General features: G+C 36.3%; 1 protein-coding gene across 1 annotated transcript; it reads right to left on the bottom strand.

Annotated features, from left to right (window-relative positions):
• Nucleotides 1–26,787: 26,787 nt before the first annotated feature.
• DKK2 (dickkopf WNT signaling pathway inhibitor 2) lies at nucleotides 26,788–136,023 on the bottom strand. The gene is made up of 4 exons (XM_050789892.1): nucleotides 134,941–136,023; nucleotides 30,768–30,918; nucleotides 29,520–29,675; nucleotides 26,788–29,174 (listed from the first exon to the last, which is right to left on the bottom strand). Exons 1-4 carry the CDS (start codon nucleotides 135,160–135,162, stop codon nucleotides 28,924–28,926), a joined length of 780 nt encoding a protein of 259 aa, XP_050645849.1. The 5' UTR covers nucleotides 135,163–136,023; the 3' UTR covers nucleotides 26,788–28,923.
• Nucleotides 136,024–144,179: the final 8,156 nt, after the last annotated feature.

The raw sequence follows: 144,179 nt of genomic DNA, 5'->3' as shown, positions 1-144,179 counted from the left end.
AGCATCTTTGTGATCCAAGGTCAGAGAAGTCTTGAATAAGACCCCCCAAAAATAAAACTTAAAGTGAAAACTAGACTTTCCTACATCAAAATTAATTATTTTGAAATAGCACTTGGGAAATTCTCAAATGGGTAACAAATTTATTTAGAGAAATGGTACAGCTTATTAGTAATGAGAAAAATTAAAAGATCCAAGTGAAAATATTAATTAGTGAGAATGTGAGAAGACAAGAATTCTCTGTGCAACCTGGTATAGCCATTCTGGAAACAAATTGGCAGTTCTTAGTGAAACTAAGTATTGATATACCTTTCAACCAAATGATTACACAGATGAACACGTATTTCAGAGTTAAGGACAGGAGAAAATTGGAATGTGTTCACTGCAATTCAGTTTGCATAATGGCGGGTTAGAGGCAATCCATGCTTCTGCAGTACGATAACATACAATAGAATATGGTGTAGGAAATAATTTCAAATATGGTTAGCCTGTGAAAAGCAGTAAACTAGATGTACAAACGTTACTTAACCTCAGTTTCTTCACTTTTAAGAAGGAAATGTAACAGTACACATGCAATACAGTTATTGAGATAAATGAACTAAATTAGAAACAATAAATATTAGTTACCACTATTTTTATTGTTGCATACAACAGTAAAACAACATAATTTTAATACTGTTAAGTTAAAAAATTAGAAATGGAGTTAAAAGATTTTTAGAAAGTGAAAAGACATATAATTCCCACTACTGTTAACTCAGCTGAATCTGCCATTTGAAGCTAGAGTATCTCAAAAGCTGATTTTCTCCCTTTCTAGGCAGTTTGTACCAATATTTCAACAAACCTTGAAGATTTGAAATGACTTATCTCCCACTATTATCAAATCTTGAAAATGTTTGCAATAAATTCTAACATATTGTGCTTTGCATGTTTACTTCTTTACACTTTCTTTCTTTCCAACGGATTATTTACCAAGTTCACTGCTTCTGCACTGTTCCGAGCTGAGCTGTAAGCATACACCATCGCCCTCTGCTGGGTGAACATTTAGCATCCTATGAAGAGTAAGGTCTGATTTCCCTGAGTTCTAAAGTTAAACTTTATGTTATGATTAACTCATAAAATATCAGTATTACTTATTCTAACTCTTTAAGTAGAATTTGCATTCTAGCCTACATGGATTTTATAGTAAAATCATTGTTCATTTTAGGTCAGAAAATGTTAAAGTATTTCCATGAGATGTCAATGATATTTCAATGGAGTTTAATTTCATGGGAGTTAGTCTAGTTTCTCTCTCTTTCAGATACCCATTCATATAGGTAGTGTTTCACTTTCTTTGGTGACTTCTTGAAGTGTTGACGTTTTTTCTTAGAGTTAGTATAAAGGTTTGAAATTTCACCTTCCAAACTAATAATAATACCTACATTAATTCCAACTTGGTAATTTGAATTTATCCTTCTCATCTCACTCACATGCATCAATATGTTTAAAGCTTTATGCTCTTTATCTTTTTTCTTCTTTTTTTGAGATAAATTTTCAGTCACCAAAGCTGGAGTACAGGTAATGCAATCATAGCTCATTGTAACATTGAACTCGGGCTGAAGTGATTTTCCCACCTCAGCCTCCTGAGTCGCTAGGACTATGAGCGAGCGTGCACCATCAAGCCTGGCTATTAAAAAAAATGCGTAGAGACAGGGTCTCACTATGTTGCCCAGGCTGGTCTTGAACTCCTGGACTCAAAAGATCATTCTATTTCACCTTCTCGTAGTGCTGGGATTACATGCATGAGTCACTGCACCTGGCCTTTTCCTCTTAAATCAGTTCCTGGTATTGAGAAGCGTTCAAATATGGAAATTGTTTTCCTGGGAAAAGTTTATTTTAAAGTTTAAATTTTTAAATGTTGCTTGACAATGAATTTTTTTCTTTACTAACATGAAAGAAAATAAAAAGCCTGGAAATAACTTTTAGAATTTAACTTCTTAAAAATTGTTAATTTGAATTAAGCATACAATTTTCATAAAAGTTACTTACTAGTTTGTTGCTTATTTTGTGGTGCCTTTAATCAGAATTTTAAGAACTATATGGTAAGCTTCTCTAGACTCTGCCTTGTATAAAAGGCAAACATCACTCCCCTTCCCATACTTAATCTGAACTGTCACTATCAATGACATTTCTCAACACAGTTGTGTCAGTTCTACTAAAAATTAATTATAATTAAATAGACAGTTCTAAGCCTCTAGTCTTGCTAATTAGCCTGATTATTAAAGATCTGTTGTAGGAGGAAATACTCATCCTCTGTAGAATCTTCTTCTCTGACTCTGACTTTGTGCCAGGCAGAAAATCTCCTTAACTAAGAAAAAAGCAGAAAAGGCAAAAAAGGCTCTGAAAGTGAATTAAATGATACTATTAGAGCAAGTTTACTTGAAAGCATATTGTATGGGCAAAGAGGGAGCCTCTTCTGGGGTGAGATGCCAGGGAAATGTTGGTGGGAGTAAATTGGGTAAAACATTAAATTTCCCACACTTGTTTTGAAAACAAGTAACTAATTTGGGCTTTGAATCTCCTTGATAGACACCTTTCTAGGATAGTCTACATGAAGTTGTATTTTGCAAAGGTAGATGATTTAGGAAAATCCATATTTAGCTTCACTATTGAGAAAAACATTTAAATTGTAGCATTTACCTATTACAGATTTCTGACTGTGCCTCAATGTATCTGAAGCTTTATTGACTGATTTTCAGGACAAGATCACTGTCCTAAAATTGCCAGAAATTGACCTTCTATAACTTTACAGAGAGAGCAGTAGATATTATGGTTGACATGTTCTTTTTGTTGTTGTTTCGATGAGCTGTTTTGATGGATACTGCTTGTGTTTTGAGAGGCCAGGACTTTGGGAACAGCATCCAAACAAATCCTTCAGGCTGTCAGTTTAGGTGTTCTGTTTAATGATTTGACTGCATCACTGAAGAAGGAGTCATCTTTGCGGAAAAAAATACTTGAATGTCAAGGATTTTCCCAGGATTCTCTCGCAAGAAGCCCCCTGAAGCTTGTGCGTATGGGGAACTTGAGGGAGTAGGAACTGAGATCTTCTTTTTTTTTTTCTTTTTTGGTCCAAACTCCATGGCTTCTTTTTATTTTTTACTTTATTTATTTATTGTTATTATTATACTTTAAGTTCTAGGGTACATGTACACAACGTGCAGGTTTGTTACATATGTATGCATGTGCCAGGTTGGTGTGCTGCACCCGTTAACTTGTCATTTACATTAGGTATATCTCATAATGCTAACCCTCCCCCCTCCCTCCACCCCATGACAGGCCCCAGTGTGTGATGTTCCCCACCCTGTGTACAAGTGTTCTCATTGTTCAGTTCCCACCTATGATGGAAAACATGCGGTGTTTGGTTTTTTGTCCTTGTGATAGTTTGCTGGAATGATGGTTTCCAGTTTCATCCTTGTCCCTACAAAGGACATGAACTCATCCTTTTTAATGGCTGCATAGTATTCCATGGTGTGTATGTGCCACATTTTCTTAATCCAGTCTATCATTGATAAACATGTGGGTTGGTTCCAAGAGTTTGCTATTGTGAATAGTGCCACAATAGACATACGTGTGCATGTGTCTTTATAGAAGCATGATTTATAATCCTTTGGGTATATACCCAGTAATGGGATGACTGGGTCAAATGGTATTTCTAGTTCTAGATCCTTGGGGATCGCCAAACTGTCTTCCACAATGGTTGAACTAGTTTACAGTCCCACCAACAGGGTAAAAGCATTCCTATTTCTCCACATCCTCTACAGCACCTTGTGTTTCCTGACTTTCAATGATCGCCATTTTAACTGGTGTGAGATGGTATTTCATTGTGGTTTTCATTTACCTTTCTCTAATGGCTAATGATGAGGAGCATTTTTTCATGTGTCTATTGGCTGCATAAATGTGTTCTTTTGAGAAGTGTCTGTTCATATCCTTCACCCACTTTTTGATGGGATTTTTTTTTTCTTGTAAATTTGTTTGAGTTCTTTGTAGATTCTGGATATTACCCCTTAGTCAGATTAGTAGATTGCAAAAATTTTCTCCCATTCTGGAGGTTGCCTGTTCACTCTGATGGTAGTTTCTTTTGCTGTGCAGAAGCTCTTTAGTTTAATTAGATCCCATTTGTCAATTTTGGCTTTTATTGCCATTACTTTTGGTGTTTTAGACATGAAGTCCTTGCCCATGCCTGTATCCTGAATGGTATTGCCTAGGTTTTCTTCTATGGTTTTTATGGTTTTAGGTCTAACATTTAAGTCTTTAATCCATTTTGAATTAATTGTTGTATAAGGTGTAAGGAAGGGATCCAGTTTCAGCTTTCTACATATGGCTAGCCAGTTTTCCCAGCACCATTTATTAAATAGGGAATCCTTTCCCCATTTCTTGTTTTTCTCAGATTTGTCAAAGATCAGATGGCTGTAGATGTGTGGTATTATTTCTGAGGACTCTGTTCTGTTCCATTGGTCTATATATCTGTTTTGATACCAATACCATGCTGTTTTGGTTACTGTAGCCTTGTAGTATACTTTGAAGTCAGGTTGTGTGATGCTTCCAGCTTTGTTCTTTTGACTTAAGATTATCTTGGCAATGCGGTCTCTTTTTTTATTCCATATGAACTTTAAAGTAGTTTTTTTTCCAATTCTGTGAAGAAAGTCATTGGTAGTTTGATGGGGATGGCATTGGATCTATAAATTACCTTGGGCAGTATGGCCATTTTCACGATATTGATTCTTCCTATCCATGAGCATGGAATGTTCTTCCATTTGTTTGTGTCCTCTTTTATTTCACTGAGCAGTGGTTTGTAGTTCTCGTTGAAGAGGTCCTTCACATCCCTTGAAAGTTGAATTCCTAGGTATTTTATTCTCTTTGAAGCAATTGTGAATGGGAGTTCACTCATGATTTGGCTCTCTGTCTGTTATTGATGTATAGGAATGCTTGTGATTTTTGCATTTTGATTTTGTATCCTGAGACTTTGCTGAAGTTGCTTATCAGCTTAAGGAGATTTTAGGCTGAGACAATGGGGTTTTCTAAATATACAATCATGTTACCTGCAAAGAGGGACAGTTTGACTTCCTCTTTTCCTAATTGAATACCGTTTATTTCTTTCTCTTGCCTGATTGCCCTGACCAGAACTTCCAACACTATGTTGAATAGGAGTGGTGAGAGAGGACATCCCTGTATTGTGCCAATTTTCAAAGGGAATGCTTTCAGTTTTTGCCCATTCAGTATGATATTGGCTGTGGGTTTGTCATAAATAGCTCGTATTATTCTGAGATACGTCCCAGCAATACCTAATTTATTGAGCTTTTAGCATGAAGGACTGCTGAATTTTGTCAAAGGCCTTTTCTGCATCTATTGAGACAATCCTGTGGTTTTTGTCTTTAGTTCTGCTTATATGCTGGATTACATTTATTGATTTGCATATGTTGCATCCCAGAGATGAAGCCTACTTGATCATAGTGGATAAACTTTTTGATGTGATGCTGTATTTGGTTTTCCAGCATTTTATTGAGGATTTTTGCATCAATGTTCATCAGGGATATTGATCTAAAATTCTCTTTTTTTGTTGCGTCTCTGTCAGGCTTTGGTATCAGGATGATGCTGGCCTCATAAAATAAGTTACAGAGGATTTCCTCTTTTTCTATTGATTGGAATAGTTTCGGAAGGAATGGTACCAGCTTCTCCTTGTACCTCTGGTAGAACTTGGCTGTGAATCCATCTAGTCCTGGAGTTTGTTTGGTTCATAGGCTATTAACTATTGCCTCAATTTCAGAGCCTGTTATTAGTCTATTCAGGGATTCACCTTCTTCCTGGTTTAGTTTTGGGAGGGTGTATGTGTTCAGGAATTTATCCATTTCTTCTAGATCTTCTAGTTTATTTGCATAGAGGTGTTTATAGTATTCTCTGATGGTAGTTTGTATTTCTGTGGGATCAGTGGTGATATCCCCTTTATCATTTTTTATTGCATCTATTTGATTCTTCTCTCTTTTCTTCTTCATTAGTCCTGCTAGCAGTCTATCAATTTTGTTGATCTTTTCAAAAAACCAGCTCCTGGATTCATTGATTTTTTGACGAATATTTTGTGTCTCTATCTCCTTCAGTTCTCCTCTGATCTTACTTATTTCTTGCCTTCTGCTAGCTTTTGAATGTGTTTGCTCTTGCTTCTCTGGTTCTTTTAATTGTGATGTTAGGGTGTCAATTTCAGATCTTTCCTGCTTTCTCTTGTGGGCATTTAGTGCTATAAATTTCCCTCTACACACTGCTTTAAATATGTCCCAGAGACTCTGTTATGTTGTGTCTTTGTTCTCATTTGTTTCAAAGAACATCTTTATTTCTGCCTTCATTTCATTGTGTACCCAGTAGTCACTCAGGATCAGGTTGTTCAGTTTCCATGTAGTTGATAATTTTTGAGTGAGTTTCTGAATCCTGAGTTCTAGTTTGATTGCACTGTGGTCTGAGAGACAGTTTGTTATAGTTTCTGTTCTTTTACATTTGCTGAGGAGTGCTTTACTTCCAACTATGTGGTCAGTTTTAGAATAAGTGTGATGTAGTGCTGTGAAGAATGTATACTCTGTTGATTTGGGTTGGAGAGTTCTGTAGATGTCTGTTAGGTCTGCTTGGTGCAGAGCTGAGTTCAAGTCCTGGATATCCTTGTTAACTATCTGCCTCATTGAGCTGTCTAATTTTGACAGTGGGATGTTAAAGTCTCCCATTATTATTGTGTGGGAGTCTAAGTCTGTTTGTAGGTCTCTAAGGACTTGCTTTATGAATCTGGGTGCTCCTGTGTTGGGTGCATATATATTTAGGATAGTTAGCTCTTCTTGCTGAATTGATCCCTTTACCATCATGTAATGGCCTTCTTTGTCTCTTTTGATCTTTTTTGGTTTAAAGTCTGTTTTATCAGAGACTAGGATTGCAACCCCTGCTTTTTTGTTGTTGTTGTTTTCCATTTGCTTGGTAGATCTTCCTCCATCCCTTTTATTTTGAGCTTATGTGTGTCTCTGCACGTAAGATGGGTCTCCTGAAAACAGCACACTAATGGTTCTTGACTCTTTATCTGATTTGCCAGTCTGTGTCTTTTAATTGGAGTATTTAGCCCATTTACATTTAAGGTTAATATTTTTATGTGTAAATTTGATCCTGTCATTATGATGTTAGCTGGTTATTTTGCTCGTTAGTTGGTGCAGTTTCTTCCTAGCATTGATGGTCTTTACATTTTGGCATGTTTTTCAAGTGACTGGTACCGATTGTTCCTTTCCATGTTTAGTGCTTCCTTCAGGAGCTCTTGTAGGGCAGGCCTGGTGGTGACAAAAATCTCTCAGCATTTGCTTGTCTGTAAAGGATTTTATTTCTCCTTCACTTATGAAGCTTAGTTTGACTGGATATGAAATTCTGGGTTGAAATTTCTTTTCTTTAAGAATGTTGAATATTGGCCCCACTCTCTTCTGACTTGTAGAGTTTCTGCTGAGAGATCTGCTGTCAGTCTGATGGGCTTTCCTTTGTGGGTTACCCAACCATTCTCTCCAGCTGCCCTTAACATTTTTTTCCTTCATTTCAACTTTGGTGAATCACAATTACATGTCTTGGAGTTGCTCTTCTTGAGGAATATCTTTGTAGTGTTCTCTGTATTTCCTGAATTTGAATGTTGGCCTGCCTCGCTAAGTTGGGGAAGTTCTCCTGGATAATATACTGAAGAGTGTTTTCCAACTTGGTTCCATTTTCCCCATCACTTTCAGGTACACCAATCAGATGTAGATTTGGTCTTTTCACATAGTCCCATATTTCTTGGAGGCTTTGTTTGTTTCTTTTTACTCTTTTTTTTCTAAACTTCTTTTCTCACTTCATTTCATTCATTTGATCTTCAATCACTGATACCATTTCTTCTACTTGATCAAATTGGCTACTGAAGCCTGTGCATGTGTCATGCAGTTCTCATGCCGTGGTTTTCAACTCCATCATGTCATTTAAGGTCTTCTCTACGCTGTTTATTCTAGTTAGTCATTCGTCTAATCTTTTTTTGGTTCAAACATCCTCCTTTAGCTTGGAGAGGATTGTTATTGCCAATCGTCTGAAGCCGTCTCTCAACTCGTCAAAGTCATTCTCCATCCCACTTTGTTCCACTGCTGGCAAGGAGCTGTGTTCCTTTGGAGGGTGAGAGGTCCTCCGATTTTTAGAATTTTCAGCTTTTCTGCTCTGTTTTTTCCCCATCTTTGTGGTTTTATCTACCTTTGTTCTTTGATAATGGTGATGTACAGATGGGGTTTTGGTGTGGATATCCTTTCTTTTTGTTAGTTTTCCTTCTTACAGTCAGGACCCTCAGCTGCAGGTCTGTTGGAGTTCACTGGAGGTCCACTCCAGACCCTGTTTTCCTGGGTGTCACCAGCAGAGGCTGCAGAACAGCAAATATTGCAGAACAGCAGATGTTTCTGCCTGATCTTTCCTCTGGAAGCTTTGTCTCAGAGGGACATCCAGCCATATGAGGTGTCAGTTGGCCCCTACTGGGAGGTGTCTCCCCGTTAGGCTATTTGAGGGACAGGAACCCACTTGAGGAGGCAGTCTGTCCATTCTCAGATCTCAAACTCTGCTGGGAGAGCCACTACTCTCTTCAAAGCTGTCAGACAGGGACATTTAAGTCTGCAGAAGTTTCCGCTGCCTTTTGTTTAGCTATGCCCTGCCCCTGGAGGTGGACTCTACAAAGGCAGGCAGGCCTCCTTGAGCTATGGTGGGCTCCACCCAGTTCAAGCTTCCTGACCACTTTGTTTACCTACTCAAGCCTCAGCAATGGCAGACACCCCTCCTCCAGCCTTGCTGCCACCTTGCAGTTCGATCTCAGACTGCTGTGCTAGCAGTGAGGGAGGCTACATGGGCATGGGACCTTCCAAGCCAGGTGCGGGATATAATCTCCTGGTGTGCCTTTTGCTAAGGCTGTTGCAAAAGCGTAGTATTAGAGTGGGAGTGTCCCATTTTCCAGGTACTATCTGTCACAGCTTCTTTTTGCTAGGAAAGGGAATTCTCCGACCCCTTTTGCTTCCCAGGTGAGGCGATGCCCCTCCCTGCTCCATGGGCTGCACCCACTGTCTGAGAAGCCCCAGTGAGATCAACCCAGTACCTCAGTTGGAAATGCAGAAATCACCTCTCTTCTGCGTCACTCACGCTGGGAGCTGCAAACTGGAGCTGTTCCTATTCAGCCATCTTGGAACCTCCCTGGAACTGAGATCTTCTTTTTTTTTTTTTTTTTTTTTTTTTTTTGGAGACTCTTGAAAGTCAAGTGAAGGGTTCAAAGAGGAAGGTGGCCACAGAGGATTCAATGCTTGAGTTATCCTCAACATTGCTACAGAGATACCTAATATTAATTTACTAACTCTTGTAATCAGAACCACAATAACTGGTTCTGGAATGGGCACAGGACTTGACTGATTTAATGAAAATGAGTCAGAACTTCCAATAAAAATATGGGAAAGAAAACTCATTTTTCCCTCAGTTGCTAATCCAGAAAAATAGATATTACTGAAGCTACCGGTGACCATTTTTGTCAGATTTGGGGAAAACTTCCTTTAGAGGAAATCAGATGTTAGAATTAGAATCCTGATGGAGAGAAAAGTAATTCTTCTCCTGCTAACTTCTCTTTCCAGGTTTATAGTAATTCTAGCATTTTGATTGCTGGAGATAGAAAAATTTACATTAAATTTCAGTCCTCTTTTCTCTCACATGCTGCATCTGTTTTCTTGGCTCTACTTTTATAATACAGATAATTTAATCTCATTAAAAAAACTATTGTGCATCAGTGACCTCCCTACATAGGTTTTGCATTGTGACTTTGCTGCATTTTCCATAAAGTGATAGAACAATTCTTTACCCTTTGACTCTTGACTGGCTTTTGTGACTTGCTTTGTCCAACAAAATGTGAAAGAGGTGACTGTGCCAGTTCTGTGGCTGAGCCACAAAGGCTGCGATTGCTCATGCTTTGTCTCTTGAAATCCTGCTACCACCATGTGAACAACCTTGGACCAGCCTGAGAAAATTAGGGCACATAGAGAGGAGATCCCAGGCATCCCAGCCCAGATCATACAAGTCTATCTGAGTCTAACTAATGGTAAATCAATCTTCCAAAATGAAGGAGGGCTAAGATCAACTGAGCCAACTTGAAGCCAATTACAGATGTATGAGTGGGCTCAACTGAGACCAGAGAAAGAAAACAACCAAATGACTAAAGGTATATGAGTGAAAATTTGTGTTTATAGTTTTAAGTTGCTGAGTTTTAGGGTGATACACCCATCAACTGGTCTTTCTATTTCTAACTTTTCTTTTCCTAATATGGTCATCAGAATAATCTTATCAAATCATAAGTTAGATTATGGTTCTCATTTCCTTAAAACAGAGCAATGGTTTAATTTCTTTCAGAGTAAGAACCAAGCTGCTTACGATGTCTCACAGGGCTATGTATGGTCTGGCCACTGGATGCCTCTCTACATCCATCTCTTTCTGGTTCCTTTACTCACTTTTCTGCAGTTACCCTGCATCCTTGCAAATCTCACACTCTCTAGACTTACACTCTCTCAAGGCATTTGCACTTGCTGTTTCCTCCGCCTAGGATGCACTTTCTCCAATTATCCATGTGGCTCACTCTTTTAGCTCCTTTCTATCTTGACTCAATATCACTTTTTCAGTGATATTTTTCCCTGACTACTTAAAATAGTAGCACCAATTTATCCCAGCTCTCCCTATGTGCTTTCCCTGCCTTATTTTTCTATCACTTACCAGCATCAAACATACAATATGTTTTAGTATACTTTAAAATATTTGTGGTGTATTTTTTATTGTATATTACATGATGTCAGAAATTGTTGTCAATTTAGTTCACTTTTCTATCTCCAGTCTTTAGAACAGTGCATGGCTCATAGTAGGTCCTCAATACATATTGTTAAATGAAGGAACCTTCGCATGATTATGCCTAGAGTTTTCAGTTAGGTGAGCCAATAAATATCCTTTAAAAATTCCTCTGATTTAATTTTGTTTTCTGCTACTAGCCTCTGACAGATCCGTGACCAAGTCAGAGGTTGTCATCAAGTAAATGGAATCTAAAGCCAAAGAAAAGGAGAAGATATTCCTGGGAGAGTCTGCAGAATGGGAAGAAAAGAGGATCTAGGTCCCTGAAAGAATCACATTTTCAGGCAGAAAGCTAACAGAGTAGGAACCCAGATAGGAAATTTCTATTATGAAGGTCAAGAGAAGAGAAAATTCAAAGACAGAGGGCGTTGTAAAGTGTCAGATTTTGCCAAAAGCCCAAATAATGTACAAGTCGGAGGTACTGACTACATTTTCGTCTTGCATCCTCTTGCTTAGCATGTGACTTTTTCTTTTGTGGAAATTGTCTAGCAGCTCCTTGTCCTCTCTTTTATAGAATTAATTTTGTAATGTTTGTTTCTGATTGATTGTATCCTTCTCACACTGGGATTGAACCACACCAGGAAACTCCTGGGCTTCAAATAATCCATTTGGGTTGGAACACCAGTAGAATGGTACATTATGGAAACTAGAATCACTTCACCATAACCTTGCTTGCATTTTTTCATATATTTTTGGATCTTGATCCGTGAACAAAAATCATTCACCACAGCCAATTACAATGACTTTGGGGAAGAGTTTCTTTCTTTAGTAATTTTAGAAACCATAGGGACCATGTAAGGATTCCGTAGATGAATACTGTGAATTAAAAGAAAGAAGAAAACCAGTGAGGGGAGAAATCACATTATACTGGAAAGTGTTAGCTTTTTAAAGATGAGCAGCTGGGATTTCCATATCAGGCAATCAGAGCTAAACCCCTGTGTATTAATGCACTAATGCATTCTAAAGATTTTCGTAAAGTGTTTTAGAGTGGGGTTATGCATGCTCTCTCACTCTGTCTGGGAGCCTTCATGTGCATAATTTCTAATAAAGATGACCATGGCTCACTCTTCCCCATACCCAAGGGAACAGTTCTGCTGAATAAAATTTCTCAGCTTATTCATCACTTCTCCTTGAGGATTCTGATATGAAGGCTGCACATGAAATCATTCTATCTTTCCAAATGATAAATTTTATATTCTGTTATGTTCCCCAAAGATAGCATTAGCCTTTGAGAAGGACTCCTTCAAAACCCAAGTCCACTGAAACCATAGGTCAGAGTGAGAATAGGGTCCTGGACACCACTTCTCCAGGGTGACCACCAAACTCCCTTCCACTCATTCAGAGATGAAGCCTGTCAGTAGGAAGAAAAAAATGTGTCCCCATAGCCCATTTCCACCCTGAGTCTTTTTTGACAGAACAAAGACTGCAATTTGGACCAAAGTGGAGGTCCTTTAGTTATGTGCTGGGAACTCAAATTCTCTGGGAATAATGCCAAGACCACCAGACATATTGAACTCACAACTTTTTACCATCACATCATCAGAATGAGTTTCAGTCCCTCTGGTCAACACTGGATTCTGACCAATGTGAGTCAGGTGAAAGGTTACTAACTTAAAAATTACTTTGATTTTTTTTTTTCTCTCCATCTGAACTCTTCCCAGTGTCCTGCTAATTAACTCATGTTTATCACTTTTTAATACAAGTTTATATGTCACTCTATATATAAACAACCAGTAGTCCAAGTTACTAGTTGGCAAATATCTGATTATCTCTATACAGTTATGGTATTTAACTTGAAGATTTTATAACCCTATTTAAGAAGGTCTAGTTTATAGGAAACTTACAAATAAGAATTAAAAATTGCTTTAAAATCTGACTGTCATGTTGAATGTACATAAGGAAAAAATTCAGTCTCCTCCTTTAGGTCTTGCCTTTCTGAAAAATGAGACTTAAGTAGACATAGAGGTTTCATTGCTTTGGCCAATTAGAGTAATGCAAAGACAATAATTACACAGTGTGGAAAAAGAAAAACAAGTCTAATGACACATTTGATTCAGTAGTGACACCCACGACTGCATGAGTAATAGATCTCAAAATATTGTGCAAGTTTTCTTTTTTTTTTTTTTTTTTTTTTTTTTGAGATGGAGTCTCGCTCTTGTTACCCAGGCTGGAGTGCAGTGGCTTGATCTCGGCTCACTGCAACCTCTGCCCCTCAGGTTCAAGCGAGTCTCCTGCCTCAGCCCACCAAGTAGCTGGGATTATAGGTGCCTGTCACTTCGCTCGGCTAATTTTTGTATTTTTAATAGAGACAGAGTTTCACCGTATTGGCTAGGCTGGTCTCAAACTCCTGACCTCAGATGATCCGCCTGCTGGGACCTCCCAAAGTGCTAGGATTACAGTCGTGAACCACCTCGCCCGGCCAGGAGATGTTATCAAATTATTCTTCAGGATCCCATGAGCTGCTCACCCCCAATAATGGTGCATTTTTTTCTCCACAGAAAAACACAGGGAATGGTCATCCTTCACAGGCATGGGGGTTTTGACAGCAATTTTCATTATTATAGTAAAAAAGTATTTATTGGCAACCTGTTTTGAACTGGAAATACAGATAGAAAGCAAACTATGTTTTTCTTTTAACAAAATGTTTTCCCCCATTGCTGGTGAACTTAACCCTACTGGTAAAGGATTGAAGGACATAGTTGGACTGTACTAAAACTTTCAGATTCTGAGGCCTGAATAAGTTCAACATATTTAAGTTTTAATAATACCAAATAAAGTAGCTGCCCAAAATACTTAATGCAACTCACAGCAACAAAAATTAATTAATCCCTGAAATTAAAAGGCGAACCTATTTTTGCCTGCGCTTCATAGAGGTACACAATGGGTTTTTTGTTGGTTTGTTTGCTTGTTTTGATTTTTTTCATAGGTCAAGGAGTGTGTTTGGGGTTTTTCCAGACAGAGCAGCCCTCCTCCTCCAGTCTTTGATACTCCTTTTGAAAAAAGAAAAACTGCCTCCACATTACTATCAAACATGGGTCTGAATTGTCTTTGCACAGATAGAAATAATTATTCATCAAAGGCCACACCCACATAAGAACCACTGTGAAGTTATCTAAAAGGGTGCTCATTTCAGAGCTTAAGAAGCCCTGACCTGCGTCCCACTTGGCCAAACCCCTGAAGAAACAGGCCGAGTATTCTCTAGTTGAAAAACCTCAGAAACAGGTGGGGCTTCTGGCTTCTATTCCCAGCTACACCCTCAGATCATGGAGTGACCTGTAGGTCAGCTTCTCTGTGGCATTTTTGGAGATGGTTAACCACATGCAGAGGAGAGGTAAGACGCATGTTTAATGTTTGCTTCAAGCATCTTGCTTGAAAGGTGTTGTATGCTCTTGGAGACAGGAAGTTTAGCACATGATGTCATTGCTTCTAACATATGCTCAAATATCAAAAAAAAAAAAAAAAAAAAAAGGAAGAAGGGAAGTAACTAAAGCAATACTATTTTCTTGGAGGGTGTTGTCAGGAATTGAAGGAAGGGTGAATGGATAAATAGGTGGCAGGTTGTTTTCCTATGATAAAGCAAAACTTTTGCATCATGTCAATCTGACAAGTGGAATTTTAAAAATACTTCCAGCAAGGTGTGATGTACACTGGAAATGTTTGATGAAAGAACATGGGGAAGTGGTTGGGTACTTGGAAATATGGACTTGATTTGAGCCCTTGGATGGAAATCCTCTTTTCTGGGTTGTTTCCATGACTTATAATATTACAGTGATGACATCTGCATTCTCCAGCCCAGAATTAGCTAGAAGAGAAGGAAGGGCTCAGTTCAATTGCTTTTAGTGAACACATAAACCACAACATCTATGAAAGATAGTTCTAATTAAAGGATAGTAAACTCTAAGTCCATTTAACTCTCAACATAGGTAACAGGATTATACACTATTCTGTTATTGTGTATAACAAAATTATACACAATATAAAGAGGAAATTTTTCTTCATGGTCATTTGCATCCTAGTTTTTAGTTGAAAAAAGTCATAATTTGCAGATGGTGATGTCAGATCCATTCCCACAACAGAAATTAGACAATACCACAAACACAGATTTATGGTTTCCTGGGAGAAAGCTCCTCTTTGCAAACATGTATCTTTAACAATGGACTACTGGCACAGAGGGAAAGTGACCATATGGACATAAAAGATATGGTATTTTGTTGTCAGTGATGAACAGTGCATAGAAACAGATACTAGCTGCTTCTGTTGTACCAACTCCCATTCAAGATCACCAACTCTGTAATAAATTTAACATCAGTATATAATATAGCCATTATATATTGAAGTCACATAAGGTAAATGACATCACGGCTCATTCATGTAAAAAAATTATCAAAATGCTTATCACCATTAACAGCAAAATTATGAGAAAATACGTAGTATTTCTACCAATGTAACTTTTATATCAATAATTTTAAAAAATTTATTTTATTTAATATTTAATAGTTGAGGAATTTAATATTTAATATTTAATAGTTGAGGGAACTGAAGAAAAACATTGTTACTTTATTTTCTTTCTCTGTAGAAAGACAATATTTGACTAAAGCACCAAAATTTCTTCTAGCTTTAAATTTATCACATTATATAAGTTTTTCACTTGCTAAAAGTTGCAGATTTTCTAATAGTATCTTGACGCTACACTTAGTAATTTCAGAATAAATTGCTTTAAGAAATTGTTTCCATCTCAGCGTCTTGTGATGTAGTGCTGTTTTTTCTCTTCAAATACTAAATACTGTCTTATCCCAAAAAGGATTTAAGGATATTTATAAATATGTGCACAATATAGAAAGTTAAATAAATATATAACAAAAGTAAGGCAAAGAGAAAAGACTGAAATCAGAGAATAATGTGGTTAACACTTTCATAACATTAATTCCATTTTCTAGAGATAGTCTCACATTTAGATTTTATCATTTCAAAAACAAACAAGAAATGGGAAAATAGTATCAATGTAAAAACTAGTTTCTCTAAAACAGTGGTTTCTCAAAATGTGGTCTGAGAATGCCTGGGGATCTCTTACACTCTTCAAGGGCCTATAAATGATGGCTTCTTTGCCATTTCTTTCCCATTCTCACAGGAAGGCACCGTGGAGTCTTCCAGGGGCTACGTGGTATGTGATGCTGCTGTCACTCTGACGACTAACGGAATGTGAACTTATGTATGCTGACATTTAAAAATTTTCTGTTCCAATTCCTAACACAAATATTAATAGATCCAGTTCACAAATATCGAAGCACTTTAGGGATCCTGAATCACTTTTGAGAGTGTAAAAGGATCCTGAGAAGTGTTTTCTAAAGTACAAACAATTTTGTTTTCACTTTCCTGACATAAAAACCTGAACATTTTCATATAAGTTTAATATTATTCGATTTGATCATGAGCAAAGTAAATAATTTTTCAGTCACTTATGATGAATTATAATCATAAGGATACTGATGGATCTTATTGGTCTCTAATTTTGAGACTATGGATCAAAGCCCTTTGAGGAAATGATGGAAGCTATGAAAACTCTCACTTCAGTATAACAATGGACACAAAATCTTGCAAATAATTTCATAATGTTTTTGAACACCCTGGAGTCTGTTTGTTGACACCGTCAAGTTCTAAGAACTCCTACACAACGACAAAGAAAAGAACACAGATATCTTAGTTTCTTGTGACTGATTTGTTTAAATTGCTTTAAGACACAGCTTTAATAGTTTAAAACACCAGTTAAATTTGTGCAATAAGATAGAGAGAAGTTTAATAAATGGTGCCTCTTTTTTTTTCTTCTCTCTCCTGGCATCTCTGTTTATCCACACATCATAAATGAAGGTGAAGTATTTCTAGTTAATACGGTAACTCATTCTACACCAGAAAGGAATTACTTTTTCTCATCATGTTGTTGTGTAGAAGGTTTTGCTGGTTCAGTTTTTCTTTCTTGGAGCCTGAAAATGATAATCTCAATTGCATAACATAACTCATTTTTTTTAGTACTCTAATGAATTTCAAAATGGACATACAAAAGTCTCATAGATTTTAAAAACTTGGCCTCATTCAGGTAGGTGAGCTAGTGTAGGACTGCAGAGATGCTCATGAGGACCGTTGAGTTCCAACTATAGCTTCTGAATTCACTAAGATATATTTATTGAGGGCCTCCCATAGAATAGACCTGAGCACTGTAAGTGATATTTGAGTAAAGTACAACATTTGCCTGAGACTGAAGATAGACATTATTTATATGGGAGAATGTGTAACATGATTAAGTAGAACGGTGAAAAAGAAGGTCTCTAAATTCAGAAGCCTGGGTGGGTGCTAGCATTTACTGGCTGTATGGCTTCAGCAAATATTTCAATCTGGTTTATTGAACTGGCATAATGATAGTACCTGATGCATAGAGTTATTGTGAGAGTTGAATTAAGTAACGTATATAAAGTGCAGAAAAAAGTGTGTATCATTTAGCAAGTGCTCAGTAAAGGTTATTGCAGCACAGTGCTGCAGAGTGTGATGCAGTGAAAAATGCAATATGAATTTGGAGAAAAAAAGGATCACCAGGGGTCAGAAGAATCTGTAGGAGAGTTCATGGAGAAGGTAAGTCTTCAGCTGTGGGGCTACTAAGTAGTGTGGGGAGTTACAAAGTTCTGGGTGCACCATAAATTTAAAACCTAATGGAAGAAAGAGGATCAGCCCCAATATGTATAAGCACAAGTGTCAGAAAGATGGAAAGAATGCTCAGGTCTCTGGAGATATACATAGAAGTGCTAAAACACAGGCAAGTGAAAAGGATAAAGAGTGGGTGTGAGTTATTAAAATGATTGGAGTGGAGCAAAGTATATTGCACTACTTGTGGGACCAGACTGTTCCATTCATCCCTCCCAAATTAAATTTCACTTTTCTCATAGGGATGTGGGTAATGGTTCCGAAGGGAGGATTTGTCTTTTATTTTATTTATTTCTGAGGAAAACACACCTTACGCATATAGAAAATACACATTCCCCCTTCAAAAAATGAAGCACCAAAACTCAAAGTTTATGTGCTTTTAAGACATTTATGTTTTTGTCTTTTCATTGAAAGAACTCAAAGAATAAAAGATTGTGGAAGAAATTTTGAAAAAAGGATTACAAGTACACATGTTAATGGAAATGGCTATTTCTAGAAAATTTCAAGCGTATTCTAATGTAATAGCTTTGCAATTCTTTGCTGATTCTTTTTAATGGTCATGATGAGATGATATATCCTGGCTTTTTTAATGCACCTTTCCTGATTAAGAGCCCCCATTACTCTAATTAAAATAACACCATCTGGTTTTAATATTGCATAATAACTTTTTTACCCCTTAATCCCAGGACTGAAGCAACATTCACAACCTGGACCTTACAGAGGTCATGCGGTATTTGTTCACTCGTTGCCATAATTTATAGACTCACTGGTGGATGAGGCTGAGAGGTAGTGGAGCTGGAATTAAAGTAAATAAATAAATAACAGGTAGAGAAGCCAGAGGAAAAAAAAAGAATGCCACTGGAGTTGTATACATACATGCTAGATTCTCTTCTCTAAATGGAGCCCTTCAGGTTTTAGAGGGAAGAGCTTTTGAAAAGGTAGCACTTGACAGACCTCAGGAAAGTAATGAAGAAAGTCCAGTGAAGTTCAAGTGAAGGTGTATTTGTGAAAGCTATACTAGACAAAAGGACTCAAGGATGGATGAGTTCAATGGAACACGCTTGGTCTGTTCATGGAACAGAAAGAAAATCAGTTCGTCTGGAATGCAGCAAGAGAAAGGGAGATAGGAGATGAGGCCCAGAAGATAGGCCATATCACAAGGGATTTAGATGCTATTATGAAGGTAATGGGAGACTTGAGAGTATTTGTAACCAAGGAATGGTGTAAGAATTATTTTTTCCTTAATGTTTCATAAGGAGGGGGAAAGCCCACACTGTTTTTTTTTTTTTTAAAAGACAACTGATATTCAGAAAAATCAGGAAGTAGTGGGAACTGAAAACACCCAGAAAACTCCAGCTGTCTCTTAGGACTAGTTAATGACTGATAGGCAGAGGTTCAGGCCCAGAATTTGCCTATAGGGAGAGTGTTTCTTTTTCAGGAGAATCTAGAAATCCATATTTGTATGTGATAAACTTTCCTTTTTCAAAATATTGGTAAACAATACAAATTTTTCTACATTCAGTAGACTGTTGACCCTTGAATAACACAGGTTTGAGCTGCACTGGTCCATGTATATGCAGATTTTTTCCAATAAATACAGTTGGCTTTCCTTATCAGTGAGTTCCACATCCAGAACCAAACGTGGATGGAAAATGCAGTTTTCACAGGATGCAAAACCCCACCATACTGAGGGCTGACTCTTACTGGCTGATTTCCCAGGGCCATTGTGGGGTTCAAGTGTTTTGAGATTTTGGTATCTGCTAGCTGTCCTCGAACCAATCCCACACAGATACCAAAGGACAACTGTACAAGCCAGCTCTCTGTGTACAAAACTAAACATGTTTGGAAGCCAGATTAAGGCCTGGTCTTGATAATTTACCATCTTATGACATTACATCTTTACTCTCGTAATTGTGAAAGAGAACAATGAGAAAGGAAAGAAATCCTGAGGTGGGAGGGTTGCTTGAGGCCAGGAAGTCGAGGCTGCAGTGAGCCATGATAGCACCACTGCACTCCAGCACGGGCGAAAGAGTAAGACCCCCAAGAAACAAACAAACAAACAAACAAACAAACAAAAGGCCCTCAGGGTTTCAAGAAAAACATACATGAACTTAGAATCAATTTTCTCTTTAAGGAGCCAACCATAATGAATGGATAAATGGATGATATCAGCAAAGCACTGTTTAGTATAAGAAATCACAGTCCCTCCAGAAGCTGATACATTCTCTAGGCCATACTATAGAAAGGAAAAAGAAATAGTATTTTTAAAGAACACATAAGAGAACTTGGCCCACAAATAAAGCACAGGTGTGAAATCAAAGCATATTGGTCATAGTTCGGGCAAATCTCCACCTCTACTTCGTCTGGCCTTCAACCCAGTGATCTTGGCAAGTCATTTGGTTCTGTCTGCATTTCAGTTTCCCTGACAGGATGATTAACATTTAAAAAGTGTACGCAGTCAAAGAATGGTGTATACATTTTCATTATGTTTAGTAACTAGGTGTATTATCTACATAGAGATAGTGCTCTAGTAAGAGACAAAACAGAGCATAAGTTCAGTGGAAACTTAAATGGACTTCTAAAATATAGCAATATTTTTGAAGAAACGGTGATTTTTTACTCTGAAACATGTTCTCACAGCAGAATGCAAGGTGGGGATAGGATGGAGAGCCAATTGTTATTTTAATGTGTTGGTCATACTAAGTCTAATAATTCCAGCCACATACACCCTAAATTCTGTTTATAAAAATCACCTTCCTGCTCTTCACTCTGTTTGTGAAATTTTGGACTTTCAGAATTACCTTTCAATTCTCTACATATCAAATGATATAGATTTTATTTATATGTCTTATAACCTGAAGAATGTGAACAACCCTTAAGTTGTTCTCGTTAATGTCCAAATACTGACTGATGGTTGAGTTTGTCCTCTGAAAAGAAATGAAGAGGGAGCAATATTGGCTGGAGGAGAGAGTGACATATTGATTGTTAGCCCTAATACCAGCACTAACTTCTACGGTTTTGGAGGAAGTTAGGAAACTGTTCTGGGATGTAATCAACAAAGCTTAAAGTAAAGAAATGATTGCCAAAGATAGCCTTTAACCTCCGCTCTGATACTCATGAACTCTTTGACAGCAGGCAAGCCACAGAATCTTCCCAAATCGTAAACAGGCTGATTTCTAATGAAAGCAGTATAAATTAATGATTAAAAGCAAAAGCTCTGCCTTCAGACAGTCAAGGTCTCAAATCCTGGCTCAACCCCTCTTAACTGTGCAGAGGTTGCTGTGATAGATGACATGAGATGATGTAGAGACAGCACTAAGCCAGCACCTAGTCTACAGCAAACAATCAATAGAAAGAATTACAGCTTATTGTAAAGAATAAAGTGTAGTAACACCCTTGATGGTATTCTGAGACAAAGTAAAAAGTGCTGAATAGATGTAAGATTATTATCACTACTGTTATTTTTGAATCCTATGGGAGAGACCTTATGAACTATGCTTTTTGCCAAATGACAATGAGATAAGATGACCTAATTAGTAAGAGGAGAATGTTTGACTAACACAATACTGTTTGGATAGTCCTTAAGTCACTAGTTTTTCTGTAAAGTCCCCATTCCTAACAGCGAATTTTCACCCAATCAATCTTTCTAAATGTTCTCTTTACGTGTCCTATTTCAAGATTACCATAACATGTTTTTATGAAAGGGAAGTTCCACCTAGTTCCTGCTCCCTGAACATTTTCTTGAATTACCTTTTCCTACCCCTTTCTCCCAGATGATCAAACTCTTCTGCCTATCTTACTCTTAACCACTGAGTAGATCTCTCTTAGGTTTGTTTTTTCTATTAAACAACAGATACCCATTTTCTTCTGTAACCTTAAAACAGCGTTTTGAGCAACTTTATATTCATTGAAGAAGTGAATCCTAAATGCTTTCAAGTTGTCTTGACCTCTCTTATATTAGGAAACGTTTTGCACAGAATCCCCACGTTTCTCCAGAGCTAATATTGATTTTTAACAGTCTCAAAGTGAAGCCCATAGTGTCTTGGGGTGTTTACTCCCTGTACAGAATGCAAGGTCCCTTGAAACATGTAAATCAGAGTCATGTTGTATATTCCTTTCAGGCATTATAAAAGGAAGCATCACTATATTTGAATCTTGAAAAGTTCTAAGACATGGACCTGTGTTAAACAGCTTGAAAGTTACTGTGAAATTCCCACAGAAATTGCTGCATCTTATGGTTATCAAAATCAGCTTTATGTATGGCATACACTTGGACACAGAATTGGTGACTGTTGGGAGGAATAAGATCCCACTGGAAGGAAAGATAAGAAGAGAGGAAAATAAATGGAGGCTAAAATAGTCTTAATTTCAACGTCTGCCTGAAAAGCTTAAGTAGGACTTAGAATATTTTACAGGTGCTAGCTGATCTGATATTCTCCATCTGTTACTAGGCCCTGGAGACTGACTGGCCATTAAACACAAAATGATGACTGGTGTAGCAGGTGCAGTGAAGTGGGAAGGTGTGGAGCAAATAAAAAAGTCCATGGCATCTATAAGAAATGCTGACCCCCAGGAAATTTTAAAAGGTTATGTGCACTGTGGTATTCATGACGTATGTGTGAGAGGTATGATGGCAAGTGTATTTCTCATGAAAGTACTTCAATTACTTGCATGCTGTTATTTCTTTAGAATTCCCAGGTCCTGAACTATACAATTACTTAATACTCAAAGAGAACTATTACTTACGTTGAGAAATTTCCCTTTAATGCAATTCATTGGCGCAATGTCAATGGGAGGGTTGCCTGAGATGCACACTTTGCTAAAATCATTTTCTAAGCCTACTGCTGTGAGTTAACTATTCTGTTCCCATAAGTTTTTCTTGACGCCTTTTGGCATCTATGTCAAATTGAAGCTTCTTATTAGCACATTTTAGGATTCCCAGCAGTCCGCTTGATGCGTCTCTTTTTTTATACTCTCACTTGAAATTCTGCTCAGTCTTTGTTCTCCTTTCTGTGTCATCCTGCCACTCCCTCACCCTTTCATTTGTTTGCAACCTCTTCCCTTAGCACATCCAATAAGCTGTATTTTGTGGATGTAATTCTTCTTTTATAGAGTTTTTCTTAAGATCTCAGGATGGCTGATGAGAGATTTACAAAGATCCACTTTCTAAGGAATTTCTGATGTTCTACTGAGAGGCAATTCTTTACATGTTAAATACAAGGGCTATGCACAGGCATATTTTTTTAACTTTTGTTATCAACATTTTCTTTTTCTGTGTTCCTCAGGCTAGTCTAGAGAGACTGCCTTCTTTCTTTCACCACCTTCATTCTTTCACTACAGCTGGAAGGAAAGATAAGCAATCCAACAGCAAATCTACCTCCAGCATACCCTAAATCCAACAACTCTCATGGTTTTCACTTTACCTCACTAATCCGAGCCAGCGGTTCTTGTCTGAATGCCCTACTGCCCTGTGGTCTATTCTCCACGCAGCAGACTGGGCGATCCTTGGGAAACATGTCAGCTCAAGCTACTCCCTTGCTCAAAAACTTCTACCAGTTCCATATCTCTTTCATAACAAAACTAATCATGGTTAATAAGGTTCTACATGACCTGACCCAGCTGCTTTTCTAGTCTCATCTCTTATCTCCTCCCTTTTTTCATCCTAGTCTCCATTTTCAACCTCTTCCCACTGTCAAATGTTTACCTTGCTCTTCCACTGCCCGTGTCAGTTTCTCCAGACATTTTCATTACCACTCCCTCACTTCAATCAGGTTTCTGCTCATAATCTGCCTTCTTTAAGAGATCTTCCCTCACTGGAAAATCTAAAATAACACTACTCATCACCCTCTCTCCTTCAATTTTCTTCACAGTGCTCGTCTTTGTCCCCTATAGTATTGATATTTTTTGTTATTTAGTTTTCTGCCTTGTAGCCATTGCCCTAAAAATTAACTGGAATGTACAAATGAGAGCATGGACTTTATTAGTTGGGTACTCTGCTTTTACTCACTGTGCTTACAAAGTGGCCTAGCACATTATCATAGATGCTTGGTGAAGATGTTGAGTGAGGGAATATAAGTTAGGAGCGTCTTCTTGGCTCCTGGAAGTGTACCCTTTGCTAAAATAACTTTCAGAGGTATCAATAGCAATTTTAATTCAGGAATCTGTTGATGTTATGGTACAAGTAGAACAAACGCAGGGCTGAGGAAGTAAATAATTCTACAGCATGAAGCAGTGGAAGCTGCCACTGTGCACAGCGCTGAAAAAGGTCAGCTCTCAAGATAATCGGAGCGCACATCACCAGACAGAGCCTATTCTCAATTAAGCACTGGTGAGGCTTTGAATAGGCTAACTGCAAAAGAAAGAAGCCCTAATGAGGCTAATGTCATGGCAAAATTTTTAAAGTTGACCACGTTTACTGAAGGCAGCAATACCTCAATTACCACTCATGCCCTATAAGGAGATAGAATTCAAGTGGATTCTCCTCCCACCATACCATAAGGAAAAATGTGGTGCCATACCTAACTTCTTGATGGGACATTTTTCCCATGTAAGTTTAAGTTTCATAGATCATGGGGTACAGACACCTGGTTTGGATTGACTGACGTTTTTAGCAAACCAAAACCAGATTTTTCTCCACCTTTCTGCATTCAGATTCCATGCATCTCTGCTATGATTTTTGGCATTGTAAGCCATGCATATGTTAACAGCACTTTGCCTAAGGTGTCTGCTCTAAGAACTAGATTAGCTTGTTTTCTAAATGTGGTGGCACCTTTGGCTTAATTGAGTGTGGTATAATAATTTACTGGACTTTAGTAAAGGTGAGCTGCATCAGAGATTGTTGTCAAACTAATAAATCTTCTGAACCAGCAGTCATTCTAGTGAGAAACTAGTCAGGCCATAGCTGCTGAAGAAGTTTTAGTTCACCCAGGCATCTGGAAACCCTATGGCTGAGACAGAGCAAAACATAAAATAAGGAAGAAAAATTTAACTATTAACCTGAAGATTTTAAACTTTGATTTCTTTGGACTCCTTATCCTAAAGAGAAAGATAATAATTGCAGACTTTGATTCTTTTGAACTTCAAGTTATTTTGACTTTAACATGCAAGAGGATTTAATTTTTGTCCTTTACTTTCTCCCTAAGAAATTTTCAATGAAAGAAGACTTATATTCAAAGGTGAGACATCTCTGCATTGTTAGAATTTTATTATTGAAATGATTTTACATATTTTATTATCATATACTCAATGTATCATTTAGTCTCACTGCACAATCTCTAATAGACTGTGTTAGATGACATGATGAATATAATTTGGGACAGTAAAAAGAATAAATAATTATTTTCTAGTCCTGGATATAGAGTGATCTTGAAGTTTATTTAGTTAATGTATTATTTTCAAACATTTTGCAAGCTCTTGGGGACAAAAGCTAAATTTCCCACCACACCATATCCTGAAAGGATCCATAAAGAAGGAATGATTGTCATTAGGAAAATGACTTCATCAGGGACTTCCCGTAGGAGGTAGCAAGTCAGATTTTGGCTAAAACTCATGTCTTCACCATAGACAAATGGTATGCACAATGGGTTAAAAATATAAAGATCTGGGGAAGGATATGAGGAGGGATTCTTCTTTCCCAATCTTTAAAGTGAATTTGATGTGGCATGGAATGATCATCTTTGTCTCACTCCACCCCTCACTCACTCCTTTCATGTAGTACAAATTGTCCAGTTTTGGAAAATTTTGGATGAGATTTTTGAATGAGAAATGCATAGTTCAGCCCTTTTTCCATCCCCTTCATCTTTGGTGTTAACCCGAGAAGGAGGCATGTCATTCTGTTCCGCCCATCCATATTATAAATTTTATAGGGCTGCTCCCATAAGATGGAACTGATATAGCCTGGTATTGAATGTGAATGGGCACAGAATCTATTTCTGGTGTTTAGTGTTAGAAAGTCTTCTTGCTCATAGGTACAAGCTACATTTTCCAATATTAACTTCACCAGCAATGAGTCATCTTTCATCTGCTTGTTTTTTAAAAAAATCTGGTTTTCAACTGGCCTGATTTTGAGTGAAGACAATTATAATTGATTGCTTTCCCCTAAAATCCTAAGGCTACAATTACATTTACAAAAGTGTAACCGAATGTTTTCCCCTAAAATACTAAGGCTACTTAAGGGTATTTTGTTTCTTAACTAAATAAAATAAAATAAAATAAAATAAAGTAAAAAAGTCAGGAAAATTTGTCAGTTCTCAGAGCATCTCACTGAGCAAAATAGAAAAGGAAAAGGTCTCCCATATGATTATTATAGCCAAAAACACACTTTAACTAGAAAATATAAATATTCTCATTGGAAGAAATGGCCAATGATTTAAGAATATCTTTAAATGACTAATTAACATATTGTGGCAAATATTTCAGCAATGCTTAAAGTATTTTTAACTCTAACTTCTAGCTGTGGGACTGTTTTAGCTTCATGAAGGAACCATAGCTACATTTAATTCATTCACTATGTGACAGAATGTTTATTATCCACATTTGCAGCCCATTCTGATGTCTAATACAACATGGGCTTTTGTAGCCATCCCTGGTCTCATACTTAGTGAACACTATTCCTCAAAACACTCCTGATATCTCCAGTTCAGGAAGCAGAGGAAACACTCGCTTCCCAGGAAGTGGATTTGATTTCACTCAGTTTCTCTCCAAACACAGAAAAAGGCATCGTGTAGCTCACGTTCATTGGTTCATGTAGAAATGAACCAATACTCTAAGCATAATACTATTTCCATTTTGGAAAACTTTAGCTTAGGGAGAAGATTATGGGGCATATGTTACCTGTCTTATAGTATTCTGAAGAAATTGTGAAGAGCACTTTCTTGTTCCAAGTTTTTTCAGAAGGCAAAGTATGACTAAATGGTGTAAATCATAAGGTGGAATATTTTGGTTTGACAAAAACAAAAAAACAAAAAAACAAACAAAAAAAAAGGAAACAACTCTCTAACAATTACAGCTCAACTGCCATGAAATAAACTACCTTTTGTAATAGTAAACTGCTCTGAGTTATCTCATGCTGATGTCCTCCAAATGATTCACACCCAGTCCTCAAAATCAGACCAAGTTCAGTTGAACTCTCAGAAAGTATGAGTCTATGAAAATTCTTCCCGTAGGCAAAACACAAGGAACTTTGAATTCAGTTTTTAGAGGAGAAAAATTTAATATATTTTATCTTATTATACATTTTTCCTAAATTACAAAGTCAACAGCTGCAAATATATTCTGCTACAAAGCTTTCTGTAAGAAATATCTCTATAAGAAAATACATCTCATTAACATTTCCTGTAAATAAATTACTTCAAATAATAATTTTAAAAAGGGTGAACATAAGAAAAATATTGCAGAAACCAAATTGTAAATATAATAATTGTTATATAGGAAATGTTTGACTGAAATGTTCCATTTTCATTTCACCAAGCTTATAGCAACCTGTTTATACAAACTTTGGTTCTTGGATAGACTAGTTTATAATTTTTGTTTTTGCAGACCTGTGCAGAAAATGTAAATCTTAATCATCTTAGTAAATATATGTGGGAAGCTGAAATTTTTAATAGATATACAGGCTCAAACTCAGTTTCTACTGGGAGGACTTAAATTTGAGACTGCAGATGGGATTTAAGTAAAAGAAAACTAAAAAGTGAATTGTGGTCTACAAAAGTTTAAAGTCACGACTATAAGATAACCTTTTATTCTATTGTGCTCTAGACAAAATATTTAGAACTGAGTTAAGTAAAAAAAGTAGTAAAGTGGTTTCAAAGAATTTAGAAACTGTGGTGTCTAGAGATTAGCAATATGCAGATTTTACAAGTTATCTTACTTATATTTTTTAACTGCAATGGCTGCAGAAAACAGAAACTAGCCCTTTGGCAATAAAGCAGATGCTGCAGAGGTTTGGGAAGAAAATTGGATGATGCCATTGGCTAGTCAGAAGCTTATAGAGGGCAATGGAACCTCACTACTCTGTCTACTTCAGGAGTCCATTTGTGAAACCTCCTGAAATTGAGATTATTTGAGGATCTCAGCACTGTAAAATAAATAATTTGAGGGTAGTATGGACACATGACCTCACACTGAATTCATTTGTGTAGTAAATATTGTGATAGCAAATCCCATGTAGCTCTTCACTGAGACTGTGCATCCCCTGGTTTCAAAGATGAATAGTCAACTTGTGCCTCAGACATATGAATTATGTGTTGCCAAAACCTGAACAAACGAAAATGTTTTCCCAATTTTCTTGCTTGCGCCAGTGCAGTACAGATCCAGCTCAACTCTCTATTGCCACAGAGTATGTATGAATACGTGTATTTAACAATCTAGTTCTATCAAAACATAGGTTATGGCAAATCTTTAAGAAATAATGATCTCTCTGTTAGCTGGTATCCCACATATATTGGACATCTTTAATTTTTTTTGTCATCTGTGAAAATTCTGCTCTGTGCAAGTATTTTACTAGTCACAATTTGTGGGTATAGTTTGGAAACTAAAATGCATTCAGAATAGGAATCACATAGGATAGAGAGATATACTGTCATTCCACAGAATCTGAAGGAATTGTTTTTGTCTTATATCAGTTCTTATTAATTACAGGTAAAACTAAAATTTTGAAAAAATGTTTTTGTGGCTGTTTGTTATTTATTTGTCTTCCTAAAGGCCTTCATAAACAACTGGCAATTATTTTGCAATTATTTGGAAATATTGACTGATTTTTTTCTTGTCTACCAAGACTCTTGATTGAACAGCAGAAGTAGTGTTACAAATTAAAAGGTAATATTCTGTTGTAAATTAACTATGCTCCATGTTTTCATTTCTTGTTTAGCAATTTTATTTTTAGAACCTATTGTATAACAAGTTATTCTAGGAGTATTTTGTTAAACTCTAACTTTGAATAGAAATCTGGCATGTAGGTTATTTGTATAAGCAATCAGCAATCTGAAGGAAACCTCTCCTCCAGCACAACCTAAACCTTGGAAAGTCACATGCTACTCGTCAGTAATTTCCACTGTGTGCTTTTTCTCTAATAATGGCATTTTCCACAAATGTGTACATTATTTACATAGACAAGTTGCATAATGGAAACACTGGCTGCACTGCATTTGTCACCTATTCTAATCTATTCAGTTCATGTTTTCTTTCTCTCTTTTTGTGATCTGCATTCTTATCACATTTTTATTTTAGCCATTCTTCTGCATCTGAACCTTATTTTCCACCATGCGATAATGCATTAAATACACAAATTCACAGTCTGCAATTGATGATGTTCCTCAATGGTGATCAAATTTTCTGACACACATGGAGTCTGGCTTTGGAGGAGTAGGTGGCATCTTTCCATACTTTGCAAGACAGGCCCTTCGCACAGTCGCACCGCTGGAAAATTTCCAGCCCATGAGAGCCCTTCTTGCGTTGTTTGGTACAGACTTCCCCCTGATGGAGTACCGGTTTGCAGATTTTGGTCCAGAAATGACGAGCACAGCAAAACCCTTCGATGCAGTCTGATGATCGTAGGCAGGGGTCTCCTTCATGCCCTGCAGAAATGATGACCAATAATAGATGTTACCCTGACACTTCAGAAAAAAAAAAAATTCTATTTTGCAATCAGAAGCACATAAAATATTTTCACTTATACTATCTTCTATGTTGTTACCATTTATAATGAAAAGTATTGGTTGATACCGATTGGCTATGCCTCTAATCACATAAATCCATTATGATCTGTTTCCATTTTTTGCCACCTGAACAACAAGTTTAATGACTAGCTAGGATTAAAGAACCTTCCTTGTAATTTTTTTCTAAAACCAATGGAATTAATTATCTATATTTTTCTTCTATTTATTTATTTTTTAAAAACCCACAACTACAGATATCCCTACCTTTTATATGTGACATCTTAGTGTGTGGTCTTCCTAAATTCTGCCATCCCAAGTCATGGTTTGAGTAATGACCGTGGTTTCGATCTCTGTGCCGAGTGCCATCCAGAGCTGGGATGTGAGGGGTTAAGATGCTTTCAGTAACTGGGATACAGATACCTGGAGGTGATCACATAATCAGTTAGACTAATTCAATTCTACGAAATGTGAGACTTATCCATGTACTCTCTTGATGTGAAATATGAAGCCATTTCTCTATCTATCTATCTAACCACCCATTCATTCATTTATTTATTTATTGAGACTGAGCATACTTTGGCCCTAAAGTGAGACTTCCTTGGTATGAATTTTGTCTCTCTCAAGACTAAGTGACCTTGGACAAAACTGGGAATAAAAGCATAATTTTATATATTCACAAAGTTATTGTGAAAATATGTGAAGAATCAATGTTAGCTATTAGTATTTTTAAATAATCTGATCAGACATTCACCCTCTGGATCCAGATTCCTTTATTAATTAACAACATAATCTTAGTTTACACTGTAAACTTCTCTAATGGTATAAGGTCTTCTTCTTCCCTTCACCTCCTGTGCAAGAGATTCACAATAGGTCTACACCCAGAGGTCAGGAATAGGCATGAGAATATGAGCCTGATTATGTTGTTTTATATGATTAAGTATATATTTCTAATTACCTTCTGCAATTATTTAATGTTTTGCCACATCTTGTCTGTGATCCATTTCATCATTATTGCTGAATTGTCTGCCTATGAATTCATTGATATTGGATGAAGCCAGGTTGGGGAGTAAAATCTTGTGTCTCTCTTTGGAGGAACCAATCACTCTACTACCATAAGACTGAGCTACAGAACATCTTGACTAAACCCAAAGTACAAAACTGGAATAGATATTTACAACTGCATTACTAAATCATATCAAGTTTCTGTCTTTGGTTCTTTTACATGCATTCACTTATGTGTTTACTGGAATAGAACGCCTTGCTGTTTATATGTAACACTTCAACATGGCAATATTCTAGATCAGCACAGGTCATGCAATATAGAAAGTAACCAGAGTCTAGGAAAAATAAGATTTGGGGAGGAAATTCAGGTAATCTTGCACTACCTAAACCAATTCTACCAGGCTCCTTATATTTCAGGAGTCCGAGTAAGGAGAAGATAGCCTGACTCGAGAGACAGGCTTACTATGATGAGAAGAAAGAGGCCCATGAACACTTAGTGAGATCTTTTACCGTTATTGCAGCGGGTACCGGGGCAGCACATGCCATCTCGGTGGCAGCGCTTCTTTTTTCTCCGACACACCATGCAGGCTGATGATCCTTGGTGGGGACTGTGGCAATACCTCCCAACTTCACACTCCTTATCACTGCTACAAGGATAGGCCTGTCATCAAGTGGAACAACACCAAAAGTAAAGGATTAGATCCTGTTTCTCTTATGAAACATTACTATAGCAAATCATGATAGAAAATAAATCACGATCTATCTCACCTGGAAGGAACTATACCATCATCATAATGTTCTGAAGCTAGATCCTAAGTAGTGACACTTAACTGAGGACCTTATAAATATCTATTGTTGATGACAAAGATAAAGCTGAAGCTGTTCTTCTATTTTCATTGACACAACTCTAGAGTTAGAATTTAGACTTTTATTGATGCATAGAACCCTTATGAGTGACTTTGGGGTCTCCAAAGCAGTTGTAATTATTGCATTAATGCTATTGTAAGGTACAAATGACACAGTCATCTTCGCCACTCGATTTTTTTCAGCTGTTAAAGAACGATGAGAGAAATGTTAAATAAAACAACAGAGGGCTATGCTAGAAGCCAAAACGTATCTCCTGCCCAATTATGAAACAAATACTTTAAAAGTGAATCCTTTCAGTTCCTACCTATAAAAGCAAGGAGGAGAAACATTTCCAGAACAGTTTGAGACAGTGAATTATTTGACACAAAGACACTAAGGAACAGGATCCTCATTCCAAACATGTTGATAAGCAGCAGTAGAGCTCCCAGCAGCCAGAGAGATGCTAAGATCCAGTTATATCATTATATTCCCAGGAAGCACAAAAGCAGACTCCTTACAGACCTGAAATAGCCCCACAGTCTGCTACGCCTTCAGTTGTAAAGAAAGAACCTCTGTTCACACATTTCTCTACCTAGTTGTATGTCCAGAAGGCTACTTCAGCAGTGTCATATATTGTCTTAAAAAAATACATGTACTTCTAGTTCTAGATCCTTGAGGAATTGCCATACTGTTTTCCATAATGGTTGAACTAGTTTACAATCCTACCAACAGTGTAAAAGTGTTCCTATTTCTCCACATCCTCTCCAGCACCTGTTGTTTCCTGACTTTTTAATGATCGCCATTCTAACTGATGTGAGATGGTATCTCATTGTGGTTTTGATTTGCATTTCTCTGATTGCCAGTGATGATGAGCATTTTTTCATGTGTCTGTTGGCTGTATGAATGTCCTCTTTTGAGAAATGTCTATTCATATCCTTTGCCCACTTTTTGATGGGGTTGTTTGTTTTTTTCTTGTAAATTTGTTTGAGTTCTTTGTAGGTTCTGGATATTAGCCCTTTGTCAGATGAGTAGATTTCAAAAATTTTCTCCCATTCTGTAGGTTGCCTGTTCACTCTGATGGTAGTTTCTTTTGCTGTGCAGAAGCTCTTTAGTTTAATTAGATCCCATTTGTCAATTTTGGCTTTTGTTGCCGTTGCTTTTGGTGTTTTAGACATGAAGTCCTTGCCCATGCCTATGTCCTGAATGGTATTACCTAGGTTTTCTTCTAGGGTTTCCCAGCCATCCCATTACTGGGTATATACCCAAAGGATTATAAATCATGCTGCTATAAAGACACATGCACACGTATGTTTATTGCGGCACTATTCACAATAGCAAAGACTTGGAATCAACCCAAACCTCCACCAGTGACAGACTGGATTAAGAAAATGTGGCACATATACACCATGGAATACTATGCAGCCATAAAAAAGGATGAGTTTGTGTCCTTTGTAGGGACATGGATGCAGCTGGAAACCATCATTCTCAGCAAACTATCACAAGAACAGAAAAGCAAACACCGCATGTTCTCACTCATAGGTGGGAACTGAGCAATGAGATCACATGGACTCGGGAAGGGGAACATCACACACCGGGGCCTATCACGGGGAGGGGGGAGGGGGGAGGGATTGCACTGGGAGTTATACCTGATGTAAATAACGAGTTGATGGGTGCTGACGAGTTGATGGGTTCAGCACAACAACATGGCACAAGTATACATATGTAACAAACCTGCATGTTATGCACATGTACCCTAGAACTTAAAGTATAATAAAAAAATAAAATAAAAAAATAAAAAATACATGTAAAATACAGAAGGTGGTCAGAGTTTAGGAAAACGAAGATTTTGGGGGTTATACCTACATATATACCCATTTGTGTACCCCCTGCCTCTCGGAAGTATTTGGAACATTAAAAATGTCCCTGTGTTCAGAGACTGGGAGTTGAGAAACTAAAATGTCATAACCCACATCAAATTACTCAGATTTTGAGGCAGGGAGACTCATTTGTAAACCTTTTTTCTTTTTTGAAGTTGATTTTTTTCTTGTTTTCAGAGTAATAGATGATTTTTTAAATGAAAATACAAAATATAAAATAAGCTATGTATTTGTTTTTAAGCAAGCATAAATAATTTGAACATAAACTATGGGATAAAATGTTTATGGCTCGCAAATACTTAGTGAGATTTCACTGCTTTACTTATGAATTAGGTTTGATGGCATAGCTTGGCCTGCATTGATCATGTCTTTTTTTCCTTTTCTTTCTTTTACTCTTTCCCTTTCTTCCAGTGTCTTCTCCTCCTGCCCATCTCCTGCATATATGTCTACACATACACATTCAGCTCTCACATGTTTTCCATTTAGATCAGATCATCTTCAGTTAGAAAAAGGAAATGTGAAATTTATGTGTGAGTCTGAGAGATAAAACATGTATTTTAGCATCATTACAGTTTCTTGTTTACCGTTAAAAGAATTATATAGAAAAACCACCAACTTCAAATTGAAAGTGATTTTGAAGGACTGCATAGTGGCAATGTTTGATGCGTACTTTATAACTGGAACCACATAAAGCTATAAAATAAATTTGCATTTTATTGTCCCACTCTGTAACTCCACCATTAGGCTTAAGAGAATCTTAATGAGATGAAATTCAGACTATTAAGCCATTTTTAAAGAATCCAAGACTGATGAAAACAAAACAAATGTCCCTTCCCGCCTTACCACACTCTTTCCCCCAAGCATTTTACCCCCTTCACATTTAAACCCATTAATTTTAATGAAATACAATTCACATGCTTCTGATTCATTTACATTTATTTCATCAAATTGTTTTGCAAGAAACATTTGATGTTACAAGTTTCTTTCCTTCCTCAAAAAGAGGACATGCTCTTTCAACGGAAATAAACATGTGCCACATAAAACATCATGTGCTGTTTACAACTCAAATAACAAATCCTCAAGCAATTCTGAGTATAGGATAATCCTGGATTTCATCCCCCCAAAATAGTCCACAGGATACACTATTTTATTTATTAGCTGTTATTGATAGTTGTTTATTTTCTGGTCATTTGGTAAAAGTCGCAGTGTATGCAAAAAAATTGTGAATGGCGCATCACCATCTTTCCATTCTCAGTTGACAGGAACTGGAAAATATTAAAATGACAAATATCTGATGCAGATGACATTAGAAAAAATGAGATGCACAGTAGCCTTTTATTTGAATGGGATTACAGTAAAATTATCATAATTTAATTTTTAAAGAGGGAACCTCATTTTGTCAAAAATAGAAAGTAATTAGAAGATACATAGTTTTATTATGCTCCAATATGTCTTTTAATTAACTTGAAGTAAAAATGACACAGGCAGAGAAATTATGCCAAAAAATGCTTAACTATACAAGGTTATATATATTGGGAACTTATACTTGGAAGTGAATCTCAGAACATAAATACTAGGAGGCATTATTTGGAAATTTTAAAAATAAATTTTTTAATAATTGAAAAGTAAAGTTATGTTACACAGCTTCTAATATGCTTATGTAACTCCTGGATCCAATACACAGTTTTTATATATGAATACAATCAAGAGGGGATGAAACAGATTGAAGAAGAGTATAGGGAAAGCAAGTGATATTTGGGGGCATGCCTTGCCCTCTGAAATCAATTTCCCTTAGCCCAGATTTTTTCAACCATAAAGCTTCCCTTGTGATAACTTCTAGCAAGAAAACATAAAACATGAAATAATATGGTTCTAACCCATTAATAACAATTCTCATGTCTTACTAAGCATAATGCATTACATTTTAGTAAAGAGTTTTAAAGAAGGCATTTTCTACTGAAGTATGAGGGTTCTGCAGTTGCCAGATGCCATTGGTTTTTCCCCTACATTAGCTCCTCTAAAGTTTCTGGAAATGATATCATTGGTGAAAGAGAGAGAGAGAGAGGGATAGAGGGTTAACAGTAGTTGTGGAGGACCCTGAAGAAGTGACTGTGGCAATGAAAGGACGGCTGGAGGGAATTATATACATTAATTAAAGTGCCATTCAGAAACTTTCACATGGATAATCTTTATTTTCCATTTACTTTGGCCTCCAAAGGCTGTTGCCTAGTCTCATTTGATGATGGTTTGGTGACAAGCAAAAAATGAGCTTGAATACCTTAGTCTAAGTTTCCATTTAACGAAATCAATAATATGCTTACCTGGTGCTTATTTTAAAGGTGAATTAAAGGGCTGATTTTTGTTTTACTTGCTATGCCAATTGTTAATAGTGCATTCTCATGGCTCTTTGTTTACTTGGACTTTAGGTGAACAGAATAGATAACTTTTCCTTTTTGTCTGAGGAGCAATGATTTTGTGGAAGACTGAAAATCAAGTGAAAGAATTAGGGAAGGACTCTACTACACCTATCACGTGCTAAAATGCTCCACAATTGAATCATAAATTCAGCTTATGAGCATCCAGGAATATTTAGTTTCATGCAGAATCATTCATTATTGCATCAGTTACAATTAGGAGATGAATTAATTCAGGACACCTAATAATAGCAGATGATTGGCCATAAATTCAGAATACATGGGAACTGTCAGTGATTAGGCCAAAAAACAAAGACATTTTCTGCAACCCCCTTTCTAGGCTAAAAATAGAGTGATTTCCACAAAGAGCAGTGTTACTTATTATTACAACCATGACAAGAACTAGAAGAAGAATACACATATTGGACACATTTTGAAAATAAAATCTATCGAAAATTGGTATTTCGTTTTAGCATAAAATATTTTTTAAAGTCCATTTCCTCTGTACAAATTTAGAATCATTACCTAAAACTTTAGCAGTAAAGTGAAGAGAGTTTAAGTAACTGCTAGAAATCAGTAACGTGTGCTCAGTGGCAGAGAACTTAGGGATCTTGAGTTCTTCCCTGGCGTTCAGGCCTCAGGTATCATCACTAAGAGCGATTAATAGTGAGAGTGTAATGGACACATCAACAAGGTGACTGAGTGGTGACCTTTGTGCTGAAGTTAGAGATTAGAAAAATATACTTGGCCACATCTCTTTCTAGAAGCCTCTGAATACCAACAGCATGTCCTACTGCAGCTGTTGGAAAAACAGAATACTGGCAGAAAACACTGACAAAGCTGTAAACAGTATTTTCTCATTCTATTTCTTGAGCACAGTTTTATGTTCATTTAAACTCAATGTAAATCAGAGTTATGAGCAAAAGTCCATCATGAAAGTAATGATAATTACATAATATTCTAATGAACACAAGTAAAATAAAATGTAGTCACTCAATCTTATTTGAAATAATTGAGTCTCTCTTCCCCCAAAGTCTTCTCAAAACTGCAGGAAGAAAAGGCCCATTAACTCGAGACTTACATTTAGGGTTGAATTAATTTTCACTTGCCTATCCCTTTGAACATGAAAATACAACAATGAAGTAATCAGATCCCTAAGAACAATGAAAGGAGAAAAAGTGTTATAGGTATCTCAGTAGTACCAATCATTGAATAAACCTTTGACTACAACTAATACCTTAGTTTAATTCCTAAGTTTTCAAAATAATAATATTGGCCTTATTTAATGATGAGAGGAAGAAAAGAAGGGAGAAACATCACAGTGTTCATGCGGGATGGCCACCCATCCGGATTCTTGCAAGACCGTCCTAGTTTTTTTGTTATTTTAATCAAGACAATCCTTTGTCCCCACAAGCACTGTTTGTAACCATCTCAGAAGTTTTCTGGAGCCAGAAAAACATCATCAGCTAGGCAGGCAGAAGAAAGCCTGCAGGGGACGACCCAGCTGTGGGAATGAAAAATATTTGAGACGAGTGGATAGATGGAGGTAGCAGCAAAGAACTGGGGATGAGAATATATCTGGGGTCTCTGAGAGCACAGCAGAAGACTGGCAATTACATTTGGGAAACCTGATCGGACTGGCTTGCCGTGAGTCCTTAGAGAAAAGATTAATTTTCCTCATCATGATATTCTACATGATAGAGCTGTATTTCCACAAACAGGCAAGGTACACTACCCTTCAGGTGGTCATTTCAAAATCAAACACTAAAGTGCAACTGCAGGAGGTGTAGGGACTTATATGTCAATCTGGCTGTGTGGTGTTGTACACTATCTGCCAAAGGCTGTGCAATCTCATCTTTCACTTTGTCTCCTATTACCTCTAGGGGATAAGGGTGTACTAGATGCGTCTTTGAAGATTCATGAACATCAGGCCAGGGGGATTGAGCTATATTAAATTTAAGGGGAAAAGTTCAGATGTTACATGATGTCCTGCATGTGTAGTTACAGGTTCGTTAAGGCAGCTGCTTGGGTATTTATTCAGTATTCAATCAATATTTATTCAGCGTTTATTTATTGAACACCAACTATGATCCAGAAACTACTAGTTCTGTGATGTGCAAATGTTTTGTCTGTTACCCCTAAAATAATTTTGAAAAAAACATATATCCTTCAATACATTTGACACGTAAAATTTTTTGGAGTGTGTTTGTTTTATTAATATGAAATATAATGTTAAACATTTTCTAAGATAAAATTTGCAGTAATTTGATATGATTTAATAAAATAACTTTTGGCTACTTTATTAATCATTAAACATTTTCTAAGATAAAATTTGCAGTAATTTGACATGATTAATAAAATAACTTCTGACTATTGTGTTAATCAAAGCATACTGATCCTGAAATTAATCACAACGTATTTACTCATGGGCATTTTCTCTTGAAAAATTACATAATCTGAAAAACCTTCAGTTAGATTGTAAAATATACAAGTCATCGCAACTATTTGGAATGTTCTGCATACAGAATTTCCAACTGGGGCCAAGTTTCACTTTTAAAAAAATAAATATAAGACAAAGAAAGAAAGTACCTTTGTGAGTTTAAGATGCCCTGATCAGTCATTAAACATATCTTTGTTCCAATCAAAATTCCAAATTTTACTTATTTGTCACCTAAAAATGTTTTTGTACCTTTGACTAATGCAGTCTATTGAGATTTGGAATGCATGAAGGTTTTGCCTTTTTTCACCATATAAAATGGCAAAAAAGTTAATGTAAACCCAGGCATATTCCTTGAGAATTTTAAGAAAAAATTTGGAAGCTGAGGATCTGGACATTGATTTTATTAGAACAACTCATGCTCTGCACCCCATGGAAAATATTTCAATACCTTTTACACATATTCATTTTAAGGCTAGGGTGGTTAGCAAGTTGGTTTTTGATACAAAAGTTCAGAGATAAAAGAGTATCTCCTAAACCTATCTGAATTCTAAATTAGAAATGATGGATTTCTTCTAGTGGGACATTAGCCTCTCCAATGTATTCAGAAAGCCTCATTTAAATCCAAAGAAACAGTAACTCTATCAAAGGAAGGCAGGGTCCTCTTTAACTTTAGTTGCTCCTCCCTGTTCTCTGTATGTCATTAAGCAGAAAAGAAATTCTAGGGATTGCTCTACTTTGAACACAGACCACATTCTCAACTGTAGCATGTACAATACTGATATTGATCATGGGGTGAATGGAGAGAGTTAAACTTTTCCATGTGGTCTCAGCGCCTAGAGAAATCTTAACTATGAGGTTTACCTGGCTCTTGATTGTTTTTGTTTGTTTTTGACCCATCCCCACTCATTTAAAATGTACAGGACAAAACACTTCTACTCTATGCTGAAAAAGCAGCATCTCAGGTTTTATAGCAGTGGTTGGGAGTAATATATAATTATAAAGTCCTCTATAAATTGTAATTGGGTAAGTATAATTGTCCTAACCAAAAGAGAGGAAGAAAGTGCAAAATCTTAACGTCTCTTCCAAATCTGGAACTGATCATCTATAGTATAACATTTTCATTGTTGCCTTGTAAATTTTCCTGATCTCATGACCTAATTTTACTTCGTAACCTGGTAGGGCAAAATATGAAGTTATATTGCAATTCAATTTATGCTTTCTTAAATCAAACAAAATTGATTGGTTGAGGGACCATTAGCTAAATTACTGGGTCTTAGTTTCTTCTATGATAAAATGGTTACAATTTCTGAATTCAGCAGTGTTTCCATACTTACTTAATCATAAAAATTCCATGGGGTTTTTTTTTTGGTTTTTGTTTGTTTGTTTGTTTGTTTTTTTTACAAATTACTGCTTCACAGACTCTTCTACTAGAGATTCTATTTCTAGAAGACTGGATGGGGTCCACGAATCTATACTTTTAACTAATACCGTCCTGGTGATGATACAATATGGTAAGATAGGGAAACACGGCTATATAGAACTGTTGCAAGATTACTGATGCCTCCTGCATATATATCATACTGACAATGCCTGGTCTATATAAAATGCAACTCAGTATTATCTCCAAATAGACATGGGTCTAAGTGAAGGATTGGTTCCCTGAAAACAACATGAGTCTAAATGAGAGGCTCACTGACAACAACAATTTCCAGGAAAGTTCATCTTCACTCCTAGTGCTTAGCCACTGTGCTTGGGGGTGGGCTTGAGAGTTTCTAAAACTGTATGAAAAAGTAAAATAACACATAACAAACACACCAGTGCACTTTGGGAGGAACGCTGTGTGGACTCAGAGCTGTCAACACACTCATTATGGCTGGATTGTTTCATATCCTCATGTGGTGTACACCTATGTCTTGCTGGCAATGCTCAAACTTTGCATTTTCTTTATATTTTGTATCCTGTGGGCCTTTACAAAACACTCTTCTTCCCCATATCAAGCATGATAAATAGATGATGTGTGCTTTTATTATATGCTTTTCTTTGTATAGCATCACCTTTCTCTTTTCCAATGAAAATGACATTTAAAATTCAAGAGTTTATATTCAGGTAGATAAGAAAACATACTTTCAAATTGCTTTTTAGAAAATACTTTTTTATGATTATAGAACAGGTTAAGGTTGGTGAATATTTCTGCACCCAAAATGTAAACACTTGTGAGTTTTTTTTTTTTTTTTTTTTTTTTTTTTTTTTTTTCCTTTTTCTTTTTTTTTTTTTTTTTTATTTATTTATTTATTATTATTATACTTTAAGTTGTAGGGTACATGTGCATAACGTGCAGGTTTGTTACATATGTATACTTGTGCCATGTTGCTGTGCTGCACCCATCAACTCGTCATTTACATCAGGTATAACTCCCAATGCAATCCCTCCCCCCTCCCACCTCCCCATGATAGGCCCCAGTGTGTGATGTTCCCCTTCCTGAGTCCGAGTGATCTCATTGTTCAGTTCCCACCTATGAGTGAGAACATGCGGTGCTTGGTTTTCTGTTCTTGTGATAGTTTGCTAAGAATGATGGATTCCAGCTGCATCCCATCAGAGTGAACAGGCAACCTACAGAATGGGAGAAAATTTTTGCAATCTACACATCTGACAAAGGGCTAATATCCAGAACCTACAAAGAACTCAAACAAATTTACAAGAAAAAAACAAACAACCCCATCAAAAAGTGGGCAAAGGACATGAACAGACATTTCTCAAAAGAAGACATTCATACAGCCAACAGACACATGAAAAAATGCTCATCATCACTGGCCATCAGAGAAATGCAAATCAAAACCACAATGAGATACCATCTCACACCAGTTAGAATGGCGATCATTAAAAAGTCAGGAAACAACAGGTGCTGGAGAGGATGTGGAGAAATAGGAACACTTCTACACTGTTGGTGGGATTGTAAACTAGTTCAACCATTATGGAAAACAGTATGGCGATTCCTCAAGGATCTAGAACTAGATGTGAGTTTTAAATGTTATACAAGTTTAAGTAATTTTTAACTTATGGGTTCAGAAATATATACACACACACACATATACACATATATAAATATATATATACACATATATATGTATACATATATACATACGCAAATATATATATATGCATACACACAGATACACACACACACACACGTATGTATAAAGTTAGCTCAAGTTATCTCAGGAAATACGCCCAGAAAGTGTGTAACAGGGTTTACCCATGGGAAGGTAGACAGGCTTATTGAGAACAGACAGGATTGAGAACAGAGGAAAGGAGACAACTTACTTTACATGTAAACTCTTTTAAACACTTTGTAATCTGCACTAGATGCATGTATTACCTATTAAAATTAATGCAATTTAAAAAGGAACTAATACTACAATATTAAAGTGAAATGTCTTACTTCTTGCTAGTTTATGCTTTATGGTTTCATGCTAAGAGAGCTTGAAAGATGTTATCTTCCTAGAGGCAGGGCTTCTTAGAAGAGGTATCAAGCACCCCGACTGAAGTTTCTTTATTAAAAATTGTCTGTTTTGTTTCAGAAATGTCACCTTAATAGCAGAATTAGACTATCGATGTAACATTCAAATACATACACACACACACATATAATATACATACACATACACAATGCATTGTTCCAACAATTATTTAATTGAGCTAATGTTTATTGCCTTGGCTAATTTCATTTAATATAGAAATTTCCAACAGTAACACTTTTCTAATCTTGTCGAATTCTCTTTCATTTCCTCTAGGAATTAGGCCAGACCAATAGTCAAATTCTATTCTGCTTTTGAAGAAACAGCTGAGGGAAGCAGATAAAATTTAAAAGACTGTTCTTTCGTGGTTGGGAAGATAGAAAAAAGCACAGCAAAATATAATCCTTGATATTCATTCTATGGTGAAATGACTTCTAATTTCTGTTTAAAAAGAGATACTTTAAGTGCTACAAAAATTTTGCTTAAAAATTATAAAATGTTCCCATTTTAATATAGAACCTATAAACAAGAAGGCAGGAAGCATTTTATCCCTCTGGTGTGCTGGTGCAGAGGCAATGACTTGAGAAAAAGTTGGCCCCAAATGATTAACTAGAGAGTTTGAGCAAGAGGTTTACTCAATAGTGATCACTATAAAGTTTAAATAGACTGATAAACCTTTTGGTTAAAAAAGCATGACAGGGAGGTGATTCACAGCTCCACCACAGAACTCTACCTAACTGATCTTTTTCTCCCTTTGCCATTGGAAGAAAATAAACAGTAAGTCTGTTTATTTTTCTGGAATAAGTTCTGGGTTAAGATCATCATGTCTCCCCGAGACATAGAAGGACTTAAATGCAAGTTATATTTGCAACAGGATAAGGGACTTTAACTCCTGAGCCTTGAACAAGATAGCTTGTCTGTTAGTAAGAGAAAGAAATGGAAGTTATCTCACAATCAGTTCTTTTACTATCTGTATGCCTTCCCATTTTCCAGCTTGATTCCTTCTCTAGGTATCTCAGGCCTGTATTTACACAACCTGTGAAATAGGTAAGGATATGTGTTCCATGCCTATGCTACATTCTCATTTCTTTGGAATGTTCAGTTTTCAAGGCAGATCTCACATAGCAGTTAATGCAATGAAGCACCCCAAGTACACTATATTGTCCATCTAATTGGTACTGGGTTACAAAACTCAGGACAAACTATGTTTGAGAGAGTTTGGGCAGTGTCAGAGTTTCAGCATAATCATAGGGTTAAGCATCCTGCTAGAAGAGTTGCTTATTTTTTTGACAGATAGAATTTTACAACAGCCAAAGCCATTCATTTATTTCAGAAATTTTCCAGACTATTTAATTAAAAAGCCCCAGCATGGAGGGAATTTTTATTTTAAATTTCTGATAATAGCAACAATATGACCACATGTTATTTATTAAAATAAAATACTTTTCTAAAAAGTAATCAATATCTCAATACATACATGGGCTTGCCTCTCAGCCTCCTACCCCCATAAACTAATGTAAATTTTTATTGTGTGGAAGAAGGAAAAGTCAGCTCACAAGGGCCAAAGAGATTCATGTCTAGTGAACAACATGGTATAGAGAAAGGCTCTAACAAAATATTCTGTTTGAATGCTTTGCTAGAGGATTTGAAAGGGAGGAAATTATAAGCCAGATGATAGATGCTTTGGTTTGCGTGACCCTAGTGTTCAAATCTCAGCCTCAGAAATGTGGTACATCTTGTGATGACATACGCAATGTGTTAGCAATCCCCAAAAGAACATACTGAAAATGTTGGTCCCCCACACCACCCACATCCCAGTACATCTGCTTTGGTGTGGTGACCAGTACATTCTCAATGGTGCAAGAGAGGAAAGATTTGTTACCAGATAAAAACTGAAATCCTGTCTCCAGGTTTAAGTGACTTTCCCTCCATCCCACTGGTTCTCCTAGTCTGTTTAAAGAGTATACTCCTCTGTATTACTGCTACTTCTTTTGTTGGCCCTTGTTCATTACTCAGGATCCCCAGATATACTAGACTCTTTTTAAGAGTCTCTACATCTGGCCTCCCATTCCAGTAGCCTTTGCAGCAGATATGGGGCTTCAAAAAGTGAGCTGGGGAGGGAGAGTGAAAAAGAAAGGAAAGCTCAGATAAGAAATTCCCCCCAGGGATTGAGATAATAACACATCATTTGAGTGCTGTTTGGGGTAATAAGTCTAGGCAAACAAAACAAATAAAATTTATTAACCAACTGGCTAATAGAGCTTTTATATAACTTTGCTAGGGTCAATCTGTAATCTTATTCTTGTTTCAATTTTTTTTTCCCTCACATTGAACAGTCAAGTGTATCTGGAACTACATATACAGTACGCTATATGAAATCTGGCCTGGTGTTTGTTTGTTTGTTTGTTTTAAACAAAGAAAGAATCTACATTACAAATAAGACTAATCAGAAACATGTTTGTTCTTAATATGCTATATAAACCCTGTGTTCCCTGTCTACCTCTCCAAGCCTTGTACTATACACTCCAGCTGTACGGGGCTACTTGCACATCCCCTAGTCAGCCACACTCCTTCAGGACTCATTGCATTTGCAAAGTTTCCCTCTGCCAAGAACACCTTCCTCCATTCACTTCATCGTGAGAATAACTCCAACTCATCATTTGGAGATTATATCAACTGACTTCACTTTTGAGCAGTCTTCCAAGCTGGCTGACCACCCCAGATAAGCTTGATGTCCCATTTAACCTGCACGTTGCTGACACCACATGCTTATTTGCACCATGATGTAGATTACGCTCTGTTGAATTCTTCATCTGCCCCATCTATACTCTTTGAGTAAGGAAATCATCTTTCGTTTCTGTATCTTCAGTGGCCACGTTATACCTGGAATAATTTACCATTCCACAATGTGTCCACTAATGAATTAATGCATGATATTTTTTGCAACAGTGGTTGGAAGTATATAGCATTAAATTGACAAAAATAGTCACATAAGAACCCATCAGGAAATGATAAAAAGGAAAATATTGAAATGAAAGAGTTGACTTTGTGGATACTTTTAAATTGATTTTTAAAATTTAAGTCCTACAAAAGCCATTTATAACCTATACAGTATAGAGGGAAGGGTATTATATGTATTTGAGAAGAAAGAACATTGGTTAGTGAGTACTTTTGCAGTCAGCAACTTGGCTGCAAGTATTTTATGTTGAAGCATCAGCCCACATTTTCAAGTACTACCATCAGTTCTGCATTACATTTCTACAAGTGATCATAGTTTTCATCTACAAATTATATATGATAAAAATTAGGCTCTTTATTTCTAAGTGGCATACATTGTTTCTGCCCCAGCAATAATGATTCCCCAATAACCATTCAGAGCAGTAACTATTTTCCCCTTTTCTAATCATCTGAAAATTCTTCAAGCCTATTGGCATGTGGGAGCTATGACAATGGGTATTTCTGAGGATCAGATGGCACTGGTGACACTTCCATCCTAAATAATTATTTCTAAGTTGTCTTTGCCCTTGTCTGTAAATATATTTCCTGTTGGTGGATCATATCTGATAGTGTTCCTAGTTAAGCACCATCACTATGAGGTGTTATTGAAAAGGAGCAAGAATATAATTCATGACAGCTTCCTTTAAACATCTTGGGGATGCACAGACTTCAACATCTTGTTGGTACTAAGGAGATCAATTTCTTGATACACTTTAGTCACAGCAATATAGCAACCAGTACCTAACAAGTAAAGTACATGTTCCAAATGCCAAATGCTTTCCTCATGAAATGTCACCACCCAAACATTTATATGATGTCTAACTTGTTTATGATCCTAAACAAATTGAGTTAAACAGGGTTCTCACCAGCTATGTTATATTAGTGAAACCTCATGGCATGTTCGTTTTTATCAGAAATGTAGACAATGCTTCTAGGTATTGAACCAAATTCATTTCAAATAATGTCTGCGATCCTTTGTACACATCCATATAACTCCTCTCATTATGCCCATGCTTATTAAAGTTTTAGAAACACCCATATATTTTTTCGTACCCTAATCCCAGGTTTAATACCTTACAGAAATTTACATAATTTACAGAAATGTACATACTTTCTTCAGCATAAGCTTGGTTCACATGCGATATTTGTAGAAAGATGATATAATCCTGTTACCTGGACAAAGAGGCAAGAAATAAGAACTCTACTTTCTAGGTTAAATTTCCTAAGTTACATTTTTGCTACTTGTTTTGAGTCCAGACAGGGATGCCACTGTGTATTTGAAAATGTTAAGTCCTTTTAAGACTTATACATCTAGCTGTATACTCTAGAGACCAGAGTAATTGGATTCCCTTGTTCTATAAAAAGAAAGACACCACAACACCTGGGCACAGCAGGTATCAAACAGGATGGATTACCATCTGACTATAACATTTTCTAGGTTTAAATGAGATCACCAGAACTTTACTCACACAAACAACTCAGGTCGTTTCCACATTAAAACTGGATGAAGTGATTTTTATTATAAAACCTAGCACTAGTCAGGCTCCTGTCTGAGGACAGACAGATCAAAAGCATAAGGATATGGTCATGCACCATTCTTCATCTTCCCTTCTAGAGCACAGCACTGTCTGATACACACTGATCAAATTTTGCCCAGGATTTTAAGTAGGATGTTTTGAAAAAGCAAAGAATGGGCTCTTCAAATAAAACAGTTCATCCTACAGTAAAGAGAATTGGAACCTCACTTTTATTAATGGCACATTGAAAACCATTTACAACTTGCAAGTGATGCTTCCAAGAAACATTAGAATGCCTTTCTTATATAGAAATGTTAATAAGTGTCATAAAATTTGCTAAAAAGTTCAGTCCTGCTTTCTGGGAACCTTCCAAACACAGTTTAACAAAATGAACCAGTTAGAGGACTAATCAGTCAGTTACTGATTATATAATAATAATTAATAGTAATATTAAACAGCATCTGTACATACAGCTTTTTGTCTTTGAAGTGATGAGGTTCCTAAGTATTAACAAACTACCTCTCTCTGTTGCAAATTTCCAACACATGTTTGGAGAGCTCTGGGAAGAAATTTATTTATCATCCATGTGCTCTGTTCACGTCTGCAGTGGGATCCTTTCATGGTTAGAAAAACATGTTTGGATGTACAGAGATGGAGTAATAATATATACCCATATCCTGATGTCTGGCTGGTTCACTGCTGAGTCCTCAACCATATCCAGTCAAAGACAAAAATGTGTTTCCAGTGATAGAGCAATATGTTTTCTATTGAGGACAAACTTTGCTGAAAATAACACAAAAATTGTCTGGGAATTTGGGTGCATAACCTGGGTGTGGTGAAGATGAGCATTTCACATTTCTCACTAGAGTTCAGTAACTCTACACATAACCACAGCCAGCCATGGATCCTTAAATTCACCATCTCACCAGCCAAAAAGACTCCTCCTGCTAATAGATGCCATGATTGCTAGAGCTTCTTTACAAACTGCACATATTTTCAGGAGACCCTGAAAATAACAGGCTCCTGGAAACTACAGATATTTTGCAGATGTACTTTTTACAAAATGATTTCACCATTTGCCTAGGCACTTTATCTATGTGTCATTTTACAAATGAATAAAGACCAACTGCTGGTCTTTATTACAAATTTTAATTTTAATTACTTGTCTTTGGTAATTTCCAGATTTGTAAGAATTCAAGAATTCTATCTATTGGATATTTAATAATATTAATATTAAGGAATTATGATTAATTTTTAGTTTTGATAATAGTATTGCAGCTATTTTTAAAAATCTCCTTTCTCTTAAAGAAATAATTATTTATGGGTGAAATAATATGATGTCCAGAATTCCTTAAAAATGATCCCTGGGAAGTAAGATCAGTTGAAAGTGTAGATGAAACAAGATTAGTCATGAGTTAAAAATTGTTGAGGTTATAGAACTGACACATAGGGGTTCACTCATACTATTCTCTATACTTTTGCATATATCTGACGCTTCCACTTAAAAAACAAACAAACAAAACAAAACTAGAGTCTCTGCAACATAGACAGAACTCCCAAACTAATCTTCAAGAAGCAGCCAGTTGAAGACATAATCTCACATCTCTTGGTTCCTACACATAGATAATAGGCAGCACCCTGATACTGTGAATCAAAATGCTCTCCTCATTCCATCCTCTCCTTGGAGAGGTTGAAAAATCAACCTCTGATAAGGTTGTGACAAGGCTGAACAGACCTCTGGTAGCGTAAAGAAACCTCTGAGCTTCCACAAGCTGGATGGTCACAATCCACTGTACAGAGGTAGCCATGAGTTAACTGGGCTTATAAATAGTCCAGTTACCTTCTGCTCTACCTTCTGCTCCTCAAATCCCTAGAGCACAGATTATCCCAAGAGCCAACAGGAAAACACATGCATTCCAAACCATTGCGATCCATTGATGATTTACCAAAGGCCTACTAATGTAGGTATTTTAACAGAGGTAAAGATGTTTAAAACATGGTCACTGCCCTCAAGAAACCCATATTATAGGGGGCAGAACCAAGCCATTGCTTTTGTGGGTAGTCACAGCTCATCAAGGGCTGACAAAGTGTTTACTTTCAATCCATCTTTTCGGGGACCACACAGGAACTCCATTATATTGGAGTGGGAGTGGGCAAACAGGGGGGAATGAATCAATATGACCAGAGTAAAAAGTTTCCATTATATGGAGTACCTTGACTGACTTATTTATTGGTCTTAGAATGAATTGGATCTATATACATCCTGGAGGTGTGGCATCTGAAGGTGGCATCACTCTGTGTTACTAACCACATCGGCAGCCTGTGTTCCTCTCTGCTCAGCCCAATGTTGGTGCCCTGTGACAGCTGCTTGAAAGGTACTGTACCCTGTGACAACAGCTTGAAAGATACTGCAATGATAGTATTTTTATTAAAATACCACATTGTTTGGCAACACTTCCTAAATGTCTGGGTAATAGAAATTACAGAGCTCTCTGTTTTTCAGGAAAAATGAAAATAGGTAAGAATAGTTACTCTTGGAGCGGCCTTCCCATAAACTCATATCTGTACAGTACCTTCTCTTTGGCAAAGAGCCTTTGTACATATTTTCTTATCTGATAAGGAAGGTGAGTTGGGTAGGCATTTAAAAAATTGATTAATTATCTTTTTTTTTTCTTTGTAAGAGATGGGTACATGCTCTGTCACCCAGGCTGGAGTGCAGTGGAATGATCATAGCTCACTGTGACCTCGAACTACTGGGCTCAAGCAATCCTCCCCTCTCAGTCTCCCAAGTAGCTGGGGCTGCAAGGTGCACACCATGCCTATCTGTGGTCTTGAAATGTTGCCCAGGCTGGCTTCAAACTCCTGGCCTCAAGCTATCCTTCTGTCTCAGCCTCTCGAGTTGCTAGGATTACAGGCCTGAGTCAACACACTCAGCAAATTAACCATTTTGAAGTAAACTGTTCAGTGGCATTTTGTACATTCACAATGTCATGCAACCACTAGCTCTATTTAGTTCCAAAACATTTCCGTCACTCCTAAATAAAACTCTGCATCCATTAAGCAGTTTGAGTGGGCATTATTAACTTCAGTTTTATGGGTGAGGGAGCCTACTCAGAGACTGTCAAATGATATGCAGGTAGTAAGTGTTAGGGCTAGAAACAGAACCCAGTTTTGCTAATTGTAAACTCTCTACCAGACCAGAGGTTCTCAAAATTTAGTGTGCATCAGAATCACCTGGAGGGCATGTTAAACCATAGATTGCAGGGTTCCAGCTTCAAAGCCTCTGATTCAGTAGGTCTGTGTGGGGCCTGAAAGTCTACGTTTCCAAGTGATGCTAATATTTCTGATCCAGAGACCACATTTTGGGAACCATTGCACCACATTGAATTTCCCATTCTCCTATTCTTTAATTATAGGTTTTGTTAACTCACTCAGGGATGGTTATATATTGAAACAAAGTCAGCTTGTAGGAGGTGCTTACTTTCTGTACCTCACCAGTTTTTTGGTTAACTCACCATCGGAATGAAAACATGTAGGTGAAAGCATTTTGCCAGCTTAAAAGTTGCCATGTAGATTAGAATTAAATGTCTTTCTAAAGACCCTTTTACTTAACCACCTGAATTTAGTATCTCTCACAGTACATCTGAGGAAACTGATGAACTGTGTAAGTTTGTAGGCCAGAACCAGAATTATCTCCTATCATGGGTCTGACACAGTGCCTGGCATATAGTAGTTATTAAATGTTTGTCTAATAAATTAGTTTACTGAACATCAAAGGTAAGAGGGCTTCTTTTGGTATTATTTGAAGCACTTCCAAATGTTCAGAACCTATATGATCTACTTCATGGACAATACATAAGTTATACATAAGTTATCACTGTACATAATATTATATATAAGTTAATCACTAGCCAAGTCAGGTTTCATGCCAGTGTCCTAGTCTAAATGCATTAAAAAGCCACCTTAATGTATTGAAGTGCCCGAGACTTCCGCTTCTCTTTCAGATCTCTGTTAAAGTTGATGCCAATGTTTTAGCATCAACCAAAAATCATTTTCTTTGCCCTTTCCCTTTATGTATACGGGTGTATAATGATGATCTGTAAAATAGCGAACACATATTTCAACATCTGCCTACCAGATCTGTGTGTACCCTCCTGGTCATTTGGTGTGAGGTTGGGTAAGGTGGAGCATTTCAGGAGAGTCAACAGTAGAGCTGACAATGTCTTGTTTCTAAAGTGCTAGGATCCTTTAATCTTCTTTCTTCCTTTGATGTCTGAGATTTCCTTCTTTATGCAATGACACTGGGACTAAATGCAACACCAGGAAACTATTTTCCAGTGAAGGGTGTGTGTTACAAACACCTGCAGAGCCCATATTACCAGGTGACTTGAATTACTCACACATTTCTAGATCTCTTCTCTGTGGGTGGGTGGCTATTTTGACTCTGTTTTACCTCGGGTAAAAAGAGAACAGTTCTGGTTACACTGGTATGATTTTTACTTATCTTCTGCCCATACATCAAATAAAAGCACAAAGAATGATGTCCGGCTTTAAGCAAAAGAGAGGATATTTTGTAGTCAAAGTCACTGACTGAGAGGTAGAATTTTAAGTTCAAGTCCTGACTCTACCATCAATTCAGATGTAGGCTTTACACATGTCACTTAACATTTGTGGCTTCTGTTTTCTTTTATGTGGAATGAAGGAAATCAGCTTTAAATAGTCAGTTTTGGGTTTTTATTTAACAAGTTATCTCTTGCAATTAGTGAAAAATTTACCATGGTCCTGGAGCTATTCTGTTTTTCATTAATCTGTTTTTCTTTTGTATTACAGAAATAATATGACATGACCTCTTTTTGTTGTGTCCATCTATTAGGACAAAACCAAACACCTAGACAGAACGTTTGTTAAATATGAAACAGCATCAACATTATTAACACAGCCCAGCATTATACAAACAATTCTAATAATAACGAATATTGACTGTTTCCTCTGTGCCATGCTCTATGTTAAGAGCTTTACAAGCAATGACTGCTGTGTGAAGGCTTCTGGAGAGTGTAAAACATGTCTTGAATTGTACAACTTTCACAATTCAGTTACAAACTGGAATGTCAAGAAGGTCTCAGTAGATACATGTGTTTTGCAAAAATGTTTTAGGTAAGGAAGGATTTCTTTAGAGGTCTTCAAGAAATATTCTAAATGCTACTCTACTTCTTTTTCACAGCAGTCTTTTCCATCCCAGTAAATGGAAAGTGTACAAAAGCAGTTGCTCAGACCAAAAACCTTGGAGCAATTCTAATTCCCCTTCTCACTCCCAACTTTAAGTCCATTAGCAAATTTGGTCAGCTGTATCTTCAAAGTGTTTTTAGAATCCGGCCTCTTCTCAATGTGTGCATTACTGCCACTCTATTCCAAGACATCCACCCTGCCCCTCTATCCCAGCTTTCTCCCACACCATTTTGTTATCAACACAGCAGCCCTATTGCGCCTGTGGAAAGGGAAATCTCATCATGTCAGTTCACTTGCTAAAAGCCACCCACTGGCTTTGTATCTCACTCAGCACGAACACCCAAGCCCTTCTGTCTGCTAGTGCTTCCAGGTTCTTTCTTACAACTTGTCTCTTGGCTCACCCTGCTCCAGCCATGTTCATCTTCCCACTGTTATTCCCACATGCCAGCATCCTTGGGCTGGGGGCTGAGCACTAGTTCTCCGTCTTTTAGTCCCCAAAGATTCTTACTCCAATTATTATTTCTTGTAAAAGTTTACCTCACTACCTAAATTATTTATTTAAATTATTTCACACTTTATTTAAATTATAATATGCATATAAAAGTACATAATCCATACGTGTACACATTGTTAAATTTTCCACAAAGTTAACACACCCATGAAACCATAACTTGAGTAAAGAAATAAAATACTGGTAGTCCCCCTAGAAACCTCCTTTGTGCTTCCTCCCATATATTACCAGCCCCGCAAGTCTACCATATTCTGACTTTTATTATCATTCTATTAGTTGGGTGGTTTTGAAATGTATGTGGATTTTTTTTTACCCAGTATCATGTTTTTGATTCACCCATGTTGTTGCCTGTAAATACAGATTATTTATTTTTGCTGACACACTTTTTTCAGTGTACAAACATATCAAATTTACCTCTCTTATGACACCAAAAAGAAATGCACACCCATGTTTAATCAAAAGATATACATATATATATAAAATATATGTATACTCTCTCTTTATAAGTAAAGAGAGAAAGAGAGTGGGAAGGCAAATTCATACAACCTCTATGGAAAACCGTATGAAGATTTCTCAAAAAAACAACAAGAAGAAAAGGAACTACCATACAATCCAGGCATCCCACTATTGGGTACTTATTTAAAGGAAAAGAAATCGATATATCAAAAGGTTACCTGCATTCACATGTTTACTGCAGTCCTATTCACAATCGCAAACATATACAATCAACCTAAGCATCCATCAGTGGATGAATGGATAAAGAATATGTGGCATATAGACACAATGGAATACTATTCAGCCATAAAAAAGAATGAAACCATGACATTTGCAGTGGAACTGGAGGTCTTTATGTTAAGTGAAATAAGCCAGACACATAAAGACAAAATTTGCATATTTTAGCACTCCTACCTGAGAACTAAAAGAGTTGACCTCATGAAGGTGGGGAGTAGAATGACAGACACCACAGGCTTGGAACTATATGTAGGTGGCAGAGCACTCTTGATAATAAAGGTAAACATGTTAAACTCTAACATTTTATTTTTTTAAAGCAAGTATGCAAAAACATTAATAGTTCTTAGTTCTAACTGGTGGGAATCAGGGGCTAATTGTTCTTTTTAAATATTTAATGTTTTAAAGTTTTCTGCAAAATATGGCTCCTGAGAAAAAAAATAATAGATATGTCTACCATTTGGGAAAACATTGGTATTAAATGGAAAGTAATGTAGTCAATTTGCTTATTTTGTTAAATGCCATAAAACACAAACACATATTTGGAAACAACTGCCTGTTTGGTGTGGTATTGACTAAACAACAGCAAAACTAAAGAATCTTAGATTTGGATGTGAGCTTAGCAGTTATTTAACTCCATATGAATTTTTACTCTGCATTTTGACATGTGGCCATCTAACTTGGCTCCAGTGAGAGGGGAAAGCATGACCTCAAGGGGCTGTCCATTCCATTTTGAAAATGAATTGCTAAGCTGTTCTTTCCCATAAAAAGTAAAAATCTATTTCCCTTTCTAGCCTATTCAGTTTTTTTTAGTTCTTCCTAGTAGATCAACTCAGAGTATGTCTTAGGCTCTTGCAAGTTCAGAGGTTTTATTTAATGCTATGATTATATTTAAAACTCTAAAAAAGTACCCTCTTGGCTTTAGTTAATTTCCTTATAGAAAAGAACCTATTTTTATTTCAGCTATACTGATATCACCTAGCACGATAGTAGGTATAGCAGAACTTTCTTAAACCATAGAAACTGGCAACTTGAATTTTCCAACTTAAATGAGATGAAGGTTAAGAACCTTCACTGTGCCTTTCTATTTAAAACTTTTCATAATTAATCAAATCCTATCTCCTTCAAAATAAGTTATATTGATGACAAAATTCTTTATTTATATTAAGGTCATGATTTAAAATGAGGGCTACCTCAATGTCAATACCTATTCAGTGAGTCCATAAAGTAAGCAGCCTTCTCAAAAATAAAAATAGCCTCCAAGTCTTAAAATATAATGATAATATGTTTAATTTAATGTGTAGAAATAAAAAACTAAAAATCATTGATCAACCACTTCTAGGGAAAGATCTGGGCATTTTCTGATCGTCAGACACCTTATCATGAATGGTCAAGAGTCTGAACTGGTAACCATGTTTGCCACTTCTGTTAGCATTTCAACACTCAGGTTTTGTTAGTATAAATTCTTCAAAATTTAATCTTTCATCTTCCCCTCATATGTTTGTCAATTTGCTTATAAAAACTAATTCAAAGCTTAAACAAAAATACTTGCATTGTATTTTTTAGGGACAACATTCTCTTTTATCCATATTTTTGAATATCTGATATAGTTCTGTCTTTTGCAAGTTGTATCTACTTTCTTTCCTTATCTTAGGTTATTTCTTGGTGTTCCTCCTAGGTAACCACGTTTATTTTGTGGTATTCCCATTTGTGTTTCAACTCCTTGTTCAAATTTTTCTGTAGACACCAGCTGTTAAACTTAAGAACACCAGATGTTAGTTTAAGATTTGAGATGTTGTTAACAGGGCAACCAGCATTGAGTGCTGGCTCTCCCCATCACTATGCATTCACTACTCCAGAGTGGGTAATTGGACTTCACCTTTCTTTATGGAAATAAAACAGACAAAAATTCACTTAGAGCACAAACTTAAAAAGGCGGCTTGAACACCCTTCTGATGTAAACTCTGTTCATACCTTCCCAGCAGTTCTGCTCTACATAAAAAGAACAAAGTGTTTTAAAAAATCACAAAGATATGGGGTGGAGAGGGGAACAGAGAAGGCTTTAACCATTACCACTTGCAGGATCAACTCCATTTTGACAGTTTTCAAGGTTACAGATCAGATGTTTCACTCTGTAGATGAAAACGGAAAACTTTGAGATTTCCTACTCTTTCCACCCATCCCTCAGAAGCTCAGAGGCTACTGAGAGATTACTTTTTTTCTGTGTCCATTTGAGACAAACTATGGGATTCAGGATGTTCCCCTTCAGAAATGGAACACTTTAGCCTCCTTCTGACATTTCAGAATCACAGAATCATAGGATGTAGATCTTATAGATCTTGCAGCACAATCCAATAATTTTCAGGAAACAAAATGTAATATTTAAGCATTCAAATTTCTATTCATTTACTTTGTAATTCTAGTCAACTTATCTTAAGCTCTTGACATCTAGTTTTCTTATGGCTAAAAGTCCTGCTGTGCAATGTGGTGAGGAAAATCCAGGTCTTAGACTGAGTATGGGGACCATCTCTTGCGAATTACTGGCCAACCCTCAGTTTCCCACAAATACACAATGAGTATAATAATATTACTATTTAGTATGTCACTGAGTAGTCAAATGAAATAATATGTTGTTTAAAGTATAAAATGTTTTTAAAAGTTATTATTCTCATTGATTTATATATAAGCTCTAGAGTAGAAAATAACGTGCAGGATGGAAAGTTGTCTCCTCTCCCAGATGTAGCCAATGTCACCAGTGTACTCACTACACTTTTGGAAAATATATTTAAAAGGCAAGCTATTATCTAAAAGTTCTAGTACTGTGCATATGAACTTCAAAGTTTTGAGTTCTTTCTTTGTTTTGTTTATTGGTGCATTTTACCTGATACAATATTATTATCACTTCCTTATTTTTTTATTTATACTATCTAAAATTTTATTTTAGCCTAGGAAATAAGAGAGGAAAAAGAGATGACTATTATGTCACACTTTAATCAAGATACAATATATTCTTTAATGTACAACTCCATTATTTTAAATGACACCCTAAAGCAGATTTTAGAAAGATTCTTTTCTTTTTTGAGATGGAGTCTCACTCTGTCGCCCAGGCTGGAGTGCAGTGGCATGACCTTGGCTCACTGCAACTTCTACCACCAGAGTTCATGAGATTCTCTTGCCTCAGCCTCCGGAGTAGCTGGGACTACAGGTGTGGCCACCACGCCCGGCTACTTTTTTTGTATTTTTAGTAGAGATGAGGTTTCACCGTGTTAGCCAGGACGGTCTTGATCTCCTGACCTCGTGATCTGCCCGCCTTGGCCTCCCAAAGTGCTGGGATTACAGGTGTGAGTCACCGCACCCGGTTCATTTTTATGTGGTCTTCAGCAGTTAATGCTGTACAGAAAATACCATCAATGTTAAACAGAAGGCTTTATCTGGAGGAACTGGAATGGAAACATTTCTGAATAATATACAGGGGTTGCCCCATTGTAGACAATGACCTCACACATTCATAATTAGTAACATTACTTTGCTTCAATTGAAGAGCCTTGAGTATTGTATAACAGGGGAATTTCACATGTCTTCTCAATGGAAATTTGTTTTATTCATAAATCAAGTAATAATGAACAAGATATAAAGTACTATAATTTTAATGTTAATTATCTTAAAAATAATAAGTTGCTGGAAATTGAATGGGCTTTTATTTTTTCTTTTAATGTTATTTCTTATAATGTCTAATGTTTAATGCCCTCCCAAAAGCTGAAGGCTAAATGGCCCTTTTGCCTCTCTTCCTTATCCATATTTTTCTATCTCTCCTTTAGAAGTTGGAAAGGTAAAGCATCTTCATAGCTAACGATTTCTGAAAATAATGTAAGGTAAAGACATTTTGTAAACAGACTCCTTTGCTGGCTCCAATTGCTAGGCCAGGCATTTAGGGCATTGTAGGATTGGCAGAGGAACAGCCACACCACAGTGTGCTGTTGGCTAATTGCTTTCCCCCTATGGAATTACACCCAACACACATCAACACTTCACCCATGAATTCACCACAATCTCCCTTTTCACACCTAACAATACAAAAGAAGAATTAAATTGTTTTCTATAAGGATCAACAAATATGTGATGGGTCATGGAAACCTTTGTCAAAACTGCAGCTAAATCTAGATATATCAACTGGTTTTATTTAACACAATAAGAAACATAAAGAGAACAAATAAAAAACATATCTTGGTATTAAGCTATTTTACCAGAATACTGATAAAAAAAGAAATCCAGCATTTAACTTATGACATAGTCCAGTAAAGATTTGAAATATATATTACCCTTCTGTCAAGTCCTCCCTTTCATGACCTCCTCCTGCATTCCAGCTCAGAATCAAACCCCTCAGCCCTACTCCCTGAACTCTTTTACCTTTACTGATACACTGATTTCCTTTTACTGTAGCTACATTGATCTCATTTTATTATGACTGTTTAGAATTTCCCCAAGGGCAACTAGGTGTTAACTCATCCCTATTTGTAAGTCCACCTGAAACAGTTTCTGGTACACAGAAGGTCAGTGGATAATTATTGAATACATAGAGTAATTCCAAATGATAATGATAACACAATCTAAGAATTAATAAATATACTGCATATGTGTTAAGATGATTCTTTACTAGCCTTTTTTCAAAGAGAAATAATTCTTTAGAAAATTTAGCTAACCAAGTCTATTAAAGTAAATTGAGAATTTATTTAGAATTGTCTGCATTTCAAAACTTTTTTTGCAGTTTCTATGACCTACAAAAGAAATGATTGATGGCATGATAATATATTTTAAAAGTATATTTTATATATAGATTATTTTACAGGGTCTTGGAATGGACTGCTTTACTCTGTTTATCTTTGTTGGGAGCATTATTAATAATTAAAAAGTTTTCCCAAACTCAAATATAAATGTTAGTCAATCTTTTCTAAAAGGGTTAGTCAAAACTAGATGCAAACCTGAGATCTATGAGAATATGCCTGGATTATACATTACCCATAATTTACAAGATTTGCACCTATATTCAAGAAACAAGCGTGATATTGTCATGATTACTGTCCATTCATGTTATACCTCCTCCACTCCTTTATTTATAAATTAAACTGGAGTCCTACTGTACTCAATATATGGTAGGCACTGTGAAATAAGTCTAAATTTATCGGGGCATGCCAAGCAATATTTTTGAAAGATATAGTTGGTAAAATCTATATCCAAATTGCTGGGATTACAGTGGTTCATGCCTGTAATCCCAGCACTTTGGGAGGCTGAGGCGGGTGGATCACCTGAGGTCAGGAGTTCAAGACCAGTCTGGCCAACATGGTGAAACCTCATCTCTACTAAAAATGCAAAAAATTAGCCGGGTGTGGTGGCAGGTGCCTGTAATCTCAGCTACTCAGGAGGCTGAGGCAGAAGAATTGCCTGAACCTGGAAGGCAGTGGTTGCAGTGAGCCGAGATTGCACTCTGGCCTGGGCAAAAAGAGTGAAACTCCATCTCAAAAAAAAAAAAAAAAAAAAAAAAAAGAAAGAAAGAATAAGAAAATATTAACTAAGCACAGCTGCTTCTAATTTTTGATGTCCAGTTCAACAAACTGCCTTCATTCCTAATAGATTCAGTTTTCCTAGTGTTATCTCCATTCCTTAAATAAAACAAAATGATAAGAAAGGTTAATATATGAATATAAAAGATGAAAGATATTAAATACTCACATATGTTTAAATTTCTTTTCTTAAAAATTGATTATATGAAGCAGACAATATTTTGGAAAACCAAAAATACATGCTCAATTATTGTATTTTACTTTCTGAAATCACAAGATGTCTAAAAAAAGATTTTATTTGCCTGTATGAGAAAATATTCCAAATATATAAAAGGGTTTTTTTCTGGTAGATTAGGAATGAAATATCCCGCATCTCCACATCACAAAAAAATCATTTCATTAAGCTGTTTTTATGAACACCTGATTGCCTTATATAAGTTTATGTTCGGCCGGGCGCGGTGGCTCAAGCCTGTAATCCCAGCACTTTGGGAGGCCGAGACGGGCGGATCACGAGGTCAGGAGATCGAGACCATCCTGGCTAACACAGTGAAACCCCGTCTCTACTAAAAATACAAAAAACTAGCCGGGCGAGGTGGCGGGCGCCTGTAGTCCCAGCTACTCAGGAGACTGAGGCAGGAGAATGGCTTAAACCCGGGAGGCAGAGTTTGCAGTGAGCTGAGATCCGGCCACTGCACTCCAGCCTGGGCGACAGAGCGAGACTCCGTCTCAAAAAAAAAAAAAAAAAAAAAAAAAAGTTTATGTTCTTGATTGATCTCGTTCTTAAGAAATTGGTCTTCCATGCCATTAAGAAATAGTTGGCTTGCTGTACTCAACCCAAGGAAATTACTCTTTTCCCTTTCATGTAAATTTTTTCATTTATCTGGGAAGTACACTTGATTCTTCATGCCTATATTTTCAAATATTTCCTAAGAGGATATATAGATTAAGTGTGATCTAGACTACAATTTGTAAACTTCCCATAAGTAACTTCAATTCTGGAACAGAATGGTGTGATTTTAATGGAAATTTCAAAGCTTTTTTAAAAATATGCAATATAAAAAAATTCATAACAGTATGCTTGGAAAAATAAAAGATATTGAAAAAAATTATAGTTAGCAAAAGTTCACTCCTCATTCATTTACTCATTCATTCATGCATTCATTCACCAAATACTTTTTGCCCCTTGTGAAACCTAGTTGCCTTTCCTCCCTTGGGGTGTATAAATACTCAATTAAGCTTATACACAATGAAGTTCAAGTAATTTTTAAAATATCCTTTCAGAGTTTGTTCAACAAATTTTAAAACAATTTGCTCAGTGGCATAAAAGCTGAAATGAGAGTTGCTAACTGTATAAAACTAGTTATGCGAAGAAAGAAAAACTTTGATGTTTAGTATCCCTTTTATATTAGATATCTAGATATCCTTTTTATTTTATTTTTTATTGAAGCATGATTCACAATTGCAAAGATAAGGAATCAACCTAAGTATCCATCAGCTGATGAGCAGAGAAAAAATGTTATATATATATATATAATGTTTTATATATATATATAAATACTACTCAGCCATAAAAAGAATGAAATAATGTATTTTGCAGCAACTTAATGGAACTGGAGGCTACAATTCTAATGAAGTAACTTGGGAATCTAAAACCAAATACCACATGTTCTCACTTCTAAGTGGAAGCTAAGCCATGAGTACACAAAGGCATACAGAGTGGTAGAATGGATACTGGCAACTCAGAAGAGGAGAGCTGGAAAGTGACTAAAAGATGAAAACCTACTTTTTGGGAACAATGTACACTACCCAGGTGACAGGTGCACTAAAATCCCAGACTTTACCACTGTATAATTTATCCGTATAACCAAAAGCCACTGTACTCCAAAAGCTACTGAAATTAAAAGTTAAAGTAAAAAATAGATATCCATTTTGTCAACAATGATTTATGTCTCACTAAACACATGGTCAACTAACTCTAAGACACACTGCCTGAAATTTCAGGATATTTCATATTATATTTATATTTTATAAAATATACAAATTTTCCCTTGCATTCATTATAATTTATAACTAGAGAGAATGTTTATAATTGATTAACTAAATTATCTTTTTCTACCAAGCCAGTCTTTACAATAATGAGAAATTAAAGCACAAAAAACAATGAAGTGAGCTGGTTTATATTTTTCCAATTTTCTTCCTTTCTACTGATTATTTTATTCTAATATCATAGGTCTGCTCTACTTGAGGGAAATAGTAAAATTATATTGTCACTGTATATTTAGTATTCATGACAATTATACATATTTAGAAGGGTCCAAGAATTCGATCTTTCTATTCTCTCTTTTTATCTGAAGTTTTCTCTTTTTACAGGTTAATACATGAAGAGGCTAATTGCTTTTAAATGTGCATCTATTTGTTAGAAGTTTACTATTTTGATAAAAGAGAATGCTTATATTAACGTTAAATACTAATTTTGGCTGGACAATATTTGTGAAGATTCTTGCCATCTCACCTCCTCTTTCTTTGGAGAATCAAAAGTTAACAAAATGTCCATGCGCTCTAAAATTGTAATCGTAAATTCACTAAATCTTTTAGAAAAAATTTATTTTGACCCTGTTAAGAAGTTGGTACATGTTGTGAGTTGTCTCTTTTACAAAATTTTTAGAGTTGAAAAACTTTAATATTTAATTATATTTGCCATGTTGTAACACCACATTAATTTTCCTAAATTTTTAATCTTGTTACAACTTTTAAAACCTTGACATTTTCATAAGTGGTTACAGAATTTCAACAAACAACCATGTAACAATAAATTTTAAAATTTTGTCATTATAAAATATTTCAAACTCTTAAATTTGCAGCCACCAACAGCCTGCCACACACACACACACACACAGAGTCTGGTAAAAGTTAAAAGTCACAGACTTTCTTTGTAAACATGGTTTTATGGTCTTTCTCTTTCTTATGCTGCTGACATTAACAATTTAGTTACAATCATTTGAAATTCAGACAGGCAATAATAAATGCTTTATGTAAATTTACAGATATTCACAATATGCTTCATAGCTTTTTCTACTGAAAAGGTTTTCTCACATAGTCTTGCACTTTCATTATTTGATGCACAACTCAGGCAAATACAAAAAAAAACCCGGCAGTCAATTATACAATTAAAAGATCTTGTACTATTCGATTCCTTCCTCCACCACTGAAAAACTGTTGACTTTGGGCAAGTTACCGCACCTCTCTGTGCATCTGTAAAATCTTACCACTCTTTTTCTGAGAATGATGTATTATGACATTTGCAAAGCACTTAAAACAATGTCTGACACTTCATAAGTGCTGTCAGTGTTAGCCACTACTATTATTATGCTTGTCATCAGGGCAAAGCTTGAGAACATAAATCCATCGATAATCTTCAAGTCTTCGCTTGTTAAATTATCATTAATTTTCTCACCAAGCAATGCACTGGTCTTAACCAGAGGGTTCTGAACTGGACTGGGAAAACAGGACATCTTTATTATCACTAACTTCTAACTATATGTCCTTCAATTGTGAATGTACAAAATCTATTACAGTGCTATTAGCAGTATCTGTAATGTTGTCAACAATAGAAATTATAGATATGTCCATATTACATTATAGTTATTTACAGATTTCAAAATATTGTTCTCACTCATCACCATTTTAAAATTTGGTAGTTATTAATGACATTCTTCCAGAAATAGAAAATATAAATCCAAAATTTATATGGACCACAAAAGACCCAGATAGCCAAAGCAATCCTGAGCACATAGACAAATGCACACAACAGAGAATACAGAAATAAATCCAGGCATTTACAGCCAACTGATTTTTAATAAATGTGCCAATAACATACATTAAGGAAAGAACAGTCTCTTCAATAAATGGGGCCAGAAAAACTGTGTGTGTGTGTGTGTGTGTGTGTGTGTGTGTGTTTGTGTGTATGCAGAAGAATGAAACTAGATGCCCGTCTCTCGCCATATACAAAAATCAAAATAAAAGGGATTAAAGATTTCAATCTAAGACCTGAAACTTTAAAACTACTGGAAGAAAACATTGGGGAAACACTCCAAGACATTTGTTTGGTCACAGATTCCTTGAGTAAGACCTCAAAAGCACAGGTAACCAAAGCAAAACAGATAAATGAGATCACATCAAACTAAAAAGCTTCTGCACAGCAAAGGAAACAATCAGCAAAGAGACAACTCATAGAAAAGGATAAAATATTAGCAAACTGCACCTCGGATAAAGGATTAAAACCAGGATATATAAGGAACTCAAACAACTCAACAGAAAAAAAAAATAAAGTAAAATAATTACTTCTAAAGAGGTTACTCAGGAGGCTGAGGCAGGGGAATCGCTTGAAACCGAGAAGCAGAGGGTACAGTGAGCTGAGATTGAGCCATTTCACTCCAGACTGGGCAACAGGAACTAAACTGCATTTCAAAAAAAAAAAAAAAAAAAAAAGACCGGGCATGGTGTCTTATGCTTGTAAACCCAGCACTTTGGGAGGCCGAGGTAGGCGGATCACTAGGTCAGGAGTTCGAGACCAGCCTGGCCAACACAGTGAAACCCCGTCTCTACTAAAAATACACAAATTAGCTGGATGTGGTGTCAGGCACCTGTAATCTCAGCTACTTGGGAGTCTGAGGCAAGAGAATCACTTGAACCCGGGAGGCGGAGGTTGCAGTGAGCCAAGATCCCGCCATTGCACTCCATCCTGGGCTACACAGCTAGACTCTGTCTCAAAAAAAAAAAAAAAAAGAAAAAGAAAAGAAAAAGAAAGGCAACAAATCTTAATACACATTTCTCAAAAGAAGACAGACAAATGGCCAACAGGTATATGAAAAAAGCTCAACATTACTAATCATCAAAGAAATGCAAATCAAAACTATTATCTGATATCATCTCATCCCAATTAAAGTGACTTTTATCCAAAAGAAAGGCAATAATATATGCTGGTGAGGATGTGAAGAGAGAGGAACCCTCATACACTGTTGGTGGGAATGTGAATTATTGTAGCCACTATGGAGAACAATTGGGAGGTGGCTCAAAACCTAAAAATAAAACTATATGATCCAGTAATCCCACTGCTAGGTATATATCCCAGCAGAAAGGAAATCAGTCTATAGAACAGATATTTGAACTCCCATGTTTATTACAGCACTATTCATAATAGCCAAGATAGGGATTCAACATGTTCAACAATGGGTGAACTGATAAAGAAAATGGGGTACATTTCTGTAGCCACCTTATTGTGTTACCAAACACTAGATTTTATTTCTTCTAAGTATATTTTTCATTCTTCTGCATATGTATATCCACTTTTCCCAGTACCATTTATTGAAGAGACTGTCCTTTCCCAGCATATGTTCTTGACATCTTTATTGTAAACGCCTGGATTTATTCCTGTATTCTCTGTTATGCTGCATTTGTCTGTATCTGTTTTTATGCCAGCACCGTGCTTTTTGGTTACTATAGCTTTAAGATATAATTTGAAGTCAGGTAATGTGATGCTTCCAGCTTTGTTCTTTTTGCTCACTGGAATATTATTAATGAAATTAATACAATAGAATGTTATTCAGCCATAAAAGTAATTAAATACTGCTATTGAAAACAACATGGATGGACCTAGAGGGCACTCTATTAAGTGAAATAAGCCAGGCACAGAAAGACAAATATTACATCTTCTTACTCATATGTGGGGGATTAAAAAATATTGAACTCCTGGAGGTAGAGAGTAGCATGGTGTTTACCAGAGGCTGGGAAGGGCAGTGGGGAGAGCAGGATAAAGAAGAGATGGTTAATGGGTACAAAAATGATGTTTAGATAGAAGAAATAAGATCTAATGTTTGGTAGCACAATAAAGTGGGTATAGTTAACAATTTATTGTATTTTTCAAAATAACTAAGAGTGGAATTAGAATATTCCTATCGTAAAAAAATGTTGATTTCTTCAGGTGATGGATATCCCAGTTATTCTGACTTGAGCATTACACACTATATGCTTGTATCAAAATGCCACATGTGCCCAATAATCAAATACTAATATACATGTTGCTGTGAAGGTAATTTTTAGATGTGGTTAACATGTGGTTAACATCTATAATCGTTTTCTTTAAGTAAAGGATATTGCCCTGGACAATGTTGGTGGGCCTCATCTAATCAGTCAAAAATCAATAAGGACATACAGTGGGATTTCCCAGAGAAGTAGAAATTCTGCCTCAAGCCTGGAACACCAACTGTTTCTGAATTTCCGGCCTAAGGATTTTTGGACTTGTCAGTCCCACAATCGTGTCAGCCTGTTTCTTAAACAATATGATAGATGATAGATAGGGGGGGGAGAGAGAGAGAGAGAGAGAGAGAGAGAGAGAGAGAGAGAGAGAGAGAGAGAGAGAGAGATAGATTAGATAGATGAAGATAGATAGATAGATAGATAGATAGATAGATAGATAGATAGATAGATAGATAGATAGATAGATAGAGATTCTGATTCTCTGGAAACTTTGCCTGATACAGTGCAGTGTTCATTATCACTCAGTCTACATGATTTCAAATAGAATAAAGGTAAAATAAGAAATATATTTATCTTTGTCTTTCCATATTTTTCTTGTACTCCTACATTCTTCTTACTTTATCTATGTCTTATAAATTTTGTTTCTTGATATTTAAACACCACCTAGGATAGAAGTGTCAAAGATACAAAATCGAAATATGTCTTTGCTCTATTTTGTTAATATCCAGATAATTAATGTTTTATATTTTGAGGGACAACTAATATTAGCCATTGTGTTTGAACTATGACAACATAAACTTTTGTGAGTCTGGTGAGTTATTTCTAAAGGTTTGGCAGGAATAAGCTTCTCAAGAATGTCAAAGCCAAGAGTTATACAGGTCTTCTCGCTTAAAAAGCAATAAAAACTGGAACATATCACCAAAAATAAAATTTAATATATGTAACCTCACTTGTTTTTATATTTATATAATTCTTACCATTTAATTCCAAAGAATATTAATTTTACTAAGAAATTCTTGGTTATACTTGAAACTCAGTGAAAATCCAGTGGTACTTATAGTAATTTGAGATTTAAAAATAACTTGGGAAAATGTAAAGGATTTTAGATAAGTGGTTGCAAATTAACTTAGGCTTAGATGCTTGTAATAATTCAGGGATAATTAATTTGTGCTCATGAGGTGACTGAAATCACAGAATAACCACCTAGTAATTTGATGCAATAATTCTGACTCTGCTAAAAAGTTGGCTTTTGTGATGTACTACTCTTTCACTGAAGAATAATAAATGTTTTTCACTTTGGAATCAGACTTCAAGTTTACAGACAAGTGTGTAATTCCTTGATTCTTATATACATTTTACACAATGAAATATATATAATTATATGCATCCACTCTCCATCTCTTCTAAATTTTCAGCCATTCAAATTTTTCCAAGAATGTATTTATGTTTTTTATTTAAATCTCATGTGTTAGAAACTAAACTAAATGTCTTGATCATTATTCACAAATAGTCGTATTTGAAACAGCATATTATAAGCCCCTGGGTTCTCATTTCTTTAAACAATAGGCATCTTAATGAAGAGCCTGGATGTCATAATTCCCTGGAGGCTGCCTCTGAACTAACAGCCATTTCAGCCATAAGTTTCTGGTTAATAATAAAGTAAAAGAAAGGTCACAATGAAGAACTCTCTCCAAAGAATTACATGGATGGCAGCAGGCAAAGAGAGAGAGCTTGTGCAGGGACACTCCCATATTTGAAACCAACAGATCTCATGAGACTCATTCACTATCACGAAAACAGTGCAGGAAAGACCCACCCCCATAATTCAATCACCTCCCACTGGGTTCCTCCCACAACATGTGGGAATTTTGGGAGTTACAGTTCAAGATGAGACTTGGGTGGGGACACAGCCAAACCATATCAATTTCCTTCATTACTCTAGTTCATTTGTATATTACAGGAGTCATGAATTTTATGTTTTAAGTTTAAAGGAGGAACAACTGTATTTAAAGTTTTACAGGTACTAATAGGATATCAATAAAGTTCTTCAATAGATCAATTCATTAATTTAACTAATGAATATTGAGCACTTATCATAGGCCAGGCACCGTTTCAGGCACTGGCTACACAAAGTGGTAGGAGAAGACAAACACAACCCTTGCTCTTAGGGAGCTTACTATTTTGTGGAGTAGATAGCAATTAATAAAATAAAGCCACCAAACTTAGTAGTCTGAGTAAATATGGCACACTGCATAGTGGAAGAACCTGGCCTAGACTAAAAGTCAGAAGTATCGCAAAAATGTGGTACTCCAGCTAAAACTGAAGAATACCTAGGAGTTACCTAGTTGAAACGAGAGCCAAGCTGAGGAAAAGTACCAGAAACTGAAAAGGCCTATGTCAAGTCCCTGTGGCTGGAGAAAGCCTGGGGATAAATAAGGTGAAACCCCAGAGGAAAGAGAGCAAGGTAGGGATGGTGTGAGATGAGGCTGCTCATCCATGTTCCAGAGATTGACCTTTTCCCTGGAAGAAACAGGAAGTTACAGGATTTTTAGGAGGGTGATGACATTCTATGCCACAGATCTATCTTCATTGCCAGGGCTTTTGTGAAATATGATACCTAGCAGACAATGCCTGACATTTCATATAGCTGATAAATATTTGTTAGGAAAAAGAAGGAAAAAAGGAGGAAGGAACAGAGGGAGGGAGGGAGGGAGGAAAGAAAGGAGGGAATTAGGAAAGGAAGAAAGTAAAAGAGAAAGGAGGGGAGTAGAAGAGAAGAAAGAAAAAAAGTAAGAAAGGCAAAGAAAGAAGAGGGCAAGGGAGGAAGGAGGGAAGCAAAAGGAGAAGAAAGAAGGGAGGGAGAGACAGGTTAAGGGGTGGGGAGGGGGTGGAAGAAAGGAAGAAAGAGGGAAAACAAAGAAAGAAAGGAATGAAGGAAAAAAGTAGAAAGGGAGTAAGAGGAGATGGAGAGAGGAAGGCAGGAAGGAAGGAAAAAAGGAAGGAAGGGAGAAAAAAGGGAGGAAGGATGAAAGGGGGAGAGAAGAGAGGGGGCAAGGAAGGAAGAGACAAAAAAGGATGGAAGGAATGAATGCAAGAAGGAAGGTAGGTAGAAAGGGAAAAAGGGGAGAAGGAAGGAAACATCAAAGAGTGAGACACAGCAGAGGCCTAGGATTTAGACACAAGTCAAATCGATTCCCCATCTACTACTGTGGCTCCTTGAACTTTCTCCATAACATCCCAGGTAATCTCATTTTGGTGGTTATTCCCATTTTTATAGATGAGGATAATAAACTCAGGATAATCAACTTGCTTAAGGTGATGTAACCAGTTCTCAAACAAGCCTTCTCTCCAGAATATTAACACATTCATGTAATGAGTGTGTGTAGACCTATATCATGTATGTGCACACATGTCCTTTTTCTCTCTCTCCACTGGGAATGTCTTAATTTTTATTAGATTCCAAGTAAAAGTCAAAATAATGAGACCATGCCTTATATATTCTTAAAATTATTGCAAACATTATATTTACTTTTAAGTAAAGTTGCTGTGAAAGAGTGCGCCTACCAGATAGTGGGAATTTTATTTATCCATAAAATGCACTGCATAATGAAGTAATTGAGTCTTCATTTTCCATATGGCTTTCTGGACAGTTTGGCTTTGAATGTGTTGGTAAGTTTCCCAAGTGGTTGTCATACATGAGGCTGATAGAAAATTAAAGGGCTGACTCTGCTTGTAGTTCCTTCAGGTCAAGAGGAAAGCAGCTAATATTATTGACTCCTCAACCCCAGAGAAGACAAAAAGACATTCCCTCCAGATAAACAGTTTCAATATATATCCCTTTCCTGTGTTGCCAGTGTGGATTTCACAGAAGCATAACTAAGGCATATCTGGTCAATTTACGGGCATGTGGAAAGTAAAACGAAAGTACCGAAAAAGAAATTTTAACATTGAACAAAAGTACATCCCAGTTCTTTCTGGAATTAAGTACTAAGTTCCTGAAGGATTGAGTTGATTTATGCTTTTTTTTTTCTTTCTCTAATTTAGGAATCAATGACCTCAAAGAAGCCATTTCTTAATCTTTGCTCAGAATTGATGCTGGGCTTCCTTTGCTCTGCTTTTGCTCAAACTTCTCGCCTCCAGTTTGGGGCCCCTCTTTTCTCTGCCTGTCTCCCATCTCCCCCTCCTCTCTCCCCTCTCCTCTCTCCTCTCTTATCTCTCCTCCCTCATCTCTCATCTCACATACTCAGGGCTCATCTCAGATGATCCCACCTCTCTGTATTCATGACTATTTTCCTGGGACTCTCTCTGTAGTACTAATGGTTCTCTCTGTTGATCTATCACTTCCCATGCTTCCCAGCCCTCTGTTAAGAAAAGCACCATGCTGACTTCACAATTAAACAGAAAAAAAAAATTTACTCTGAAGATTAGTAAGTAACTTGCACCAAGTGTTGTATTTAAAAGGAGAAGAAGACAGTGTTTAAAAAATGACAGGAGTGGTATTCTTTCCCCCTGACATGTTTTCACTCCTCTCCAATATTTTTTTTGGAAGCTTTTGATATTTATTTTGGGTGTTTGCATCATGTGTGAGAAATATTCTACCACTTTCTAAATTAAAGAGAGCAGGGACTAAAAAACTCTTTGGAATTAACTGGTAGCAGCAAAAGGAAAAGGCTGATGAAAGGAAGAAACAGAGCCCTGAATAGAACAGAAATATCTCCAATAGTTTAAATAAGTCAGATATCTACCTATCACCCTCATAATTCTAACCTTCCTCTCAGCTCAAATCTGTGAGGCGTTCCTACTCCAGGGGCATAAGACCTAGAGAACTATAGACCTGGGTGGGAAGTAAAAGAGAAGAACTCTTAATACACAGTTTCAGGGATATTATGAGTTGGATACAACTTTATGAAAACTCAACCACTGTCATTATTTTTAACAGAACATGTATTTCAAGCTTGGAGCAAACTTGAGTGCACATAAGCCAGGTAGCTTGTATTCGAATTCCGGTTCTACCACTTATGAGATGCGTTACCTTTGACAATTATTTAGCCTGAGTTTTTACATTTATAAAATAGGGACAATATTGTTATCTACTTCACATGGGTATTATAAAGATTAACTAAATTAATTAATGTAAAGAACTGAGAACATTTTCTGACACTGTGTGGGACTGTTTAATTAAAGAGATAGATAAACACTGCAGAAACTTTCTGAATGCATACATAACATTAAGCCTGCACTAGTGGATCTGAAAGAGAATAGATGTTACCTATTTTTGCCAATATCACTCTAGAAATATGGTGAGATGAAATGTCACTGCATCCTTAGAGTGATAATGGCACATCCAGTATGTGAAATTCCCAGAAATGTGCTTACCATAGAGCAAGTACTCTACAATAGCTATTATAACTACCGTTATCAATGTTATCATATTATATGACCCTTCCCATGGCATGCTCATCATCAAGAATCTCTTGATTGGCAATCCCTGTTGCTATTACAGAACCTCTCAAATGATTGACTCAATAGGTGTTTCCAGTTTTGGTCAAAATTCCATCTCATTACCACTGTGGTCTTGTTTGTGGACGGCTATATTGTACAAGGCCTACTGAGCCCACAGAATGTTAGCATTGTAGCAAAACTGGCACTGCTGATCATTGGAAAATCTTTAATCCAGATGGTGCAGGTCAACATTTAAAACCCATATGGTTACCTTGAACCTAAAGAGGGGAAAACTGGTGGCCAGTTTCAATTCACATTTGAAAGTGCTTCTTAAGAAATCTTGCTATTAAATGCAATCAAGCACTTTGAGAACTAGAGAGGTGAGGTTTCCAAAACGTCAACATTTGGAAACAGAAAAAAGGAATACAATAACTGCTATTGTTATGTTTTAAACTTTTAAAATACCAAATTAGGTTTTGCTTTGCTTTGCTTTACTGAAGTAAACATTTGTTTGGGTGGCCATCTTTGAATCTATTCTAGCACTGACTTTTGTCACAGTGTGCAAATGTTTTCTAGCTTTGTGTTCCCTCTGAGTAAACATATAGACAATGTAATTTTCCATATGTACTCTGTCATTTGGGTTACTTTGGAGATATACAGGATCCAGGAGTCAGGATGAACCCAGAAATTAACTTTCTAAGTGATACTGGGCCATTCCCTGTTGACATGCAATTTCTTTGTGTTAACGGATTTTTCTGTCTTAAAAGGAAATCATGTTATGTTGCTTTCTATATTATTAACAATAGTAGCCCCATAATTCACTTTAATGTATTTCAAAACTAAGTATTAAACAGCTTATATCTACGCTCTGCTTAGTGCTGGAGAAGGAAATAACTGTAAGATTAATGACACTCTAATGGGACAGAACAGACAATTCTCTGCCTCTAAGATCATCTAAACCAAAGACATGTACACAACTACCTATAATGTAGGCCAGACCACAGAAATGCTAAGTGATGCTTTAAAGTCTTCTGAAAAATAATTCCTTAACTAAACAAAGTCTCCCTACATCCAGAGTATGAATGATGCTGCTATTACTTATTTCTACTGTCTTCCATCTATTTTATAGTGTTCTTTGATCCATTCTCTGCATTTTTCTTTTTTGAAAGTAATATTCTTGATAGTTTAATAATGAGACCCCTCCTTTGTTCCTAGATTCCTTGGCGGCTAATCAACAAAAGCTATTGAAAGACTTAATCCTCTAAGCTTGGCACCACATCAGTCTGGAAGTAGTTTACATGCAGAGTCCTTGGAGTAAATACTCATTAGAGGTTCTGTTGGCTCATTTAGTCACCCACATTTTGCAGTGGGTGGCCCAGTTGGCATCCTCCTTATTTTATTTTTCCACCCCTGAAAATAATCCAGATGTAGCAACCTGACACTACTTTGTTTGGTACTCTAAATCCATTGTAATGAAGGGTCCATTAATTTGTGATGCTAGCTAGTAAGTCCAGATAAATAAAGGCCTCAGGCCGGTAATGCTGTAATAAATCTTTCACTAATATACTTTTTTCAGAGCAACCTATTGAATGCAGTTCAATGGCTTCAAGGATAATTTGCTGTAATTTCTTGTGCCTGAAACCTAGAGAATTATGTGCCATCTACCCCCACCTCACTACTTCTCCTCCCCACCCACATTTTTATACTAACAAACAAGTCAATTTACAGAAGCAAATTTATCCAGGTTATTCACTAATTACAAAGCAAGTATCTTGCTTCTTCATTTATTACCTAGATAGACTTTACTACATAGCTTCTTGATTATTACTTGAATCAAAGAAGCAGAGAGTCTCCAGAGTTTCCAGGTTTAACAATGAAAATCTCAAAACAAAACTTTGTTTCTTGACTTCCTAAGTACAAACTACTGTTAAAAGACAAGGAGGGTAAGATATACCTGATTCTTTCAGAGCTTGTTTTATTGTTATAAAGCCAATAAAAGTAAGTTGTCACTTTTTCCCTCAAGATTATGACAATAATCTGCAAAATGGGCTTGCAATAAAATTTACAACATATATAAAGTTCTTAGAACAGTGTCTAGCTTTAGGCCAGGAGTACCAATGTATGAGAAGCTATTATATTCTTGTGATTTTATTAATGCAAGGATTAAAATCACAACATATATAAAGTTCTTAGAACAGTGTCTAGCTTTAGGCCAGGAGTACCAATGTATGAGAAGCTATTATATTCTTGTCATATGAATTCATATTAATCTTTTTGTTTTATACTTTATCAGATACATATGCAGAACATGCAGGTTTGTTACATAGGTATGCATGTGTCATGATGGTTTCCTGCACCCACCAACCCGTCATCTACATTAGGTATTTCTCCTAATGCTATTCCTCCCTTACCCTCCCACCCTAGTACAGGCCCTGGTGTGTGATGTTTCCCTCTCTGTGTCCCTGTGTTCTCATTGTTCCACTCCCACTTATGAGTGAGAACATGCAGTGCTTGGTTTTCTATTCCTGTGTTACTTTGCTGAGAATGATGGTTTCTAGCTTCATCCATGTCCCTGCAAAGGACATGAACTCATCCGTTTTTATGGCTGCATAGTATTCCATGGTGTATATGTGCCACATTTTCTTTATCCACTCTATCATTAATGGGCATTTGGGTTGGTTCCAAGTCTTTGCCGTTGTGAATACTGCTGCAATAAACATACATACATGTGTCTTTATAGCAGAATGATTTATAATCCTTTGGGTATATACCCAGTAATGGGACCACTGGGTCAAATGGTATTTCTGGTTCTAGATCCTTGAGGAATTGCCACACTGTCTTCCACAATGGTTGAACTAATTAACACTCCCACCAACAGTGTAAAAGGCTCCTATTTCTCCACATTCTCTCCAGCATCTGTTGTTTTCTGACATTTTAATGATCGCCATTCTAACTGGAGTGAGACAGCATCTAATTTTGGCTTAGATTTTCATTCCTTTAATGATCAGTGATGATGAGTTTTTTTCTGCTATGTTTGTTGGCCACATAAATGTCTTCTTTTGAGAAGTGTCTGTTCATATCCTTCACCCACTTTTTGATGGGGTTTTTGTTTTTTTCTTGTAAATTTGTTTAAGTTCCTTGTAGATTCTGGAGAATTCTGTAGATTCTCTCTGTCAGACAGAGAGGTTGCAAAAATTTTCTCCCATTCTGTAGGTTGCCTCTGATGAAGTTTCTTTTGCTGTGCAGAAGCTCTTTAGTTTAATTTGTCTATTTTGTCCCATTTGTCTATTTTGGCTTTCATTGCCATTGCTTTTGGTGTTTCAGTCGTGAAGTCTTTGCCCATGCCTATGTCCTGAATGGTATTGCCTAGGTTTTCTTCTAAGGTTTTTATTGTTTTAGGTCTTACATTTAACTCTTTAATCCATCGTGAGTTAATTTTTGTATAAGGTGTAAGGAAGTGATCCAGTTTCAGTTTTCTGCATATGGCTAGCCAGTTTTCCAACACCATTTATTAAATAGGGAATCCTTTTCCCATTGCTTGTTTTTGTCAGGTTTGTCAAAGATCAGATGGTCAGAGTCGTAGATGTGTAGTGTTATTTCTGAGGCCTCTGTTCTGTTCCATTGGTCTATATATCTGTTTTGGTACCAGTACCATGCTGTTTTGGTTACTGTAGCCTTGTAGTATAGTCTGAGGTCAAGTAGCATGATGCCTGCAGTTTTGTTCTTTTTGCTTAGGATTGTCCTGGCTATATGGGCTCTTTTTTGGGTCCATATTAAATTAAAGTAGTTTTTTTCTAATTCTGTGAAGAAAGTCAGTGGTAGCTTGATGGGGATAGCATTGAATCTATAAATTACTTTGGGCAGTATGGCCGTTTTCACGATATTGATTCTTCCTGAGCATGGAATGCTTTTCCATTTATTTATATCCATGAGCATGGAATGTTTTTCCATTTATTTATAGCCTCTCTTATTTCCTTCAGCAGTGGTTTGCAGTTCTTGTAAGTTGTATTCTTAGGTATTTTATTCTCTTTGTGGCAATTGTGAATGGGAGTTCACTCATGATTTGGCTCTCTGTTTGTTATTGGTGTACAGGAATGATTTTTGCACATCAATTTTGTATTCTGAGACTTTGCTGCAGTTGCTTATCAGCTTAAGGAGATTTTGGGCTGAGACAATGGGGTGTTGTAAATATACAATCATGTCATATGCAAACAGAGACAATTTGACTTCCTCTCTTTCTATTTGAATATGCTTTATTTCTTTCTCTTACCTGATTGCCCTGGCCCAAACTTTCAATAGTATGTTGACTTGTAGTGGTGAGAGAGGGCATCCTTTTCTTGTGCCGGTTTTCAAAGGGAATGCTTCCAGCTCTTGCGCATTCAGTGTGTTATTGGCTGTGGATCTCTCATAAATAGCTCTTATTATTTTGAGATACATTCCATCAATAACTAGTTTATTGAAAGCTTTTAGTATGAAGCAGTGTTGAATTTTATTGAAGGCTTTTTCTGCACTTATTGAGATAATCACCTGATTTTTGTCATTGGTTCTGTTGATGTGATGGGTTGCATTTGTTGATTTGAGTATGTTGAACCAGGCTTGCATCCCAGTGATGAAGCCAACTTGATCATGGTGGATAAGCTTTCTGATGTGCTGCTGGATTCGGTTTGCCAGTATTTTATTTAAGATTTTTGCATCGATGTTCATGAGGAACATTGGCCTGAAATTTTCTTTTTTGGTTGTGTCTCTGGCAGGTTTTGGTATCAGGATGATGCTGGCCTCATAAAATGAGTTAGTGAGGATTTCCTCTTTTTCTATTATTTGGAATAGTTTCAGAAGGAATTGTACCAGCTCCTCTTTGTATCTCTGGTAGAATTCGGCTGTGAATCCGTCTGGTCCTGGACTTTTTTTGGTTGGTAGGCTATTAAATACTGCCTTAATTTCAGAACTTCTTATTGATCTATTCAGGGATTTGACTTCTTCCTGGTTTAGTTTGGGAGGGAGTATATGTCTAGGAATTTATCAATTTCTTCTAAATTTTCTAGTTTATTTGCCTAGAGGTGTTAAAGTATTCTCTGATGGTAGTTTGTATTTGTGTGGGATCAGTGGTAATCTCCCCTTTATCGTTTTAAATTGTGTCCATTTGATTCTTCTCTATTTTCTTCTTTATTAGTTTGGCTAGCAGTCTATTTTGTTAATCTTAAAAAAAAAAAAAAAAGAAAAAAAACAGCTCCTAGATTCATTACTTTTTTGAAGGGTTTTTCGGGTCTCTATCTCCTTCAGTTCCCCTCGAATCTTAGTTATTTCTTGCCTTCTGCTAGCTTTTGACTTTATTTGCTCTTGCTTCTCTAATTCTTTTAATTGTGACGTTAGTGTGTCGATTTTAGATCTTTTATGGTTTCTCCTGTGGGCATTTAGTGCTATAAATTTCCTTCTAAACATCGCTTTAGCTGTGTTCCAGAGATTCTGGTACAATGCGTCTTTGTTCTCATTGGTTTCAAAGAACTTATTTATTTCTGCCTTAATTTTGTTATTTGTCCAGTAGTCATTCAGGATCAGGTTGTTCAGTTTCCATGTAGTTGCGTGGTTTTGAGTGAGTTTCTTAATCCTGAGTTCTAATAAGGATTTGATTGCACTGTGGTCTCAGGGACTGTTTGTTATAATTTCCATTATTTTCCATTTGCTGAGGAGTGTTTTACTTCCAATTATGTGTTAAATTTAGAATAAGTGCGATGTGGTGCTGAGAAGAATGTATATTCTGTTGATTTGGGATGGAGAGTTCTATAGATGTCTATTAGGTCCACTTGGTCCAAAGCTGAGTTCAAGTCCTGAATATCCTTGTTAATTTTTTGACTCATTGATCTGTCTAATATTGACAGTGGCATGTTAAATCTCCCACTATTATTGTGTGGGAGCCTACGTCTCTTTGTAGATCTCTAAGAACTTGCTTTATGAATCTGGGTGCTCCTGTATTAGATGCATATATATTTAGGATAGTTGGCTCTTCTTGTTGTACTGATCCCTTAACCATTATGTAATGCCCTTCTTTGTCTTTTTTAATCTTTGTTGGTTTAAGTCTGTTTTATCAGAGACTAGGATTGCAACCCCTGCTTTTTTTTGCTTTCCATTTGCTTGGTAGATCTTCCTCCATCCCTTTATTTTAACCATATATGTATCTTTGCACATGAGATGGGTCCCCTGAATATAGCACACCAATGGGTCTTGACTCTTTATCCAATTTGCCAATCTGTGTTTTTTAATTGGGGCATTTAGCCCATTTACATTTAAGGTTAATATTGTCATGTGTTTGATTCTGTCATTATGACGCTAGCTGGTGATTTTGCTCGTTAGTTGATGCAGTTTCTTCAAAGGGTCGATGGTCTTTACAATTTGATATGTTTTTGCAGTGACTCATACTGCTTTTTCGACTCCATATTGAGTGCTTTTTTCAGCATCTCTTGTAAGGCAAGCCTAGTAGTGACAAAATCTCTCAACATTTGCTTCTCTGTAAGGATTTTAGTTCTCCTTCACTTATGAAGCTTAGTTTGGCTGGATATGAAATTCTGGGTTAAAAACTCTTTTCTTTAAGAGTGTTGAATATTGGCCCCCACTCTCTTCTGGCTTGTAGGGTTTCTGCAGAGAGATCTGCTGTTAGTCTGTTGGGCTTCCCTTTGTGGGTAACCCAACCTTTCTCTCTGGTTACCCTTAATATTCTTTCCTTCATTTCAACCCTGGTGAATCTGACAATTATGTGTCTGGGGTTGCTCTTCTCGAGGAGTATCTTTGTGATATTCACTGTATTTCTTGAATTTGAATGTTGGCCTGTCTTGCTAGGTTGGGGTAGTTCTCTTGGATAATGTCCTGAAGAATGTTTTCCAGCTTGGTTCCATTCTCCCTGTCACTTTCAGGTACACCAGTCAAACACAGGTTTGGTCTTTTCACATAGTCTCATATTTCTTGGAGGCTTTGTTCTTTCCTTTCCATTCTTTTTTCTCTATTATTGTCTTCACACTTTATTTCATTAAGTTGATCTTCAATCTCTGATATCCTTTCTTCCACTTGATTGATTCAGCTGTTGATACTTGTGCATGCTTCACAAAGTTCTCTTGCTGTGTTTTTCAGCTCTATCAGGTCATTTATGTCCTTCTCTAAACTGATTATTCTAGTTAGCAATTTCTGTAACCGTTTTTCAAGGTTCTTAGCTTCCTTGCACTGGGTTATAACATGTTCCTTTAGCTCAGAGTAGTTTGTTATTACCTACCTTTTGAAGCCTACTTCTGTCAGTTCTTCAAACTCCTTCTCCATCCAGTTTTGTTCCCTTGCTGGTGAGGAGTTGTGATCCTTTGGAGGAGAAGAGGCCTTCTGGTTTCTGGAATTTTCTGCCCTTTTGCGCTGGGTTTTCCTCATCTTCGTGGATTTATCTACCTTTAGTCTTTGATGTTGGTGACCTTCAGATGGGGTTTTTGTGTGGCTGTCCTTTTTGTTGATGTTGATGCTATTCCTTTCTGTTTGTCAGTTTTCCTTCTAACAGTCAGGCCTCTCTGCTGCAGGTCTGCTGGAGTTTGTTGGAGGTCCATTCCAGACCCTGTTTGCCTGGATATCACCAGCAGAGGCTGCAGAACAGCAAAGATTGCTGCCTGTTCCTTCCTTTGGAAGCTTCTTTCTAGAGGGGCACTCTCCAGATGACAACCAGAGCTCTCTGTATGAGGTGTCTGTGTCGACCCCTGCTTGGAAATGTCTCTCCCTCAGGAGGCACAGGGGTCAGGGACCCACTTGAGAAGGCAGTCTGTCCCTTAGCAGAGCTTGAGCGCTGTGCTGGGAGATCTTCTGCTCTCTTCAGAGCCAGAAGGCAGGAAGGTTTAGGTCTGTTGAAGCTGCGCCCACAGCCACCCCTTCCCCCAGGTGCTCTGTCCCAGGGAGATGGGAGTTTGATCTATAAGCCCCCGACTGTGGCTGCTGCCTTTCTTTCAGAGATGTCCTGCCTGGAGAGAAGGAATCTAGAGAAGCAGTCTGGCTATAGCAGCTTTGTGGAGCTACAGTGGGCTCCGCTCAGTTCAAACTTCCTGGCGCAGGTTTGTTTACACAGGGAAGGGAAAACCACCTACTCAAGCCTCAGTACTGGCAGATGTCCCTCCCTCCACCAAGCTCAAGCATCCTAGATCAACTTCAGACTGCTGTGCTCACAGCGAAAATTTCAAACAATGGATCTTAGCTTGCTGGGCTCTGTGGGGATTGGATCCGAGCTAGACAATTTGGCTCCCTGGCTTCAACCCCCTTTGCAGGGGAGTGAACGGTTTTGTGTCGCTGGTGTTCCAGGTGGCACTGGGGTATGATTAAAAAAAAAAAAAAAAAAAAAAAACTCCTGTAGCTAGCTCAGTGTCTGCCCAAACAGCCTCCCAGTTTTGTGCTAGAAACCCAGGGACCTGGTGGTGTAGGCACCCAAAGGAATCTCCTGGTCTGTGGGTTGCAAAGACTCACAGCACAGTCCCTCACAGCTTCCCTTGGGTAGGGGAGGGAGTTCCCCGACATGTATTAATCTTAAATAAGGAAACATTCAAAGGTTTTTTTTGTTTTGTTTTGTTTTTTTTCCCCAGAATTTATAAGACTGTGAAGTTCTATTGCTAACTTCTCCATAGATGACAGGAAATTGAGAGGAGATATGGTGTTGAAGAATAAAGGAAGGTGGCCATCCTTTATAAAGGAATTGTGGCCTCCAGTTGTAGGATATTATATTTATATATTTGCACACATTACCTCATTAAATACTCACAATGACCACACAAGGTACATACTGCTTTGTCTGTTGGGCAAAAAACTAACTCTGTGCTAACAAAGGTTAAATAAAAATCCAGGATTTCAAGGCAAGCTCATCTAACTCAAAAAATCAGATTCTTTCTTCACATTGTTTCCATTCCCTGAGTTCTAACCAGACTACTTAGTATCCTTCTTTTTTTTCCCAAATACAGGAAGAGTGTAGGAAGCATCCTGTCATCTTGTGCAAAATCATACTGTATCTTGGATTTTAACTGCCGCTAAGATTTAATAACTTTGGAGGGAAAAACAGCAAGGTATCCTCCTGTGTACCATAAATAGGCTACTCCATGGTAAATTACATACTCATGAGTTATCCTAGAAGGAGCCTCACATCACTCTGGGACAGTGTTGCTGACCATGGCCAAAACCATGAGGGCTTGCACGTGTTCAGGATCAGCTCTGCTAAGTGTGTAACACACATGCAGATGCTGTGCTATTCCCAGCCTTACTACCGACTTACTCAAACTCGCTGCACTCAGACACAGATGCAGTTTCTGTCTTTTCTCATATATCACAGTATCCAGGTGTGTGTGTGTTTGCTCAGCCATGACATTGAACCACACAAGACTTTTATAAGTGGTCCAATATATTCATAAGGGGGCAATTCATAATACTAGTCACTTTAAATAGTTTACTACCATAAGTCTAAATTACTCATTCACAAACATACATATAAAACTTCTAAAATGTCATTTTGGTGACCATATCACGGTTTCTGCTCTACCAACTTATATGACATAAAACTTCTCTCAAATGGTAATCTAGAAGAGCTCCGAAATAAAGTTTTAATTTAAACAAGACAATTGCTGTATAGCTAGACATGTTTATTTTGTTTTATTATGTTTCGTTTCACTATCAATGTGCTTTGAAACTCAGTACATCTGAGGCACTTGTATTATTGATTTCAACTTAGACTATATGGTTATATATCTTTACTATCTACACATCTATATATTCACACATATTAATATATATCTATAGATATATATGTGTATGTACATATATACACAGGTACATTCATATGTCTATCAATATGTTATCAAAAGTCACATGTAAATGTTTAGGCTCAAATCTTCTAAACTTCATTATACTTCATAACATTTCTGCATGTTCTATATTAACTATTATATCAAGTGTATTATGTTTGCTTAGACAAAGTAAAGCCAATGGAAGATATGTAATTTAACTCTTATTCAGCATTATGTTAGAGAACTCACCCCAAAAGTATAACAAGTAATAGTTCTATGAGAATTTTCTTTGTTTGTTTGTTTGTTTTGGACATAATACAACTTTTCTATTCTGGATGATTTATTAAGGTTAAATAAGATAATACATGCTGAATTCGCTGCAAGCTAAAGTTCACAGAGCATTATCTGTTTATTTATCAACATGCTTATTAAGCAGGTTTCATGTGTAAAGGAAAATAAATGCACTGTCATATTGTTGCTATTTTCAATAATGTTACCAATAATAACTAAGTGCTACATGCCAGCTATAGAGGCACTTGGAGAATGAACACTCTATAAAGGGTCGTCCAATCCACCAAAAGTTTATTTTATAATAATATTAGATTTGAACTCTACCAAATTTTTTAAAAGCTCACAAACATGGTCTCACTTTGTCTTTACAACAACAATATGAAATAAGCATTATTATTATCCTCCACTCAAATAAGGCAAGTTTCATGAGCAAGAATTCACTACTGCTGCCCAAATGAAAAAGTAATAGGAATTTGCTGATAATTTTGCCCACGTGTCATATAATAGTCATTTAAAGCCTGTTTAAAGTGTTGATTGACTTTGCTATTAAATCATTAGAGGTCAACCTATATGGGGTTGGGGGGGAAGGGACTCAGAGTAAAGCAAAATTGTGCCCTAAAGATACTTGAAAGGGTGGTCTAAATTGAAGGGAAAAAAAAAGAAATTAATGATAAAATTATTATAATTTCATAACTGACACCATATGCAAAAAATATTTCTAGCATTTAATTGGGAAAATAAAGATTTTTCTTAGAAAGCATTACATTTTTCTTCATTCTTCAGTCTAACATATTGAAAATAAACTGCCCAAATGAAAACATTTTCCCCTCTTATTTAAAGCCTGTATCTTTGAATGGCTTTGGAAACTATGGTTGAGTATAGCATCTAAGTACAAATAGGTAGCTTTCCAACAGCATTCAAAATGCATTACCATGTGCTTGTTCCCTTCATATTTGAATTTTCCCCTTTTTAACTATAATGCCAAGTTAGTCCTTTTGTCATTCTCTGAACCAGAGAGCTTTCTTCTCTCTCCATGCTGAGCCTTTTGTAGGGCAAGAATCTTCTCGTTTACTTCCAATTGTCTCCTCTGTGGACTCTGCCTATTTGAAATCCTACCTGTCTTTTCAGGTTTACTGCAAAGCCCATCTTTTTTGATGCTACTCAAGGATGCTTTCCATGATCCTTCCAGAGAAAAGGAATTTTTCTTTTTTTTTTTTTTTTGCCAACCATTTTTGCTTTACTTTTATTTATCATTCACCCTATTTATGTCATACTTATATAATATATTTATGTGTTTGTGTATAATATCTCTCCAGCTAAATTACAAATTTTTAGAAATCAGAAAATATGCAATATTTTTTCCTTGAGGTCATAGTAGCAACTAGGATGATGCCTTAAATATTTATGTACTCAATAAATATTGGGAGAATCAATAAAATATTGTCAGCAAATTCAACACTAACACCACTCTAATAACATATTTTATGATTCTAATATTATAGTTCACAGAACAAATATTTTAAGAAGTGGAGTATTTCAATGTATGGCAAGGATAAAAACTTATGAAATGATATTTAATTCCACTCTGTGATTATTTCATTTATTTGGTTGGTTATTTCATTTGTCTTTCACTAGACTGGAATCTCCATAAAAGCTAATACACACTTTGTTCAACATTTTATTCTCAAGTGTATATTGAATATGTGTAAGAGGGAACGAAAGAGATAAGGAGAGAAAAGAGAGAGGGGGAAGAAAGAAGTGCACAGAATTTGTTTGCATAAGTTAGTGTTCTCATCACCCCTTCCACTAACTAGAAAGTCACCTCTGACTCATTCCCTAGTTTCCATTGCTTCTAATATACTCGAACAGAAAGAAATTCTGGTGAATCAGGGCTGTTAGTGCTGGGTACCTCGTAAAACAGAGAGGGCTGAAATTATTTTATGTATTTTAATCATTTTTTTGCTCATTAACTAATGTGACAATAATGAAAGTGCCTAACTGGACCAGTGAAATTCCAATGTAGGTGTTTGGTAAATATATAAAAAAATATAAATTCATGTATTTCATATACATACTAAGCATCAAATCTCATAGCACAAAGGTGCCCAACCTATGTTTATAGAAATAAAAAGCAGCCACAGTGAAAATACTGTAGGTTACGTAAAGCAGTGAAGAGAGAGAGAGAGAAATGTACAAAATTTCAAAACAGGCATAGTGGAATGCACCTGTAATCCCAGCTACTGAGAGGCTAAGGTGGGAGGATTGTTTGAGCCCAGAGTTCACAACTAGCCTGGGCAACAAGCAAGACTCCATCTCCAAAAAAAAAGAAAAACCAATAGAGAAAGCATAGTCACCTTCTATACACTGGGGAGGAAAAGAAAGAGAGAGAAAAAAAAAAAAAAGAAAAAGAAGAAAGAAAGAGAGAGAAGGAAGGAAGGAAGAAAGGAAGGAAGAAAGGAAGAAAGGAAAGAAAAGAAAGAAAGAAAGAGAGAGAGAAAAAGAAAGAAAGAGAAAAGAAAGAAAGAAAGAAAGAAAGAAAGAAAGAAAAAGAAAGAAAGAAAGAAAGAAAGAAAGAAAGAAAGAAAGAAAGAAAGAAAGAGGGAGGGAGGGAGGAAAGAAAGGAAAGAAAGAGAAAGAAAGAAAGGGAAGGAAGGAAGGAAAAGAGAGATAAAGAAAGAAAGAAAATTTCTAAATTTTAGAAATCAGAAATTATGCAATATTTTTTCCTTGAGGTCATAGTAGCATCTAGGATGATGCCTTAAATATTTATGTGCTCAGTAAATATTGGGTGAATCAATAAAATACTGTCAGCAAATTCAACACTAACACCACTCTAATAACATATTTTATGATTCTAATATTATAGAGAGAGAGAAGAAAGAGGAAAGAAAGGAAGGAAGGAAGGAAGGAAGGAAGGAAGGAAGGAAGGAAGGAAGGAAGGAAGGAAGGAAGGAAGGAAGGAAGGAAGGAAGGGAAGGAAGGGGAAGGAAGGAAAGAGAAAGAGAAAGAAAGGAAAACTTCCCCTAAGCCAAGCCTCACATCTTACGCGAATTAACTCAAAAGTATTGAATGAATCGCAGACTTAAATGTAACATGAAACAACAAAAGTTTAAAAAAAAAGTATGAAAAGACTTTGGAAATAAAGACCAAGCAGAAATTCTTAGAGACTTGATACCGAAAGCACAGTCACCACCACCCCCACCAAGAAAAAAAATCACAAATCATACTTTACCAAAAGTAAAAACTTTTGCTATGTGAAAGACTCCATTAAAAAGATTAAAGGACAAGTGGCAGAGTGGGAGGAAATGTTTCCAAACCACATATCTGTCAAAGGTCTTATATTTCAAATATATAAAGAACCTTCAAAATTCAACAGTAAAAAGGCAAATAATCCCATTAGAAAGTAGGCAAAAGACATGAAGAGACATTTCATCTAAGAAGATATACGGATGACAAAATGCACCTGAAAAGATGATTGATCTCATTAGTTATTAGGGAAATGCAAATTAAAACCACAATAGGATATCAGTACAGTCCTATCAGAATGGCTGTATTAACAAATAAATGAGAGAGCCCTAGGGCTGGTGAGGATGCAGAACAGCTGGATCCCTCACACACTGCTGAGGGGAATGGAAAAGGGCACAGCCACTCTGGCAGTTTGTCAATGTCTTAAAGAACTAAAGATGCAACTATCCTACAATGCAGTATTTATACTCCTGGGCTTTTATCCCAGAGAAATGAAGACTTTGTTCACACAAAAACCTGTGTACAAATGTTTGTAGCAGGTTTATTAATTTTTTAAATTACTGTAGTATTAATAAATGTACCATGTTAATCATTTTTAAGTGTACAGTTTTGTTACACTAAGTACATTCACAGTGTTGTGCAACCATCACCACTCTCCATTTCTAGAACTTTTTCATCACCTCAAATGGAAACTCTATACCCATTAAATAGTAACTTCCCATTTTCCTCTCCCTCAGCCTCTGGTGACTTCTATTTTCTGTCTCTATAAATGTGCCTATTCTAGTTACTGCTTATGAGTGAAATCATGAAACATGTGACCTGTGTCTGATTTATTTCGCTTAGCATAATGTTGTCAAGGTTAGTACATGATGTAGCATGTATCAGAATTTCATTTTTTAAGGCTGAATAATCTTGTATGTATACACCACATTTTGTTTCTCAGAATTTCATTTTTAAGGCCAAATAATCTCATATTATGTGTACATACAACATTTTGTTTATTCATTCATCTGTCATGGGACACTTTGCTTGTTTCCACCTTGTGGCTAATGTGACTAATGCCACTAAGAACATTGGTGTTCAAGGGTCTGTAGCAGCTTCATTCTTACTAGCCAAAAACTTAAAAACAAATACAGATATCCTTCAACAGGTGAATGGTTAAGCAGTCTAGAATAGGCATACCATGGAATCCTACTTAGCAATAAAAAGGAATGAACTATTGATACACACAACAGCCTGTAATCCCCAGAGAAATTCTGACTGATAAAAGCTAAACACAAAAGAATGTGGGCTGGGCCGGGCGCGGTGGCTCACGCCTCTAATTCCAGCACTTTGGGAGGCCCAGGCGGGCGGATCACGAGGTCAGGAGATCGAGACCATCCTGGCTAACACGGTGAAACCCCGTCTCTACTGAAAATACAAAAAATTAGCCGGGCGTGGTGGCGGGCGCCTGTAGTCCCAGCTACTCGGGAGGCTGAGGCAGGAGAATGGAGTGAACCTGGGAGGCAGAGCTTGCAGTGAGCCGAGATTGCGCCACTGCACTCCAGGCTGGGCGACAGAGCGAGACTCCCTCTCAAAAAAAAAAAAAAAGATTATGGGCTGTAAGGTTTCATTTCGATCACATTCTTGAAATGACAGGATTAAGGTGGGAGAGAAGAGAATGTAACTATAAAAGGCAGCATGAGAAATCCTTGTGGTGATGGTTGATGATGTTTTGTCTCTGGACTATATCAGTGTGAGTATCCTGGTTTTGATGTTGACCTACAGTTTGGCAAGATGTTACCCCTGAAGGAAACTGATGAAGGGTACATCGGATGTCTCTACATTATTTATTACAACTGCATATGAATGTATAATTATCTGAGAAAAAAAAAAAAAAGAAAAGCTTAACTAAAATTAAGACGGGGGGCCAGGCACGGTGGCTTATGCCTGTAATCCCAGCACTTTGGGAGGTCAAAGCAGGCAGATCACCTGAGGTCAGGAGTTTGAGACCATCCTGGCCAACATGGCGAAACCTCGTCTCTACTAAAAACACAAAAATTAGCCCGGCATGGTGGTGGGCGCCTGTAATCCCAGCTACACAGGAGACTGAGGCACGAGAATCGCTTGAATCCGGGAGGCAGTGGTTGTAGTCAGCCCAGATCACAGATTGCACCACTGTACTCCAGCCTGGATGACAGAGCGAGACTCCGTGTCAAAAAAAAGAAAAGAAAAGAAAAGAAAAAAAAAGACAAAAAGGAGGGAGAGAAGAAAGGAGGGAGGAAAAAAGGAGGGACAAAAAGGGAGGGAAGGTGAGAAGAAAGAAGAAAGAAAGGGAGGAAGGGAAGAAATCTCACCAGGAAACCTTTTAGATCTCAGCCAGCCCAATCTCCTTGGCATCATCCCTTAATGTTGACTCAGATGTGCTACCTCTTGGAAAGGTGATTATTCACATTCAGTTTAATGCCCGCAGTGTGCTGCACACAGCGTAATAATAAAATGGCACAATTTTAAATTTCCTTCAACTTCTATTTATTTCCAGAATTCCTTGAAGTTTTGACAGCCACTATATTTTCATGCTAAATGGCCATTGTCAGTGCACTAGGACTTTCTCTTCCTGGAGACATGTTAAGAAGCAAAGGGCATACTCTAGTTTCTTCCTTCTTCATGTTTTATAAATATTTTGCTTTTTATTAAAGATTTCTGAGAGAATAACTTTGAGTTCTTAATCGTCTGAGGACTTGCTTTGACGGGGCTAATTGTTTAGTTGAATGGAAGACATTGTCTGTTGTGAAGTGAAAGCAGAAGTTAAAAAAAATAAACAGAGTTCCTCCCTTTTAAGTTTCTGGTGTTATCATGCAGTCTACAAGCAATTTTGGACAAAGTGCTAAATGTATTCTCTCTTAATGTTCTTAAAAAAGCTACAAGTTTTAATGCAGATTGGCAATCATAGTATGAAATAACAGTTTACCACAGAATATATTCCTCATAAACTAATAGCTCGGGGAAGTGTTCTAGATTTTCTGTTACATGTAACTGGAGTGACTCATTCACATCATACACACACACCATCATCAATGAACTCATGTCAGAAGAGCCTACAGTCTTCCTAATTTGAAGCAGCTGGTACATTCTAAATATGGAGAGCCTGGGTTTCTAAAACCATCATTAACAATCAGAATCCTTGATTTATTATTCTTTCTTTACTATTCTCTCTGTAGGGGGATTTATATCACAGAGCTGCTAGCTCTCCCCCTATTGTTCCCAGACTGTCATGCATAAGATGTCAACAAGAGTATATTTCATTCATACTCTAAAATTAAATACTTTATCCCACAATTAGCCATAATCATGACCACATACGACTATGATTTACCATAGCTAAAATAGATGGCATGGGATTTATTGTTGGCTTATGTTTGAAATAGCAAAGACAGATTTTTGAATTAAATAATTGCATGCTAACTATTTGAGGCATAATTGTACTTACTTTGTTTTTCATACGTCTCCACCTAGTTAGCACAATATTAAAATCTTCTGTTATAAATGTTCTGTTTTAAATAAGCCACATATATTCATATACATATATGTGTGCATGCATGTGGGTGTGTATAAAATATGCTCTTTGAGAACATGATTATTCTTAGTAGAGAAGAATAAACCAGATTGTGAGCTCTTTCTAATTATATTTTTCAAGAATTATCTTTATTACTAACTTATATATAGTGTCACTGTATGTGCCTTGGTCAATTATCTCATTTGAAAAACATAATAATTATGTAAGTCAGGAGTCTATTAAACACTTCAGTGTCTCTTGCTTGTCTAAAACTCATGTCCCTTTCTTGTGTAACACCACCGTGATGTTTTATTTGAGAACCGGGCCTCAGGCATGGCCTGCAGTTTGATGGAACTGTCAATCAGGACATCCTGCTTTCTCCTCTCCCCCGACTGAGGAAAAGGACGCAGGATCACAACTAGCCACTCGACTGTTTCTGGAGTATTTGCAACTTAAGTAGATAGGCATAAGGACGCAATTCAATTCATTCTTTGATTCTAGTTTTGGCTCCCTAATAATGAGCATAAGTTCTTGTTCTCTCAAACCCTCGAGCTGAATGGCTTCATACCTTTCTGAGGCCCAGTTCAGTTCTTCATTTGTTTCCTTTAGCTACCTCATATCTTCACAATAAATTTCTTTAAAATAGTTAAAAGTTCATTTCCGTTTCTTGCACCTGAAAACCCTGACATGATGTTGCTCTCTTCTTTTTTTTTTTTTTTTTTTTTTTTTTTTTTTTTGAGACCGAGTCTCACTCTGTCACTCTGTTGCCAGGCTGGAGTGCAGTGGCGCAATCTTGGCTCCCTGCAACTTCTGCCTCCCGGGTTCAAGCAATTCTCCTGCCTCGGCCTCCCTAGTAGCTGGGACTACAGGCGCCCACCACCATGCCCGGCTAATGTTTTGTATATTTAGTAGAGACAGGGTTTCACCGTGTTAGCCAGGATGGTCTCGATCTCCTGACCTCATGATCCACCCGCCTCAGCCTCCCAAAGTGCTGGGATTGCATGCATGAGCCATCGCCCCCGGCCCAATGTTACCCTCTTCTTGCAAATGAGGAAACTGAGGTGTAAAGAGGTGAAGGGGCAGTGGTCCACAATCACGTGGTGCTTAGTTAAAACAGCTGAACTCAGGAAGCCTGATTCCAAGCTCTGTTTTCGAACTCAAAGTAACATTGACTCCTTGATTTCAGTTTCAAAGTCATTCAGGTGTGAGAACATCTAGGTGGTCCCACAGTAATATTAGATTAGACTAAAAATATAAAATGGATATAAGAGGAATCATCTATTGCTTTGTTGCTTTCAATCAGACAGTATTTATTATGTACCCAAAAGATTCCTTGCATTAAATAAGGAGTACAAAACCATGACCAATTTTGCAGTGATCCTGGAAGTTCCTGTTACTCTCCTTTTAGTGTTTAATGTCATGCAGCTGTGCACAATTCCGAATTAACGTGAGTTCAAGTACAGGGCCTACCTGTATTTAAAGAAATATTTTTATTTCACACCCATTTAGCAAGAAGGGAGAAGTGAAGTCCAGTGCAATGAGTGCTAACATGTGTGTAAACATCGTTTTAAAACTCCCATGAAGAACTACACTTTAAGTCAGAGTCAGATGCAGGAGGATCAAATTATTTCTAGATTGAAAGTAAGAACAGGAGAAAGCACTGTTAAGTCTCCAATCCAGCGGTCAAGGGCTTTTGTCCCTTTTGTGACTTGTGTACAGTTTACATCTTGAGCCTCTCTTTTCATCCTTTTTCAGCATCCTAAAGGCAAAACAGCACTGTCTCATGGGCCAAGTAGCACTGGGATTAAGGATCAAAGTCACAGTGGGATAGACAAGGTTGGGGTTGAAGCTGGGCTCATCTGAATGCAGAATGCCCAAACTGGCCTAACGCCACCAATCCTCTGACTCGCCTCTTCCAGCAAGTGACCTGACAAGCACTTGGAAGCAACTTTTCATAGAAGTATGGTGATTTCTGATCTTTTCTATGTCTATGTCAAAGTGGTTACTCCTGGGGTCAAGGAAGAAATGGAATGTGGTCTGAGGAAGAAGGCATGCTAAAGACCACCTACATTTTGAGGAAAGTTTTAAAATCAGTATCTAGTAAAATCAACAACTTTCTCCCATAAATTGTGTTTAAAATGCCTTGGAGTAAGGAATATTTATTGTATAGTGTACCAGAAGGATCCTGGACCATAAAGCCAAGCAAATCTGATTATTATTTTAGCCTTTATGTTTTTCCAGCTGTGTGAATTGGACAAGTAATTTCTTCGTGCCTCAGTTTCCTGCTCTGTAAAATTAGGGTATCTCAAAACATTTCTATCATTTGGGGTTATTGAGAGGGTTGAATTGGTTAATCTATCCAAAAATTGCCTGGAATATGACAGCTACTTCACTGTATTAATATTTCCTCCCATTCAGGGAACATTTTTCAGAATTATTCCAGTAGAGCACACTATAAAAATTCTATCAATTTCTTAGCAAACATCATTAGAAACAAAGTATCACCTAATTAATATTGCCCACTGACTACATTCCAAAGGAAGTGTGTTTCTTTTCTCTTTAAAAATACAGTTGTAATTTAGTTCACAAGGAATAAAATGAATTAATCTTAGTAGCTTGTTCTGTTTTGGTTTTTGGTGATATTAGTTAGGGTCACAGAAGGAAACTGATGGCATATTCAAGCTATGTGTTTGAGGAGAGTGTAATAATGGGGAAGGCTTAGAGTGGGACTATCCAATAGTCAAAGCCACATAGTATTTTAAAATTTTCTAGTAAACACATTTAAAAAGTTAAACGAAGCAGGTGAAATTAATCTCAAAAATATCTTGAGTTTAACCCAACATATCAAAATATCATTTTAACAGAAATGAATATAAAAGTTATTAGTAAGTTTTCTTTTTTATATTAAATCTTTGAAATTTGTGTGCATTTCACATTTACAGCCCATTTCTGTTCAAATAATAAATCCTCAAATAAAATGCAGTCTGATAAAAATAATAAAGTCGTGTTTAAGAAAAACATATTTTGCACTATACATTTTGTTTTTAAATTTTAACATTAATTAATAAATGAATTTTTCTTAAAATACAAAATTTATTTCCTCAGTCACACCATTATGACAGTCCCTCTATCAAGAGGTCAATAGCCACATGTAGCTAGTGGCTTCAGATTGGATGATGCAGGTTTAGAGAAACAAAAGACGCAGTGTGGTAGTCTGAGGTGACTTGAGCAGGGAAGCTTTAAGCTTGAAAGAATAAGGGGAAACAGTGGTTTCAGAAACCTCAGGGGTTAGCTGTATGGAGAGAGCCCCCTTTAAATTCCTTGGATTCAGATACGCAACCAACCTAGAAGACCAAGTACAGAGGGAAACAAAGGAATTAATACCTACAACCACACTCCTATAGCTCCATACTGGTAACTTGACTTACCAAAAATGAAAACTCTGATTTGCAGCATTTGCTCATTTCCATAGTGTAAATTCTTTCACCATGACTGATTATAAGCTGACAATATGATATCACTGAATACAGACTTGTGGAAAGGTGTGCAGAATTTGCTCTCTCCAAGCACCTCTTACAGTCCAGTCTCCAGCTAGTGTCTTTTATTGGCCAAACTCAACTGGCAACCAGAGGCAAGAAAGTGGCTGATACATTTCCTCCCATGACACTGAATACATGTCAGCCTCCTGTGGCACTGAATAGAATGGAGAAGGGTCAGAAAGGGCAAGTGGAAAGTATACTAGATGCTCAAAATTAAAAAGACCTATTTTTTTTATCTTTGACTTCCATACATGTAGAAGAAAATGACAGTCATAAAGAAGCTGAAATCAATAGCTCGAAGATTTTGAAGGCAGAATGTTAAGTAGGGCAGGCATCAGATTTTTTATTTGTTAGATGAAAAATTTTTGTTCTATGAGTATAGAGCTTGTGCAAAGGAAAAATGTCCTTCCGCTATAAAACTTTTGAAAAAAGAGTTTTAGCAGACAATTATTGAAATGTTACATTTTCCATGAAACAATAAATTTTTATATTAATAATGTAATTATTCAGTATATTGAAAAAATTGAAGTGCTGCAAAGATAAAATGTTGTTTCAGTTAATTATTTCATCCTCCATTTTTGGAATTGCCCAGGTTTGTACACCTAACAATCTACTACAGCTGTCTTTTCTCATAACCAGTAATCCTTCAGATTCTTCCTTTTAGTTCCATCCCACCGCAGTCTAAATCCAGGTCTTCATCATACTGCAATTTATGCCTTTGCCTGCCGTGGCCCTCTGCCTTCTCTCTTTCTTCCCAGATTACTCTACATAGCATCACGAGGTGATTCTTCCTAAGATACCACATTTTTTGTCATCCCATTAGTCAAGAACCTTCAGAGACTCTTTTGACTATCAAAACAAATCCAAATTCTTCACCTGGGCCTCTAAGAACTTCGTAACTTGAATTTAACCTACATTTCTAAAGTCCTCTATGAGCACATCCATGCAGCCAGATCAAGTTATTGCTACCTCCAGAACACAGGCCCGATTTACCACAGTGTTTTCATTTTATCCTAACTCATTTTTGCCCAGCCCCAACACATACACACACACACATACATGCACACGCACAAAAACAGGCATGCATGTATACACACCAAAATATCACTTTTTATTATCCATATTTTTCCAAACCTCATCCATCATTGAGGTTCAAGTAGAAGCTTTTTGAAGGCTTTGTATCTGGCCTACACCATCAGCTCCATACTCTGAACTCCAGTGGCAATTGATCCCCTGACTCATTTTGTACCTGGATCCTCACTGCAGTTGTTCCCATCCCTTCTTTTGCATCACTCCTTTTTGCTTCCATTTTAATGTTAAATTCTAAAAATAATCCCATGAATCCAGAAAGGTGATTAGATTTTAAATGACCGTCAGTTGCTGAAACTTTCCTCAGAGTTCTGAGATAAGCAGTAGGCTAGAAAAGACCAACAATTTTTACAAGTAAATGTAATAAGATTATATCTGGTGAACAGCTTTATCCTATCGTTAGCAATAACATGCATGATGCTAGACTGCCCTAAATCCTAGAGTCACCATATTATTAGATGAAAGATGTTCATTAGGATGGAGCGGAAATGCTAAAGGTTTGGGTTTACTAAGTGCTGGACTGTGATTAAGTACCAAATTTTTCCACATCTGTTTCTGCACTGGCCAACAACTTTCTGATTAACATGTGGAATGCAGCTTTTCTCACCCGAGTCCATCTTCTCCACTGTGGTCTCTGGAATAGGAACACTCCTTCATGCCTGGCTGCCCCTGTTCCCATCTCTTGGCCATTCAAAGTTTGCTTCTGGATTCAGCCTGTTATTGAAGGTCTGGAGCAGCCATCCTCAATTTTTGCTCTGTGAGATGTTGACAGTTGTGAATGAAGATAGGGGATGTATATGAAAATAAATATGGGTTGTACTGGCTAGAACAAAGACAAATTTCTTTGCTGCAAAACTTCTCAGAGCTTTTACTAAGCCAATATGAAATGTGAATTGTTAAAACAATAATATAATAGGTAGCATTTCAAGCATATATTTAAATAGAGAAATCTCATTCTGTCTTCACAGCAACACTCTAGGGTAAATTTTAATGTTCTGGGGGCAGAGTACAGCAGAGGGAGATTTCTCTACTTAAATATGTGCTTGAAATCCTACCTACTATTACATGGAAAGCACTTAAAACAGGGCCTGGGTGAAGACAAAAGCACTTTGGGCTTGTTGCTATTGCTATTGTTGTTGCATAAATGTCTAACTAGGACCTCAACAGTGTCTATGTGTTTTCTGTGGAAGAAACAGAGTTGCATGTGGATTGAACAGGGACCCTTTTCAAGTGATATGAGAATTCCATATGGATATTGCAAAGAACCAATATGGACCTCTTTATGAGTTCATTTGAATCAGAAACCAATTCAACTGCAGACAAGTTTATTCATTTCTACTCTTCTCAAAACCTGGCTAACCTGGCTTTAGCCGGGGTTCAATTAAACAGCATAAAATAACTGTTCAGAGCATAACCTCTGGAGTCTTGCTTAATTCCCAGTTTCCACTGGTGACTATATTGCCATGTACAAATATTGAAAGGAGCTATGCCTGTAAATCTGTAAAATGTGAATAATATTTATCTTTCTGCATTGTTGTCAGGAATTCAAGAGATAATATGTGTGAAGCACATAGCCTCATGGCCAGTACATACTAAATGTTCAATAAATGGAGGTTTCCCAATTAATCCACTACTAAACTTATTTCCCTAGTTTATTTGAACAGCAAAATATCAGCTAACTTTATCCATGTAGTCATTGCCATAGTATCCACGAAGACCAATTTCCATTACAACTAACAGGTATTTAGTAAATATGTTGGCTACTTGGATTGCTGACAGATTGAATTGCTGGATTCTTCCATGCTATTAGGGATTAAAGGGGGAAGATATATAAGCTCTCAGGGATCACTGCTCTGAGCTGCCAAAATAGGCAAACTAGATTTCACAAGATCAAAAAGCAATCTCTGAAGCAACTTTGGCACTCCTTTGTTTTTTTAAACCTTTACATAATGTTCAATATAATGTATAAAGTTTTAATTCTTAGTTAAAAGTCTTCCCAATTTCATTGCTTTGATTATGAATGTTGTGAATAATACTGAAGTTATTCACCATCCAGTGGTCGGAAGCTGCAGGGAAAATAATTTTAATTTTAAATGTTTCATGCAACATTGCTAATGTTATCTATCCTGTTTGGGCAGGGAGAAAATTGGCAGGAGTCATGAGATGGAGAATTTATGTGAGTTAATGGAAATGTTGTGGCTAACCAACAAAGGAACTTCCCTAGCCAAAATCAAAACAAAGATATTAACTTGGAAGAGGGAAAAAGCCTGCGGCATAATAATATCATGCATTGTAACCTTATCTAGTGGTTGAAGTAATTTGGTTTGAAGAACTTAAAGAGCATTTTGTGGTTTTTGTAAACTGCCAGCAGACACTGTATTTAGCAGCCTCTCCACTATTAAATTCACATACCATCCTTTACTTTCACCAAGTAAGGCGATTTAGCTTTATCTCTGGGTTGTTACCAACCTGTCCAAGACCTCTTGAAGACAAAAGCCAAGCCTTCAGAACTTGCCTGCAATGCTTGTGTATTGCTGGCTATTACTGAAGACAAACACATCTAAAGGTTTGCTTACATTCAGTTGACTTAATTTTCAGAGTCCATTTACACAATTTTGGTCTGGGATCTAGACATAGTCATCACCCTTTCTTGTAGAAAGAAATCTTTCAGAACAATCTCTCTCTCTCTCTCTCTCTCTCTCTCTCTCTCTCTCTCTCTCTCTCTCACATACATACACACCACACACACACACATACACAGGACAAATTCACAATTAAAGTTTATAATAATCTTAAATTAAATAATCCAAAGGATGTGTTATGCTGAGTGAATCTGCTGTAGAAGGAAATAATAATTGGGGGAGTAGAGACCAATTCTCTTTTTCTGTTTTACAATTCAATAACATAACTGTGTAAATAACAGAAGAGAAGCCAGGGAAGAATTAGAGCTTGCAAGGAACTCCCAATTAATGCTTTAATGGTTACCACTGGCTCATCTGGCCCCCTGCTGCTCTCCTTTGAAGTCCTGGTGCTCCTCCATGGAATGCCCTCAGCACCTGACACTGGAGGAAACCCTGCAAGGGCTCCTGTTTGGCCAACACATGGGGCACATGCAGTTAACTCAGCTCAAACAGTTCTAGGGAGTTGGGAGTACTCATTTGCTAATTCATTTTTCTATTAAAATAAGCTGTTATTCTGTAACAAAAATTTCTCAAGCCTGGCATATTATTTTATTAAAACCTTGGTTTCATGAGTTACAGATAACATTAACAGTATTAACTACATATAAAACTTGAACTATTACCTAAAATATTAATTTACTGTAATCTAATTTGTTTCCTTTTTGTGTTTCTGAAATTTAGTAATATTAAATATTATATTAAGATTAGTAATATTTCTAACATTATTTTCTAAGGCAACTTCTTTGAGAATTAATGCCTGCAGAATTTGAATCCATAGAATTTTTGTTATTCCTTTTATTTTATTTCCTTCAGCTATAGACATTATTGGCAATATGTTGATTAGGACAATGAAATTCTTTTTCCTACACTACTTTCTATAAAATTTATAAGTTAAAATTAAAACCGTATCTCAGAAATGTCACCAGTTTCTCATTTATTGTCTTAGTTTTATTTTCATTTTACATGTGATAAAAGTCTCAATGTTCTGTTGTTTCTCATGAAATAAGACACAGAACAAATTCATTTTGCTCTTGCTTATTCACTTTTTGCTAAAGGAAATTTTAAAAACTAAACTCACAAATATGATTTATATAATCTTACATAATGTAGGAGGAAAAGCAAATAATTTTCATGTGCAGAATGAGGTCACTGAAGAACAGGATATTATGTGTATTTATTTATGTATTTAGAGATGGACTCTCGCTCTGTCACCCGGGCTGGAGTGCAGTGGTGCAATCTTGGCTCACTGCAACCTGCGCCTCCTGGGTTTAAGCGATTCTTCTGCCTCAGCCTCCCAAGTAGCTGGGACTACAGGCGTGTCACTCCATGCCAGGTTAATTTTGTATTTTTAGTAGACATGGGGTTTCACCATGTTAGCCAGGATGGTTTCAATCTCCTGACCTCGTGATCTACCCGTCTCTGCCTCCGAAAGTGCTGGGATTACAGGCATGAGCCACTGTGCCTGGTCAGGACTCCATGTATCTTTAACATACTCTTTCTCCTTGGGCACTCCAAAAGAAATTTGACTTCCATATTTTTACTCAACCAGCTATTTAAGTATCTGTCTCAGACTCTTAATTCTGTGAAACTGAGAGATCATAAAGGAGGAAAAATAGTTCTGAAGAATTAAAAGCAACAACAAAAAGTCAACATTGCTAGTCTTTCATTTGTAATGAAAGTCAAAGAGAAAGTGTATTGACAATGTATATTTGTCATTCTGGATCTTCAGTTACAGAATTGCTTAAAGAATAACACTGTTCAGATACAAAGCTGTCCACACCACCAATGATTTGTAGATTAGATTTTTAAAATAGCATACAATTCAACTTAAGAAAGACATAGAATATGCAACATAAAGGGAAAATGGACAAACTGAGACATTTCTTGTTTCAAGTGTTTGGACCAGGATTCCATTCTCTTTCTGGGAAAGGTAACTGAACACCTCTCCTAGACAGCAGATTATAAGGTTAGTATGTTACCAAGAAAGGTTTTTGAATGAAGTTCTTTTGAGACTCGAGTTCTGACATAAACTATAGGAAGTCACATGTGTTTTGAAATTGACAAGTCTTGAAGGCCACAACAACTTTCTTTCCCCAAGACATCAAAGAAAGGGTGCTGTCTGGTGATTAACCTCACACACAAAATTACTGGGTCATGGGATGGAGACAGATTTCCGTAGTTGCCTTGGTGATCTGTTTTGCTAGTCTACCAACTAGCAGGATGAGGAAAAACAGCTGCACAAAATTGGCTTCCTCTTTCCTAAGGCAGTTGTGATAGCAATACAACCAGTAGATTTGTTTCCTGCATCTCTGAAAAATGTCTGCCTGACACCTAGTTTAGCCTTTCTTGATAGGCCAAGGATAACTCTGAAAACCTAATTTTAATTTGACTAAAAAAAATTACATACTATACTAAAAATAAATCATTGAGATGAGGAGAAACTTAGAAAATTTCATCAACAAGCCTCAGTGACATGTGATTTATCCATGTAATAAACCTGCTCGTGTACCCCCCGAACCTAAAATAAAAGTAGAAAGAAAAAAAGCAACTCTCAAATAATAAGGATTACCTCCAAATTGGCACAGAATTACCTTTAGAACACTCTTGGAGAGTTCTATAACTTAAACTAGCCATTTTTTAAAAGAAATCGATGATGTTTAGAAATTTTTACCTCATGCAAAACTCAAGTTTGAATCTCTGTAGTGCCCACTCTCTGTAGTGGACCACGCTGTAGTCCCAGTTCTTTTTCAGGTTATAATACAGAGAATAACTATTCCCATTATACTAGTGAAGTAACGTAAGAGTTCTTTCTTTCTACACTTTTAGCATCTAACACAGAACCTGACACGTAGAAGGCTTTCAAAGAATATTTATGAAATGAGTATGTGAATGAATAAAATATTACTCCATGTCAATATGTTACTAGACATCCTTTCCCAGTTAAAATGCTTCCATTATTTTCTGTTTATCCTGTGAAATGGATTTCAGACTTTTTATCAGCCAAGTTTTATGTGTGTTTGTGCATGCATGTTATGCAATGTTATGCAATATGCAAAGAGATTCAACTCCTCTCAAAATATAGGAGACCACCAAGAGCATCAACAAAACTCTATCCAGTCACCAGAGAGATTTATTTCTCAATTTCCTTAGAGTTCAACTCTTATTTTCCCATGTTAACTGAAAAACTTCCTTGCAATTTCATCCAAAAAAAGTTAATGGGGAGACAGGAACATATTTATTCTATAGACCAAAACATCCATGACAAAGGTCATGATGACTTAAATGCTGAATTTTCTTTTCAATAATTTCCAGGACTTCAGGGTTGTTGAAATGCATATTCAGGTCTTCAACTATGCACGCATGTGTAATCAGTTACTCAGAAAGTTCTTTAATAGGTTTACACTTGACCTTCTCATTTTAAATAGCTTCTTCTTTTTCTCTTTTATTGCCCACCAAATTACAACTGACTAAATGCACCTATTTTGTGAAAATGGATTCCATTAGAGTGCAATGTTACCTAACTATTGTTCTCTTCTAGAGGAAATAATGGAGAACATGTGCAGATGCTTAACATCAAGCTCCTGTTTCTAGAATTACAGTCTTAAAGCTGTCAGAACTGTTCAAGAACAAGGATGACCCAGAGCTCAATGGGCATATGAAACACCCTTTTTGTGAACATGTAAGTAGGTGAGGCAGGAGAATGCTAAACAACTAACATGGAGAGCTTGAAATATCCAAGCAAAGGAATTTTTTCTTCTCAGTTACCAAGATATCTTGTTTTTCTACAAAATAAATGAATCACATTTTTCTAATGTATTTTGAATGTGTTGGGTTTTTCTAGTCCATTCTGTTTCAATCTCAAAATGTGGTAGCTCTCAATCTGGCCCCAAAAAAGTTTTTTGCTAATTTTCTTCTAGAAGAAGTATACATAAAATGTTTCTGCAATTATCTGTCAAATTATTGCAATCACCTTGGTTACTCACAGTTATAAAGGTATATTTCTACCTTCCTTTACTCCCATGGGGACATGCAGTCAATGTTCCTTCCAGAACAATCTCTGAAATGAATGCCAACAAGTAGTTATAATAATCTTATTTAATTCAATAGCTGTAGTCAATAAAGAATAGTGATTTTTAGAAATTATAACAATTTTATTTTTAGAAAGTATAACAATTTTAAATGAAACTCTTCACTGCTTTCTTATGTAAATGGAATAATTTTATAAAGTATGAATAATACCTTCCAAAAGTAAATTCGTAATAAATTTGTTGTCAGACTTTCTCAAAATAAGTCTTATATGAATAGCTATGGTTATTCAGAAAAACTGCCCTATGTTCTTTTCAGAAAAAGAAAGCAGTTTGTGTTAATCATAGAAAAAATAAAAGAGTACCTCCTACTGGGGAATGTATTAGAAAGAGTACATCTAAAGCAGTAAAAAGGAGAATGGCGTAAACCCGGGAGGCGGAGCTTGCAGTGAGCTGAGATCCGGCCACTGCACTCCAGCCCGGGCGACAGAGCGAGACTCCGTCTCAAAAAAAAAAAAAAAAAAAAAATTTCAAGTCATTTTATATCTCATGAATTGATTACGTTGTAAGTATATGATTTTACAACTGATACAAATAGTTTGCTGAATATTATGTGATAATTTTTTCAGAGGAACAACAGAGGCATTAAAAATGGGAGTCACTGAGTTCACCAATATGCCCATAATATAACTCTTTAGAATTATCCCTGTTAGAACTTTCTTTAGAAAAATAAAAGGGGGATTGGCTTCCGAGAAAGCATATAAACTTTGGGGGATTAAAAAAAACCTGACTTAGTATCCTGACCCCACAGCTAAGTTTTTGTGTTCTTACGCAAGTTACTTTACTTTCCTGATGCTATGCCTAACTTTTAGGATTGCTGTGAGACTCACAATTGAAGTATGGAAATCACCCAGCAGACAGTCTGGGCAATTGTAGGTTGCAGAGTTTTAAGAATGCATTACTAGTAACCCTACTTCATAAATAAAATCTGTATGACATATACATATATGTACATTATGTGCATACACATACACATGTGTACATATCTTTTTTCTTTTTTTGAGACGGAGTCTCTCTCTGTCCTAGACAGGAGTGCAGTGGCACAATCTTGGCTCACTGAAACCTCTGCCTCCTGGGTTCAAGTGATTCTCCTGCCTCAGCCTCCCAAGTAGCTAGGACTACAGGTGCCCACCACCACACACGGCTAATTTTTGTATTTTTAGTAGAGACGGGCTTTCACCATGTTGGCCAGGATAATCTCAATCTCTTGACTGTGTTATTCACCCACCTTGTCCTCCCAAAATGCTGGGATTACAGGCGTGAGTCACCATGCCTGACCCTATATCTTTTTCTAAGTAAACTTTTTTCAAATTCAGTCACCGTGCCCCCAGGCTCAATTTTTATTTTTTAGTTTTTTGGGTTAGAAGGGATATGACTACATAACAAAAAAATAGATTTAATTTAAAAATATGTCAAATTTTTGTATTTTTTCTGGTGTTAAATTTGAATTTTGATATTCTATAGACATATAATAGAAATTTTAAGTATAAATGGAGAATTTTTAATTTGTCAAGGTTTCAATTCTTCACATAACTATGGTAGAAATAAATGCTTGTGAAAGGAAGGGGATCGTTTTGAAATCTCACTATAAAAATACATAAATGTGATAATGAAATATGTACTACAAAAAGAAATATAGAAAGATGTGATAAGAGCAAATTTAATCAGAGAAGAGGAAAGTGTGTAATAGGGTGATAAAAAAGGAATATAAACATTAAGAAGCCAGACTATTTAAAAGAATGTGTCATTTTATGAATAGTCAAAGATAAAAGCCCACTGGAACTATTCTTTGGATTGGCTCTGTGTCCAATGAATTCTTATTTTTTAAAAAAGTCTTAGTCCTTGGTCAATGGTAATTTTTGGGGTTTTTTTGCTATGGATTTTTCTTTCTTAGTCTTTTACACTAAAAACACAGATCAATGATTTTGGTATGATATTAATGACTAGAGATTAATTCATCAACAATATAGCACTTATTTCCATTAGAATGAAGAATGTTGTTTACAACATTTGGACAAAATGATTATGGGTTTTTTGATCTAAGCAAAATTTACATCATCAGTTTTGTAACTCTAGTCACTAAACTGCTTTTAGCACCTGCAACATTACTCATAGCCGAGGGTTCTACTCAAAAGGCAAAAAGGGAATTTAAACCTACATATTTCAATGTTTATAAGCATTTAGTAACTATTAAGTGTTTTTCTGCTCTGTTATACGCTAATCATTTTCCATTTTACTGTTTCCTATTCTATGTGCTAATTGAAGGGACCCTGTTCCAGATTTCCAAAGTTATGGCACTTTTGTAATATAGCATGCCCATATAAGCCATAAGACAAAAAAGAACAAATACCTATGGTCCTTTACATGCCAGGCATGATGCCAGACTCTTTATATACCATCTCATAAAGTATTCATACATTGTTTATTATTTCCATTTTATAGAATAAAAAGAAGAATTTGAATCAAGTATGATGTCCGTGGTCATACAACTAGGAAGTTTAGATCTCCCTACCCTCAGAGTTTATGAGAGTTGAGACAAATATCCTCAACTTCAAAATCACTCAAACTGTACTAACTGTAACAGGTTCTAAGTTCATAGACTTGAGGCTTCCTGGGAGGGAAAAACTAAGGATGACTGCTCTATGGATTGATTTCTTTTTATTTATCACCATATCATGTTGACAGGGCTCTTCTCTTTTTTGACCAGAAAAAAACAAAACAAAACCAAAAGGGGGAAAAAAAACCTACCCTACTCCCAGCTTAGAAACATTATTTCCCAATGAGACCAAGTGTTATAACTTTACACTCTCCAGCATCACCAATCTGTACAACACACAAAGCCAAGGAATCTCAAGAATTGCTCACAACCATCAGAAGCTAGGAAGAGGCTAGGAAGGTCCCTTCCCAAGAGCCCTCAGAGAGAACATGGTTCTGCCAATACCTTGATTTTAGACTTCTCCCATCCAGAGCTGTGAGAAAATAAATTTCTGTTATTTTAAGCCATCTAATTTGTGTCAGTTTGTTACAGCAACTCTAGGAAATTATAACAGAGATTTGGGCAATCCTAAAGACTTTTCTCTTCTAAGAATTTTCTAAATAAGCAATTTAACTCTCACATGATGATATTCCTACATTCAGGATTGCATTAAGGAAATAGCTTTTAGAGGCAACAGAACCAGAATTTAGGCCGGGCGCGGTGGCTCAAGCCTGTAATCCCAGCACTTTGGGAGGCCGAGACGGGCGGATCACGAGGTCAGGAGATCGAGACCATCCTGGCTAACACGGTGAAACCCCGTCTCTACTAAAAAATACAAAAAACTAGCCGGGCGAGGTGGCGGGTGCCTGTAGTCCCAGCTACTCGGGAGGCTGAGGCAGGAGAATGGCGTAAACCCGGGAGGCGGAGCTTGCAGTGAGCTGAGATCCGGCCACTGCACTCCAGCCTGGACCACAAAGCGAGACTCCGTCTCAAAAAAAAAAAAAAAAAAAAAAAAAAAAAAAAAACAGAACCAGAATTTAAAACCAGAATTTAAATAAACTAGTACTGTTTAAATATATTTAAAGTTCTTAGCCCCAAACCTGGAAGATGCCTGGTGCTCAGTAAAGAACAGTGCATTCTCTTTCTTTTTCTATCCTCTTCTCTCAGGTTATTCACAGGTTTTAAAAGTGTAGAGGGCAGAGACCATGGGTTACCATGTCTCACACCATTCAGTGTGTTCTCACTCAGAAGACAATATGTTGTATGTATAAAAGAATGAAAAATTGTATTTTAACTTAAAAGAATGAAAGACTACTTATTTTCCATAAAGAAAGGTGTGCATCTTGCATTAAAGATGATTTCTGGAATAATTAAGAACAATAAACATGTTGAATTCACAATATGAATAAATTAGTGTCCTTTGGATCATGTAAGACTTATCATTACATTACTTTGATTATACCACTACAGACCTCAACCTAGGTAGACCTGGAAAACTTACTGGTCTTTGCTGACAACAAATACATCCACCCAATCAAAGTTAAGCAGGAAGTTAAATGTTCCATTTTATGAAAGTCTTACTCAAACTTAATTTTTTGCACTTGGTATATAATGACTTTTCCATCTTCCTTCAAAGAAAAGAAATCTTTAATTTCAAAACCATCTGTTAGGGAAAAAAAAAATCTGTCCTAAATTATATTGTTCTGAACTAGCTGCAAGACTGCTTCCTTACAATGTCTAATTTCATAGTGCATGATATGCAAACAAATTATTAAAATCATTTAAGTCTACATTTTTGTATTATTGAGCTCTAAGTATCGATGTGTAGCTATATAGTTAACAAACCTATTGGTTCTTTCTGCCTTTTACTTGCTTTTTCCATAAGCAGAAGCTGGATCTCATTTCCAAATGAAAGACTTCTTCACCGAAAATTTATTTTTACAAAGATATGGCTTTACAGTGTTTGTCATTTGGGTTCTTTTATTTGGCTTTTTTGTTTTCTTCGAAACGTGAATGGAAAATGTTTATCTGCTAGAGGGCTTCACATGCTTCTGCTTTGCTGTCTCAATGACTTTTACTGCCAAAAAGACAGTAAAAAAAAAAAAAAAAAAAAAAAAAAAAAAAAACGAAAAGGGAAGAGAAAACCACTAGTCACTGAACAAATGTTGAGTCAAAAGTAAATTTGGTATGGCCTAAGAATGAGAAACTGAAAAAAAATCTTATTATAATATTCTATCTACCAGACCTGGATTTCACGGTCTACTCCTTGTTGAAATAGTTAGCATTACAGTAATTAAAAGTTCACATCGTGGAATAATGTAGATACTTTTGAATTCAACCGTGACACTTACAAACTGTGTGACCTTGGACAAATCACTTGACTTTTCTAATCTCTCTTTCTTTCCTATAAAAGGGGGAGAATGCCCATCTCTTAGCATTGTTGTGGTGATTAAATTAGATAACATATAAAATCCTTAATGTAGCATTAGGTAAGTCAACACTCTTATACATGAGGAATAATACATAATTCATGACACCTACTACAGGATTATGAGTAGATTGAAAGTGAGACTCTTCTTAGTTCAAGTCTACTAGAACCTTGTTCCTCAAAAGGTGGTGGCAGGATTGGCTTCTTCTGAACAAGCTCAGGGAGAATCTGTTCCCTGCCTCTCTCTTAGTTTTTGGTGGTTTACTGGCAATTTTCAGTGGTCTTGGCTCAGAGATCTCTGCCTTAATTTCACAGCATTCTCCCTGTGTGTGCCAGCTATATTGAGGAACACTTGCAGGAAATCAGCTACTAGATTCCGTCTTTCACTCTTATACTCAGGACAGATGACCAATCTGCACATCAGAACCACTACAAACCTCCACCAAGTTTCCTGTGGCATTCCTCTGCTCAGGCATAGTTCACCATCTTTTAGGCCCTAGCACTGTGCTCATACTCTGCTTCCTGGATGCTCTGGACAAGATTGGTCTCTAAAGTGCACCCCAGAAGATTGAAGCGGTCTGGAGAGCTCACCTTGGTGGGCAACCTTACCAGCGTATACCTTCATTGCACCGAGAGCCAACCAAAGATCAGTGGCACTGCCCTAACATTTTCCTTTGGAGAGATTCTGACTTAGAGATTTGTGGTCATAATTCCACAGATGGTAGTTGTGCCCCATTGGCTCCTCAGTCAAGCATATACACCAAATGTCTGAACTTGCAGGTTCTTTTCCTACTGAGCAAGATTCCCACAGCAGCAACATATCATCAGTAGTATGAAACTAACCTGTCTCAGGACTGGGTCCAGCATCATCACATCACATGGGACCTTATTAAAATTTAAAATATCAGACCTCAGACCTAAAAAATCAGAATTTGCATTGTAATAAGATCCTCAGGTAATTTATATGCACTTTTGAGAAGCAGAGCTCTAGAAATTATGTAAATCTTGCATTTCACACCGGTGGGCAAAAATTCATCGGGATGGAATTTATATTCCCTGTTCGTTTCATTTACTGTTGTTTATGAGAGATGGCCAAAATTAGAATTGATGAAACAGTATGGTTCAACATCACTCATATTCGTAATACTATGTAGATTGAAAAACAGAGAACAAGAATCAATAAAATAGAATACAATAAAGGGAACAATTTAAAATAAGCTCACCATTCGAGAACACATAATCAGAGTCAGTGAGGAACTGGCTATATGAATATGCTAGCATTACTCAGTCTCAGTTCCACAGTGCTTCTTACGCTGTGGGCATCTCGCTTCACTGTGATTCAAGTGTTTAGAGATATGAATATTTCATCTACTAACTACTGTATCTGGTGCTCAATCCAGATCACAATTCTAGTGATCTATTCCAGTACAGAAGAAAAACGAATTTTGTTGGTTATTATTGACAGACCTATGTTAGGATTCACAATAATGTCTTCCTAAGAAATGTTCAAGGATGACTTAGACCAAAGCTCCAATTAAGAATCTGTAACATCTATCCTACCATTATCCATAAGTTACCTTAATTAACTGCAGATGCATTTGCTACAAAATACCACTAATAAAATTTCAAAATTTGCCTCACTATGCAATCCTATAATTCTACAAATTATAGAAGACATGGCAAGCAAAATAATTGCCTAAAGATCACACATGTTATGGTAGGCAGAATAATAGTCCCCCGAAGATATCTATCCTTGGAACCTGGGACTATATTACCTTACATGGCAAGAAGAACTTTCAGATGTAATTAAGTTAAGACTTTTGTGTGGGAAGGTTATTCTGGGATATCTAGGAATTAATATAAGATTATAGAATCTAATCACAAGGGTCTTTAAAACTGGAGAAGCTTTCCAGGCTATAGTGAAAGAGATGTTGCTAAGAGAGGAAGGTTTGAAATATGTAACGTGAAAAGGACTCAACCTGCTACCATTGACTTTGAACATGAAAGAAGGAGAAACCAGGAGCTGAGGATGTGGGAAGCTTCTAGAACCTGGAAAACATAAGGAAATGAATTCTCTCTGAGAACTTGGAGCAAGGAACTAAGCTCTACTGACACCTTGATTTTAGCCCAGTGAGACCAGTTTTGGACTTCTGACATATGTAACTATAAGGGTGCAGTGGCTCACGCCTGTAATCCCAGCACATTGGGAGGCCGAGGCGAGTGGATCACAAGGTCAGGAGATTGAGACCATCCTGGCTAACACGGTGAAACCCCACCTCTACTAAAAATACAAAAAATTAGCCGGGCATGGTGGCGAGCCCCTGTAGTTCCAGCTACTTGGGAGGCTGCAACAGGAGAATGGCGTGACCTGGTCGGCAGAGCTTGCAGTGAGCCAAGATCACGCCACTGCTCTCCAGCCTGGACAACAGAGCAACACTAGGTCTCAAAAAAAATAAAAATAAAAATAAAAATAAAATGATTATTTGTTTGGATTTAAGCCATTAATTTTCTGGTAATTACAGCAACCATAGAAAACAAAAATATATATATATATATATATATATATGTATTTTTTTTAAGTTGAAACAACAAAAAGTCCTAGAAGATCTGCTTCTTCCTTCTTAATGCCTTTGACACAGTCCTCCTCAAATAAATGAGGATATTCTGATGGTGCTCTGACATCATTATATTCTTTCTTCCTTGGGTGATATTTGGTGTATGCTATGAATGCAGTCAAGCTCCCCACGAGTCCCATTTACATTATTGTTCTGAACCTGCAATTAAAGAGGTAGGGATAGTCTCAAAAATGTTTTTCAGTGGGGAGTTAAAATGAGGAGATTTTAATTTTATTAGCATTTCATTTTTAGTTTCTGATAGATTCATATATTCACCATTAGATAAACTATATTACGACCATACAGTTATCAGTGGAAGTATCTTCTTCCCACTGAATAAGCTACCCTACTTACAAGAAGTTATTCAGCCTCATCTAATAAACTTTTATTTCTAGAACAGTGGGTTTCCAGATCTGACAGTATATCAGAATCATTGTGGAAGCTTCTCAGGGACCACTATAGTCCCTTGTTTTAAAACAGCTTATCTCTACAAAAATGAGTATCATTAAAGGCAAAGAGATTTAAAATAAATAGCACCATTTGGGGTAAAAACTAGTCATGACTCCAGAGACCAATTTCAACGTTTAAGATTATATTAAAAATAAAAACCAAAGGTCTAGAAAGCAGTCAAAAAGCTAGAACTTACCAAATGAGCTGGGAGGTAAATGTTGGAAACAAAAATTAAAGAGCTAGAAGGTAATGGTTTGGGGGTTCACATTAAAATAACTTTTAAAAAAGCAAACCATTTTCCTCTGTTATTAATGACAATTATCTTTTAATATATAATTTTGGTAATGTGGGCAGGGTATTATAGAATGATTCAGAAGGAAGAATTTCAGCATCTCAATGATAATTTCAAAGCAGTTCATTTTTCTATAAACCTAACTAAACCCCAGGGAGGAAGTCCTCTCTGGTCTCAGATCCTCTTTCCACACTTAGCAGCACCTGGTTGTGGGAAAAAAGAATACCTTCAGAAAACAATCTTTTAGTAACCAAGGTTTGTTTGTCTGGGTTGAATTTCTAGGATCTGCTTGAAATCTTTAATGACTACAAGATCATGCTAGCTGCACATATTTGTCAAGTGTTAAATTCTATATGATTAATTTGATGGCTGAATTGAATGCAGGTGGTTTCCACTTTTTACTCTGCTCACCCCTTCCCCACACCCACACTGCATACCTCTCAATCTAACTCAAGTGAAAGACAAGTGAAAAGGCAGCTGAGAATCTCTGGCTTGCGTCCTGCATTTATAGAAAGCAAATCAGATGAAAATTAAAGAAATGTATAGCTGTTAAATAAAAACCTTTTGCTAAAACATTATTCTCAATTGTTGAAAGGGAAGTACATCATTTTGAGAGCTAAGTAAAAGGAAATCTTAACCTACTTTGATTATCCAATGTATCTGTTTTGGAGGAGGATGGTGAAAGAAAGTAAGTATTGTTAACACAACAAACGTCGAACATTGATGGACTCAGAATACTTTACAAAAGAATAGTACTGTTTTTCTTTTAAGATGTTGTAAATAGAAGGCATTCTTTCAAATAGGACTGAACGTTTTCAGAGATAATGAATAAAACAAATGGGTGGATATATCTTGGGAAAGCAACAATTATAGAAAGTTTACTTTTTTAGTTTAGTGATTTTTTTCCTCCAGCGGGATATCTTGAATTTATAAGCATAGGTGATTTGTTTGTGATGATTTTTAAACTTGTAAATCGAGGCTTCTACATGGAATTTTAATATCCTCTCTGGGTTAATAGACTCAGGAATAATAAAGTCTCCCTTCTCTCTTCATATGATCATAAACATTTTTAATTCTTTGTCATTATGGTTTAAGCAAAGTAGCACTAAGGAAAACAGATTATTTCTTCATATGTATTATATTTCCTTGCCAAAATAGCGCATTTATTTCAGCACTCCTGAAAATAATCAGAGTGACTCCGTTTATCCATAGTTTTGAAATGTCATGCATGTTTTAAAATAAATATATTTTGAATAAAAACACTACAAAGTAAGAAATGATTTAAAAAGAAAGCAAATATTTTGGGTGCGGTGGTGCTAGAGTTCACAACTGAAGATGATTATTTAACCCGAAAATGCCTGTCCTTGAACATGTCTGTGAATCTGAATGTGATTCCAAATCAGAAGTTCTGTTGTCCTCCTGAAGTGCAGAGGGTATCAGTGTGGCTTCACACTGAAATCATCTGAAGACCTTTATAAACTAACAATGCTTGGATTTTACATCCTGATTTTTGATTTAATTGCTCTGAAGTGTGGCCTGGGCATTAGGTGATTCTAGTGTGTAGCTAAGCTTAGGAGCTGATGTCATGAGTATATATACATAAAGACATACTCGGCATTGCTAGAACTTCCAGTAAATAGTAGGAGGTGATTCCAATTGATTATTATTGTACAGGCTTGCTGATTTCTTTGGAAACATCAATTCCCCAGAGTGAGAAAGCTTCCCAAACTAGTCCCCTATATCACCTCCTCACCCTTTCTTCCTGGCAAAAACTTGTTTGATTCAACGCCATTGCTTTTTACTAGTTATGTCCCAGCTTATGTTCCAGCCTCTGGTAAAACAGAGCCAAAAGAAAATAGAGAATTTCTGATCACCACCATTAAAACCCATGAAGGCCACATAGATAAAAATCAGCATAGAATCATATTTCATGGTTGAGAGGGACCTTACAATTTTATAATTCAATAGTCACTTATTCATTCATTCAAGTAATATTTACTATACATCTATTCTGTGTTTGTTATTGTGCTAGACATTGGGTATATGATGATGAAAAAGATAAGATCTTTCAGTTTGAGTGGAAATGGGAAGTGAGCAGTAATACTGATCAAAAATATTTAGAATAGCAATAATTATAATGAGGATAAATACAACGTGCTATTGGAACACCTAGAAAAAATCTTGTTTTGAGAAATTAAGAAAGGCTTTTTGGGGAAAGTGATATAGGATTTTAGACTATAAAATGAGTGAGAGATATCCAAGTAGAATTTGTAATAGGAGAAAGAAAAAGCACCCTGTGTTAGACAAAGATAAGCAATCTTATAAATCATAGACTTGTAACTTATATTAAGGCAGTTCGGCTTTATCTTAAACGGCAGAGACAATCAGATTTGCCCTGGAGCCACAATGTAGAAGATCAAGTAGAGAGGGCCAAGGCTCTTTCAATGTTTCGTACACACAGGGATACCTAAACAGACATGCACACATGAACTTCAAATTATTTACTTAGTGTCTAATTAGGCTTACATTTGTTTCCAAGTTTTTAGTGTTCAATAGTCTAAAAAATTATAAGTCAAATAAAATTCCTTTAGTGCTACTAGTAATATAGAAGAGTTTCCTAGACATGTTAAGCAGAAATTTTCAAGGTCAGGCAGAAATATGACAAATAAACATAATCAAAACTATGTTCTCTAACAGAAATATCAGTTCCTTACTCTGTGATCAGGAATATTTGATTATATTTGATGTCTTCTCATAAGCTGCCAAATTAAGATTTTCTGTTTGCAAATCTGATAAATGGAAACAAATATGAACATCAAGGGTTACTATGGTAGAACCAGGTATATCTACTTAACCACCAAAATGATTTTACAGACTTACATCTTCAACATACAGGCATTATAGATTACCTACTAAAGGATCAGTTGAAAGGTAGGTGTCTACTGTCTTCAATCACAGAAAAAAAAATCCCCATTAATTTTAACACTAAAAACTTATAACATGCTCTTTCTTGCCGAATGCTCATTTTGTAACATTCTGAAATCTGAAGAATTCGAAAATAAAATAAAAATAGTGAAATGTAAAGGTAATGTTGCAACAGAAGAAGGACCTTAGCTAATCTGGGCTGGCAGCAATCAGAACCACTGAAAGTTGGCACAACAGAGTGAGCTTGGAAAGAGGTATGAGAGAATCTGTACTTTTTCTATATTTATGAAATATTACTACGAACAAAAATCTGAATAAAACCACAAAAGAGCTAGATATCTGCAGCTGGGAGGGCAAGGAGAGAAGATGAGTTTTTATTTTAACATATGCGGTAATTATAACACAAAGCCAGGTAGGAGTTTGCAGCTGGGAAGGGTAGAGCAAAGGAAAAATGAAATTTTATTTCAGAATAAATTTATGAAATCATACTTCCACACGGGAGCTTGCAGCTGGGGGAGGGCAAAGGGACAGCAATATTTTTCAAGTAAGTCACTTTAATAAAATATACAAGCCCTCACTTTGACACAGCATTGGAAGGGACATTCTTGAATAAGTATCAAAGTGCAATCAGGCATTTTATTACGCAAAAAGTAATTTTAGGCTCTTTGGCTAACAGAGACTTTTCTTTAAATGAGTACTTGCTAACCAGTTTCTAAGTCTCTGTAATTCTGTGGGAATTCTCCTCGAATTACAGAGAATAAGAATTTGGCCCCAGGTGACTGTCCCTCAATTTCTCAAATTTATACTTCAAAAGAATTTATTTTCCTCTAGGGATTCCAAAGCATTTTTCCATCTGTGAAGTTTACCATCACTTCATAGCCTTATATTAGCTGTTTTTTACACTTAAAAAAAATTGTGGGATTTTTCCCTTCACATAAATGAGTGATTTGATTTACCTACCAGTAGGCTGCCTTCCCCCAAAGTAGGAAACAAGTAATAATATGACATTTATACTAATAGTGTGTGCTTTTATTTAAATTGCAAGCATGATTCTTGGTTGAAGTCTCATCAACTTAAAGCTATAAAGTGTCCAGTGATTATCTTTTAAAGTATGGCTTTAACCCTTTATTAGGACAGCTAAGTATGAAGTCATTAGATAATAAAATAGATAATAATTCTATTTCTATTTTCTAAGTTGAAATAATCTACTAAGTATAGATTGCTGTTTTCATGTAATCTTTCACTGTTATTAGTTTAAGCTAAATCCAATATTAAAATAATCCTTCTAGGAGAGGAGAGGGAAATATATTCTGTTTTCTGTATTCCTACTTCTAGACAATACTTGTTGCATAAAAGATTCACAATAAAGATTAAGAGAATAAGTATGTGATCCAACCTTAGTAAGAAGTGTCAAGTCTCAGAAACTGGAACACCAAACTGAAAAACAGGGATCGAGTTGCCTTCCTTTTACTTCTGTAACGTCCTGAAATTCCTGAAAATTTTTATTTACTTTGCTACTAACCACTGGAAAAGAAAGAATAATAATTTGCCTAAGGAAATTCTTCTCAAGCTATTGATCTAAGGACACTGTCAGTCTTAAAATGTACTGAGGTCCCCAAAGTGCTTTTGTTTATATTTGTTGTAACTATCCATAGTTACCATATTAGAAAATAAAAATAAAAAAGTATTAATTCATTAAAAACTCATAGATATTAATATAAATAATATATTTTAATTAAAAATATTTTTCAAGAATGAAAGTAAAATGAAGCATGATGGCATTGTTTTACATTTTTTAAAATCTCTTTAATGTCTCACTTAATAGAAGACAGCTGGATACTGTTATCTGCTTCTGCATTCAGTCTCTTGCAATGTGAATTTTTTTGGTGGATGTTTTGATCTGACTTCACACAGATATGTAGTTTGAAAGGGGAGGAGTATTTTAATAGCTTTTTCTTATAACTGTGAATAGTCTTCTTTGATAACTACAACAAAATTTGACAGATGGTAGTTTCTTAAAGCTTAGTTGCAATATGGAATCTGAAACCATATTAATGAACATCATATACTCTGTGACAATCAAACTCTTTGGGTCTACTTTGCACTGTGATTTTGTAATATCGTTCATTGTTCATTTAGAAAATGTGGGTTCATAGAATTCTGCAGACCTAGAAAGCTCAAAGCTTATCATGGCAGCAAATATTATGAGTTGATTTTCCTGAAGTGGCAGATTCACTTTGTTCATTTCTGAAAAAATACTTGCTAAATACTTCGGTATAATTAACCATAGCTTGTTTGTCAGTCATTCTTTTTAGGTAAAACATAGTGAAAAATTGCTGTCAGTCCAGCTCACAGCTCAAGTATTTCACAATCATATTTTGGTATGCAGCAAAAGCAAAAGTGTTTTATACATACTCCACATTCATCATACAAAATACCTGAAATACGTGTATTCGAGAGTCAACATGTAATAAAATAACATTTGCTGCTTCATCATGGACATTCTTAAGGGAAATTGGCATATATCTTTGTCTGAGTGTGTGTGTGCGTTTGTGTGTGTGTGTGTATAATTTTATTTTGAGTGTGTTGATAAAGAACACAACATGCAGTTTGTTGCTACCAGTTTGATTTCTGCTAAGGCATCAACAATTTTACCCACCATGTTTTGCACCATCAACACAAATGTTAATACAGTGAGAAAAAGCAAACAGTACCTTAGTATTATTAATGAAAAGAGTTTTGACCTTTTAGACTTCTCAAAAGAGTCCTGACCAAACTTGAAGAATCACTGGCATAAGGCAATTTTTTATTTCAATATATTAGTAAAAGTAAATTTCTATTTTGCTCCTAAAGAGTAGCAACACCTCCTCCATTATCTTTATAACTGGAAGTCACTAACTAGATATAACTTGTCATTTAAATAACAAAAATCATTTTAATCACACTCTCCGTGTATTACAAGCAAAATTTATCCAAAGCTAAAGTCCTGAGAGATCTCATATCCCATGTACGTAATATTGCTGAAGAAAAAGTTTAAACACAGATTTTTAAGAAATTTAAACCTGTTTTATTACAGCTTAAGACCCATCACTTACTTTATAAGTAAGAAGGCTAAGAAGCAAATAGATTAAAGAATATTCACAGTAGAACAATTCAGCAACAGTTTTTTGTAAATATGACTAAAATAAATTTCATCAGTATTTATTTGTGTTGAGGCTTTATGATTCTTTATTCTTCTCATTCATTAAAAACAATTTCATCTTTCTCCAATTTCCTAGGAAGTCACAGCAATAGGATGGAGATATGTTTTGCAGAAGGGATGGTTTCTGGGAGCCATGAATGCTTTTCTAAAAGAAAAGTGTGTCTAAGTTATGTAGAAAGCACTCAAAATAGGATATTGTCAAAGACGGTGAGTAACAGAAGAATATACTAGTTCACATATGAAGTTAATATTCCAGAAGGTGGGGAAGTGCGAGAGTGAGAAAGGGTTTTGTCATTGTTCTTGGAGGAAACTTGTAAAAGCTTTAACTGCATTCTCTAAGGTCCAAGTTCTCCTTTTATAAAACTTTCTCTAATACTATTTATCATGATATTGCAACTTATGCCTTCTGTAAAATACTTATAAAATAACACTTTTCAGAAGATGTACTCAGAGATATCTGCCTCTCCCTTGAGTCATCTGCAGGTATCTTACCTGAATGGAAGATCCCCAAGTTAGACAAAGATTCTCAGATCTTTCTTTTATATTATCTCTTAATATATTTTATATCTTTTTCAATATTTTAAGTATATTTTGTAAATGCAAAATATATTTAAACATCTTTAGATTATCAAACACAAGAGTGAACCCACCATTCAACCCAAGAACTATAACACTATCAATACTTTGCATCTATTTAGTGTACCTCCCCTATCCCAACTCCTTGACTCCCTCCAAAATTACCACTATCCTTCATATTATTTATCTTTTCTTTGCTTGTTTGGGTAACTTGTTTAGAAAAGTAGAAATAGAGGAGACGATCCTAAAACTTGTATAGAACCACAAAGGATCATGAGTAGAAAAAGCACTCTTGAGCAAAAAGAACAAAGCTGTAGCCATTATAATATTAATGCTTGACTTCAAAATACATTACAAAGTTATAGTAAACAAAACAGCATAGTACTGGCATAAAAACAGACTTATAAACCAATGGAACAAAACAGACAACGCAGAAATAAATCTACACATTTACAACCACTTAATTTTCAGTAAATGTACCAAGAACACACATTAGGGAAAGGACAGTCTCTTTAATAAATGGTGCTGGGAGAACTGGATATACACATGTAAAATAATGAAATTAGACTATCTATCACATATATAAAAATCAACTTAAAATGGATTAGCTACTTAATTCAGTTACACCTGAAACTATAAAACTACCAGGAAAAAATGAAGGAGAAATGTTTTATGACATTGGTCTGGGCAATAAATTTTTAGATAGGTCCTCAAAAGCACAGGCAACAAAAGCAAAAATGGGATTGCTTCGAACTAAAAAGCTTCCACTCAGAAAAAGAAACAATGGGGAGAGCGGAAAGGAAATCTACAAAATGGGATAAAATATGTTCAAACTATGCATCTGACAAGGGGTTGGTATTTAGAATATGTAAGGAACTCAAACCACTCACTAGCAAAAAACAAATAATCTCATTTAAAAATGGGGAAAAGACCTTAATAGACATTTTTGAAAAGAAGAGATATTATATGACAAAATGCTAAACATCACTAATCATCAGAGAAATGCAGAGAATGGCTACTATCAAAAAGACAAAATAACAAATACCGGCAAGGATGTGAAGAAAGCAGAACTCATACGCTGTTGGTGGGAATGAAAATTAATGCAGCAATTGTAACAAACAGTATGGAGTTCCCTCAAAATTAGCAATAGAACTATGGCATGATACAGCAATTCTGTTTCTGAGTACATATCCAAAAGAATTGAAATCCACATGTCAAAGAGATATCTGCACTCACATGTTTATTGTAGCATGATTTGCAGCAGTCAAGAGATGGAATCAACCTAAAAGTCCACCAACAGATGAATGAATAAAGAAAATGTGGCATATATACACAATAGAATACTATTGAGCTATATAAAGGATGAAATCCTGTCATTTGCAGCAACATAGATAAACCTGAAGGACATTATGTTAAGTAAAATAAGCCATGCAAAGAAAGACAAATACTGCATTATTTCAGTCATATATAGGATATAAAAAAGTTGATCTCATAGAATTATAGACTACAATAGTGTTTACCGGAGACTAGGGAGGGAGGGGAGCAGGGAGAGAGGAGGGGAGCAGGGAGAGATGGGGAGGGGCTGGCCATGGGGTACAAAGTTACAGTTAGATAGAAAGAACATGTTATGGTGTTCTATTACATAGAAAATAAACTATAGCTAATAACAATGTACAGTATATTTCAGGATAGCTAGAAAAGAAGATTTGAAAGTTATCACCAGAAATAAATGATAAAAGTTTGAGGTGATGGATATGCTAAATGCCCTGATTTGATCATTTTACAATGTTCACATGTATTGAAACATCACATTGTACCTCATAAACATGTACAATTATGTCTCAATTAGTCAATTATAAATGAAATTAAAAATAGGTTCTACACACACACACACACACACAAACACACACACACAGAGTCTTCTTTCTGTCAATAGCCATTGTATTTCAAATCTTCATTCATGTTTATTTCTAACTGTACATTATTTATTTATTCACCAGTGTTTACTCCCTGGTGTTAATCTACCCTAATTTATATATACATTATCTTGATGATGAGCATTTGGATTGTTTCTTGTCTTTTGATATGACAAGCAGTGGTTCTGTGGTCCATTTTACACATATCTTCTTGTGCACATGCTCAAATATTTCTGTGGGTTATATTCTTAAAAGTAGAATTTCAAGATCATGATATATATGAATATCCAGAATTATAAGATATTGCCAAGTGATTGCCATAATTACACCCCCATGAACCATATGTTAAAGTTTCACATAGGTACCTATACACTTGGTATTGTTAATATTCTTAAGTTTTGATAATCTAATGTCATAAAAGGGAAGATCAGTATCTTAATTTGCATTTTCTTTGCTACTAATAAGATCGAGGCCCTATTCAAATACTTATTAGCCATTATTTTGCTTTTCTGTCAAGTGCCTCTTCATGTATTTTACCCATTTTTATTGGATTATTTATCTCTCTGGTAACTCCTTATTGATATATAGGATTTTGTATATATTCTAAACAGGAATCTTTAGACATACGAGATTTAGGTTGACTACAGGTACTACATACATCTCCCAATTAGTGCCCTGTTTTCTATTTTCTTCATGGTACATTGGATAAACTAGTATTCTTACTTTTAAAACAGTAATCCATTGGAAATTAATTTTTGTATGTAGTAACATAGTGTTCAAATACCACTTTTTCCCACATTATTACCCAATGTTTTCCAGCATCACTTTTTAAATAGTTCCTTCTTCCCTCAATGGTCTATGTCTCAATCTATATATAGGTTCTCTAATCTGTTTTGTTGGTTAATTTGTGAATATTACAGTGTTAGTTAAATAATTGTACTTTTCATCTCTCTTAATACATGAATACTCATTTCTGTTATTGGGTCACAGAATGACCTGAAATTTAGGCAAAAGCAGATGCCTTTATTTGCTAAAACAAAATACAATTTCCCTCACGTGTCTATGTACGACCCTGATAGATAAAGAATATTGGTAATAGGAGTGAAAATTAAAAGAGAAAATTTTAATACTTACGATAAAAATTGGAACATATGATAAATGGGATGGTAACATTGTCAAAACACCTCTTGTGTGATATAATTTTTCTTAACCTTAAGCAACAAAGAAGGCCTGCTCTTCCAAAGAGTCAAATTAGAGCAAAGTTATTTGAAAGTCTGAGTCTGAGGGGAGCTAAGTCACCATCTTACCTGAACAGCATTAGAGATCATCGTGGAAAATCTAAAAAGCCATTCTCCTTGTTTGCTTAGCATTCACTGTTTGCTATATGGGTACCATAACATAGAAAAAAATCTTTTAAAAAATTAAAGACCTGAAGAAAACACAGTTAATTTGTGGAAAATAAAAGTTTTCTACTTTTATAGAGCATGTTTAACAAATGCTACTTGGTAATTTTCCCTGCCCTGACACTGACAGACTTGATTATTTAATTGGTTCCTAGAATACCAATTCTTTTTAATGTTCTAAATGTAGACAGATAAAAGCAAACCCTAAACTACAAAATAAAGATGTTTCTCACATTTGTATAAGAGCTATTTTCTTAGAAAGGTCTCCTCTGTCCTGTGTATATCCTATTCAGCCTAATTTAAATTCCTAAATTATTTTTTGGTGAGCAACTTTTATTCTAGTTTTTAATTTGTTTTTCCAGTTTTTAGCTATTATTCTGTAAGGTACTATCATACTTCTATAGAGATGCTTTGTTGGATCTAAGGATGTGTTTTGAAGACAAAGCTAAGGGGCTTTCTTAATGATCTGAATATGAGTATAAGGGAAAGAGAAAAGTTATGGATGAATCCAAGGCTTTTGGTGGAGCAACTGGAAAACTAACCATCAATTGAGATGGAGAAAACCATGGGTGCAGCAGGTTTGGGAAAGGGAAAAGATGGGATTTGGACATGCTGAATATGAAATACCTAGTAGTGGAAATGTTAAGTAGGCACTTAAATATATTAATACGTAGTTCAAGAGAGTCATTTTGTCTAGAGATATAAATATAAGAGTCATTGACATACAGTGGTATTTAAAGCCAGAAGACCATTAAGTCACAAAAGGAGTGACTGGAGATGGTGAGGATGAAATTTCATACTCATACCAGTCCCCATGTTAAAGAAATGAAATTAGTTTGTCATAATTCATTCTGAATAAACCTATGTTGTTTCTTAGGTGTCTCTATTTCCCTAAGTATTTAACTTTATAATCCATTCTATAATGTAGTCCAGAATCAATAACAAGCTCACCATTCTACTAGAACAAACCTTCCCTCTTTGAAAATCAGAATATCTCTTCAATATATGATTCAATTTAGATTAATGGCAAAGGTTGAAGTTATCTTAATGCAGTGGGATAAAATCCCATCTGGATAATAACTTTTTCGTTTCCTCTTGAGCTTAGCAATTATAGCTGTTTAAAGGCAGAGCCCATTGATTTTTTAGGGCACACTTGAGTGAAGATGAGTGGGTTTTACTAATTGAGACAATTCTAAAAATTGTGTTTTTGTTAGAGAGAGAGAGAGAGAGAATCAGAGACAAAGTAATGACAAAATATAAAGCTCTAAACTGTGATACAATCTACTTTCCTCATTCATTTCCACTATTATTTTTCCTATTTAGCCATGCTTATTATAAGCAGTTGTTAGAAGCAGCTGTTACTAAGATGGAGAGGAATGGAAAAGTTCTTAAATATTGCTTTCTTAAAAAAAAAAAAAAGCTTCAAAACATCTGGGCTTTGCACTGAGAAATATTTTTGGTGAGACTGAAATGATTATATAAAAGATTATGCAGAAGGAACAGCAATGATATTTCTTCTTTATTGCCTATATTTTTGAAATCTCCTTTTACTTTTACAGTAGTTTTGTCAAATGCTATGAAAAGTTTAATAAATTTGCCAGTTTTTCTCATTTTTAAATGCTGGCAGACTACTTAACTTTGGAATGTGGTTGCTCAATATTTACCAACGATTGAAAAAACACCCATTTCAGTACAAATTTTTAGCTTTGTTTGTTTGATTACTCCAGCATTTTTCCCACCGAGGGATGTTCCCACCCTTCTTAGAAGTACCCAAAATTCTGAGAGGTGAAGGGAGGAAACATGAATGACAATACGCAATATAAAAGAGGAAATCAAAACCAAAAAGTTGGCTCAGACTCTTAGAACACACCATACACCCTCAATCTGAGCTCAATCTGAGTCAGAGGGTTATGTTATCACCTTAGCTGGAGCTGTTTTTGTTAGGTCAGTATATCTGTTGTCACTAGAAAATAGCATAGCCAAGTCATCCTTCCCAATGGAGGAGAGTGTGGTGTCAGAATTTCAAGAAGGTCCAAATCAGAACACCTGTGTGCCAGACCGGCCCAGCTGTACATGTGGGCTGGCCGGAGCTGCAGAACATCATCTGCTCAGCACATGAAATGCCAGTCTCTTTGCTTAAGATGGGTTTGAAGGATTAGATTCTTGAAACAGAAAGCTCAGAACTCGGTTGTAACGTCCCTAGCCTTTCTCGTATTTTAAAATAAACAATTTTAGGAAAAGGGGATTAAAGGCTCATATCTGAGAGATGACAAGTAGGGTATATTGCTAGCTCCAGAAGAATTGCCTCAGAAATTCTTCTTTAGTCGGCCCTTGGCTTTTCATTCTGGTGACGAATGAAGTATGACTATAATTCCAGGTGTTAAACATGTGCACATTCCAAAAATGTTCTATGGGTTGCTCAGTTTATGACAATCAGATCAACAAGGGAATATCTCTCTTTCCTAGCCCTTCTAAAACATGATGCGATATTTGACCCATTCCCTGTCCTGATCATTGAAAATCTGGTCAAAGGAAACACAGTGAACAATACGAACTCTATTGAATAATTAGTATTAACTGCCTATCTTTTTTCCTACTAAAACTGACATCTAAAAAAGTATAAACTAACACTCTTGCAATTTGGGGACCTCAATTTCCTGCAAACTATCTTTAAGTCCTTGTTTTGCGATCTGCCACCTTTCAATAACTACTAGTAGTTATCGGGTATTTAAAATGTTATTTTTTGTTGGCGGTGGTTTTTAGTTGTTTTTGTTTATTTGTTTTTTGCTTTGAAGAGAGATTTACAACCTCGTCCGCTTGAATATTATGGTCATTTTGGATTTTCTCCTCAGAGATGAGAAGATAAGAACTTCAACAATGTTTCCAGAGTTTATGGGCACAGCTGTATAGAGATGTTAACCTCCTAAAACAAAACAAAATAGAACTCCAACTTGGGAAAAAAGCAATCTCATTCACTTTAAAAAAAACAAAACCAAAAAAACAAAATTCAAGTGGTCTTCTCACTTAACGAGACAACACTGTCTTATATTAAAATTTTAATCAAATAATTCTGAGTTTGAAACTAAGTCACATGGGAGCACAGATACCAAATACCGAGCTTGCCCAAAATCTAAATGGTCGCTTTTTTGGCATCATCCTTCCTGCTTGATTACGTCCTTCAAAGATTTACTGATTACTCTGCACATAACAGAAGCTTACAGGCTTTAGGGAAGGTTAAGTGAGGCAACACAAAATTCCTGGTATAAAGTAAGTGCTCCACAAATGTTAGCTGTCACTATCTTCCAGAAAAAAGGATGTATTTCTCAAATATCTAGTCACACTAATGCTGTGTGTAGCATATTGCTAGGAATATACTAGAGTAGTATACTGATGCCAGACTGCATCATTTAACGTCAGACTGCATTATACATGGATAAGCAATGACTACGATTTGGAAGTTGGTGTATTTATCCTAATTGATTTTGTTCATCATTGTGTTAAAAGCAGCAGTCAGTTATGTTCTTCCTTTCCTTTCCATGCACCAAAACTACAGAATATCACTCCCTCAATATCTTACATTAAGTCTCACTATGATGATTACTATTGAAACTTCACTGAGTGTACAATTCTTAATTCCAATAGCATGGATTTGTCATGAATTATGTGTTCACTGCCTTGGCTTTGTTTTCCAAAGATATTTGAAATAGTCCTTGAATATCCAGAACATCTTGGTTCCACCATTAGAGCATCTTCTTTGTTAGTGTCTGACTCTCCCAGAGTGGACATTTAAAAAAAAATAGTGGTGAGGTTGAGCTACACTATTCTTTATTGATTTCTGCTAAAAACCAGAGTTATATTTTTAGGTCTTAATTTTATAAGGTTCAGGCCATCAAATATAGTTTCCTTTTTGTGTTGAAAGCTTTTATTTTCTAATGAGAAAATTCATAGTACACACTTCAATTCAATTTGTAGTCAATCACTGGGATGGCTGTGGCAGAAGACCTGAGTATTGGCCACTTACGATTTTAACAATGAGAATTTTTAAAAAGACCAAAAATGTTACAATGCATTGCAGATGCTGTGGCCAGGACCCACTTGGAAATGTAATTTCAAGAGGATTTTTCTTGTTAAAAAGCCATTTCCTCCTGAAAAGTGTTGGGAAGATAGCAGCAGGGCAAATAGGCAAACAAGAAAATTTACAAGGATTTCCAAAGAGTACTGTGGAAGCATTGTATTAATTTGAACAACTGTAAGAACATTTTTATGGGTTAAGAAGTTTAGTCTTTCCTCTTAATTTTAATGGGATGGGTTTGCATTTTTTTAAAAATAACTTTTTAAAATTAAAAACAAATTTATTGCAAATTGACAATTTAGAATTCTGTAAATCTATGGGTACAAGTAATATTACAATTATTAAATACAATGTAGAATAATTAAATCAAGCCATGAACAGAAAGACAAATAATGCATGTTTTCACTTATATGTGGAACCTAAAACAATTGAACTCATTTTAAAAATAATTTTTGACAGGCTTTGTGTGTGTGTGTGTCTCTGTGCACACATTTTAACTAAGTTGCACATGAAGTAACGTGTGCCACCAGACTGGACCCTGGGGAATTGCATTGAGTATGATTTGTGCCTGCCTCCTCTTTCAGAAAATGGATGGGTTTGGGGTGGAGAACATACCACTGACCTACGTTCGTTAACTGCTTCTGGAACACCATGATTCTTTTGGAAATAATAAGCATATTACATGAATTTTGACCATGTTCTTCTAATGGAGAAGACCAGATTATAAAATAATATTCCATTATATTTTAAATTTTAAGACTTTCTAAACCCAACTGAGGGTTTTCCACCTTAAAGCAATTGACATTGAAAGGTTTACGGTTATAATCACAATGCTGAATCCTTGACTCAGAATGCTTGTTAGAGCTTGAAAAAATTACTTGGAGAAACAACACATTTATTTGACATTCTCACCTTCTATGGGGTACTTTGTTCATGGAAACAACAAAAAGCCACTCAGAGCCAAGTATTTTGAATGTGGTGTGTGAATCAATATGTATAATGTTTTTATGGCCCTAAAGTCATGGCCTAAAATAAACAAACATGTAAACTACTTCTAAAATTAATTTCAAAACAAAGGTCTACAGAGCAATATCAAAGGAATGAGTTCTCTGTGGTGACTAATATGGAAAATAATGTTTGAGCAAGCTTGACTACAAAATCTATGACAGTATTTTGAACTTGTGTCTTTATTTATCAAATGTCTTAATTTGATATATTTCAGCACATTTTCTGTTGCTCTGCCCTTCCTGCAGTAAGTTCTTGTCCACTTTACTGACATCTCTCCACCAATCAATGCTGAGTTCACCGCCAATTCCTACACTCCAACTTAGTTATTTCTCCCCACAATTCTACTTTCCTGTGAGCCTGCCTCTTCTCACTAATATTTCTTATGTGCTTTGAAAATTACAAAGTTAGAATCAGACCTTCTCAGGGAACAGTGAGGCATTTACGAAGGCAAAAAAATCAAACTTTAATTTCTCCTACAATATTTGTGGGGTAAAAAACAGACATCAATTCTTTATAATTTCAGCATAATGCCCAGTACAATCAGACCTTTTCCTGACTCTTTATGGAGGTAGCTTGCTTGTACCTACAAGTCAGTCTGACTGTCTGCCCAAAGAGCCAGTGTATAGTCTGTGAAGAATTACTAAAATCCCTTGATTACATTTTCTGTTAATGAGGAAAAGTTTTTGAGTGGACATTGATATCCAGTTTATTTTATTCATTTGCTTCACTTCTAGCAAAAAGCAGAATGTTTCCATCCTTAACTGAAGTTAACTAGATAACTAAGAGATACAATACACATGTTCACCCTTAGAAATCTTTATAAAAAAGAAAAACTCATCAAGGTGTCCAATTACAAAACTGTATTAGAAATAGAATCATGAACTAGACAATTTCTGGGAGCCTCTTTCAACCTTAAAATTTCAACTAGATGCTTCAAATGCATTACATTTGTTTTTATTGCTACATATACCTTGTCCTAAATGTTTGTTGACTGTGATCATAGCATCTAATACACTTAAGTAAGCAATTAGCAAGTTGACTGACTTACCTGAAGAATTTGAATCACATCTGAATTTTGAAATATACCAATAGAAGGTCTGTAGCTGGTTTCTATGGCCTCTAACTTATATGAGACAGCCTAGCACGGTGATTAAGTAGGTTAAGTGTACAGACTTTAGAAAGACTGCTTGGCCTTAAATCCCAGCTCTGCTACTCACGAGCTGTGTAGCTTGAGGAACACAGTAGAGAAAAATAAGATAATTGATGATATTGTGTGCCATGTTGAGGAGTTCATGTTCTAGAAATGGACATAGATGGACATGTTCATGTTCTAGAAATGGACATAGATGGAGAATAGACTGATCAGATTTTTACATTAGAAAGCTCACTTTAGAAGTAGTGTAGATAATGTTTCAGAGAGTAGGAAACATTTATAATATTGTAGTAATCTATTGAGAAAAAAACAATGGTCTGAATCAAGGCAATGAAAAATTGGGATAGCAATAAATCAGTAAAAAAGGATTACAATAGGGAAGAAGTAGAATCCTATAAATTACAGTATAATTGCTTCGGAGGAGGGATAGAAAGCAGGAAGCCTAGATTGTTTCTAACTTGGTCAAATGGTTGGGTAGCGATGCTAATTACCTTTATATGGAATACAAGAGGGGAAGCAAGTTTAAGAGAAATAAATATTGCTTTTAGTTTTGGAACATGTTCAATTTGAGTTGCCTGTCAGATGTCCAAGTAGATGTAACTCCTGGGAAGGTGGATATATAGAACTTTTCCTGAGAATCTAATCATATAATTGATAGCTTATAATCCTTGGCCTTATTTTTGCCACAATAGTCTCCCTCTTTGCAATTTTTCCATAGAGTATAATCTTCAACTTTTCTTCATGTTATTAAAGAGTAATAATCATGTTTATATAATTCATTACTTTTGCTCACATATTGAGTAAACTGGAAGTCAAAGATTACACTCAGAGCTCGATAAAATTAAGAATATTCATTTATTTGGAAAACAATTTTAGCTTATAAAAACAAAAGCATCACGGTGAAAAGACATGGAAGAATCTTAAATATATACTATGAAGTGAAAGAAGCCAATCAGAAATGGCTACATATGATATGATTACAACTGCATGACATCCTGAATGAGACAAAACTAGATACAGTACAAAGATCAATGAATATCAGGCATTAGAGAGGAGGGGTAAATAGGTGGAACACAGAGGATTTTTAGGACAGTGAAACTATTCTTTATGATACTGTAGTGATGAATAAATGTCATTATACATTTGTCAAAACCTATAGAATGCGCAATGCAAAGAGTATGGGTTCTATTAATAATAGTGTATCGACATTGACTCATCAGTTGTAACAAATTTACCACACTAATGCAAACTACAAATCATAGTGGAAGCTAGGGAAAGGAGGAGGTAAGGGACTTGATGGAAACTTACTACACTTTTGGTCAAACTATTTTTCGAAACTAAAACTACTCTAAAAAACCAATGAAACCTATTAACAATAATTTAAAAACAATCACACTAGTTCTCTGAACACAAATTTTACCCTTATATTATTATATGTATATTTATTATGTTACCACTCTGAGATTCCTGCACATATGATATGAATAAATGGACCTATTACATTGTTTGACGCTTGTGTAACAATATAATAATGTATTTTCAACAGCTTTGAAAAACACTCACTTTCTTCTTTAAAAAGTTTTTGACAAAATATATTTCCTTTGTCCTAATCTATGTGATTTTGCACCAATACAACCTGGCTTTACAATTGCTTATTTCTCTGAACTTTGTCTATTCTGAAGCCTGTAACCTATAATGTGTCCAAAATACGACCCTAAAACTTAGTTTCAGAACCTTAAAAATATACTGATATCTATTATTGAGACTCTTATCAAGCCTTTCAAGGTGTTTTGAAAATATGTAAATAGTAGCACATCCCAGGCATGACAGAAAAAAATAAATGCATACGTCTCTTCTTGAATAGACAGGATATTCTAACAGCAAGCAAGAAAGCTGTTTGCAGCCTGCCTGCAAGAACAAAAAACTAAGTTCTTACTAGAAGTATCAAAGTATGACTACTGATACTAGTTGTTAAAACAAATCCAAGAAAATCAAAACAAATAGACAAAAGGAAAAGAGCAAACAATAAAACTTCTACTTTCAATCTGTCCACCCATATTTTTAAAAAGTAATCAATCAAAACAGAAACTAAATTCATGATTCCAAAATTATAAATTATTCTCTGGTTGAATCTAACTGCTTAATTCAGATTTACCCTTCATAAATTCAGGGTGGAATGGTTTTAAATTTCTTTTTTGTAACATAACCTCTAATGATGTTGAGGCAAATAAGTAGTGTTTTATGCTTTGCAAAGAGATGGAGAAAGGACTTACTATTATGATAACCATTTTACTAATAAAAAAAACTAAGGCTTAAAGGTGTTAGGTAACTTCTTTGAGGTCCTGCATATTTTTTAAAAATAGGCTAATGAGGTTTTCTTCTAAATTGATATCCAGCATGCTTTCAGGCTCACCTGCTGTCCCATGCAGAAATCATAACCACTTTCAACAGTATGTTCTTCGAAATTAAAGTGTGATAGTGCACAAGGCATATACCCAGAGGGAACATGGGTAACAGACACAGATTAATCATGTTTGAAACATCAGAGTATCAAATGTTTCATAGTTATGGCTCACTTACCCCTGAAGTGGAGAGAGAGGAAGAGATTAAGCATATCCCCAGGCAAAGAGGCCCATCCCTCTAAGTCAGAGGTCCGCATGAAGTTGAAGAAGGGAAACTGGGAGAGGACTGGGAAGGTGGATACTTCTCTACATGAAGCTCAGGCTGCTTCCAGCATCCCTCACTGGAGCTGATTCGGAGGCAGTGTCTTCCTAAAACACTGCTGATCTCCAAGCACAATGCCCCAAGTTCTCTGCCCAGGAAGCGCAGTAATCTAATGGGTCGGTGGTATTCAAATCAATTCAATGAATAATGATTTACGTTAAAAAAAATTGTTTTAAGATAGAATAATAGAATAGCACACAGCAGAAGAGAAGGACTAAAATTGAAAAGTCATACTGCATTACCTACTATAAGAGAGTTTATTTTTGAAACTTTTTTAGGAGTGTGAGTGGAGAAGGGAGGATACAGAATCACAGTGTAAAATATATTTCTTTCTCAGTCAGAAAAGTTTAAAAGCCATTGGCCTCTATCCTAGTTGGCACTTTGTCAAAGGACAAGCACCCCGCATTCTTAGCAGCCCCACCACCACTTTTGTCCCTTCTGTTGTGTGCTCCTGCCATTGCTGTGCAGACTTTCCAGCCAGGCTTCTTGCTAATCATGTCTTTAAAGTATCAGGACTGAAAAAGTGAGCAACAATACAGTCAATGCCACTTCCTTTCATTACCTTTGTTTAAAACTGATTGACATAGCTGTCATCGTGACACTGTAAACTTTGATAATACATTTTGACCTACACAAATTTAGAGCTGAAAAAGAGTCTGCGTATAATTTATCTCCCACTAGGTAGTTAATCAACTCAAGGCAACTGAATGTAATTCTTTCACAGAGATTTCTTATTCAATATTTAACAGAAAGTATTTCTTCTGATTATTTGAAATGTTTATATTAGAAGTCAGAGGATGCAAGTCCAGTGAGAATTTCTTTGTCACAGGCATTGATTATAGTACATTGGGCAGATCATGAAACATCTCTTAATCAGATTTCCTCGTGTGTAAAACAAGCAAGTCAAATTAGGCAGTTCCCAATGTGTTACCCAGTTCTGTGTCCTGCTTTAGTCTGTTGTATAAGTTCTTGAAACTTTTAGATAATAAAAGTTTCTTTTGGTCCTTTCTATAAAACTCTCTATCTTTAATGATAATACTTAAGCACATTCGGAGAATCCTCTTATGTGGTTATTAAAATATTCAAACATTTTAAAAGATTCTTATCAGGTTGAAAGTAAATGTTAAGAAGGTTGTTCACACTGAAAATTAATAAAATATTATTTATGAAAAGTAAATAGCAAAAAAACTCTAGTACATAGTTCAATATATGAAGATAAATATATGCTGTTTAAAATATTTGTGCATATTATATTAACATTTTATGAGCTTAAGTCATAGTTACTTGCACATTTTAATCAGACATGAGTTTCTTTAACAAGTCCATCACAGAGGAAAAAAATGGAAGTCTACTTAAACTCCAAATACTCAATAACTTAAACTCCAAATACTCAAGTAGGGTTAAAGAAACAAAAAGCACTTTTTTTGGTAAGAACCTACATAGCATTCTTTCGTCACCCGTGAGTGATGAAATAGACCAGAGCACAGAACGAATTTTCAGCAATCAGACTTGAGTATTATAGCTTTAATTAATGTACAGGCTTTTTTGATAACTTTGTTTTGTCATTTAATCATGTCAGAAATCATGAAGACTTTGTTGCCCGACTGCAGACAATATGAGGTTAACAAAAAAAGGCGTAATTTTTGTTATCAAGGGTTTTTATGTTGTGGTTACTGTTATTTCCGGCAGGATTTCCAAAACAGTTGAGCAAGAAATGGGGCCTAAAATTTTATAAGGCTAAAAGTAGACAGCTGCATATGTGGCAGGTGATTCCAAAAAGGAAAATAATGTCAGTAAAGAAGAGAAAGTGGAACACAAAGAAAAGAGAACTGTTGAGCGAGCTGGAGGAAATGCTCACATTTCTAGGTAGATGATTATAGAGAAATAAGTGAAGAAAATAAAGAAGAATGAACCAGAGAAGAAAACAGAAATAGCATAATAGTAAACATGCAAAAAATAAATTTGGCATAAGGACTAGACCATAGACTGCCGAGAGTACGGAGCATGGTTAGTGGGGATAAAAGACTCTGGATTTCAGAAGACTAACACAATACCTGTTGCTCCAAATTTCAAAGGGTTGAGAGGAAATAGAATGTGAAAACCATTATTTGAATGTGGTTGTAATTTCAGGTGATTTTTAAATGATAATTATTCCCTCTGCCTCTCATTTGGATGAAGATTTTTTAGTCCATTATCAGATAGAAACATTTACTGGCAGTTTGTTTCCAATATGTTAAATGAAATTTATCACATGCTTCCATGAAATGTATTTCACTCTTGATTTAACATTACTAAAATATTTCAATTTACCTAAATCACACAAAAAAAATCTCAAAATAAAAAAAAAAAAAGAAAATGATATGGAAACAATGAATTCCCAGTTTCCGAGTCCTCTTGGAAGAGACAGCTGACACTCAACAAAGGTTGTCAGCCTTCCAAAATCCTAGCAAGCTGTCTTGGCCAATACACTATGTAGAAAGTGTCAAGAATCTTGCCAGTGCAGGGGTTATCTCACTTTGGAAAATATCAAATGAATACTGTTAGAAGCAGACTAACATGATGTTCAATTATTTTGGTTCTTGTGGTTGAACAACTAATATTGTCTTGTTTATGACCTCCACCTACTATGATTGTATTTTTAACATCTGGGGTACCCTTGTTTCCATGCTCTTTCCACAATTCCACTAATTACTTAATTATTTGCCAGTGTGCTTATGTTCTACAAGACAATATTGACTTATCATCTCTCTTAATGTAAACATTAAATAGTAGAAATGTCACATCATGTGTATGTGTATGTTTATTTTGTCTTGTTTTGCTTTATAATTCTTAGCCTCAGAGTAATTGAGTTCATTTTTTTCTTTCTTGTACCTCTGCCCAACTTGGTGGGGAAGATTAAGAGGCCACTTATTTGGTGCACGAGCATTTGACTTTACTTATTTCTGTAATGGCAGTGGTAATAATGACATCAGCACAATAACTAAGTGCACTTTCTTATTCTTCAACGTTTTCTTTATATATATCATCTCATGTGATCCTCACCATTGCCCAGTAAGTTAAGCATTATTACTCTTATGGTGGTTGTTGTTGTTGTTATCCCTATTTTGTGGGTATACCGAAAAAAGGAAAGACTAGAGAGATTAACTGGCTTTTCCAAACACATTAAACTAATCAGTGATGAGTGGAATTTAAAACCTGTTTGAAATTGTAGTGCTGGGAGGCTGAGGCAGGAGAGATGGCGTGAACCCGGGAGGCGGAGCTTGCAGTGAGCCGAGATCGCGCCACTGCACTCCAGCCTGGGCTGGGCGACAGAGCGAGACTCCGTCTGAAATTGTAGTGCTGTGATGCTGACACAGATCATCTGATTATCAGAACTGCAGCTAGAAGGGGTCAAAGGTAAGGAAAAAGCAAAAGCAATACAAGACTCTAAATTTAGAGAATTTCCCCCGTCTGATCAGGATGTAGGACATGTCAGCCAAACAAACAAAGCCATTGCAGAGAAGCCATTGGCAAAGCCTGTGCTTCTCTATCACATAGTGACATTCAGATTAGGGAAGATGAGGACAGGGGAGTTTGTTGCTGGGTGTGAAGAAAGAAGAGAGAATAAGCTTTATGCAACAGAATCTACTTTCTACTTGGGGTGACACTATCATTTTATACTTTAATGGGAAAGAGTAGAAGAAAGGTAGGTTTATGTGGGAAGGCAGGGAGGGAAGTAGAGGCAGAGATGAAAATAATGTATTGCTATGGTGCCTGCCTTAGCATCCACGAAGTACTAACACACTTTAGACTTCTCAGAGTAGCAGCTGGGAGCAACAGGGAATTTGGATTTTGTTGTGACTTTTAATTAAATTGGAGTTATACCCATGTCACTCAAGTATAGAGAGGGAAGAGTAAGTGTTCATGTTCTCTCCTAAATTCAGAATAAACAGCATATTGTAGCAGCATAAGTAGGTGGTTTAATATATGGGTTCTAATGTTAGATTGCTTAGGTTTGAACTTTAGCTTTCTCCATTTACAGAGGTGTGACTTGTACACATTGTATAACCTCTCTGTGTCTCAGGAATGTCTTTATTATTTATTAAATGTTTCGTCATTTATAAAAATAAGAATGATACTACGATTTCCTTCAAAGGGTTGGCTAGAGGATCAAAAGAGTTAATGCAATTGAGGATTTAGTTTCATGTCTGGCACAGAGTGAATAATCAATTAATGGTACCCTTTATTATAATTTATTGTGTGCCATAAGTTCTTGCAAGCTAGTTTAAGGAAATAATATACCTGAAGATCACTCACTTCTTCTATTTCCCTGAAGAAAGAACAATCTTATTCCAGATGATAAAGTATAACATGAAGATCTAATATCTCCTGGGAGAGGTTTGGTCAGATCTACCACTTTGATAAGTCATTTTCCCTAATTGTGGTATTTTTATTTGTTTTGTCATTTAATGTACTTATTCACTCATTGATTTGTTAAAATTGTAGATTTGTTTTTTGCTTTAGATTGTTTTGTTTTAAATTAGATACTGCAAAGTATTTAAAAGGATATCTGATGTCCATTTGTCCCTTTTGACTCTGTGGAAAAAGATAAGTAACATTTTTAAAAAATTTACTACTTTTGTATTTTTGCTAATTTTATTTCTGAATTTATTATTTAAAGCACATAGAGAAATCTGAACTATTATTGAGATTCCCAAAATATAATCTGTTGTACAGATTCAGGGGTTGTGGAATACATGTTAGAGTAGCAATTTTGTTGTTAGTGATACATAAACTAATTACTTCTGTTAAAAAAATTAAACAGGATATTGAAATCTTTCTGCCTTAAAGTTTTCTTTGATTCAATTTGCCATTACAAAGAAAAGAACCTACCAAATGTTACATTGATTGACTTCTTTAAAAGAATGCTTTATGTTTGTCCTAACATAACAATTAGAGAAAAATATGATATTCTGCTCTAGTTCCTGTCAAGAGTGGATAGAGAAGGAAGAGAAAATTGACTTTTGCTTACCTCAAATAGTAATACTAAATTTTTCTTATGCATTCTGTATTAAATCTTTCTGTGCATTCTTAAAGCGATGCTACATAATGCAAAATGTCTATCAATTATGATTAGCCTTACTTCCTTTTGATTTATGCTTCTGGATTGTTAAAAAAGTACTCAGTAACAGGCTCAGGCAGACACAAATATCACATAAACCATTTGAACAATCAGATAAATTGCTAAAAACAGGTTTATCTCCTTGTTATAAATGAGCACAAGTGACTAGAGGCGTAAGGAAGTAAAGCAACTCCAGCAGGCCATCAGAAAGTCACAGGCAGAAATAAGATTGTAATTGATTTTGCTGTTAACTCAATACTAAAGAATAAACAGTCATTAGTGACTAGTCTAAAATGGCAAATATGTTAACTATTATAAATTTCTTCTAAAATGTAACCGACTATTTTAACGTACATTTAAAGCAATTTTGTAAGGAAATGAAGAAGAGTCAATATTTTCGTAGATCAGAATATACTAGCTAGAGTTCTATGACATTGCCTTACCTAATCTTAAAATTATAAGTTTCAAAATATCTTGGAAAGGAGAAGAGGGTGCAAACATTTGTATTGGATAAGAATATTCAAGAAGATTATGACAGGGTCAGAGTCACAGCTGGAGTAAGTTTGAGCAACTTTGTCCTCTTGTGCTCTCTAGTCTAACACAAAAATAAAATGATGGATGTTCATATTAGATTATCATTAAAATACTTTTCTTGCTATTCACGAGCTAACTTTCCACTTGTATCAACTATCAATTTTCTATAATTCGTGGTGAGAAGAAAGGAACGTTAATATGGATTATTTCAAATTCCTTTATTTAAAAAAATTTAATCATAAAAATGATTTGCTTTCCTGATTATGTTTAGTGTTAGTCAATGTCCAGAGAGGCTATCAGATTATTTACTCTTAAGCAGGAGAAAGTTGGGCTGAGGTTAGAAAAAAAGTCATGGATAATTTCAGAAAGCGAAGAGATCGCTTACCGAAAATAGAGTGTGTAGTTTATTTCAGTGAGCACTTTCATGAATGTTTGTACATACAGATACAGCATACTTTCATTAAAGAAAATGCAATCTACAAATATTAGTGCTCTTCAGTCAACTCGTTCAAGCTTCTCTTTCAATGAATTTCAATTCTTTTCTCACACATAACTTCATCCAAACCACTGTCCTTGAAGTGTCCAAGTCAGAAAAGCATAGAATCTGAATTTATGTTAAACCATAGCTTCTTTTTAGAAACACATACCAGAAAGCTCATCTACATTTAAAATATAACTATAATTATCACTATTCTAGTCACTTTTAAAAGAATTGCAAATTGCTACTGCATTGCATTCAAATTAAATTAATCTGCCCGTCTCAAAAAGACAAAAAAAGAAGAATAAAAGAAGCAATTGCAAACACAAATCCAAAGGTTTTTCATTCACACAGAAAAATATGTGAATTGCAAAGCTTGATTTTTTTAGTAGTTTGGGTTTTTAAAATTTGTTTTGAAGGTGGCCTATACAAGTCAACACCTCAAACTTCAGAGATAGTATCGAGAAATGGCATACTTCATCAAAATATATTTATTCACATGATGTTGAAGATTTTGTTTGAAATTCCTTTTAATTTAGAACATCTGAAACAGTATCCTTAGAAATTGGCATATATATTAAAATGCATAAATATTTGTATATTATGTAAATATATTAGTAACAGTCCTGAAACTTAATTTAGCCTGTATACAAATATAGTACATACATGCAGTACTTATTAGTAATAGCTGCAATTGAAAAGGCAAATTAAAACATTGATGCAAATAATTCAGCAGTTCATTTTTTGCCAATAATTCAGCAGTTCATTTTTTGCCAATTCTGTATCAATCTTCTGAATACTGTCACTCTCAATTTCCTATGTCAGTTTCCTTTACAACTCATACGGTGTCTTTGAAAGCAAACCTAAACTGAGAAATGTAACACCTCTGGAGGACAGTGGATTTTCTCTCTCTAAATCTTTTCTAAAATTCAAAGGCACATTTTCCAGAAGTGATATTACAAATAATCCATCTTGCCTTTGGAACAAGTAGAATTCCTGTAAATAAGAATATTTATCTTTACATGAAATCAGGCAACTTTCAATAAAACTTTAGAGCTCATATAAGTCTCTTTTTCACTTTCGTGGATTAATTAATTTTCTAAATTTATTCCAGAATTTCTTCTGCAGTGGCCAAATTTAATTCTCTATCCTGAAAAATTAAAATAGGCTATTTTCAATTTCCATTTAAGAGAAAGAACACCGAGGACTAAGTTTCCAATCTGCCTACTTGAAGCTGCATCCTAGAGCTTCTTCCTCCTGTATCCCTGAAGGAAATATATTACAACATCATTTGTCAAGTATAAAGGGAGTTGGGGGAAATCAAACTTATTAGGTTTTAGGATGATACTATATGGTTAGCTAATTAGATGAGTTGACACTTTAATTCCAATATTTTCAATCATATTTTACTATTGTGATGCCTAAAACTTTAGCTCAGCTACATTTCTATTCTAGAGTTTTTCTCTACAAAAGGAAATGACATCTTCCCTGTAACAGCTTTTCTAATTTCCATTTCATTTATGAAAATAATAATACTAAGAATGTTGGTAACCACAGAACTATAGAATAAAAAAGATAAAGAGACTCGTAAGTATCCAAAGAATTATTCTTTTTACTTCAAAGAGAAAATGTTTTACTATTTGTTTCTTCATAACAGTACATACTTTAGATCATTCATTAAACAGGAATATACAAAATAAAATTTTCCCATTTGCCAGCTATCCTCCTGCTATTCAACCCAATATTTTATTTTGTTTTACCTTTATCTTGAATATGTTAACACTTTTTTCACAAGCTTAATGTCAAATTTTAACAATCTAGGATTCCAGTTCAGTAAATATAATAAAAGATATTCCATAGAACTGGTATGTTATGAAAGGCATATCAGAAATTCAACCCATTTGTGAAATAAATAAATAAATAAATAAATAAATAAATTCTCAATGTAAGGCGATGTAAGTAGACTTCCAAACTCTTTAAGAAGCATAATTAAGTAGGTATTTGGAGAGGGAACCACATAAAAACATATTTTATACCGATTTATATACAGATACAGTATCAAAACATAAAGAAGCAGCTAGGTTGTGGGATGCATCCCTCAGTCTCCCCTGTGTAACGCTATGGCTAATGAAAAGACGAGTGTAACTGATCTTCTGACAGAGGAACATCAGGTGTGTGGGCCCAATTGTGGGACAGAAACAAAAAGCACTTTACAAAAATTCCCAGAAAATACATAGATTAGAATGGAAAGGAACCTCAATACTATTGAGTCCTTCCCTGCGTCCTTGGGAGAACTACACATTAAGCTTTCTTCAACTGGGAACATGAAATTTGAAGTCAGTAGCATTAGAGAAGTCATAATTTGGATTGGGAGCACCCATTCTTTCTAATCCCTGTTTCATCTTACGACACACTTCTAAGAAACGGTTAGGTCCATTGCTATTGATAATCCTAGGGTGTCTCCCAGGAGAGGAAAAACAAATGAAAGTGGTCACATAAGCGTGTAGGCATGTGCACGTGTGTGAGCATGTGCAACGGTTATGTTTGTGTATACGTATATGTACTTTCTTATTTTTCCTGAGACCTTAAAAAAGAAATCTGATTGCTGATTTTGTAATTCCTTGAAAGGATAGCTGAAAAGGTAGACATTTCAAAGCTCTGGGAAGAGTTCTGGAACTGCAAAACTAGCAAAACTGCAAAATTGTCCCCGTGAGAGGGCAGTAGGGGGCCAAGCCCGGGCCTGAGTTTTGTCTCTCTGTCCATCCCAGACTGGCTTGGCCCTCTCTGTCAACCTTCACCCTGCTGGCTGCGCTGTGGACAGGGGCGGCGGAGCACACCGATAGCGCGCAGAACCGCAGCATCAGTCGGCTCCAAGGAAACTCAGATCTTTGCGGCGTGGGCCGCCGCCAGGGGTTGACACTTATGCTGTGCGAGGTGCGTGTGCCATTGGCAAACTGGCTTTCTCAGTTTTGGCTTCCCACAAAAGGAGCGGAAGGGGGAGCTGTCGTGATTCCCAGTGCCCACAGAGCCCCCTCTCCTGGCCACTGCGCGCCAGCCACAGCTGGTACCGAGTGTGCTCGCTAGTCTCTGTGCGTGTCTATTTGTATAACTATTTGCAAGTGGCTTTCAATCTATCTGTCTGTGTGACAGAGACAGGCGCCTGCGGAAAGTTGCCTCTCTCAAAAACGCCTTCAATGTTCTGCTCTATCGCTGGCGCCTACGACGCTGTCATTGCCATCTCATCATTTTTGCTTCCTTCCGGGTGATTTATGTACAATTATGCGTGAGTGAGAAATGCGTGTCTACTGGAGTTGTTTTGTCTGTGACCTTACTTCTTTGAAGAGAGAAAGTGATTGGGAGGGAAGGAGAACCTGAAAAGGACTAATTCCCCCTCCGGAGTGTAAAATATAATGGTTAAACGCCCAATATCTCAATGTCTAGACTGAAATCCCGCTCTGCCACTTATACTAGCTGTGTGCCTTGGGCAAATCGTTAATCAATCCGTGCCTCAATTACTTCATTAGCAGAATAGGAAAGCAACAGCATTTAGCTCACAAAGTTGTGAAGATTAAATGAGTGAATATGTAAAACGCTTAGAACTGTGCCTGGCACGTTAACAGGTGCTATAGGTTAAATGCTATCAACATCTTCATCAGTTGATCACAGTGTTAAATGGAAGGACCATCCTGACCACTTTCTCCACAGGAAAGCACTAACTAGATCTTGATACGTGCCCACGCCCCAATGCAAAGGTGAGACCGAATCCTAACCCGTTCACTCCGTGCAGTGCAGGACCAGCAGCCACCCAGACACCCCCCACCCACGCAGACCCTGTTCGGGGAATCCCTCCCCAGCAGTCTGTTCTCTATACCTGGGGCCATGCTCCGAATTTTTGGGGATGCAATGGTAAACTGCTAGCCCAAGAGAGCTGGCCCCAGCCTCTCCTGTCTGAAGAGTGTGTTTGAGGGTTTTCCTACCTGCCCCAGGTTTTTGCCCTTCTTACTGCCGCCGAATGCCAGTCCTTGGTATATGCCCGCAGATCGATTGGCGGCCTGAGCAGGCGTCTCCCCGCCCAGAGAGGACTTGATGGAGTTGAGTTTGGCCCGCGAACTGCCGATCTGTGAGCTCTCCACCATCAGCACCGCGGCCAGTAGGAGCAGGCAGCGGGACGAATCCTTGCACCGCATCAACGCGGCCATCTCCCGGCGAAGGGTTCCCCAGGAAGACTCAAAGCCCGAAGGGGTGGGAATGCAAGGGGAGGCAGGACCCCAACACGGGGCCCCTCACTCGGGGCGCTGGGGCTTGCAGATTGTGTTCCCTCAACCCTTCCTGGTTCGGGGACCCAGGACCCTGTGAACTCAGTCTCACGCCTCAGGACAGAAATTAGCGGAACCCAAGCGAGACCAGCTTCTCCACCAGGGCAGGAAGTTCTGCAATAACTGGAAGCAATCAAAGGCTAGGCGCTTTGTCGCCAAGGAGGCGTGACCCAAGGTGCAAGAAAACCCAGCCCTGTGGATCGCACCGCTTCGGTTGCTTCTTGCCCCGCACCTCCTTGGTCCCGCCGGGATCTCGGCGGTTTAATTCTCCTCTTAATTGATCAGGAGGCCCGCACCAGTTCCTTCTCCTTTGGACTCAGTTGCTTTTCTCTCCTCTCTTTTCCTATCCTTTATGTGTCAAACTTTGCAGGACACAATGCTCCTTTTCAAAGTTAGCAGGCGCTTTAGTAGGGGATCAGGAGATGTCCCCGGATCGAATCCTCGAGATCTGAAGAGAACCGAGGTCCCCCACACGCGCAATCACAGTTGCCCCGAAGCGTAGTCCCTTGACTCACAAGAGACAGAAAACCGCTGCCAGCGCAGCGACGCCAGGCGAGCGGACTTGCGCTATGCTCGCCGCGGGCTCCCGCTCTCTCTCTCTGCTCTCTCCCCCTCCCTCTTTGCTTTTTATAGCTTCCCACAGTGAGTTTTTTTTTTTCTTTCTTTCTTTTTTTTACCTCCGCCCCCAATTTAAGAGTGACGAAGAGTGAAAACTTTTCTCTCACCCCCTACCGTTTCCGCCCCCCCTCCTCTCCGCGTGCTGCTTCTCCTTCTGCGGCTTCCACTCCAGCTTTTCCTCCTCATCCTCCCGCTCTGTCTACACCCCACAACTGCTGGAAAAGGGGGATATAGCTTTTCCATGGGGTGAGTGGAACATAGGGGCTCCTAATTCCTGCCAACAACTCCAGCGGTTGGAGGGGTCTTTGGAAACAGGCGGAGGGCAAAGGTGGAAACGGAGAGGGGCAAGCTGCCACCACGTGATCGCCGCCACCCTTCCTTAGATCTTCCCACCCTTCTTCAGCCCCTGACAATGCGGGGAGAGCTGGAAAAACCCTATGGAAGCTTTAGAAAAGTGAGCATCTGCACATCTGCTCATTAGAATTGTATTCTTTGTGCGCTCACGTTTGGTTTTAGCCTGTGCCTCCCAGGGAGTGTGTGAAGCTGGAGTCGTATAGGTGCGCCAGGGGGTGGCCAATGATCCGGATAGAGGATCTGGAAGGAAAGGGGCAAACCAAAGAGAGGAAAAGATGAGCCTGTTCGATTTGGGTCTTTTTAGTCTCCTTCTGAACCCGGGCCCCGTCGCACACGTAGCATATATCTATGTCCCTGAGGGACTGGGAAGAAGGGGGTGCTCTGGGTACGCTCCAAGAGTTTGGACCTCACAGCTCGATTGAGCATCTTTACCATGCCAGCTAACTGCTCTTTTTGCGAAAAGAAAATCCCAGATAGGAACGAATGGGGGCAGGGAGCCTTTGAGATCCTGTCTCCCTTGGCTTCCTGCCTTCTAACCCCTGGAAATTACAAGAGAAGTCATTCCTGTCAGCCCCCGTGGCTCTCCAGGTCCAATTCCCTTCGGTTGAAGGTCGAAGGCGGCTCCGGGAACTACTGGGACGCGCTGGCGCTTGGGGGCGCCAGTGGCAGCCGTTCAGCGAGCCACGGAAGTGCTGCAGGAGACAAGCGCGGAGTTCGGCGATGTCTGGTGGCCAAGTGCGAGACTTCCCAAGCACAGCAAGGGATTGTTCGAAAGTTGTTGCATTTCTCCTTCGCAGACACTAACATCCAGGAGCAGAGAAATCCAAGCATTGAGCCACAACTTGAAGTTAGAAGGCTGCTAGCCGCCAGGGGAGGATACTAGCAGCATCCTCTTCAGAATTTTTGGACCTAGATTTCACAGCTTTCACACCTGATCTTGGCGCATGTCCATGAGTAGGAATTAAACTTGTCGCTAAGTGAGAATGTTAGTGACTCTTATTTTCCCCCAAACAACGCAGAGTTCTAAAGTGTGGATTTAGAGCTATTTTCTCCCAGACAGCTCCAGTTTTGCAAATTTCTCAGTCTTGACCTATGAATCTGTCTGCCCTGAAATTCTTCATTTTCAGAATTTTTTTAATACACAAGCAAATGGGGATTAAAATTTGCACCCTCTGGCATGTGTTCTTATCTTTTGAATTTCCTTTCTTTAAGATAGAGATTTTTTCACATTTTAGTGTGTGTGTGTGTTCCCCCCCCCCCTTTAAAAATATGCCGGGAATAACAATATGGATGACCCTTGAAGGACATCATATGATCAATCACAGAAAGACAAATCCACTTATAGGAGGTACCTAAAATAGTTAAATGCATAGAATCAAAGGTTGGAATGGTGGATACCAGGGATTGAAAGGAGAGGAGAATGGGGAGTTACTATATCAATGATCACAAAGTTTCAGTTAACCAAGATGAACAAACTCTTGAGATTTGCCATATGGTATTGTACCTATAGCCAACAATAATGCATTGTACTTTTAAAAACTTATTGAGAAGGTAGATCTCATGCTATATAGATATAAACTTTGTGTGTGTGACATTATATACATGTACAATGTATATATGTATTTATATATATACACACGCATGTAATATTATTGTAGTAAGAACATTTAACATCTATATATGCCCAGTAATAAATTTGTAAGTTTATAAAGTTAAGTGAGGCATTTTAGGCACTAATAAAAAGCAAGGAGAGGGGTCCTTACTCTATAAATAAAGTACTTAGGATTTCGAGCTTAGATTTTACGGAAGAGTATATCTTTTGCCTTCATTTGGGGTTTGCCAATCAGAAAGCATGACAGAAATTGAGAAAATTAACTTAGGAATCTACTGGTTTAAATATTTCTGAAAAGTAGCTTAGAGCAAAAGGAAAAGATAAAAGCTAAACATGTAGGCAACAGATCACTCTACATTCACTTGGAAGGGTGTAGACTTTGACCATACGTTGAAGAACAAACACAAATGAACCATGAGAAAATGTGAAGATGCTTTGCCAGTTTCTGTCACTTCCTTCTTTCTTTACTTCTAAAAAAAAATATCCCACATACACAGGCCTAACTTTACTCATATGTACTGCTAAACAGAAAAGAAATATCAAGCACAACACATTTACTCTCAGTTCTGAGTACCAACCTAAAGACATTATCTCAGAGGCTCATTCAACACCCCACAAGTTCCAAGAGCAATTTTTTACAAATACAGTTAAATTGAAAGTCAGCATAAAATCTACTTACACAAACATTCTTCCATATAGAACAAAATCAGACATATAGAATCAAAAGCTAAAATATACACAATTATGCCTTAGGCTAAAAATGAGTCAAAAACTAATTCATTCATGACACAAATGCTTTCTGTAAATTTTTTTGACAGACAGAAACAAACATACATGACCCATATGTTGACAAGTAGATATGCATACACAAAATCAACTAACTGTAAATAAACATAATCCTTTGGATTACTGTCATAGCACCACATGTGTTTTTCCCTTGTGTGTTTTCCTAAGTATAAAGACAAAAGCTTCATATCTTACTTGGGAAAGTAGATTTTTATGCCATTTGCAATAACATAACTAGAGAGTAGATATTTAAAAAGAAGACTGTACAAAAGCAGGACGTACAACCCTCCTGTCCAGAAGAAAGTGCCTTAATGGACATTTTTTCCTTTGGCCATACATTCCCTCTTATCTTTGCTCCTCTAGCTGTGCGGCCATTTTGGTTCCACAGAAAAGCCACTACTTTCTCAGCAGTTGTTTCTGGATCCCGGATTCCTTCTGAATACTTAGTCCCAAAGGTAAGTTAAGTATATAACTTGTCACCTTAGTCTTGTTTACTGTAGCTTACTAATTTTCATCCCATTAGCTCTCTCCCTGCATTAGAGAATACTTCCTACAATAGCCTTTTTATCAGTTGTTCATGCATTCCCCATACATGAAGCAGGTATGGGGCCCTGAGGACACAGTGATGAATGAGTGGGGGCCTTCCATCTAAAGGGGCTTGGAGCTCTGTAGACACCTTGATTTACTAAAATCTGCTTCTAGCCCCTCTCAGAAGTTGCTGCTGTCTTTCTCTATTCTCATCTGCTGCTGAATTACGCCAGCCTCCGAGTTCAATGTGTCACAAGATATCTGCAACTCGAATTCAAGCCAAGCTGGCTTGAATTCATGTACTTTGGGAATACAAATGATCAAATATGTCCCCCAGAGTTCTTTTTTTTCCTTCAGAATTTATATGCACATTTTAATGGTGTTCAGAGAGACAATACTCCTACATTTGTTGTTGAACCCAAAGAAATGACCCTCGTGATGGTAATGTTAGGTCAGTAAGAACAGAATAGCAAACCTGGGAAGTAAGATTCTCTTTGGTAGGTCCCACAGGACCTCAAATTATCTTGCACACACAGAATAGACATGAAAATCTTTAATGTGTGGTTGGACCTTGATAGATGTTAAGGATCTGAAAAATAAGATTATGTGGGTTTTCCCTCTCCATAGTAAACCAAGCTACCTGGCTCTGTAGCCTAGTAATACTCATACTTTGAGAGTTTTATGTTTCTCCTCTGCCTAAGAACAACAGTCTCATGTGTTGCTGCAAATTAATTTTAAATACCTGGTAAGAAACGTAAGCTTGCATTGATATTGTGAAAACTTTTTGTGTTTCTTGATGGGAATAATTTTCATACCAGATACGAAAAAACTGCATCTCCTATTTGATTCCTGCATTAATTTCAGTTGTTGATGCAATCTTGACAAGGTCTCATGGACAGCAGGACCAGCTAATAAAAAAGATCTCATCACCTACATTTGAATCACTAGCTATGCTTGACACAAACATGCGCAAGTGAAATGGGTCTGAAGATTTCACAATAAATCAATCTGAAACAATTGCTCAGCCAACAGCTTCTTTTTTGAACCTTAACAAGTTAGTCATCTTATCCATACTTTAGCTGCCACTTAAATGAAAGAGGATTACTGAACAGATATTTCCCCTTGAGCCTGAACCCAAACAATAAAAAAATGCAAATAACATAATCTGAAACTCAGGCAGATAAAGACTTCTACTGAGCCTTGTGCATGTATGTGACCATAGATGGAGGTGGAATTAGAAAAAATCATCAAATGTTTAATAAGAAACATTTTCCTTTATGATACAAAATTTTTGTTAGTTCTATACACTGCATATCCTTTTTGGTATGTTCTCACTGCTGAGTTCTGGCAGGTTTTTTCAAGATTCATCTTTTGAAACAGTACTAAAGTACCAAGTAACACTTGGCAGTGAACGAATCATATGTTTAATTCTTGAGTGAGGTTCAATTCCAAAGAATCTCATCCTGATGAGCAACAAAACAAACAACATTTACATAATCTGGACCAGGGATTTTCAGATTCTGTTCCTTTCGGCTCACTAGGGTTCTGCTGAGGTCTCAAAGTAAGTTGAGAACTGTGCTATTTTTTTACAAGATTTCAGAGGAGAGAGATCCAGCTCTTGGATCAAAGTTAACTTTAAGTGCCTGTTTTTGTTATTGTTTTTATTTGGGAAACGATTGTGTTTGTTGTTTGGTTGGTTTTAATCAACTGTTAGCTGATCCAATTTAGCAGCCACAGTGAACTGGGCAAAATACTCTGTGAGCCGTCAACCTGCCAAATACATGATAGATTTATTTCTACCCTGTTAGTATTACAGACAATTTCCAAAATGAACATTACTCAAATGGGGAAACTATTAAATATATGGCAATTTATTTAGTCAGAAATGATTTGGTCATTTGAAGTAGGGAACATTAAAAATGAAAAGGCAGGGTAGCTAATCCATTCATTGTACCATATGTTTATTCCTGATCAATTATCTCAACCTATGATTAAAGAATATGGCAAAAATTTAACTATACTCATACCACACATAAAATAAACTATGGTGCAGACTAAAAATAATGGAACAACTATTTGCAAATAATAAGGAAATAGATTCTCAAGAGGCAACTCAAAAATCTGTCTTTGAAACACCACTGGGCTTGGTAACAGAAAATGAAAAATGTGTTTAGTTTATCTTTGGAAGATTAGTTTGTAATAGATCCTACTTTTTGACATTCTAGGTATAAATTATAATGCCCAGGATCAGAAATGGTTTGGGATATAAGAAAGTCAAGATACTATGCTTCAGTCAGCTTAAGGAATGTTACAGGTAACTGGCTTGGAATATACAGCAATAATAAAAGTAATAATAATAACCAGATTTATTGAATGCCTTACATGTGCCAGGTTTGTTGAACACTTTACATATAGTGTCTCTTATTTATATGCTATAATTCATCCCTTTAAGATAATGAATGTACAGTCCAGTATTAAAATAATACTGAGTAAAGAGTAGCTTGCAGGACAGTGTTTCTCCACTTGCAGTAATGGATGCCCAGTTATGGCAATAATGTGGAGGACACACAAGAAAAGGGGAATCCATCAGAAGAAACTGGAGGTGCCATTTCACCCTTGTAGCATACCCCAACACAGATTCCTCTGAAGCAGCTAAAATAAATCACTTGGCAAAAGGTTGCAAAGGACACCAAAAATATAAGTACATGACTACATGTATTGCAGCTTCGCCTAATATAGTAAAACTCTTGGGCCTTAATAATTATAAAGCAGAGAACTTAAAAAGGCCCTCTGCTACAGATGGCATATTAGCTTTCTAGGGCTTCCATAACAAAATACTACAGATTTGGTGGCTGAAACAACAGAAATGCATTTCCTTACCATTTAGGAGGCTACAAGTCTAAGATCGAGGTGTTGGTAGGTTTGGGCTCCTCTGAGGTGACTCTCCTTGTCTTATATGTCACCACTTTCTCACTGTGTCCTCCTGTGGTCATCCCTAGGTCTGTGTTCAAATTTCCTCTTCTTATAAAGAAACCAGTCATATTGGATTAGGATCTACTTTAATTTTGTTTTAATTTAATTGCCTTTTTAAAGAACTCATCTCCAAATGTGGTTACATTTTGAGGTAGTAGGACTTAGGGCTTCAACATATGAACTTGGCAGCAGGGCATGGGGCAAAATTCAGCTCATAACAGATAGATAGATTTATAGATGTAGTTGCATATTGAAACACTTGGGAAAACAGTAACATTTCTGTGCAAAACACATATAGCAGTTTCTCAGAGTTCCTAAACTCAACAGAGAACTGTTACATGTTTATTTTGAAAACATTATTTAAATATTTTTATTACCATTTTATTTCTGGATCTGTGCTAATGACACTCATTTTTTTTACCTTCTCTTTTTGTGTGACTTATGGCTAAATTAGAAATCAACCAACTGAGTCTGTGATTGTCAAGATTCCACTGGGGCCCTGAAAAAGAGAAGAGAGAATACAAGCAATTTGCCAAGAAGATAAAGTCATTTCTACATTTTTAAAAAGTGCCTAGTTAATGAAAGATGGAAACAATAAAACATATCAGTACATGATAGAAAAGTGAAATCATCAGAGATCAAAGGAAAAGGAAACAGCAATCAAAACTACAGTGATCTAGCAATCAGCAAGTTGTTCTGTTACTAACTTAATTTGTCCACTTATTTAATTTGATTTGTTTAATTTACTCAGAAAGTTAATAGTTCCTTGGAATCACAGTACCTTTAATTAATTCAAGGCAGTGCTAAATATGTAAAAACAGGGGGGATATCTAACTTCATTGAAACTGGTAATGAAATCATTTTTAATATAAGTGCACTTGACCACTTAGTCTTTTAAGTTATTAAGAAATCTGAGTTGGAATAAGCTCAAATTTACTTTAGCTTTTTTGTTGTTTTTTCCTGAAATTTATAAAATGTATTTTGGTTGTTATTGTCAAGAATGTATGTGAATGTTTGTATATATTAAAGAACAATCAATATCTCCAAGAACATAACAGTTGTTTATATGTTACAGCTGAAATTGTTGGGTTAGCCTTGTTCTCCAATGCCAATCAATGCTGTATTTTTAAATTAATAATAAAATGAAACTCTCAAACCTTTGATCAATTTGTCTTTTATATATCAAAATGTATTGTATAAATATGCTCAGTATTAATAGAAGTACTGAAAGTTTGAAAACCATCTTTTTGTTTTATAACCTTCAATGTATTTCACCCCTCCACTTAACACTGGAGGTAGCTACCACTGAGGTCAGGAATATATAAACTATAACTATAAATAGGGACTCTTTTTAACATGAAAAGGTAAGCTATATTTCCAGCCTTCTAAATACCACTTCCAAATTCACTAAATTACTTGGTGTTTCCTCCTATATGTTAGCATAATTTTAGAAGTTCGTCCATTAAAAAAGCCCCCAGCTGCAAGTTCTAACCAAAATTTATACATGTTATAGTCCAAACTCTTCATTCTCTTTAGCCAAGTGTAAATACTGCTTAAGATGGCTAATTTTTTTTTTTTTTTTTTTTTTTGAGACAGAGTCTCGCTATGTCGCCCAGGGTGGAGTGCAGTGGCCGGATCTCAGCTCACTGCAAGCTCCGAAGATGGCTAATTTTAAGATAGCTTATTATGATGATATCTGTCACTCACTTGTGAAATACTTCCTGAATAGAGCTGACACAATCATATCCAATTTTCTGTTTCAGGGACTATTTAATGTTAAAAATGTCCCTAAGGAAACCATTCTAAGGAATTCCTCTAAGTAAATCTATATATGTGGGGGATGGAAAACACAACCCATCATGGTATTATTATCTGACAACAAAAGAATTCCTGTTAATGGTTAGTAATAGTTACTATTTTTTTAAGTAGTGATCTTGTAGTGATTATTAGTCGAAATACTGAGAGGTTCAAGTTCATGCAGCAGAGGGCAGTAATGGACACTTATCATGGCAAGAGAGATGAGCCAGAG

The sequence above is a fragment of the Macaca thibetana genome, chromosome 5 (assembly GCF_024542745.1).
Source record: "Macaca thibetana thibetana isolate TM-01 chromosome 5, ASM2454274v1, whole genome shotgun sequence".
In the NCBI taxonomy this organism is placed as follows: Eukaryota; Metazoa; Chordata; class Mammalia; order Primates; family Cercopithecidae; genus Macaca; species Macaca thibetana.
This window is presented reverse-complemented; position numbering and strand designations above follow the sequence as displayed.

What these genes read in the sequence shown, in the direction of transcription:
- DKK2 (XM_050789892.1), bottom strand. Translation starts at nt 135,162, where the DNA reads ATGGCCGCGTTGATGCGGTGCAAGGATTCGTCCCGCTGCCTGCTCCTA. An exon ending in AGGGCAAAAACCTGGGGCAG is followed by an intron (nt 30,919 to 134,940) that starts GTAGGAAAACCC and finishes ACTTGATGACAG; the next exon opens with GCCTATCCTTGTAGCAGTGA. An exon ending in TAAGATGTCACATATAAAAG is followed by an intron (nt 29,175 to 29,519) that starts GTAGGGATATCT and finishes TCATTTCTGCAG; the next exon opens with GGCATGAAGGAGACCCCTGC.